Source organism: Oncorhynchus kisutch, linkage group LG19 (assembly GCF_002021735.2).
Source record: "Oncorhynchus kisutch isolate 150728-3 linkage group LG19, Okis_V2, whole genome shotgun sequence".
NCBI classification, from domain to species: domain Eukaryota; kingdom Metazoa; phylum Chordata; class Actinopteri; order Salmoniformes; family Salmonidae; genus Oncorhynchus; species Oncorhynchus kisutch.
Window position 1 is genome coordinate 46,703,406 of NC_034192.2, and position 144,179 is coordinate 46,847,584.

Here is a 144,179-nt window from a genome sequence, read left to right on the forward strand (position 1 = left end):
AAAATCTTCTCCCCGTATTGAAACGAAGAGGAAAACCCATCTCCGGCCGGAAACCGGAAATGTTTTACCACCCCTGCAATCTACTCTGTACTAGTACCCTGTGTATATAGCCAAGTTATCGTTACACATTTTGTATTTATTCCTCATGGTATTATATTTCCATTATTTTTCTCTCTATATTGTTGGCAAGGACCCGTAAATAAGTCTACACCTTTTGTTTGACAAATAAAATGTGATTTGATCTCCCACACACAGAGCTAATTGCACAAGAGAGAAATAGTAATGCCGTCTTTTTGTAGGCACTAACTCCGCCATGGTTTTTTGGACAAAGCCTATGAGGAAAATGAAAACCTTTTTAAAAAAGTTTTGGGATGAATGCCCAAAATAAGGTCTGTGGTAAACACAGGTTTAGCAGATCTTATACGTTTTGTCCTATGAGATAATCTTCATCAGCTAATGTCACTTTTTGTGAATTTTGAAGAATGTATGTAATAATAAAAATACATAAATCATAAGGGCTTCATCATTCATACAGTTCATGTTAACCAACTGCTATTATCTCATAGCACAAAATATAAGAGCCTGTGTTAACCTCAGAATTTATTTGAGGGGTTTATTCCTAAACTCTAATCTTTCCCATTCTTTTTATCCATATGGATGGCGGGACTAACCAGATGTATTTTTTGAGGGGTTTTGGACTGCAAAAAGCTCTATAGCATCTCTCTATCTGACCAATATAAAAAAAAGAGGCTACTGTCCCTTTAAATCTTCCCCCGTATTATTCCTGGAGTAAGCAGTTTGCCGTAAAAAAAAAAAGAGCGAGAAAGAATGAGAAGAGCACACTCCCGCTAAAACACACACTGACAAACAAACACAAGTGTAAAAGAAGAGACCGAGTGGATTCGTACAGTCCTCTGGATTTAGTGGTTGGGGGGAAGAAGTTTCTTTCCCCAAAGCCAAACTGTTGTATTAGATTTGCAGACTCAGAGACGATGCCTTTCTTTTGCCTAGTCTCAAAAACCGCTCAGTGGATTTGATTGCCGCTCAGATTATTTTCTGCAAATTATTCGAACGGAAGGGATTGAGAGACTGAGCCAGAGGATGCTCCCACAGGTCATAAGGATTCTATATGTCTTGTCTTTTTGCTTTTTTCAAGGAGGCTTTATCAGGTAAGAAAGACAGTATTGCATTGCTTGTGGGTTGTCTTTCACTGGGCAACAGTGGATTTAAAGCAGTTTTTTTTCTACATTTCATATAATCCCTTACCGAGATTATATCACTATCTATCTGATTATTGTGGTTAAATTTTGCTTTGAGTATGCAGAGGAATAAAAGGTTAAGGTAAAATCAATTGATCTTGAGACTAACCGAACATTGATTGCTACCAGACTTTTGTATATTTGGACATTGGCAAACACATTCTAATATATAATATTTGAGCCCTAGATCCTTTGCTTAAAAATGCATTAAAGGTTATCTTGACAGCTTAGTCAAAAATAGAGGCAAGATGTTGACCAGTAACACTCGATTTATAACGGAGGGTAAATAACAAAGCATCAAAAGAGACATGCAAACAATGGATTATTCACAGCACTGTCTCCTTATGTGCAAGTAACAGGTTTGTGTGATTCTACCTGGCATGTTACCCTTGTATTAACACAATATTATGCAAAAGACCTCTATCTCACCCACACCTAAACAGAAGAGCGAGAGAAGATAACCTGTATTGACTTAAACTACCTGTAGAGCATCCATCTGAACTTGTGTTATAAATAGTGGATACATGTATATTGTAACCATTATATAACAGTCACCATAACCTGGTAACCTCACCATAAGCTCTACCTTCTAAACATTTAATATATATATATATATATAAACAAATGCCAAATGGAGTGATGAAATGAGTGTGCCTGGCACGTGTACAATGCTTGATTTAATTATCATAGGAAAACAGTGGAATGCTGCTGTCTCATTTCTGTTTAGACAAGGTGTCTGGGTTGACAGACACGAGAGAGACGCTCACTCTATTTCTCTCTCGGTCGCACTCCCTCTCCCTCTTCCCTGCTTTCTGTATATACATTTTTTGCTTCCTATCTTCCTTTCTCACGCTCTCGTTGTCAGTCTCTCTCTCTCTCTCTCTCTCTCTCTCTCTCTCTCTCTCTCTCTCTCTCTCTCTCTCTCTCTCTCTCTCTCTCTCTCTCTCTCTCTCTCTTCTCTCTCTCTCCTCTCTCTCTCTCTCTCTCTCTCTCTCTCTCTCTCTCTCTCTCTCTCTCTCTCTCTCTCTCTCTCTCTCTCTCTCTCTCTCTCTCTCTCTCTCTCTCTCTCTCTCTCTCTCTCTCTCTCTCTCTCTCTCTCTCTCTCTCTCTCTCTCTCTCTCTCTCTCTCTCTCTCTCTCTCTCTCTCTCTCTCTCTCTCTCTCTCTCTCTCTCTCTCTCTCTCTCTCTCTCTCTCTCTCTCTCTCTCTCTCTCTCTCTCTCTCTCTCTCTCTCTCTCTCTCTCTCTCTCTCTCTCTCTCTCTCTCTCTCTCTCTCTCTCTCTCTCTCTCTCTCTCTCTCTCTCGCGAAAGTATTCGGCCCCCTTGAACTTTGCGACCTTTTGCCACATTTCAGGCTTCAAAGATAAAGATATAAAACTATATTTTTTTGTGAAGAATCAACAACAAGTGGGACACAATCATGAAGTGGAACTAAATGTATTGGATATTTCAAACTTAAAAAAAAAATGAAAAACTGAAAACTTGGGCGTGAAAAATTATTCAGTTTTATATCTTTATGTTTGAAGCCTGAATTATTGTGTCCCACTTGTTGTTGATTCTTCACAAAAAAATACAGTTTTATATCTTTATGTTTGAAGCCTGAAATGTGGCAAAAGGTCGCAAAGTTCAAGGGGGCCGAATACTTTCGCAAGGCACTGTATGTATATATATATATATATATATATATATATATATATATATATATATATATATATATATATATATATATATTATAGCTGAAGTCAGAAGTTTACATACACTTAGGTTGGAGTCATTAACTTGTTTTTCAACCACACCACAAATTTCTTGTTAACAAACTATAGTTTTGGCAAGTCGTTTAGGACATGTACTTTGTGCATGACACAAGTACATTTTCCAACAATTGTTTACAGACGGATTATTTAACTTATAATTCGCTGTATCACAATTCCAGTGGGGTCAGAAGTTTACATACACTAAGTTGACTGTGCCTTTAAACAGCTTGGAAAATTCCAGAAAATGATGTCATGGCTTTAGAAGCTTCTGATAGGCTAATTGACATCATTTGATTGGAGGTGTGTACCTGTGGTTGTATTTCAAGGCCTACCTTCAAACTCAGTGCAGCAGTCATACCACTCAGGAAGGAGACGTGTTCTGTGTCCTAGAGATGAACGTACTTTGGTGCGAAATGTGCAAATCAATCCCAGAATAACAGCAAAGGACCTTGTGAAGATGCTGGAGGAAACAGATACAAAAGTATCTATATCCACAGTAAACGAGTCCTATATCGACATAACCTGAAAGGCCACTCAGCAAGGAAGAAGCCACTGCTCCAAAACTGCAATAAAAAAGCCCAGCTGCGGTTTGCAACTGCACATGGGGACAAAGATCATACTTTTTGGAGAAATGTCCTCTGGTCTGATGAAACAAAAATATAACTGTTTTGCCATAATGACCATCGTTATGTTTGGTTGAAAAAGGGGGAAGCTTGCAAGCCGAAGAACACCATCCCATCCGTGAAGCACGGGGGTGGCAGCCTCATGTTGTGGGTGTGCTTTGCTGCAGGAGGGACTGGTGCACTTCACAAAATAGATGGCATATTGAGGAAGGAAAATTATGTGGATATATTGAAGCAACATCTCAAGACATCAGTCAGGAAGACCCATTTGGTGGCAAATGGGTCTTCCAAATGGACAATGACCCCAAGCAAACTTCCAAAGTTGTGGCAAAATGGCTTAAGGACAACAAAGTCAAGGTATTGGAGGGGCCATCACAAAGCCTTGACCTCAATCCTATAGAAAATGTGTGGACAGAACTGAAAAGGTGTGTGCGAGCAAGGAGGCCAACAAACCTGACTCAGTTACACCAGCTCTGTCAAGAGGAATGGTCCAAAATTTACCCAATTTATTGTGGGAAGCTTGTGGAAGGCTACCCAAAACGTTTGACCCAAGTTAAACAATTTAAAGGCAATGCTACCAAATACTCATTGAGTGTATGTAAACTTCTGACCGACTGGGAATGTGATGAAAGAAATAAAAGCTGAAAGAAATCATTTTCTCTACTATTATTCTGACTTGTCACATTCTTAAAATACAGTGGTGATCCTAACTGACCTAAGATAGGGAATTTTTTACGAGGATTAAATATCAGGAATTGTGAAAAACCTTAAATGTATGAGTAAATAAATTAGTTTAAATGTATTTGGTTTATGTAAACTTCTGACATCAACTGTGTGTGTGTGTGGATATATATATATATATATCTCACTCACTACCAGTCAAATGTTTTAGAACACCTACTCATTCGAGTTTCTCTTTATTTTTACTATTTTCTACATTGTAGAATAATAATGAAGACATCAAAATGATGAAATAACACATGGAATCATGTAGTATCCAAAAAAGTATTAAACAAATCAAAATATATATTTTCTTCAAATAGCCACCCTTTGCCTTGATGACAGCTTTGCACACTCTTGGCATTCTCTCAACCAGCTTCATGCGGTAGTCAACCGGAATGCATTTCAATTACCCGTTGTGCCTTGTTAAAGGTTCATTTGTGGAATTTCTTTCTTAATGCGTTTGAGCCAATCAGTTGTGTTGTGGTAAGGTAGGTGGTGTATACAGAAGATAGTACGGACTTGGTATTTTACCAAATAGGGCTATGGCAAGAACAGCTCAAAAAAGCAAAGAGAAACGACAGTTCATCATTACTTTAAGACATGAAGGTCAGTCAATTTAAGAAATGTTGAACGTCATCAAGCGCTATGATGAAACTGGCTCCCACAGGAATGGAAGACCCAGAGTTACCTCTGATGCAGCGGATAAGTTCATTAGAGTTATCAGCCTCAGAAAAAGCAGCCCAAATAAATGCTTCACAAAGTTCAAGTAACAGACACACAGACTTATGTTTAATATTTTCAGTTACTCCTTATCCATGCTACATAACCTCTAAACCCTACTGGTAAAATAATTTAAAAGGTTTAAGATAAATGATTGAATAATTATACCCGGAAACTTAACCAGTAGGGGTTAGAGGTTATGTAGCATGGATAAGGGGTAACTGAAAATATTAAACATAATAGCTCTCTTAATGTGAGTGTGCATAATATCTCTCTCTTCATCACTCAATACCTAGGTTTACCTCCACTGTATTCACATCCTACCATACATTTGTCTGTACATTATACCTTGATGCTATTTTATCGCCCCCAGAAACCTCCTTTTACTCTATGTTCCAGACGTTCTAGACGACCAATTCTCATAGCTTTTAGCCGTACCCTTATTCTACTCCTCCTATGTTCCTCTGGCGATGTAGAGGTGAATCCAGGCCCTGCAGTGCCTAGCTCCACTCCTATTCCCCAGGCGCTCTCTTTTGACGACTTCTGTAACCGTAATAGCCTTGGTTTCATGCATGTTAACATTAGAAGCCTCCTCCCTAAGTTTGTTCTATTCACTGCTTTAGCACACTCTGCCAACCCGGATGTTCTAGCTGTGTCTGAATCCTGGCTTAGGAAGACCACCAAAAATTCAGACATTTTAATTCCAAACTACAACATTTTCAGACAAGATAGAACTGCCAAAGGGGGCGGTGTTGCAATCTACTGCAAAGATAGCCTGCAGAGTTCTGTCCTACTATCCAGGTCTGTACCCAAACAATTTGAACTTCTACTTTTAAAAATCCACCTCTCTAAAAACAAGTCTCTCACCGTTGCCGCCTGCTATAGACCACCCTCTGCCCCCAGCTGTGCTCTGGACACCATATGTGAACTGATTGCCCCCCATCTATCTTCAGAGTTCGTGCTGCTAGGCGACCTAAACTGGAACATGCTTAACACCCCAGCCATCCTACAATCTAAACTTGATGCCCTCAATCTCACACAAATTATCAATGAACCTACCAGGTACCTCCCCAAAGCCTTAAACACGGGCACCCTCATAGATATCATCCTAACCAACTTCCCCTCTAAATACACCTCTGCTGTCTTCAACCAAGATCTCAGCGATCACTGCCTCATTGCCTGCATCCGTAATGGGTCAGCGGTCAAACGACCTCCACTCATCACTGTAAAACGCTCCCTGAAACACTTCTGCGAGCAGGCCTTTCTAATCGACCTGGCCGGGGTATCCTGGAAGGATATTGATCTCATCCCGTCAGTAGAGGATGCCTGGATATTTTTTTTAAATGCCTTCCTAACCATCTTAAATAAACATGCCCCATTCAAGAAATTTAGAACCAGGAACAGATATAGCCCTTGGTTCTCCCCAGACCTGACTGCCCTTAACCAACACAAAAACATCCTATGGCGTTCTGCATTAGCATCGAACAGCCCCCGTGATATGCAGCTGTTCAGGGAAGCTAGAAACCATTATACACAGGCAGTTAGAAAAGCCAAGGCTAGCTTTTTCAAGCAGAAATTTGCTTCCTGCAACACTAACTCAAAAAAGTTCTGGGACACTGTAAAGTCCATGGAGAATAAAGTCCACATGCCCCAGGACTACCTGACATGATGACTCCTTGCTGTCCCCAGTCTACCTGGCCATGCTGCTGCTCCAGTTTCAACTTCCACCTGACTGTGCTGCTGCTCTAGTTTCAACTGTTCTGCCTTATTATTATTCGACCATGCTGGTCATTTATGAACATTGAACATCTTGGCCATGTTCTGTTATAATCTCCACCCGGCACAGCCAGAAGAGGACTGGCCACCCCACATAGCCTGGTTCCTCTCTAGGTTTCTTCCTAGGTATTGGCCTTTTCTAGGGAGTTTTTCCTAGCCACCGTGCTTCTACACCTGCATTGCTTGCTGTTTGGGGTTTTAGGCTGGGTTTCTGTACAGGACTTTGAGATATCAGCTGATGTACGAAGGGCTATATAAATAAATTTGATTTGATTTGAATAAGAACACCTCCTCCCAGCTGCCCACTGCACTGAAGATAGGAAACACTGTCACCACTGATAAATCCACCATAATTGAGAATTTCAATAAGCATTTTTCTACGGCTGGCCATGCTTTCCACCTGGCTACTCCTACCCCGGACAACAGCACTGCACCCCCAACAGCAACTCGCCCAAGCCTTCCCCATTTCTCCTTCTCCCAAATCCATTCAGCTGATGTTCTGAAAGAGCTGCAAAATCTGGACCCCTACAAATCAGCCGGGCTAGACAATCTGGACCCTTTCTTTCTAAAATTATCTGCCGAAATTGTTGCCACCCCTATTACTAGCCTGTTCAACCTCTCTTTCGTGTCGTCTGAGATTCCCAAAGATTGGAAAGCAGCTGCAGTCATCCCCCTCTTCAAAGGGGGGGACACTCTTGACCCAAACTGCTACAGACCTATATCTATCCTACCGTGCCTTTCTAAGGTCTTCGAAAGCCAAGTCAACAAACAGATTACCGACCATTTCGAATCTCACCATACCTTCTCTGCTATGCAATCTGGTTTCAGAGCTGGTCATGGGTGCACCTCAGCCACGCTCAAGGTCCTAAACGATATCTTAACCGCCATCGATAAGAAACATTACTGTGCAGCCGTATTCATTGATCTGGCCAAGGCTTTCGACTCTGTCAATCACCATATCCTCATCGGCAGACTCGACACTCTTGGTTTCTCAAATGATTGCCTCGCCTGGTTCACCAACTACTTCTCTGATAGAGTTCAGTGTGTCAAATCGGAGGGTCTGCTGTCCGGACCTCTGGCAGTCTCTATGGGGGTGCCACAGGGTTCAATTCTTGGACCGACTCTCTTCTCTGTATACATCAATGAGGTCGCTCTTGCTGCTGGTGAGTCCCTGATCCACCTCTACGCAGACGACACCATTCTGTATACTTCCGGCCCTTCTTTGGACACTGTGTTAACAACCCTCCAGGCAAGCTTCAATGCCATACAACTCTCCTTCCGTGGCCTCCAATTGCTCTTAAATACAAGTAAAACTAAATGCATGCTCTTCAACCGATCGCTACCTGCACCTACCCGCCTGTCCAACATCACTACTCTGGACGGCTCTGACTTAGAATACGTGGACAACTACAAATACTTAGGTGTCTGGTTAGACTGTAAACTCTCCTTCCAGACCCATATCAAACATCTCCAATCCAAAGTTAAATCTAGAATTGGCTTCCTATTTCGCAACAAAGCATCCTTCACTCATGCTGCCAAACATACCCTTGTAAAACTGACCATCCTACCAATCCTCGACTTTGGCGATGTCATTTACAAAATAGCCTCCAATACCCTACTCAACAAATTGGATGCAGTCTATCACAGTGCAATCCGTTTTATCACCAAAGCCCCATATACTACCCACCATTGCGACCTGTACGCTCTCGTTGGCTGGCCCTCGCTTCATACTCGTCGCCAAACCCACTGGCTCCATGTCATCTACAAGACCCTGCTAGGTAAAGTCCCCCCTTATCTCAGCTCGCTGGTCACCATAGCATCTCCCACCTGTAGCACACGCTCCAGCAGGTATATCTCTCTAGTCACCCCAAAACCAATTCTTTCTTTGGCCGCCTCTCCTTCCAGTTCTCTGCTGCCAATGACTGGAACGAACTACAAAAATCTCTGAAACTGGAAACACTTATCTCCCTCACTAGCTTTAAGCACCAACTGTCAGAGCAGCTCACAGATTACTGCACCTGTACATAGACCACCTATAATTTAGCCCAAACAACTACCTCTTTCCCAACTGTATTTAATTTTAATTTATTTATTTATTTTGCTCCTTTGCACCCCATTATTTTTATTTCTACTTTGCACATTCTTCCATTGCAAAACTACCATTCCAGTATTTTACTTGCTATATTGTATTTACTTTGCCATCATGGCCTTTTTTGCCTTTACCTCCCTTCTCACCTCATTTGCTCACATTGTATATAGACTTGTTTATACTGCATTATTGACTGTATGTTTGTTTTTACTCCATGTGTAACTCTGTGCGTTTTATCTGTCGAACTGCTTTGCTTTATCTTGGCCAGGTCGCAATTGTAAATGAGAACTTGTTCTCAACTTGCCTACCTGGTTAAATAAAGGTAAAATAAATAAAAATAAATAAAAAGGTTAGAAGAATGTTATAGAAGGAACATCTTTGTATATGAATGGTAGAGCTCTCGTGAATAAACTTGGATTTGACTAATTGTGAGCTGGGAATTATGTCTGTTTCATTTAAACCAGAACTTTACACACTCTGGGTTGTAGACCGATTAGGATAATTGAAATTTATGAAAATTGATAATAAAATTCTAAATCATGTACCGATCCTGTGCAGGTGTTGTTACACGTGGTCTGCCACTGCGAGGATGATCAGCTGTCTGTCCTGTCTCCCTGTAGCGCTGCCTTAGGCGTCTCACAGTACGGACATTGCAATTTATTGCAGGGACAGGGACCCTGGGCATCTATCTTTTGGTGTTTTTCAGAGTCAGTAGAAAGGCCTCTTTAGTGTCCTACGTTTTCACAACTGTGACCTTAATTGCCTACCTTCTGTAAGCTGTGAGTGTCTTAACGACCGTTCCACAGGTGCATGTTCATTAATTGTTTATGGTTCGTTGAACCATGGGGAACAGTGGGGAACAGTGTTTAAACACTTTACAATGAAGATCTGTGAAGTTATTTGGATTTTTATGAATAATCTTTGAAAGACAGGGTCCTGAAAAAGGGATGTTTCTTTTTTTGCTGAGTTTACATGAGTCCATATGTTATTTATTATTATTTATGTCACGATCGTCGTAGTGAGGAGACCAAAGCGCAGCGTGATGTGAATACATCTTTTTAATGAAAGACGAAAAAACACGAAGTACACTAAACAAACAAACAAAATAACAAGACGAACGTGACCGCTATCAAAACTGAGTGCAACATCACATAGACAATAACCCACCAAATACTCAAGAGGATGGCTGCTTAAATATGGTTCCCAACCAGAGACAACGATAAACAGCTGCCTCTAATTGAGAACCAATCTAGGCAACCATAGACATACATAAAAACGTAGATGGTAAACAACCCCATAAACCTATAAAACCCCTAGACAGTACAAAAACACATTCATCACCCATGTCACACCCTGACCTAACCAAAATATCTAAAGAAAATAAAGAATACTCAGGTCAGGGCGTGACGATGTCTTTACTATTATTCTACAATTTAGAAAATAGTAAAAAATATAAAGAGAAACTCTTGCGCTCTTTCGCTCTCTTATTTATTTATTTATTTATTTATATTTATATATATATCATACACACCTCTCCTCTCCCTCTTCTCTTTTTGCTGTATCTCTCTCCCTGCGTAGCGGAAACTTTTGCAGTGAACGCTTTCCCTATTTCATGCCCTGTCAAACTCAGGTGTGAGCAGGAGAGGGAATTAAGATCTGCATAATCCCATCGCCAGGTTCAACACTCGGTGAACCTTGGGGCTGGAGAGAGCAGCCCTTTAGCCTTGGGGAGCAGTGGAACTGACAACATCACCTCAGAGAAATCAGCCCTCCAACCAGGCAGGGAGAGAGTGAAGAGGAGAGCGCAGGGCCTAGAAATGGTTAGACAGAGGACAGAGGGTGTGAAGGTGATGGGAGGAATAGAGAGACGTAGAAAGAGAATGGGGTGTAGAGTAGGATAGAGGTAGACTAGGAAGAGGGGACATCTGGTTTGGTGGACGGGAGGGGGCAAAATATAGCAAGAAATAAGAGGGAGGGAGAGGGAATGACACAGTCCCCTGTGGGGATGGGGAAGGAGTGACCTGTGGCTGGGTAACATGGTTGGTTTCTTAGGGACTAACAAGCCAGGACATTGAGCAGGGCTCAGTAAATTACACGCTTTGTAATCAGTCATTGTAGTGGAGACTCTGTGTGTGTAATTTACGTCTGTGTGTGTTCACTACACTGCTAACCCAACGTGTGGATAAAGACAGACACCGGCATCTACAGCCGTAAAATGGCATAGACCCTGCTCCCAGTGCTATTTGGTTAGTGAAGGGACCCAGACTGAGTCAAAGCTGAGCTGGTTGGTGTTCATTATGCATCATAAATGTGTGAACGTGACCCTGATCTCAGAGCACCTCCCCATCAGTAACTGCTGTGTAGCCGGGCCTGCAGGGTTGTGATTAGCAGGCACGCTAAACATGAGCCTACTCAGACACTACAATATCCCAGTGTCTGTCTTCCGTGCTGAACTGACCCATCTCATCAAATGCCCCAGGGAGGGACGACAGGGAACACGAACGAGGACTTTCATTTATTAAATATGTACTCAACACAACACTGGATAGTCAACTTCGAGATTGTAGAGTTTTCTTCTGAAAATGGGTTAGTGGTCATAAATAAGCAAGGGATTGGATTGAACATGGTCGAGTGGATGGAACTAGGGCTGTGGCGGTCATGAAATTTTGTCAGTCGGTGATTGTCATGCAAATAACTTCCGGCCTCACGGTAATTGCTAATTAACATAAGCACTTTTAGCATCTCCGGTTTCCACGTAAGGTCTACAAGCCAATGATTCAGGCCTTTTGAACATCTACATTTTAAAAAGTCGAATAAATCCATTTAATATAGCCTACTAAGCTTCAGTGGGATCCAGATTGTCATACTGGGATATTCGGTTATACCGGCACTGAACACAAGGGTACTATTTTCGAAACCCCGCTAAGCCTTTAATCTGAATGTTAGCAATGCCAACAAGTAACGTAAACTCACTCACTTTTGTACATCGCCTTGGTCCGTACAATTGAACTTATTTTAGCGCCCCATAAATGTAATACTTCCAGATCAACTGTAATGTCAAAACCGTTGTAAAGCACAATTTCTCCCCTTTCCAACATAATCAATTACATGACCTAAACGCTGCATGTTTCTGCATGATTCAAGCAGGCAATGAGCCCCATCGGGTCTTTTTAAAAACGGCGGGTGGGGAAGCGAAACTAATGCTTGATAGTGAGAAGGAGAGATGTTGTGTGGGAAAATTGCTTTTTTTCACTCGATCTGTCCAACTTATCACCTTATCGCCTCTAAAATGTAAATAAAACACTATAAAGAGTTTATATAATGTGTCATTACATACCTATTTGAAGGTTTGTGTCGAATCTGAAACGGGTTTTTAGGGCGATGCTAAAGTGAAGTAAACAGCGGCTTTGAGAAGGATGATCGCATGTAATGATGACGCAAAAAATGACTAGGTATCCCCCCCTTACTCCCGTCACTGTCCATTTCTTGTTTTTAACGATGAGAGAAGTGCTACACCTGGTGGAGAGAGATTGTAAGACATAAATAGTTGCTTTATGCGTGCTGTACATTACGGCATGACACGTCATGATGTAACGGAGGGTCCGTTTTTTTCAACTTTTCTCCAATACTATAGAGCCATTACCATGTCGATCAACGCTTGAATAGAAACCTAGTTCATACCCCCGATTTTGAAGTCAACGCAGTCGCTACAGTCCCATTTAGTTTTCTTTGTAGCTTCGTTTGAATGTTGAGGTTACGCACATTTGTACGGAATGGGGTGAGTTTACTTTACATATCAAATGCTATAGAGAATGCTAACGAGCACGAGCAAACATTTTTATACAGTCTCTTGACTTAAACTGTTTTCAGAACAGACATGCCAGCTCATAAAGTTATACAAGTCAATAAAACATGCTACTCACAGTTTGTTGCAAAACAAATATTAGACTGGCAAGTGAAGCTTGATATTGAAGAAGCTAAACACTTAGCTAACTAGCTATTTAATTAGCAAACCAAATTCACAACTGCATAGCATTTTTAGCACCTTTTTAGACAGTTAACTTAAAAGTTATAAGATATCTAGCTGGCAAACATTTAGTTGTGAATTCCATACTGTAACTAGATCACCTGGTGCGTGCTGTACAACAGTGAGTGACTCCCAAGGCTCCGGTCTTTCATTAGCCTCGTGCGAACCATCCTGATCTGGCGAGCTCACATTCTGTTTCACTATACGGATACACAATGTGAGCTCACGAGATCAGAATAGTTCATAAGAGGCTAGTCTCTCGTCATTGTGCTTGTAAAAATAAACCACGTCACTGAGTACTACCGGTAAGCTTCATAATGGAAAAATTATGCGATGGGTGAAATGAAGAACACTATTTTACATATCTCCTAACATGTTGCACAAGTTGACTGCTGTTATTTACTTAAGTACCAACAAATATTCAAATGTATTTAAAAAATATCAAAGAAATTGTTTCTATTGACAGTATTATAATACCATCCTGTGGCTATTTCCAAATACGTGTTTTTCAGTCTCTCGGCCCCTGCTTTGATGCACCTGTACTGACCTCGCCTTCTGGATGATAGCGGGGTGAACAGGCTGTGGTTCGGGTGGTTGTTGTCCTTGATGATCTTTATGGCCTTCCTGTGACATCGGGTGGTGTAGGTGTCCTTGAGGGCATGTAGTTTTGCCCCCGGTGATGCGTTGTGCAGACCTCCCTACCCTCTGGAGAGCCTTACTGTTGTGGGCGGAGCAGTTGCCGTACCAGGCGGTGATACAGCCCGACAGGAGGCTCTCGATTGTGCATCTGTATAAGTTTGTGAGTGCTTTTGGTGACAAGCTGAATTTCTTCAGCCTCCTGAGGTTGAAGAGTCGCTGCTGCGCCTTCACCACGCTGTCTGTGTGGGTGGACCAATTCAGTTTGTCCGTGATGTGTATGCCGAGGAACTTAAAACTTACTACCCTCTCCATTGCTGTCTTGTCGATGTGGATAGGGGGTTGCTCCCTCTGCTGTTTCCTGAAGTCCACGATCATCTCCTTTGTTTTGTTGACATTGAGTGTGAGGTTATTTTCCTGACACCACACTCCGAGGGTCCTCACCTCCTCCCTGTAGGCCGTCTCGTCGTTGTTGGTAATCAAGCCTACCACTATAGTGTCGTCCGTAAACTTGACATCCACAATGATAGTAGGGAACATGACAACTGGGTTAATGGTAGAAAATGAGGGCAAAGTTAGATGGGATTGTTCTCCTCTGCCCATCATCTCTGCCTTGAAGGAATGCGCTATGAGGATCCAGTCAATAAGACAAGTAATACTCAAAGAGAATGGATACAAATGAGTGACTGAAAAAGGAGCCAAATCATTTCATATCATTCTTGTTAGAGAACCACCAAAAGCTTTGAATATGGACCCAGCCACATCGAAATGTCACTTCTGTCAACCGTATTGAGACAATGTTTGTCTACGGGACTCATCATACGTGATGGACAATAGAGACGTTGGAAAGCATCCGTCCTGTCTTTATTGGATCAAAATATGCATTGAGTTAAACCAATGCATAACGCATTGTTAATGCATTTCATCCATGGCCAGGCAGCCGGGCACTACCTGGCAGCTTTGGAATAGCAACACCATCAGAATACACTTCTGATTTCAGTCAGACAGAAATGCACATTTTCCTTTGGATAGACGTACCGTTTTACCATTCATCCTCTGTGCACATAGTTGTCTGAGGCTGTTTACCAGCAGCTTATATGAGCTCAGTAGCCCTTGGTCCAGCCACACTCATTTTGTACAGAGCAAACCAACATTTCCCCTACTATCAATATTTGTCTCGTCGCCTGGCGGGCTTTCGTCAGACAGGAAATGAGCACACAAACCCAAGGCATACATTCAAGAATGCATTGCAGCTTCCTCTTTGCCAGATTCCTATCTCAATGGGACTTACCTGATTTGGAGGTTACAATTTACTGATGGTCTCTCCAGTGTGTTGGTGACAGAGGCTAACACCTTGGGCTGGGAGAGAAGAAACCGATGGTTCTCAGCCCATTTCACCCGGCACCTCGCTTGACCTGAAACATGTCTCTACCATGAGATGGAATGTGCAGAACAACCACCTTTTGTACACAACTGAATGATAAGGGATTGGTGTGACGGACAATGGCGAAAGTATGTAGGGCTGAGAGGTACAGTAGCCTGGGATCCACACTGAATATCACTCTGGCCGTGTCCAAATACCCTTGCGTCCTAAGTAGTAGGCAGTTTTTAAGTATGTGAGGAAAAAATTGTTATGTTTTAATAGTATGCAACATTTCGAAAATCGGGGACACTTTAAATGCCCGGATGTCATACTCGTTTTGGCTTTGACAACAGCTGATTAATTCGATATGGGAATGCGCTACCGCAATCAACTATTAGCGAGAAACTACGTAATGACGCATTCTCTGTAAGCAAAAATATAATTTTAATAGTATGTGACATTTCGAGGATGTTATACTCATTTCAACACTTCATCTAATAGAATTTGATGCACACTTTTCCACAGTGCATTAGAAGAGGTGGGCTGCGAGGCCCTAGTTCTCTTCAAGTAACCAACCACAAAACTAGGCTATTTAATTGGAAAAATGGCAGATGCTTCTGCGGTGGTGTTCAAATGTATGCTAAGTAGTTTTTGTTATCCATAAAATGATCACCAGTATTGCATCGTAGACTACATGTTTTGAGAAGTTGTTTTTTCCATTCGATTTTTTACACAAAGTGGGTTTCTATTTTCTCACGGAAAAGTGTTTATTGTCATCTTGTCATCCGTCAGAGCTTTTAAACAAAATGCTAAACCCTCTTTAGATTTCTGAATATGTCTGCACCGGTGATATTAATGATGTCATGTTAATCAGGCCTTTTGATCTGATTTAGTTTTAGTTTTGTAGGCTAGGCTACCTATTGAATGATTTAATATATGTTTCAAGCCTTAGCAGTCATCTGATCTTGTTCCCAATGATCAGTGCTTTAGTTTATTATGTTGCTATCCAAATAACATTTTATTTGTCACATACAGTACACATGTTTAGCAGATGTTATTGTGGGTGTAGCGAAATGCTTGTGTTTCTAGTTCCAACAGTGCGGTAATATCTAACTACACACAATCTAAAGTAAAGGAATGGAATTAAGATATACAAATATTTGCAATGTCAGAGCGGCATAGACTAAGATACAGTAGGATAGAATACAGTATATACATATGAGATGAGTAATACATAGACTAAGATACAGTAGGATAGAATACAGTATATACATATGAGATGAGTAATGCATAGACTAAGATACAGTAGGATAGAATACAGTATATACATATGAGATGAGTAATGCAAAATATGTAAACATTAAAGTGACTAGTGTTCCAATTATTAAAGTGGCCAGAGATTTCAAGTTTATGTATATAGGGCAGCAGCCTCTAATGTGCTAGTGATGGCTATTTAACAGTCTGATGGTCTTGAGATGGAAGCTGTTTTTCAGTCTCTCGGTCTCAGCTTTGATGCACCTGTACTGACCTCGCCTTCTGGATGGTTACAGGGTCAACAGGCAGTTGCTCAGGTGCCATTTTGGGTCACCTCCAGTCTGATACTGTACTGGTCTTAAGTGCCCCCAAAGGATCTGAAGTACAGTGTCCTAGCCTAAATTAACTTTCACCATGTAGTTGTGTGGAGAATGTTTAAGTTGTTGTTCATGTTAGGAATACAAATAATAAATAAATAATGATAATAGATAAGTAAGTAATATATTATATATATATATATATATATTGTAATGTATTATTATTATATATTATAATATATTATTCAGTCCATTTGGTTTGCTGGTCAATGTTTTAGGCATTTATGAGCTGCCCTGCCAGCAGTCTTCTACTGTGTGGACCATTTCATGGGTGAAGACAACATGAAACCTACCTGGACAACGTCTTCCGATACACTGGTCTCAACAGAGGACCTTCCTACCAGCTGTCATAAACAACAGTGCTATGACATGCCATCCTCTGGAGCAAGTAAGCTATAGAGTACCCAAAAAACAACACGAATGGTGTATAGTGTGGGTCATGACTTTGGGCAATGAATAAGGTTTGCATGTTTTTTTATGTCTTATTTTGTCTCTGTTTTTTCTTTGTGACTTTGTCATCAGGCAAGGTGTCTATTTGATGTGGTTATTAGGCGGGGTTTCTGTACAGCGCTTTGTGACATCTGCGGATGCAAAAAGGGCTTTATAAATAAATATGATTGAAATATGATTGATTTGAGTTGGAGGCATGCATAGCCACGCAGTCATGGGTGAACAGGGAGTACAGGAGGAAGCTGAGCACCCAACCTTGTGGGGCCCATGTGTTGAGGATCAGTGAAGTAGAGGTGGTGTTTCCTAGCTTCACCATCTGGGGGTGGCCGTCAGGAAGTACAGGACCCAGTTGTACAGGGCGGGGTTTAGACCCAGGGCCTCGAGCTTAATGATGAACTTGGAGGGTACTATGGTGTTGACTATAGCTCAGCATTGAATGTACAGCATTCTTACATAAGTATTCCTCATGTCCAGATGGGATAGGGCAGTGTGCAGTGCAATGGTGATTGCATCGTCTGTGGCTCTATTGGGGCGGTAAGCTAATTGAAGTGGGTCTAGGGTGTCAGGTAAGGTAAAGGTGAAATGATCCTTAACTAGCCTCTCAAAGCACTTCATGATGACAGAAGTGAGCTCTATGGGGCAGTAGTGATTTAGTTCAGTTACTTTTGCTTTCTTGGGTACAGGAACAATGGTGGACATCTTGAAGCATGTGGGCACAACAGACTGGGATAGGGAAAGATTGAATATGTCTGTAAACATTCCAGCCCAGTCTGCGCATGCTCTGAGGAGTGGCTAGGGATGCCGTCTGGGCCGGCAGCCTTGCGAGGGTTAACACGCTTAAATGTCTTACTCACGTCGGCCATGGAGAAGGAGAGCCCACAGTCCATGGTAGCGGGCCGCATTGGTGGCACTGTGTTTTCCTCAAAGCTGACGAATAAAGGTGTTTAGCTTGTCCGGAAGCAACATGTCGCTGTCCGCAACGTGGCTGGTTTTCCCTTTGTAGCCCGTAGTTGTCTCGTGTCTGATCCGTTGAATTGCGACTCCACTTTGTCTCTATACTGACGTTTTGCCTGTTTGATTACCTTATGGAGGGTATAACTACACTGTTTGTATTGGTCCATATTCCCAGTCACATTGCCATGTTGAAATGCGATGGTTTGCGCTTTCAGTTTTGCTCAAATGAGGCCATCTGTCCACGGTTTCTGGTTAGAGTAGGTTTTAATAGTCAGTGGGTGCAATATCTCCTATACACTTCCTGATAAAACTCAGTCACCATATCAATGTATTTGTTTATGTTGTTCTCGGAGGCTACCCAGAACATATCCCAGTCTGCATGATCAAAACGATCCTGAACCGTGGATTCCGATTGGTCAGACCAGCGTTGAATAGTCCTTAGCTTGGGTAATTCCTGTTTGAGTTTCTGCCTATAGGAAGGGAGGAACAAAATGGAGTCGTGATCAGATTTGCCGACGGGAGGGCGGGGGAGGGCCTTTTAAGCATCCCGGAAGTTGGAGTAGCAGTGTTTGTTTGTTTTAGCAGTGCGAGTACTATAGAACACCTTTTCAAATTTGCTTTGTTAAAATCCCCAGCTACAATAAATGCGGCCTCTGTATATATGGTTTCCAGTTTGCATAAAGTCCAGTGTAGTTCTTTGAGGGCCGTTGTGGTATTGGCTTGAGGGGGAATATACACGGCTGTGACTATAACCGAAGAGAATTCTCTTGGGAGGTAATACGGTCGGTATTTGATTGAGGTATTCTAGGTTTGGTGAACAAAAGGACTTGAGTTTCTGAATGTTATCACAATCACATCATGAGTAGTTCATCATGAAACGTACACCCCCACCCTTCTTCCCGGAGAGATATTTATTCCTGCGATAAACTGAGAACCCAACTGGCTGAACGGACTCTGACAGTATATCCTGAGAGAGCCATGTTTCCATGAAACAGAGTATGTTACAATCCCTGATGTCTCTCTGTAAGAGAATCATCATCAACTTTATTATCCAGACCGAACATTAGCAAGTAATATACTCGGAAGCGGTGGGTGGTGTGCTCGCCTCTTGAGTTGGACTAACAGTCCTCTCCGACTACCTCTTTTCCGCTGGCGGAGTTTTGGAACAGCCTCTGGTAGCTGTTCAATTGCCCTGGGGAGTACGAACAAAGGATCTGGTTCTGGAAAGTCGTATTCCTGGTCGTAATGCTGGTGAGTTACCGCCGCGCTGATATCCAAAAGTTCTTCCGGCTGTATTTAATAACACCAAAGATTTCCTAATAATGTAAAAAAATTCTTAAGAGTTTCTTAAGAGCTTGAAGCACGGCAGCCCTATCCATCGTCCTACCAGCAGTTCTGAATTCGTGATGCACCCGACTGTCCACGTTGTTCTGTGCAATGGCCTTTTGATTTGAACATTTAAGAAGTTTTGGTGTATGTACTAGGCTATTTGATTTGATTTATATATGTTACAGCACTTTGGTTTCACTAGTAAACATATTGAAATTCAACCAAATTCTCTGTTTCTGTCTTGAGTCTTTTTGAAATAATAGAATAGATGGGCTACTGTGGTAAAGGTTGAATGTGATAACCAGCCTGAGTACATCTATAACTCCACTCCTATTCTATTCAGAGAAATTAATCCCATTTGTAAATGAGCTATTATCAGGCTGGTTAAAGCGATGCATGTCTGTTGAATTTGGAAAAATACATCTGCACTCGGCCCGACCCCACCTACTCAGCCAGTCATGAGCCGGTACTGCGTTGCAACCATGGCATACTGCATACTTTTTACTAAACGGTACTTTTTAAATAGTGTGCGACAATGAGTAAATAGTATGCAGTACACAAGTATGGGTATTCAGACAAGGCCACAGTCTGTGTCTGGAATGAGGTGTGTTTTGCAGTCACTGTGAAGACTGATCTGACCTGCTATAATTTAGCCAATTCTAAGTGTCCCTCTGTTGAAGCAGGCCCAGACTGACTCAGTGAAGTGAAAATGAGTATTCCGTTTTCAATTTGCAACACAGGGAAAGGGGCCAATTATGTCATATCTCCTTGTCAAGCATATCACCTCACATGCACTAAATTAGTATTTTTTTCACCCAACTTTTTCCCGGAGAGAGGAAGGACACTGAATTGTTACCCTGTAGTAACCCTTACCCGCTATGTCCCCAGGCTTGTGTGGCAATGTTGACAAAGTGGAATTTCTCCACTGCCAGCCACCAAACCCAGAGCCACTAAATAAAGCGCCCATCATGGAATGTAACTGATGCGGATGATGGGAGCCCCATGTCTACTTTTAATCTCTCCCTCCTGACAAGTCCCCCTAATGATTAAGTCTGCATCCCAAATGGCATCTATTCCCTATAGCGCACTACTTTAGGTTCTAGTCCAAAATAGTGCACAGTAAAGGGACTAGGGTGCCATTTCAGACGCAGACTTAGACAGCAGTCGGCTAGAAGTCATCAGTATGCAAAGTCGTCCGCTGGTCTGGGTCGGAGAGAGATGCAGACTTTAAAGTGCATATGTAAGATGACTGGTGTTCCGCTCGCAGTATTTCCTAAACCCTGCATATGACACAAACTTCAATCAGTACAACCCAATATCAACAGACAGTCACAGCCTCTCCTTGTACTAACATAAGAGTCATTACAACCGTCTCGTATAAACACATACCATTCCATACTGGCCGTGTCCGAATACCAATACTAGCGTACTGCATACTATGTACTCATTGTTGCAAGCTCAGTAAAAGGTATGCAGTATGATACGTCTGCAACACAGTAGTGGCTCCTGATTGGCTGAGTAGGTGGGGCAGGGCCGAGTGCAGTTGGATTTTTCCAAATTCAACATGCTTCACATTAACCAGCCTGATAGTAGCTAATTTATAATTTAAATGAATTACTCTGAGCAGGAATGGAATTATAGGCCTACTCAGGCTGGTTATAGGCAGACTGTCACATTTGACCTATATCATAGCCCATCTATCCTATTTAAAAAGGACTTAAGACCGAAACAGATAATTTAGTTCTATTTCAACATATTTATTGATGAAACCAAATACTGCAACATACACTGAGTGCACAAAACATTAGGAACACCGGCTCTTTCCATGACAGCTTTCACCTGGTCAGTCTATCATCCCTTATTTATGTCAGTTGTTCAATCCACTTCATTCAGTGTGGGGAGGAGACAGGTAAAAAAAAATATTTTAAAGTCTTGAGACAATTGAGACATGGATTGTGTACACTACCGTTCAAAAGTTTGAGGCCACTTAGAAATGTCCTTGTTTTTGAAAGAAAAACAAAAAAAATTGTCCATTAAAATAACATCAAATGGATCAGAAATACAGTGTAAACATCGTTAATGTTGTAAATGACTATTGTAGCTGGAAACGACAGATTTGTATTTTTATGGAATATCTACATAGGCGTACATAGGCGTACATCACTCCATTGGAACAAAGGAGTGATGGTTGCTGATAAATGGGCATTTATCAGCAACCATCACTCCTTTGTTCCAATGGCACGTTGTGTTAGCTAATCCAACTTTATCATTTTAAAAGGCTAACTGATCATTAGAAAACCCTTTTGCAAATATGTTAGCACAGCTGAAAACTGTTGTACTGATTAAAGAAGCAATAAAACTGGCCGCCTTTAGACTGAGTGTCTGTAGCATCAGCTTTTGTGGGTTCGATTACAGGCTCAAAATGACCAGAAGCAAAGAACTTTCTTCTCAAATTCGTCAGTCTATTCTTGTTCTGAGAAATGAAGGCTATTCCATACAAGAAAATGCCAATGCTGTGTACTACTCCCTTTTTAACAGAACAGTGTAAACTGGCCCTAACCAGTTTACAAAGAGGAGTGGGAGGCCCCGGTGCACAACTGAGCAAGAGGACAAGTACATTTAGTGAGTCTAGTGTAAGAAACAGACGCCTCACAAGTCCTCAACTAGCAGCTTCATTAAATAGTAGCCGCAACACACCAGTCTCAACATCAACAGTGAAGAGGCAACTCCAGGATGCTGGCCTTCTAGTCAGTTGCAAAGAAAAATACATATCTCAGACATACCAAAGAACACACACTGGACAGAGGAAGATTGGAAAACGTGTTATGGACAGATGAATCTAAGTTGGAGATGTTCGGATCACAAAGAAGAACATTAGTGAGACGCAGAAAAAATGAAAAGATGCAAGAGGAGTGCTTGACGCCATCTGTCAAGCATGGTGTGATGGTCTGGGGGTGCTTTGGTGGTGGTAAAGTGGGAGATTTGTACAGGGTAAAAGGGATCTTGAAGAAGGAAGGCTATCACTCCATTTTGCAACGCGTGCCACACCCTGTGGACGCCGCTTTATTGGAGCCAATTTCCTCCTACATCAGGACAATAACCCAAAGCACAGCTCCAAACTATTGAATAACTATTTAGGGAAGAAGCAGTCTGCTGGTACTCTGACTATAATAGAGTGGCCAGCACAGTCACCGGATCTCAACCCTATTGAGCTGTTGTGGGAGCAGCTTGACCGTATGGTACGTAAGAAGTGCCAATCCAATTTGTGGGAGGTGCTTCAGGAAGCATGGGGTGAAATCTCTTCAGATTACCTCTACAAATTGACAACTAGAATGCCAAAGGTCTGCAAGCCTGTAAATGGAGGATCCTTTGACGAAAGCAAAGTTTGAAGGACACAATTATTATTTCAATAAAAAAAAATCGATATTTATAACCTTGTCTATTTCTTGACTATTTCCTATTCATTTAGCAACTCATTTCATGTATGTTTTCATGGAAAACATGGAAACTTCTAAGAGTGTGTGTGCGCCATTGAGGGTAAATCGGCACGACAAAGGATTTGAGTGGGGTATGGTAATAGGTGCCAGGTGCACTGGTTTGTGTCAAGAACTGCAACACTGCTGTGTTTTTCATGCTCAACAGTGTCCTATGTGTATGAAGAATGGTCCACCACCAAAAGGACATCTAGCCAACTTAACACAACTGTGGTCAACATGGGCCAGCAACCCTATGGAACGCTTTCGACACCTTATAGATTCCATGTCCTAACAAATTGAGGCTGTTCCAAGGGCGAAAGTAAGGGGTGCAACTCAATATTAGGAAGGTGTCCTTAATGTTTTGTGCACAGTGTATATCAAATAGCCTAGTGCACACACTAAAACCTTTCAAATGTTCAAATCAAAAGGCTATTGCACAGGCTTGATCCATAAATTGTATCATTTAAATAGGTAGCCGAGCCTACAAAACTAAAGCAATCCATATGTTAAAATCAAAGTCCTGATTAACATGACATCAATAACACCGCCACCTCCTGAGTCCCTGGTGCTGACACATTCAGAAATAAGCTCTGACGAAGGCCAAGCGGAAAAACAAGAAACTCTTCAGTGAGGAAACAGAAATCCACTTCATCTAATAAATCAAAAAATACTTCTGTTTCTCAAAGATAACCTACAATGCAATACTCGTGATCATATTAAGGAGAACAAACTACTTAGCATACATTTGAGCACCACCGCAGAAGCTTCTGCATCTTCCCAATTAAGCAGCCTAGTTTAGTTGGCTACTTGGCGAGAGCTACGGCCTATCACTTGCAGCTGTCCTCTTTCAATGCACTGTAAAAGTGTGCATCGAATTCAATTAGATGAAGAGATGAAAATGTGTGTATCCTGGCATTTAAACCATCCACTATTTTCGATGTGTCGCACACTATTAACATTATTTTTTGCCATACTGAGAATGCGTCATGCGTGATTGCGTCGTTTCCCGCTTTTCGTTGATTTTGGTAGGGCATCCCCATGTCTAATTGATAAGCTGTTGTCAAAGCGGAAATGTCTGACATCCGGGCATTTAAAATATACATGATTTTTGAAATGTTGCATACTATTAAACTTCATCTTTACGCACACTCAAACGGCCTACTGTTTTGGACGCAAGTATGAGTATTTAGCCACGGCCACTGTGTCATATTGAACACAATGGCCAGTGTATAGGCCATACCAGGGGTACTCAAGTACTGTTTGAGAAGGTCAAGTCACACAAATGTCCTAGGTGGCAAAGGTCTGGATGGATTTCTGTCTTTTATCAGTGTAGTAACACCCCACCCACCCACCTCGTAACACATGCATCCCCAGACTGTTCACACCCCTCTTGTTGGCAGAGAGAGATATGTTCCGTTTAAAGCTAATTTCCTGCATTCCACACATTATGCCATGGAGCGAAGGGAAAATGTAGCGGTTTTAAAGCTAATTTACTGCAATTCTACATATTTTCAATGTCTTATGTGGGTTCATATGACACCAGGAGGCAAATCCCAACTGAATTCCCCCCAAAATATTTAGTGCGTTCAGGAAGTATTCACTCCACCTGACTTTTTATACCATTTTTGTTACAAAGTGAGATTACAATTTATTTAATAGTCCTTTTTTGTTAACAATCCTCCCACAATACTCGACTACCAGTGGAAGAAAAAGTATAGAATTTTTCAAGAATTAACGATATCAAATCAGGCTTTGAAAATCTCTACAAGCATGGTCAAGTTAATAAATATGCTGTGGTTATGTATTAAACCACCCAAAATATCGAAGATACAGTTGTCCTTCTAAACTGAGCTGCAGGACAGAAATGAAACTGCTCAGGGATTTTACCATGAGGCCATTGGTGATTTTTAAAACCGCTACAGAGTCGTTGCTGTGAAGGGAGAACTGAGGATGAATCACCAACATATTTTAGTGACTCCAAAATAATGATTTATATGACAGAGTGAAAATAATAATACAAATACACAGAATAAAAATATTTGAAAACATGCACTAAAGTAAAACTGCAAAAAAAAAAATTACCTAAATGCAAAGCCTTATGTTTGGGGCATATCCAACACAATACATCACTGAGTAACTGTCAGCTTGTTTTCAAGCATGGTGGTGGCTGGGGTATGCTTGATATTGGCAAATACTGTGGAGTTTTTCCGGATTAAAAGAAACTAGATGGAGCTAAGCACAGGCAAAAGCCTAGAGCAAAACCTGCTTTACAACAGACACTGGTAGAGGAATTCACCTTTCAGCAGGACAATAACCTACAAAACAAGGCCAAATCTTCAATTGCTTACCAAGAAGCCAGTACATTTTCCTGAGTGGCCAAGTTACAGTTTTGACTTAAATATTCTTGAAAATCTATGGCAAGATTTTGAAAATTGCTGTGTAGCCATGAGCTTGAAGAATTATGAAATAATAGTGCTAATATTGCACAATATTACACAACATATTACACATTTTATTGAAATGTAAATGTAATACAGTAATGTGAACAACTAAAGGGAGAAATGCCAATGGTGCACAGTTCTCAAGTCTTACTTGTAAATAGAATGTTAACACTGGCTGAGAAGATGCCTTGGTCAATCAAGGTAACCTTTACTTAGCTTTAAATGTAGATTTTTGGAAAGCAGACTGAACCAGTCTCAACATCAACAGTGAATGCTGGCCTTCTAGGCAGAGTTGCAAAGAAAAAGCCATATCTCAGACTGGCCAAAAAAAGAAAAGATTAAGATGAGCAAAATAACACAGACACTGGACAGAGGAACTCTGTAAGACTTTGTAGATATTCCATTAAAAAAACTGCCGTTTCCAACTACAATAGTCATTTACAACATTACACTGTATTTCTGATCAAGTTGATGTTATTTTAATGGACAAAAAAAATGTGCTATTCTTTCAAAAACATGGACATTTCTAAGTGACCCCAACTTTTGACCGGGTGTGTTTTTTGGGGAGGGGGGGGGTCGGACCCGCAGACCGTAATGACCCCATTCTGGATCCGGTCAGCCTTTTGAGTATGGCTGCCCTGCTCTATACCAAACCCTATACTGGTATATTGTCTATGGCTACCTGAGGGAATCCATGGAATCTGTTCTCTCTTGCTCCCAATAATGAAAGTAGCCTTTAATTGGCTGAGTAGCACTCCAGCCAATGGCTCCTGAGACCATTGCTGCAAGTCATTATGTTCACTGCAATTAGGGACATGTAGTGGGCCCATTACAAAGCCCTTCATCATATCATTAGGCCCACACCATATAGCTTGAGAGACTGACTGACTTACCTCTTGACCTCATCAATGCATTACCAATTTGGCCTCCATTATGTAACGCTTATGCATGTGATTACTCCATAATTACTATCGAAGCTGGTATGTAATGTCCTTCGTGGTATATGGAAACCGCAGGTAAAGCAATGATTCCATTATATATAACTAAACCAAACTCTTACAAATTAGTGCAATTAAGTGAAGTGCAATAACATTGTAGTAATTTATTAGGCAACGGTGTAATGAGTTCTAGCAACAACCAAAATAAAATTCCATATGCTAAGTGTGAGCCTGGTTTGTAATAGTGTGGTTACAGAATTCGATTTGATTTTGAAAGATGGATACTGTAGGTTAGCCGAGGTCTGAAAGCATGGAATTGTGTCAGTGCAGGTAGAATCCTTCCGAGGAGATTTCCTCAGCTAAGATGAAACAGCGTGGGAGCGAATAGGTGGAACGGAGTTGACAGCTAAAGGAATTTGGACCAAATGAGCAGTCATGAGGTCAACATTTCAGTTTAACCTTGCATTGGTCTGTCAAAATAGACGAGAGTATTCTGAATTCAGAAGAACTGTTAAAGGTTGGTCAGGAAATGATTGATGAGACTGCCCTTCTTGCACTGCCTAAATGAACACCTGTCTTGACTAGATGAGCGTATTATGCCCTTCAGACTTCTACCCGGTACAGCCAGAGGAGGAAAAGAAGGTCTGGTTCCTATCAAGATCTCTTCCTTCAAGGGAGTTTTTCCTTGACACTGTGCTGCTGTGTCCTCTTATGTGGTCCGAGCCAGGTTACTGTAAAGCACTTTGTGACAAGTGTTTTTAAACGGGGCTGTATGAATGAGGTTGGATCACACATAACTACACTTAAATCTAGGTTATTGGCACTGCTTAGTACTGTCTGCTTTTATGTAGGTCTATGACAATGCCTGCCTAAGATCCTTAAGACCATATATTGCAAGTGATTTGCATTATAAAATGCAGTTTAGAGAAAGTGGCAGCAAAGGCAAAGCGATGTCCATTTAGGAATTTACTGTGTAGCTCGTCTGTATAGGTGATGCTATAAGAGGTAGGATATAGGCTGGTGTTGAGGTCACTCTTATAAGACAGACTTTAAACAAGCATCTCGATAAGACCCCAAATAACAAAACACATCTTTCTGTCCTTCTCTCGCTTACCCCCTCTACCCCACTCACCCATCTCTCTCTCTTATTAAAAACAACAACAACAAAAAACATTTTGAAGCCCATGTCGCACATGGCTGGCGAAGCAGTCTTGAGAAGGGGGGGATTACAACTGTGCTCGTCAGATAACAACACAATGGTAGCGTGTGGCGGACCCCGCTCCTCTCCAAGAGCATGAAATGAGAGCAAGCTGTTGCCGGTGCACATGTGAGACGTTTAATTCCTCGCAGCGCCGCATAAATTAGCAGGGCTTGGTGTCAGAGCAGATCTCCGTAACCCTTTGACTCCATCCAGCCTGCTACTGCAAGAGCACATTAAATCCAACAACACTAACCACAACCCTGCCACCGCCGAGTAGCAAAGGCTGACTTGTGCACTGACCTCGCTACTTAAGCTAGCTACTACACAGGAAGTGTGTACTAACTTTATCGACGTTCTGCATCCTCCACTGTACTGGCCGAGACCCTTGGAAGCCTCCTCCAATAATCTGTTGCCATAAGAATTGTCATTTATTGATTAGTTCAGTGTCGTTCTCCATTATGCTTTGATACTTGTCCTGTGTTCTGCATCAGTACAGGTTTTAGTAGATATTTTCCAGAGAAACTGATGGAGGTGCTTTCTCAAGCATAAAACAGCTGAGTCTATCCTTGGTCAAAAGCCCCCTATACTGTGGCCTCCGGTCCAGTCCCAGAAACCCTAGCTAGCTGTCCTTAAGTGAGGCGCGGTTGGGATTTGTAGTCCAAGTTGTTACAGTATTGGGGGTTCAGGCCTGGGGTGGTCTGCCTCTGGGTCACGTGTAGTATCTTTGTTACACTGCATGGGTTTGAATCCGACCTACTTCTCTCTCTGTCCTTCTTCGTTTTTCTCTATCGCACAACCTAGTCCAATAAATGTAAACAATACAAAAAGAGTGGGAGTTCACTCCTCTTTTAAAAAGAAGTGATTAGGACGTGTAGCAATATATTCAGTAGACTAACTAACCCAGTGCCGACACACGGGACACAATCTATCAAAATGAAATCGTAATGGGAACACAGTATTTATGGGTTTGAACATTGAGCGTGTGTCCATACTGTATGTGCACAGAGCAGGGTTGTGTTCATTAGGCCATGCAACAGAAAATGTTGTTAACTGAGCGTTTTATTATTGGACAAGTCCTGGTGGACCCTCCCTGTTTCTTCTTCTGTTTTTGTGCATAATGAACGCAACCCTGCCCAACCTCCCCAGTCTCCTCTCCTGCTAGGTGCTGTGGTACCGGTATACCTGACTGTATTAGGCCAGGCCCACAGCCTCCTCCACATCGTTATATGACTGGCGCTGTATCTCGTTTATCAGGTAAACATACACCGATTTAAGCTCCTGACTTTCATCCTTGGTTACGTCCCAAATGGCATCCTATTCCCTATATAGTGCACTACTTTTGACAAGAGCCCTATAGGTTGTCCCATAGGGCTCTGGTCAAAAGTAGTGCACTATATAGGGTGCCCTTTCTGACATAACTCTTGTTTTTGCTCTCACCTTGATGCTTGACCACTGGCTCTTCCCATTAATCTGTCTGGCCCCGTAAAACACCCAGTCACCCACATCATTATGCTGTGGGGACAAGGCCAAATTGTTGACTGCCTATTGGCTGGAGGGTCATTTGCCTTTCAATAAGGGGGCATATCATTGGATCGCTGAATAAACATGTTGTAGACGTTAACTGATGGCACTATGTGGTGAGTACTTTTTTTACTGCAACAATCTCTGGAGATGTCTGTCTACACAAAGTGAATTTGTCTTAAAGATGGAGTTTTTCTTCACATTTTCTTCCGGCAGTGTCGGGCACATAACTATTAGTGGCGAAATCTGGAAGAAAGCTGTCTCGGTCATACCCAACATAGACTTCTAAAAGTCTCCTGGCCAAACACAAGTTGTAATAGGTCATGAGGAAAACCCACGCACGTATGTACTTACAATGGGGTTAGTTATATGTCACTGCCCTGTACTTTACTGCACTTTTCTGTCCTTAAATGGCTAAAATGGAAATGAGTGTCCACATCTCTTTCAGCATGCATCATGCCCAGAGCAACAGAGGAATCAAGTGGACTGTGGCATGGCAATGCTGCAGTGTTTGTGTGTGTCCAACACACTGGAGTTGGTGCCAGGTTGCAAACAGCCAGGTTGCAAACAGAAGGCACTCCACACAAAAGAGGACTCGTCCTCTGGACTAACATACGAGTGGGCAAGAGCTCTGCTGGTGAGTGAGGATTATACTGTTCAGGAGTGGAGCCAAAGTGTTTCCACTCAGTTGGCCGATTCACACTATAGTGCCAACTCGTACCGTACTGGCTCGGATATAGAACTTTAATGTAGTCCTTTCCTGCAGTAGCTATGATGTATGTGTAACCAGGATGTAACGACGTTCGTCTGTAGAAGGAGAAGCGGACCAAAATGCAGCGTGGTGGTTACTCATGTTCTTTAATGGAAAATGAACGATACATGAAATAACTTAAATCTACAAAACAACAAACGGAACGTGAAAACCTATACAGCCTATCTTGTGACAACAAACACAGAGACAGGAACAATCACCCACAAACACACAGTGAAACCCAGGCTACCTAAATATGGTTCCCAATCAGAGACAACGATGATTGAGAACCGCCTCAGGCAGCCATAGACTATGCTAGACACCCCACAAAACCCCAAGACAAAAACGCACCACAATAACCCATGTCACACCCTGGCCTGACCAAATAAATGAAGACAAACATAATATACTTCGACCAGGGCGTGACACAGGAAAGCCAAGTAGAGCTCAATTTGGCCCTTTTGTGTGAATCAGACACACACTGAGTGTACGAAAACTAAGAACACCTTCCTAATATAGAGTTGGCCCATGTTGACTCCAATGCTTCCCACAGTTGTGTCAAGTTGACTGGATGTCCATTAAGGAATCATAGCTTTCACCTGGTCAGTCTACACTCAGTGCATGAGTCTATTTTTTATTTTTTATTTAACCTTTATTTATTAGGCAAGTGAGGTAAAAACAAATTCTTATTTACAAGGACGGCCAAACACTAACCCGTACGATGCTGGGCCAATTGTGCGCCGCCCTATGGGACTCCCAATCACAGCCGGTTGTGATACAGCCTGGAATCAAACCAGGGTCTGTGGTGACGCCGCTAACACAGATGCTGTTTCTCATTTAGAACTGACTTTTGAATAATGAATAGCTGTTGTTTGTAAAGATTTTTCCTGAAAAAGCAGCTCAATATTTTTTGTGTAAACATGTATTTCTGATAGCCTCAGAGAGTAAAACATGACTTTTGTTCGTACTTACAGTGGAGAGGGTTCACATGCCATCTTATCTGGTGCTGTGCATCTGTCAGGTTTCAGAAGAGGAACCTCCTCCCAGGGTTTGTACACAGTCAAATGCATCATTAACTGCATGGCTGATATGGAAAAGCCTTACTTTCTCTTGTGTCTTTCACAAGCGTGATAGAAAACCCCAGCCGAGATACACAAACAAACATGGATGCATGCAGGCATGCACGCACGCGCACACACACAATCTCTGACAGGCTCAGGTTATTAATTTATTGCCACCGGGGCCCACTGGTGTAACCTCTAAACTGCTTGCTAACTGTACACTCTATTGCATGATTGTAGCGGGTTTACTAACGCATTAGTTCTACCGTAGTAGCTATGTTGACTTGACATTAGCTAATATGGTGACAACGACGTAGGCTGTGTGTAGCAGTTAGGGGTTATGATATGGGTTGGCTTGGAATGTTTTTTTTGCCTGGTCACAGGCAGCTGATTTGTTGTTCACTGAAGTCCACAAGTGAAGAGAAAAGGTGAGAGGAGGAGAGTGCATAGATGCGAGAAGGTATTCTTCAATGATCTGGCTGCTATAGAAGTGAACCGTGTTCGCGTGTGATCAGGGGTAGATTCATTTCTGAAAAAACGTTTCTGAAACTGAAGAAACGGAAGAAAACGGGGATAAACATACCTGGATTTGTCCAATAGAAACTCGTTTGCAACTGTTGGACTAATGAGTACAACATAGATCAGCTAGATGCAGGTAAGTTTGTGGAAGGCGGTATTGAATGTGTCACTGTCTACCACCTTGATTACTCAAATTTCTCTCTACCTGTAAACTTTCATTCATAGGCTAGGTTGTAGTAACCTCATGATGGGTATAGGGAAAATTTGAGTATCATGTAGTAAGTAGCCTAAACATATCGATGTTACATGGAACTGGGTGAATGTAATATGAATGACAGTCATCAAATATGCTGTAACAGAAATAAGGCCATGCTGATGAAAACATTTATCCTCCCTCATCTTAAATGGCACCGACCGCCACTGAGTGAGATTAATGAACTGACACCTCCCTCCATATTCAAGTGATTACAAGTTCGACTGCTGAGCTGACACCTCCATCCATATTCAAGTGATTACAAGTTCGACTACTGAGCTGACACCTCCATCCATATTCAAGTGATTACAAGTTCAACTACTGAGTTGACACCTCCATCCATATTCAAGTGATTACAAGTTCGACTGCTGAGCTGACACCTCCATCCATATTCAAGTGATTACAAGTTCGACTACTGAGCTGACACCTCCCTCCATATTCAAGTGATTACAAGTTCGACTACTGAGCTGACACCTCCATCCATATTCAAGTGATTACAAGTTCAACTACTGAGCTGACACCTCCATCCATATTCAAGTGATTACAAGTTCAACTACTGAGCTGACACCTCCATCCATATTCAAGTGATTACAAGTTCACCTACTGAGCTGACACCTCCATCCATATTCAAGTGATTAACGTTTCGACTGATGAGTTGACACCTCCATCCATATTCAAGTGATTAACGTTTCGACTGATGAGTTGACACCTCCATTCATATTCAAGTGATTAACGTTTCGACTGATGAGTTGACACCTCCATTCATATTCAAGTGATTAACGTTTCGACTACTGAGTTGACACCTCTATTCATATTCATGCTGGCTCAGTGGTAAGTGGAAGACATTTTATCATCTCACTCAAGCAGACTGATTTGTGTCCCAAATGGCATCCTATTCCCTATACAATGGAATACTTTTACAAAAGTGTTGCACTAGGGTTCCATTTAAGAAGCACACTGCAGGTTCTGAATATACAGTAAGATACTGTATGTAGACTCCTCCCATGGGATTGTGTGTGATTCAGTCTGGTGAGAAATCCCAATGGGATTTGAAACAGAGGTGTCTTGTCAGTGGTGGGAAGAGACACACACACACACACCCACGAGCAATTGCGCACACACAACCACTGAGTAACACACACACACTCCATTAACTAACCCAATTACCAATCCAGTTAGCTCGCATCTAAAAATCCAATCGTACTCCTCTCAAATCACTGCATTTCATGGCTTTGACTAGATCAAGAACATGAAGCCCCTAGTTCTCTGATCAGGGAGATTATACTGACTACATTTGAACACACCTTCTTTGCACAAGGCAAGGTTAGTGAAAAGGTTATTGACAGGTGTAAATTACATCAACCCACAGTCAGCAAACATCTGCTGTAAATGTTGTGTGTAAAGAGCAACACACACACAGTGCGCAACTGTAAGCATGTTACCTTAACGAACCAAGATGCGTACATCTCGCCTACTTGCTTAATCAATTATTAAATGATCAGGTCCAATCTAATGCACTGTGGATGAGAAAACAGAATAGTACAGGAGATAATCTAGTAGTATTCTAATTCAAATCAAATTTGATTAGTCACATGCGCCGAATACAACAGGTGTAGACCCTTACACCGATTAAGCTCCTGACTTTCATCCTTGGTTGCGTCCCAAATGGCATCCTATTCCCTATATAGTGCACTACTTTTGACCAGAGCCCTATAGGTTGTCCCATAGGGCTCTGGTCAAAAGTAGTGCACTATATAGGGTGCCCTTTCTGACACAACTCTTGTTTTTGCTCTCACCTTGATGCTTGACCACTGGCTCTTCCCATTAATCTGTCTGGCCCCGTAAAACACCCAGTCACCCACATCATTATGCTGTGGGGACAAGGCCAAATTGTTGACTGCCTATTGGCTGGAGGGTTGTTTGCCTTTCAATAAGGGGGCATATCATTGGATCGCTGAATAAACATGTCGTAGACGTTAACAATTATTAAAATATCAGGTCCAATCTAATGCACTGTGGATGAGAACAGAATAGTACAGGAGATAATCTAGTTGTATTCTAATTCAAATCAAATTTATTAGTCACATGAGCCGAATACAACAGGCGTGGACCCTGACAGTGGAATGCTTACTTACGAGCCCCTAACCGACAGTGCAGTTTAAAAAAATACGGATAAGAATGAGAGAAAAGTAACAAGTAATTAAAGAGGAGCAGTAAAAAATAACAATATATACAGGGGGGTGCCGGTACAGAGTCAATGTGTGGGGGCACCGGTTAGTTGAAGTAGTATGTACATGTAGGTAGAGTTAATTAAAGTAACTATGCATAGATGACAACAGAGTGGCAGTGGTGTGGAGAGTGGGGGAATGCAAACAGTCTGGGTAGCCATTTGACTAGATGTTCAGGAGTCTAATGGCTTGGGGGTATATGCTGTTTAGAAGCCTCTTGGACCTAGACTTGGCGCTCCGGTACCGCTTGCCGTGCGGTAGCGGAGAGAACAGTATATGACTAGGGTGACTGGAGTCTTTGACCATTTTTAGGGCCTTCCGCCTGGTATAGAGGTCCTGGATGGCAGGAAGCTTGGCTCCAGTGATGTACTGGGCTGTTCGTACTACCCTCTGTAGTGCCTTGCAGTCGGAGGCCGAGCAATTGCCATACCAGGCAGTGATGCAACTAGTCAGGATGCTCTCGATGGTGCAGATGTAGAACCTTTTGAGGATCTGAGGACCCATGCCAAATCTTTTCAGTCTCCTGAGGGGAAATAGGTTTTGTTGTGCCCGCTTCACGACTGTCATGGTGTGCTTGAACCATGTTAGTTTGTTGGTGATGTGGACACCAAGGAACTTGAAGCTCTCAACCTGCTCCGCTACAGCCCCATCGATGAGAATGGGGGCGTGCTCGGCCCTCCTTTTCCTGTGGTCCACAATCATCTCCGTTGTCTTGATCACGTTAAGGGAGAGGTTGTTGTCCTGGCACCACACGGCCAGGACTCTGACCTCCTCCCTATAGGCTGTCTCGTTGTTGACGGTGATCAGGCTGTTGTCATTGGCAAATTTAATGATGATATTGAAGTCGTGCCTGGCCGTGCAGTCATGAGTGAACAGGGAGTACAGGAGGGCGGATGTGTTATTACCTACCCTTACCACCTGGGGGCGGCCCGTCAGGAAGTCCAGGATTCAGTTGCAGAGGGAGATGTTTAGTCCCAGGGTCCTTAGCTTATTGATGAGCTTTGAGGGCACTATGGTGTTGAACGCTGATGGTAACCCTAAGCTTTGTCCCAGCCAGAACTGGCCATAGGGCAGGAGCCCATCTCCCATTTCTGTAGCGTGAGGCAGCTTGATGAACAAGTACAGTGCCTTTGGAAACTATTCAAACCCATTGACTTTCTCCATGTTATAGGTTACAGCCTTATTCTAAAATGTTTGTTTTTTTATCTCATCAATCTACATACAATACCCCATAATGACAAAGAAAAACAGATTTTTGGAAATGTTTGCTAATTTATAAAAAATACAAAACTGAAATATCACAATTACATAAGTATTCAGACCCTTTACTCAGTACTTTGTTGGAGCACCTTTTGCAGCGATTTACAGCCTAGAGTCTTCTTGGGTATGACGCTACAAGCTTGGCACACCTGTATTTGGGCAGTTTCACCCATTCTTCTCTGCAGATCCTCTCAAGCTCTGTCAGGTTGGATGGAGACCATCGCTGCACAGCTATTTTCACGTCTCAACAGATGTTCGATCGGGCTCCGGGCTCTGGCTGGGCCCTTGAAGGACAATGAGACTTGTCCTGAAGCCACCTGCTGTGGGCTTAGGGTTGTCCTGTTGGAAGGTGAACCTTCACCCCAGTCTGTGGTCCTGAGCACTCTGGAGCAGGTTTTCATCAAGGCTCTCTCTGTAAATTGCTCCATTCATCTTTGTCTCGATCCTGACTAGTCTCCCAGTTCCTTCCGCTGAAAAACATCCCCACAGCATGATGCTGCCACCATGTTTCAAAGTAGGGATGATGTCAGGTTTCCTCCGGACGTGGCGCTTGGTATTCAGGGCAAAAAGTTCAATCTTGGTTTCATCAGCCCAGAGAATCTTGTTTCTCATGGTCTGAGAGTCTTTAGGTGCCCTCTGGCAATCTCCAAGCGGGCTGTCATGTGCCTTTTTTGATGAATGGTTTCCATCTGACTACTACCATAAACCCTGATTTGGTGGAGTGCTGCAGATATGGTCATCCTTCTGGAAGGTTCTCCCATCTCCACAGAGGAGCTCTGTCAGAGTGACCATCAGGTTCTTGGTTACCTCCCTGACCAAGGCCCTTCTCCCCCAATTGCTCAGTTTGGCCGGGCGGCCAGCTTTTGGTAGTTCCTAACTTCTTCCATTTAAGAATGATGGAGGCCACTGTGTTCTTGGGGACCTTCAACGCTGCAGACATTTTTTGGTACCCTTCCCCAGATCTGTACCTCGATACAATCCTGTCTCTGAGCTCTATGGACAATTTCTTCAACCTCATGGCTTGGTTTTTGCTCTGATACGCACTGTCAACTGTGGGACCTTATATAGACAGATCATGTCCAATCAATTGAATTTACCACAGGTGGACTCTAATCAAGTTGTAGACACACCTCAAGGATGATCAATGGAAACCGGATGCACCTGAGCTCAATTTTGAGTCTCATAGCAAAGGGTTTGATTACTTATGTAAATATGGTATTTCTGATTTTAATGCTTAGATTATTTTTTTTTGCTTTGGGGTATTTTGGGGTATTGGGGTATTTTGGGGTATTTTGTGTAGATTGCTGTTTATTTATATATATATATATTTTCATTTAATCCATTTTATAATAAGGCTGTAACTTAACAAAATGTGTAAAAAGTCAAGGCACTGTACACCCTCTGGACAAGCCGCATGTCAATCAAAGGGCATTATCCCCAATTAATTTCCTTAATGCTGAGTGCCCATTTTTACAGTCTTGGGTATGACTGGACTGGGGATCGAAACCCCAACCGTACAATCTCAGGGCGGACACTAAGCACAAGATCACTAAGTTAGTATGGAGTATACAGCAGCACCATAAATATACCAGGACTAAGGTGTGTGTGTGTGTGTGATGTCTAGGCTTTGTATTTGACTACTAGTTGACTATAGTGTGTGTCTATTAGGGCTGACCACATTTAGTCGATTGTCTGGTCGATAGGCTGTTGGTCGACCGAGATTTCTTAGTCGAGCAGTAGCAAAAGAAAATACAGTATATCATGATGTACAAGACACCTGTCTGAGTGGCTTGAACCATTGTGGAGTCCATGGGGATGGCACAGTGTAAGACGTGCTATTGAAATTGTATATGGTTATATTACATAAGAACAATACTAATACAATACTAATACAATGATATGATTTTGTAACATGCGCTTTGTCCCTCTTTGGATTGTGGTTTCTGTCCACGGTTCTGAAACACATGCACTGTTGAATTGCTGCCTTTTTCCGAGACCATGTTATGTGCATAACAGCAAAGTTAACCAGCATACTGGTGGTAAGAACAATGCCTCAGAGGCAGCAGCAGAATGAGGAGATGGGAAAACAGCCCTTGCCGTATTGTCTAAGAAAAGTGAGAGGGGAAACCCAAACTTAATTAGGTCTATAATAAATTGCCTAACTGTTAAATGTACCTGGATTTTAAAATCATCAATATAGTTGAAGTCGGAAGTTTACATACACTTAGCTTGGAGTCATTAAAACTTGTTTTTCAACCACTCCACACATCTTGTTAACACACTATAGTTTTGGCAAGTCGGTTAGGACATCTACTTTGTGCATGACACAAGTAATTTTTCTAACAATTGTTTACTGACAGTGAATTAAGTGAAACAATCTATCACAATTCCTGTGGGTCAGAAGTGCCTTTAAACAGCTTGGAAAAATCCAGAAAATGATGTCATGGCTTTAGAAGCTTCTGATAGGCTAATTGACATCATTTGAGTCAATTGGAGGTGTACCTGTGGATGTATTTCAAGGCCTACCTTCAAACTCAGTGCCTCTTTGCTTGCCATCGTGGGAAAATCAAAAGAAATCAGCCAAGGCCCCAGAAAAACAATTGTAGACCTCCACAAGTCTGGTTCATCCTTGGGAGCAATTTCCAAATGCGTACTATTGCTTGTACAGAACTTCAGGCAAGTATAAACACCATGGGACCACTCAACCGTCATAACTCTCAGGAAGGAGACGCGTTCTGTCTCCTAGAGATAAATATACTTTGGTGCGAAAACTGCAAATCAATCGCAGAACAACAACAAAGGACCTTGTGAAGATGCTGGAGGAAGCGGGTACAAAAGTATCTATATCCACAGTAAAAACGAGTCCTATATGAATATAACCTGAAAGGCCGCTAAGCAAGGAAGAAGCCACTGCTCCAAAACCGCCATAAAAAACCCAGACTACGTTTTGCAACTGCACATGGGGACAAATATCGTCGTTTTTGGAGAAATGTCCTCTGGTTTGATGAAACAAAAATAGAACTGTTTGGCCATAATGACCATCGTTATGTTTAGATGAAAAGAGGGAGGCTTGCAAGCCGAAGAACACCATCCCAACTGTGAAGTACGGGGGTGGCAGTATCATGTTGTGGGGGTGCTTTGCTGCAGGATGGACTGGTGCACTTCACAAAATAGAAGGCATCATGAGGTAGGAAAATTATGTGGATATATTGAAGCAACATCTCAAGACATCAGTCAGGAAGTTAAAGCTTGGTGGCAAATGGGTCTTCCAAATGGACAATGACCCCAAGCATACTTCTAAAGTTGTGGCAAAATGGCTTAAGGACAACAAAGTCAAGGTATTGGAGAGGCCATCACAAAGCCCTGACCTCAATCCTATAGAAAATGTGTGGGCAGAACTGAAAAAGCGTGCGCGAGCAAGGAGGCCTACACACCTGACTCATTTACACCAGCTCTGTCAAGAGGAATGGGCCAAAATTCACCCAACTTATTGTGGGAAGCTTGTGGAAGGCTACCCAAAACGTTTGACCCAAGTTAAACAATTTAAAGGCAATGCTACCAAATACTCATTGAGTGTATGTAAACTTCTGACCCACTGGGAATGTGATGAAAGAAATACAATCTGAAATAAATCATTCTCTACTATTATTCTGACATTTCCGTTCTTAAAATAAAGTGGTGATCCTAACTGACCTAAGACAGGGAATTTCTGCTGTGATTAAATGTCAGGAATTGTGAAAAACTGAGTTTAAATGTATTTGGCTAAGGTGTATGTAAACTTCTGACTTCAACTGTATATCTACAGAAATAAGACAGAACCTGCCTCTGTTGCCTGTTTGAGTGTTTGTTTAATAGCCTAATGTTTCCGTGAGCTCCGAGCCTCATGCAACAGCATGTCAAGTAAACAATTTCACACATTCGGACGTTTTGATATTTGCTTTGCTGCAATATAAGCTTTACACTTTTTTTCCATTAGAAATGTCTCTCGTATTATTTATAATTAGTGTTTACACTAAATAATATTTATAATAATAGCTCTCCTTTTTCTTGATCTCCTTACTTAGGCCTATATTTCAATACATACAAGTCGTTCATGATTGGAAATTGAATTTTGCATTTTATTTTTAAAATAAAATAAAGCAAGCCTTGAATAATTAGCTTAAATAATAAATAAACTGCTCCATCTCGGAAACAGTTTTTAGTGTTTGCTGTAATAAAGGCTTAGCAAAAAAGACTCTAATATTCTTAAACTTGATTTAGTTCCAAACGGTCATAATAATTATATTGTAATCTATATAGCACCTGTTTGGCACACACAATATGCTTGTACCTTACCTTATTTAGCTTGATCTCCAAGATTTTACACAACTAGTCACATTTATTCCACACATCTGACTTTCTCTTTAACTCCTGCGCAACCTGTAAATGTTCCCCCATTTCGAGTTTGTCATGACCTCTGCATCCATTTTGCTGTTACGTGTTCAGAGTTTGTTATAACTAATTTATTGATGTGATTATGATATGCTATACGCGCTGCCTGCCCGGTCATTAGGCAGGATTAGGCGGCCGTCTATGGCGGCAGATTGACGAGGGTAACATTTTCTAAACAGACCAAGACGCACCTCCAACAACAACAACACATAAAACCTCATATAATTCTGCCCAAAAACAATTACAATTTCTCTCAACCAAAGGCATATGGGCTTTTTGGGTGAGTGTTGATGCCACCCTGTGATAAGCAGTGCCCACTTTGTCAAAGGCAGGGGGGGGGGGGCAAAATATTTTGCTTGTCCATTCCCAGCGCAGCTCTCCAGGGTGCTGTTGAAGAGACGCATCTCTGCAGCACTCCAACATTCAGTCCCAAAGAATTACCTAACATATATGGTAGAGTATGTGGCATTTTTATGTAGCCTACAGGCTGGAGATAAAATGTATGATAATGTAACGAGACGGACACCTCAGTAAGCATGGACTGACGCCCTTTCAATGTCTTTTTCTGGTGCGTCCCAGACCGCCCTTGACTTTGTCCAAACATAGGTGTCTAATAAAAAACTTAAATATTTTCAACGGCTGTAAAATACAATGGTTGATCCACAAAAGGTTTTGCAATTATGCTGCAGGATGTATTTTGTGGTTTAGTACGGTACCCTGCATCACCACTTCATTGCTCCAGACCAGTGCAAGGGGGAGTTGGAGCCCGGATTATGCTTTTGGGTCCTACTGTGTCTCTGAATGGGTGACAAAACTACAAAGCTAAATAGAAACTGATAATTGTGCACGACTTCAGTATTACTTACTAAAACTGTTTTTACACTAAGGTTTTTATTTTATTTTGTTAGAATTATTTTGCTCTTACTGTAGTACTGTAGGCCACTCCCGACCGGTCACGTTGTACAGTGCCTGAATGACGCAACAGTCTAAGACACTGCATAGCAGTGTGTTGCTACAGATGCTGGTTCAATACCTGTGCTGGCCTCGACTGGGAGACCCATGAGATTGACTGTAGGTTTTTGGTTTCTCTCCCTCTAAATACAGAAATAAATCATTCTAAATAACAAACTGGCTTCATTTACAAATGAGTAACTGTCTCACCCCATGTTCAAGAATGGCCTTTTTCTCACTCATTTTATGTTATTTGAAAACTCAAAATATTGTTATTTTTTAAACGAAGTGATTTATTATTAATTTAGAATTATATAAAAGCCTGTTGGATATTCTCACAGATTATTAACCCTGTTATTAGCAGGACAATGTATATTTTGGTCATGGCTCCCGAGTGGCGCACAATGGGATTGCCTTGCAGTGCTCAGCTGTATCCACTGAAAGCGTGCGAGGTTCAAGGCACAAGGGCAGGGGGCACGGCATGGGCCGCAGAGCCATGCACAGAAGACCAACCTATCCCATGGGGAAGAAGGGGGCGGATCTTTATTGATCTTGATGAATCAGAGATTTTTATTTTGACATTCTCCGTTTGGGTGTTGGTTAGACTACAATTATGGTTTATAACTAGGCAAGTCAGTTAAGAACAAATTCTTATTTACAAGGACAGCCTACTCCTTCCTGCCCACCGGGGCTTTGAACCCTGGTCTCGACCGTCACGTTGAACAGCGCCATTTGTTTCTGTTCCATCCTCCATTGTTTTTCTTGGGATAAAAACATAATATTTATCAAATTAAGTAAGTGGAAAGGTAGATACAAATTATTTGTGGTTACTATAAAGAATGTAAACAAGATGCTGTGTTTTTATTTACAGTAGTGATGGACAGCTGGTGGCATTTTTCAAATAGATTTTCAAACACTTGTAGCCCGATTTTCACTGGACAATACTCTTTATAGCCTGGCTACTGTAGGTGTGAACATCCCCCTACCTGCAATGTATTCGATGCTTAAGTACTCTGAAGTGTTACATTTCTAACTCAAAACAGCAGTACAGTATTTCTTCATCAACGTCTTTATGCTTTCGTTAAATTAACTAGAAAAAATACATAAATGCAGATGGTTATTTAAACTAAATTCTAGTTGCACAGCCACCTACTTCCACAACCACAGGTAAAACCTTGCTGAGATGATCGATGTATTTGTTGCATTGTAGTATCGTCAATTTCTCTAGCCAAAACGTCTTGATGGCCTTGACCAGTTCACCTTTTCTTGTAGGTTTGGCAGAGTTACGGATGAATGTTTTCAGTTGATGCATGTTGAGAGAAAAAAAAAGTTGGAGCCCTGATTATGCTTTTGGGTCCTACAAAGCTAAATAGAAACTGATAATTGTGCACGACTTCAGTATTACTTACTAAAACTGTTGTTACACCACTCATTGTTGATTTTGTGATTTCCCACTTGTTGTGTAATGTTGATGTCAAATGGCCGATGAGCACCAATACGTTGTATCTATCATTTCTCTTCATATGAAAATCCTTGAAAAGGATTTACCAGTAGATTGTCGACTTGATTCATAATGATGACTGCTTGCTTGCTAAGATATTGAAGGTATGATGTTGACATGATCAGTCCAATCAAAGCTATGGTAGATATAACGTGATTTGACATTTTATCTGTGGCCAATGAGCTTGAGCCTTCTTGGATGGGAACTTCTAATGTAAATCTATGGCAGCACCCAAGGGACTTGATTTTCGAGCTCTCCCCGTCGATTTTACGTAACGGGTCACCACTGATTATGAGCACACTTCAAATCAAATATTATGGTGACACTATATGGTTTGGTATGGTTTAGAAACATGGGAACCTAGCTTGAGTTATACCTATCACCTGGTGAGGGCCACATGTTGAAATACTGTATCTTCACTCCTAGAATAAAAAACCTCCAGGTTTCTGTCATAACTGTCAATTTATTGGAAGAAAATAAAGAATTACAGTGTGGCAGTTTGGAAAAAAACGTATCCTGTCCGAATCATCCTCTGGAATAACAGATATTCTGGAGTAATAATTACATAAACAACATTCTCTAGTAATACTAGTCCCATGCCAATAGGTATTTGGTCACGTGCATGCGATGGATACATGGGCAACGTAAAGAGAGCAAGGGTCGAGGGAATAGGGAATGTTTTTCCTGAACAAATTAGGGATTTCGGTAACAGAACTTTTCATTCAGAAATGTCTGTAATTATGTTGCAACATGGACCGTGCGATAAATACTTATGTTCTGTGGTGGTTGCTGCAGCAGGGAGGAGAGGGAGAAAACAGGTGCTAGCAACAGTCACTCAGTATTTTTTGGTATTTATTTTATTTTTACACACTGCAGCAAGTCTGGGCCCGGCACAATCAAATCAATTGCTGGTCGGACTCCCTCTAGTAATTTGTGTGTCTTAATTATTTAATCAAACCATGTGCTTAAAGCATCAGACAAGCTCAGTGAATATAGTGGATTTGATTAAAACGCATGGAGTGTCAATATATGGAAAAATACACATTTAAACCATTTTGACCAGTCGATTGGTGCAACAACAGACGGCTCTTGGTCGACCAAGATTTATTTAGTCGGGGACAGGCCTAGTTTCTATAGAGCTGCTCCTGCCATATCTCCAGCCCTAAACAGACACATCAACCGTTGTATTCCTGCCGTATCTCCAGCCCTAAACAGACACAAAGACCTCTTTCACAGCCTGCACAGTCCCTGTCTCTATCAGAGATCCATGCTAGCAGTGTTGCAGTGAGACTGACAGGAGGCAATCCGTGCTGATATCAGATCGTGGACGTGTGGGAAGGTGTTGAATACAGGGAGGATGGGAGAGACGAGATATCTGGAGACTGAGGGCTCAGGAGAGCTGACTGTATACCAGGTGTGTGTCCCAAATAGAAGCCTAATCCCATAGGGCTCTGGTCAAAAGTAGTGCACTGTATAGGGAATAGTATGGTTCCATTTGGGATGCACACCTGCTAGAAGCCCTTAAACCCTGCTGTAGTGTAGCGGTGGGATCAACAGGGTGGAGTTTTTAGGGTCAACATTTGTATGAGTAATTGCTGTTTTTAAGACAAGGAGGAAGTTGACGTGTTGCAGGTGTTAACAGGATTCATCAAGTCCTTCAGGTGCTGAGCAGAACAATGCAATCAGTGCCCTTCTGATTGTACAGTAGGCCTTCAGGAGCATTAAGTCTAGCAATTTGAAAATAGCTGTTACTAGACTGAAATACTTAAAGGCGGTTCTAGAGACCTTACACCAAAGCTTTGACAACATACCTGAGAAAAACTAATATATTGGGCTCATTAATGTGTGGATTTCTCCATATGTAAATCCTTACATTGGGCACAATTAGTGGGTGACCTTTTGAGTATGTATGCGCATATTAAACTGGATTCTACCTAATCAGTTAGTTACTTAGACCAATGTTGAAAAGAGACAAAGCTGCCATGATAATTAATAATAGAATAATCAGCTGCTGGGTTTTTGCGAGTCGGCACTCAGTGAGACGGTTGAAACTGACAGCAGATGTAGCAATTAAGAGTTGAAGAAACCCAACGTGATAGAAAGAAAGCTTCTCTCACTTCTAATCGTATAACATCCAGACACCTAGCTGATAGCAGCATCACATTAGAGGGAACAGTCAATATGAATAGTTTTGAAGGTTTCAGTGTGAAGAAATATGTAAGTTGCAAGACTGAAACTAGAGGAGTAGATCAGCTAAAACTGGAAAGGCGTTATCTGGGTCATCAGACCAGATGTAGCTCTACCCTCAGACCAGATGTAGCTCTACACTCAGGCCACATGTAGCTCTACCCTCAGGCCACATGTAGCTCTACCCTCAGGCCACATGTAGCTCTACCCTCAGGCCACATGTAGCTCTACCCTCAGGCCACATGTAGCTCTCCCCTCAGGCCACATGTAGCTCCACCCTCAGGCCACATGTAGCTGTACCCTCAGGCCACATGTAGCTCTACCCTCAGGCCACATGTAGCTCTACCCTCAGGCCACATGTAGCTCTACCCTCAGTCCACATGTAGCTCTACCCTCAGGCCAGATGTAGCTCTACCCTCTGGTCAGATGTAGCTCTACCCTCTGGTCAGATGTAGCTCTACCCTCGGGTCAGATGTAGCTCTACCCTCGGGCCAGATGTAGCTCTACCCTCGGGCCAGATGTAGCTCTACCCTCAGGTCAGATGTAGCTCTACCCTCTGGCCAGATGTAGCTCTACCCTCAGGCCAGATGTAGCTCTACCCTCAGGCCAGATGTAGCTCTACCCTCAGACCAGATGTAGCTCTACCCTCAGCAGATGTAGCTGGTCTGAGGGTAGAGCGCATGAGTGTCGGAAGCGGCGATTGATTTCTTAGTGGGTTAGCAGCATAGATTAGTTTAAATCATCAATTATACCCCAGGGCTTGCAATCAGACGGCTAAATGTACAATGTTTCCATAAAGCTAATTTAGCAATTTGTTGCGTTGCGCACTAAACAAATGTATATTTAGTCATTTAAAAAATATTTACCATAAACACAGTAGTGAATATTAATAGTTCAGTGATGAGGTGGAGATGGAAGAGAGACCAATAAGAATGGAAAAAAAGGATATGCTATGTTTGTAGAAATGAGACTGTGTAGATTCCAACCCAGCCACACACCTCGCAAGGTCAATTTATGTCCCGGGACTATTTTTACTCTACTGCCTGCTCCTGTGTCTCTTTTTGCCCTGTACAGCATTTTCCCACCAACTCTATACCGCCAATTCTCAACTGTACTCTGAAAAACAATTGTTGAAGGATGATAATGAATTCTTGGCGCTCCATGAACCAATGATGAGGCAGCGAAGTGGAGTCAAATGTGATCCTGTGTGTCCTATGTTCTCTTCCTTCAGACTTCAATAGTAAACAGAAAATACAATTCCTCTTTCTTTCGATAGGTGTCTTGAAAAAAATATATATAGTAGGCCTATTAGAACATTTTGGGATGTTCAACACTTGATTTACATAACGGGTAGAGCTGAAATTTGTGTAAAATTGAGGAAATGTAAATGCTCTAAAGTTATACATTTAACTTTCTCCCCATGACGGTAACAGCCCAGCAGTGAAACATATTGGAGTCATGTGTCTTACAAAGAGCCTCGGCTGTAAATTGAACCAGGAACTCCCCTATCACCATTTACAACCCAGTCACGACTCAACAAAGACAGGTTTCTCCTCGCAGGTATATTTCTGTATGTCTGACCTCTTCTTTGATCCTTAATTCAGGCACCTTGGTTGGCAAGCGAGGTAGCGGCAATGATCCCTTCCCTTTGCACTGTGTTCCAGTTTGCTGTCTTGTGGGGTTTCGCCCCCTGCTCACAAAGGATACATATGGCCTTTACATCTGACCCATTCCAGTTTCTCACAATTTCTCGGGCAAAGCATTTTCAGATTCAGAAAACATTTTGCAGCAGTCAAAGTACATACAGACACGATACATATTCATATGTAAAACACAACAGAGAAAAGCTACAGATATTGACCGAGTATTTACAAAAAGGTCGGCATGATAGTGCAAAGGTCTTAAAATGTCTGAGTAATGCTGGGCTTGTATTTGCATGTCAAAGTACTTAGTGCTTCAAGTGCATATCAGTCCGTCTTGTTCATTTGAAGTATTTTGTCCAGCTGTTGATGCGAACCCTTTTGTGTTCGACTGGGAGTTGCTGAAGTCTGCTACTGTATAGAGCACCATCGCTGTTTGCCATGGTGCAGTGGCAGTGAAGACGAATGTGCAGGGGTAAATTGCAATGTTCTCCAAATCCCATTCCCCAATGAGGCTATTGATCAATAGCGAAGGGCTTCTGTTACAGGCCATAGAGCGAGAAGGTCCACATGGGTCATTCAGGACAAAAAAATGACATGTTGATATATTACCATATAAAGGTCAGTGGATATGTAACATGAAAAAGGGCTCGTCAACGCTCAGTGTACACTAACACTAACTTTTTCCCCAAGGAGTACATGTGCTCCTAAATGAACAAATGTAGGAGCACACAAAGGAATGCAGGAGCACAATATGAAATGTTTAAGTAACAGAGTTTATTAACAAACAATTTATTCCATACATATTTACGCTGTGTATCTGTGTGTGTGTGTGCGCTCGTGTACTAAGGGACACACATCTGTGCAACAGCACATACCACCAATCACACATTGGCCCAGGCCTACTAGACGCAAAGGAGATCAGTTGTCCAGATGCTTTTGTATGTTGGCCGTCTGGCACGCTTACAGGTCAGTGAGCGGTCCCCGGCAGGAGTGGGATCCAACTCCTCGACAGAAGGCCCCTCCAGGCTGATCCTCATCAGGTCTTCGGTGGTAGAGACCCCAAGGCAGCTTCTTGTCGAATTCTTAATCCGGTTCTGCGCAGAGAAGCCTCGCTCACACTGGGCGGCTGAAATGGGCAGCACCAGCATAAGCTGCACCAACTCCAGTATGTTCTAGGGAAAAGATGATATCTTTCAATTTCATTTAAACTCTTAACATTAACTTATCAAAACCAACCATAGAAGGATGCCATACATAACCACTCGGGACTGTTAGTCTACATTGTAATCGTGCCTGTAGGGGTCCTTTGTCAACATGGACTCCCACAGGCCACTGTAGGACTTGTCCTTGAAATTGTGGCTGCCCAGGATTTTCAGTCCCTGACACTCATAGTGGATTGTAGCCATGTTGCACCCCAATCTGCAGGTTTGAACAGAGCAAGTGAGTTTGCAAATATGCAAACATAACATTGTCTCATATGGCAATGCAGTGTCAAATAAATTCTTACCTCTCTAGAGGCTCCTTGAAATGCCTCGTCAGGTCTGCCACGCCATCATCGCCAAAGGTGAGAAGGCTGGCCTGGTCTTCTGGCCATGTGTCAGGGTTTATCACTCTGAAAGTCTCCACTGTGTTCTGGACACCCTCATCCTTCAGCAAACCACCAAACCTGGCTTTGAGATCATCCACCACGCCCATGTTGATGAACGCCTCCATCTGCTGCTTCAGCTGGGGATTGGTGAGGTCTGTGAAGCCTTTCAGATGTCCCTTCAGTTTAATTCAGTTTAATAAATAACACGCACACACACCAACACGCAATGAAATGTCTGACCATTTGTCTGTCTCCCATAAAAAAATTTTTTTAAAGACTTCTACACTGCATTTCCCTCCTTATCCTCAAATTCTTCTATTGAGCAACAGATACATTGATTTTCACACTGGGAATCTGTCTTAATCATTGATTTATCTTACATCCTAATAAGCTCTCATCCTAACACCTGGAATCTCCTCTCATCACCCTGCTACTGAGCAAGCATGGTCTGGATCTTCTCCAGCATGCCTCCTGCCTTTGCCCTAAGCTTGAGTGCTTCCAGTCTGGTCACTGTATTCCTCAACTGTGACATGGCTTGGGGGAGGATCAGGTCATTCCTTTGCAGGGGGAGGCTAAGTGAGAACAACTCCTCAAACACGTCTGAGAGAAAATGGCAGAATACACAAGAGTGCATTCTTTATTTCCCGCTTTATCTGTTAAGTAGTGAGTAAATAAACGGTCACCTGTCAAGTACTTGCACACTGTGCTTGTAAATCATTTTTCCCGTTCGCACATATCTAATTCTAGGGGCAAATGTGAGTGAAATACAGAGTATTTCACTCACTGTAGAGCCCTGTGATGATGATGATGATGATAGTATATATGCCATTCAGCAGACACTTTTATCCAAAGTGACTTAGTCATGCACGCAAAATTGTCATAAATTGGTGGCCTTTGTCTGAGAGAAAAATTGAAAGCTTGAGTAGATTTAAAGGACAATTTCCAAGCTAGGAGAAATTAAAAATGCATATTCCAACAGGTGGAAGGGCCTGTTTTGTTCCATCTCCCATTATGCTAATAACACAAAACGCATGGCTGTCTAAATGACTCTGATTTCCCGTGATGCGTGCTAAATCCAAGGAACGGCGGGGCCACTATTCCGAATTGATCTGATCACTGGGCTCACTAATAAAAAGCAATTGGCAGCATATGTTTGCAATTCATGCGCTGAATACGGGCTCGGTCTAATTAAAATGAATCTAATTCGGTGAATTCTACACAGAGGCGCTGCCAATTTGCTTCTTGTAAGGCAAAATATTTTCAACAATGCTTAAGTAACATGAGAGAAGAGAAGCCAGCACTCTGCTCTTGCTAGTATCACTGTTCTTTATTAAGCTTTACGAATCGGCCTTAAGGCCTTCGTCTGAGCTTTTGGGAGTTTTATTTTTTATTTCATTTGCACCCTTATGTAGACATTGCTCCATTCAATGCATCGAATGGAGTTGGAGTGAAGGAAAAATGTACGTGTTACCAAATATAACCATGTGTATTTCATAAATATTCTAAAAGGGACTTTTAGACGTGCTTAATATACTTAGTACACACTTTATTCTAACATTTATGAAATTCAATGTTATATTTTGTATAATTTTTCCTCGACTCCAAGAAGAAGAGCAGAGTGAGGTCAAATGTGCCAGTTCCTTTTTTGAATAACAGGGTAAAAGTAACATTGAGTAAAATAGTTTGAGACTTGCATTAAGGTAGGTCAAGAGGCGAGGATGTATTATTTAAGACTGTCCACGCTAACCGTTGTCGGCTATAGCTTTAATGTGGTGAAAGAAGAAGTATAGAAGTGTGTTTCATAGACTCCTAGGGGTCCAATGATGCCTGTGGAGAGAAGAGTTGGTGCCCTAAACACTGACCCAGACACCCTTCCCCCTTCCTCCAGTTTAAATATATTTAATATAATGCAGTTCAATGCATTGTATTATTGTTCTACAACTCCTGACTTGTCTGTTCTGTTCTCTTTCACTTTCAGTTGCATCTTCTCATTGTCCCTGCATTGTAGTGAATGTTCACATGATATATTATATAGTGTTGTTAGCTGTCTCTCTTGCTTTACCTCGGCCTTACTGGTTGCCTTACAACTCCTCATGAAGATTATAGCCTCATAAATCCAAGCCTTGAGTTGATGGGAGAAAGAGAAAACAGTGCATTATGTATGGGGGTAGAAGACATGCTACTGTAGAAAGCTGTTCAATGGCGCTCCAAATGTCAGAAAACCTTTAGCTAAGTGAGGCAGAAGGACTGTCTTGGAAGCATTGTAAGATATTTGGCTGCAAAAGCTCACTGGAGATAAACTCCCCAAATTAGCAGAAGGCTCCAGCCCCATATGACTTGCATAGTCAACAGAAGAACAATGACGGTGAACATGGCCACTTCAAACTCAGAACAAGTTGTGGTACCTAAAATAAACTCCCTACGCCCATGAGCAAAATCTTTTACTGTGAGCCTTTAATGACTGACATAAGAAATGTTTTAATATTGTATCATCTGTCAAATCAAGAATTGATGAAAGCTTGAAATGCAACAAAGGGAGGCCTCCAAACATGTTTCCAATAGTTACAGGACTGTCAAATGTTGTTGCTGTGCCGACCGTACACTCACTGCTCCTGACAGGGCTGACGGAAGTCGACACAGTGCTTCCTTCTCAAACCAGACTGTCAGCATATTACACTGGGTCGACACAATCAACACAAGATGAAGATACACACACTCGCCTCCCTTAATGAAATGGGAAATATTGGTCCTGTGGTTTTCTGACAAAGTTAAATATCGCATTCATTCTGAATTAGTACTATGCAGTTGCATCTTTGATGCTAAACAAAAGCTGACATTCAAGACATGGAGTTGAATACACTAGTCACATGGCATGAATACACTAGTCAAATGGCATGAATACACTAGTCACATGGCATGAATACACTAGTCAAATGGCATGAATACACTAGTCACATGGCATGAATACACTAGTCACATGGCATGAATACACTAGTCAAATGGCATGAATACACTAGTCACATGGCATGAATACACTAGTCACATGGCATGAATACACTAGTCACATGGCATGAATACACTAGTCACATGGCATGAATACACTAGTCACATGGCATGAATACACTAGTCAAATGGCATGAATACACTAGTCAAATGGCATGAATACACTAGTCACATGGCATGAATACACTTGTCACATGGCATGAATACACTAGTCACATGGCATGAATACACTAGTCACATGGCATGAATACACTTGTCACATGGCATGAATACACTTGGCACATGGCATGAATACACTAGTCACATGGCATGAATACACTAGTCACATGGCATGAATACACTAGTCAAATGGCATGAATACACTAGTCACATGGCATGAATACACTAGTCACATGGCATGAATACACTAGTCACATGGCATGAATACACTAGTCACATGGCATGAATACACTTGGCACATGGCATGAATACACTAGTCACATGGCATGAATACACTAGTCAAATGGCATGAATACACTAGTCAAATGGCATGAATACACTAGTCACATGGCATGAATACACTAGTCACATGGCATGAATACACTAGTCACATGGCATGAATACACTAGTCACATGGCATGAATACACTAGTCACATGGCATGAATACACTTGGCACATGGCATGAATACACTAGTCACATGGCATGAATACACTAGTCACATGGCATGAATACACTAGTCACATGGCATGAATACACTAGTCAAATGGCATGAATACACTAGTCACATGGCATGAATACACTAGTCACATGGCATGAATACACTTGGCACATGGCATGAATACACTAGTCACATGGCATGAATACACTAGTCACATGGCATGAATACACTAGTCACATGGCATGAATACACTTGGCACATGGCATGAATACACTAGTCACATGGCATGAATACACTAGTCACATGGCATGAATACACTAGTCACATGGCATGAATACACTTGGCACATGGCATGAATACACTAGTCACATGGCATGAATACACTTGGCACATGGCATGAATACACTTGGCACATGGCATGAATACACTAGTCACATGGCATGAATGCACTTGGCACATGGCATGAATACACTAGTCACATGGCATGAATACACTAGTCACATGGCATGAATACACTTGGCACATGGCATGAATACACTTGGCACATGGCATGAATACACTTGGCACATGGCATGAATACACTAGTCACATGGCATGAATACACTAGTCACATGGCATGAATACACTAGTCACATGGCATGAATACACTTGGCACATGGCATGAATTCACTAGTCACATGGCATGAATACACTTGGCACATGGCATGAATACACTTGGCACATGGCATGAATACACTTGTCACATGGCATGAATACACTTGGCACATGGCATGAATACACTAGTCACATGGCATGAATACATTAGTCACATGGCATGAATACACTTGGCACATGGCATGAATACACTAGTCACATGGCATGAATACACTAGTCACATGGCATGAATACACTAGTCACATGGCATGAATACACTTGGCACATGGCATGAATTCACTAGTCACATGGCATGAATACACTTGGCACATGGCATGAATACACTTGGCACATGGCATGAATACACTTGTCACATCGCATGAATACACTTGGCACATGGCATGAATACACTAGTCACATGGCATGAATACACTAGTCACATGGCATGAATACACTTGGCACATGGCATGAATACACTAGTCACATGGCATGAATACACTTGTCACATGGCATGAATACACTAGTCACATGGCATGAATACACTAGTCACATGGCATGAATACACTAGGCACATGGCATGAATACACTAGGCACATGGCATGAATACACTAGTCACATGGCATGAATACACTAGTCACATGGCATGAATACACTAGTCACATGGCATGAAACCATCTTGAGGAAATGACATTCTCGCTATGCGTTCATCGGTCTCGGTTGTTGCTCGAAGAGAGATGTCAAAAATTGAAACTAACGATTCATGCTCAATTTCTGCATGTAAAATTCAGTGACGAGGATGTTTTACAGGATAATTTTTTTTCTCACCAAAATGCATTCTGAAAAGCTGTCGAGTTATTATGCAATTCTCCTGTTGTATTTGGTAACAGCACTGTTCAAGGTTTGCCCAATCCCACAGCTTTGAGGTTTCCAATTGCATTTGATCTATGGCAGAAATATCGATTTTCTTCTTCTCCTCTCCAACAGCAGAGCAGTTACAAGTCCCTGTGTCTCTCTTTGTTTATCATTTCAAGAAATATGGCAACAATTTAACCTCTGTTTCAAAACACATTGTTGACCAAATTTTGTTATTTGTCTGAAAGTCAATAATAAACTAACCACATTACAGGAATCTGATACACAGAAAATACAAGCCTTCTGTCAGGAGGGACGGAGAGAGATAAGGAAATCAGAGTTGATAGATATTCTTGGACACGCTCCGATGTGGATACAGAGATCAGACAAGATGTAGAGAAGGCCTGAAAAGGTCATTCAATGTCCCCAACTTGCATCTCAGTGATTTAGGAAGAGGCCCTCGGTTTTATTTAACAGGCTCCTGCTGCTCTGTCGAGCCACATCACCACTGACCTAAAGATGCAAGCAATACAGACTTGATGGAGGCCACAACCTCTGTCAGATAGTTCTACAATTTACATTCAACGTCAGGTCATTTTTTACCCTTGACGACGCAGGACAGTGTAGGCAAGACTCAGATTAGAAATGCGTTAGGGTTGATGGAGAGTTGGTGTACTGTAAAGCCTAAGGGGATGCATAGGAATCCCACAGCTTTCAAGGGCACATGGGTAAAGACTCAAGATTCACATGAGAGAGGGCTGCAGACCATTACAAACAGGACCGAAGAACTGCTGAACTGTTGTGGACTGAAGGAAGCCTATATAATGTTGGGAAGGATCCAAACGCGAGGACCACTCTTTTATTTTTTATGTCTTTGAAAGTTAGCTTATTATAATAGCAGTCAGTATGTACCGGGTGGGTTGGACGGTCCAAATAAATATATTCTCAGTCCCGAAGTCAAAATTCTAACTGCTTATTAAAGTACCAGCTTTAAAAACAATAACATTTCATTTGTATTTGTCACATGCTTTGTAAACAACAGGTGTAGACAATCAGTGAAATGCTTACTTATGGGAGCTTCCCAAGAATACAGAGAGAGAAAATAGAGAAATAATAGAAAAGTAAATCACGTAATTATAGATTCACAATGAGTACTGATAACTTTTCTTTACACACGGGGTGCCAGCACCGAGGAGACATCTCAAACTGAACTGTCCTCAGTGCTTATTAGTATTACCAGGCACATAATGAGTCACCTAAAGACAGCTCCACGATTCTAGGCTGAAATTCACTCATTCTCTCAAAAGTATGTCTTGCCTAATAGCTTTGTTCCGAGAGCATTGCCTCGCTGATACAGTATATGGGAGGGAAGTAGGTTGGCTTATGCTCTCGGCTCACTCCGTCTTGAGCGAGAATGTGAATAAAAGAAGTTTCCCCAACTCCCCTGAACCCTTTTGCGGCTTAACTGACATGGGCGTCATAAAATTGACACCCTATGGAGATTTGTTCGGTTTTCACGTAATTGTCCTCAGTCACCTTCCTTCCGGCCTGTCACAATCACCCAGAAATCCATGCCAACACCTTCGCAATTGTATTTAAGGAGACCAGTTTCTCATGTGTCAATATTTCTTGAAGTCTGAAGAGAACTGTCACAGCTATTTAGTTTTTTAACGCTCGAGGCGAGATCGAGTCGCAAATTTGCAGCTCAGAGGAAATCGCTATTTCAAACTTGTCAAGAAAATCAGATTGCTTTTGTCTTTGGAAATTTAATTTGGAGCTTGGTCTCACAGCAGATAGAAATGAAACATATATTTACTGGATAGAATTCTATTCAGGTTACCCATACAACGTTGTGTGTGTGTGTGTGTGTGTGTGTGTGTGTGTGTGTGTGTGTGTGTGTGTGTGTGTGTGTGTGTGTGTGTGTGTGTGTGTGTGTGTGTGTGTGTGTGTGTGTGTGTGTGTGTGTGTGTCTCTGTGGCCATAACCGAGAGTAAAAGAGATGGAAGGAGCATCAATGCAGTAGCATCAACTGTAAACTTCATTCAACAGCAGATGAACCAAAGACTAGGGGGAATTCAGGAACTTTCCCGCAGTAAGAGAGACTGAGATGTAGCTCAGTAGAATCCTCAGGGGTATATAGTTGATGATTGATTTTCAATGGAGGGTGGAGAAAGTGAACATTAGTCAGACATCCAAGGAGACCCCAAATCAAAGGTTTTACTCTCATCTGTCATTAAAAATGCATGTTTTTTTGTGCAGGCATCATCTTATTAAACACATCACAGCAAAGTTTGAGTGAGGGATTTGTGATACTATTCAAGGCTTTTAAACCATTTTATTTCCTGTTTAAATGTAGTCATCAGAAACACCAGAGCATCCCAATCATGTAAAAAAAAAATTACAATCATATCTATGTAGCTAAGTTTGCTACCAGGTTTCATCAGATTTGCGGGCTCTTCCAGGATTGAATCAGTGTTGTCAGTGTTGTGGCTTTTCGAGGTGTTTGCCTGTGTAGCTGGCCAACGCATGTTGGGTTTCATTATTTTTCTCATACGCAACTCTATACACATCAAATGCGCCAGTGCTTCTGAAATGGAGGTGGTGGTTTGTTGAACCATGATATTTGGATATGTAACCTTGCCTGAGACCTGAACTTGTGTGCTAGTTTCTCAAGCAAATGCCTTGGCTTTAGCTCATTAGGCTAACACAGTCTTGGCACGTAGGAGATCGGGGTTCGAACAAGAGTGTATGGGACTCAGCAGATGAGTACAGTTCAGAAACCTTGTGATCTGTCTGGAACCTTCACCACCCAGGCTACACAGGGCACCAGGCTACACAGGGCACCAGGCTACACAGGGCACCAGGCTACACAGGGCACCAGGCTACACTGGGCACCAGGTTACACTGGGTAGATGGCACACAGGGAGCCCCTTCACAGCCCAGGTTACACATTGCACCAGGTTATACTGGGCACCAGGTTACACTGGGCACCAGGTCACACACAGACCCTCTTCACAGCCCAGGTTACACATGGCACCAGGTTACACAGAGCAGAGAGGGAGCCTCTTCACAGCCCAGGTTACACAGGGCACCAGGTTACACAGAGCAGACAGGGAGCCTCTTCACAGCCCAGGTTACACAGCGCACCAGGTTACAAAGGGCAGACAGCACACAGGGAGCCTGGGGGAGGGGCCTGGGGTGGGATAGCCTTCCATAGTTCACAAGAGGGAGCCAGGATCGTGACTGATCCGCTAACAATTGCATCAAAAGCATTGTGCAAAATCAGCGGCATGCCAGCCAGGAGAGATCCATCACACAAGCCAGGGCCCTTGGGCTCCGGAACTGCTCTCTCCCCCTCTCTCTCTATCGCTCTCTTTCTCTCCTTGGCCTGTTGGGCCTGTCAGTGGCAGACTGAGCCATGCTGGAGCTGGAATCAAAGCCTTCCTCCCCTGGTATGACATTCACAGCATTTCAATTGAGCCATCAATCTGTCAAGCCCCACTGCTGCTAAGCCAGGCTGGATTACACACTGAAAGGGGGAGTGCAGGGGTTGGATGTGGATGTACCTTTCCCCTTTCACCACCTCACTGTAGTTAGGGTCTATTGAACACTATGTACTGAACATCATGTGACAAACGATGGGTTTTCGGAGGCGGCCGTGTAAAAGTTTATTATCTCTCATTATGTATTCCACTGATGCCAATTTGAAGTTTCTCTAACTCTTGCTTCTCTCTCCCCCTCTTTATGTGTTTGTTTTTGTTCTTCTTCAGACCGGGCTCCTGTAAGGAGGAGATAAAGTCCTCTAGTAGGACAGTCCCCTCCTCGCAGTCCCCGTCTGACTTCCTGGACAAGCTCATGGGGAAAAGGTCTGGCTATGACGCCCGCATCAGACCCAACTTCAAAGGTACCTTAAGTATTTTCAGAAGTGGGCCACAGCTCCCATAAAAAAACACTGAAACGTCACGGAATGAATGCAAGCGGACAGCCAACGCCAAATAGGACTTGCCTGTAGAAGTATACAGGAAGCATAGAACTGCTTGCTTAAAGTTTGAATTCTATCCATAAATGTACCCAGATTTCTATTATATGAAAACATTTTGATTACTGAATGCTATAATGTCATTCTTTTGTTAGATACTTCTCCCTAATAGCTGTAATCATATTTTTTCGAAGCCATTTTAGCTGTCACGCTAGCTGCTCAGCCAGAAATATTCACAAATCATGGGAATCGGTTGTGCTGTGCAGACACTGTCTCCCTCCGAGGCACGTGTTGCTAGGCAACGCCCTGCACTTGCCTGGGCAGGCCTGCTCCCTCCATGGCTAAAGCCAGTGTAAGAAACGTGCTAACAAACGTTTGTGCTATGAAACTAAATACAACTTCTTTGCTAGATTCATGATGGTGTTAGACAAAGCAAGGAAAGTGAACTCATTTGTCCATACTAACGTTCAATCAAACCGTAACTGAATGCCTCATTGCCGGTCTGCCTACTTTCCATAGCAAACCATTTCATGAACGGGGTGGTGTAAATCAAATTTGTCACATACACATGGTTAGCAGATGTTAATGCGAGTGTAGCGAAATGCTTGTGCTTCTAGTTCCGACAGTGCAGTAATATCTAGCAAGTAATCTAACAATTCCCCAATAACTACATAATACACACAAATCTAAAGTGGTGAATGAGAATATGTACATATAAATATATGGATGAGCGATGGCCGAGCGGCATAGGCAAGGTGCAACAGATGGTAGAAAATACAGTATATACATGTGATATGAGTAATGTAAGATGTGTAAACATTATTCAAGTGGAATTATTTAAAGTAGCATGACTAGTGATCCATTTATTAAAGTGGCCAGTGATCCATTTATTAAAGTGGCCAGTGATTGGGTCTCCATATAGGCAGCAGCCTCTCTGAGTTTGTGATTGTTGTTTAGCAGTCTGATGGCCTTGAGATAGAATCTGTTTTTCAGTCTCTTGGTCCTAGCTTTGATTCACCTGTACTGACCTTGTCTTCTGGATGGTAGCGGTGTGAACAAGCAGTGACTCAGATGGTTATTGTCCTTGATGATCTTTTTGGCCTTCCTGTGACATTGGGTGCTGTAGGTGTCCTGGAGGGCAGGTAGTTTGTCCCCAGTGATGCGTTGTGCAGACCGCACCAAGGCTCTTGAGCCTTGCGTGCAGTTGCCGTACCAGGCTGTGTTACAGCCCGACAGGATGCTCTCGATTGTGCATCTGTAAAAGTTTGTCAGGATTTCTTCAGCCTCCTGAGGTTGAAGAGGCGCTGTTGCGCCTTCTTCACCACACTGTCTGTGTGGGTGGACCATTTCAGTTTGTCTGTGACGTGTACGCCTAGGAACTTAAAACTTTCCACCTTCTCCACTACTGTCCCTTCGATGTGGATAAAGGGGTGCTCCCTCTGCTGTTTCCTGAAGTCCCCAGGATGTGGGGACAACAGACTGGGATAGGGAGCGATTGAATTGTCCGTAAACACACCAGCCAGCTGGTCTCCGCATGCTCAGAGGATGCGGCTAGGGATAGTGTACATAATAAACTGGCCACTGAGTGGCTATTTCATACTTGCTCCACCACTTCCTGTACATACAATAACCGTCAGTGTCATGCAAAGATTTCAAAATGATCTCTAACAAACTTTTACACAGCAGGTCAAACAGTTGAAAGCATTCTTCCATATAAGGAGTGATGGATTGTCTTTTTATCATTTCTTCAGGTCCGCCTGTGAATGTGACCTGCAATATTTTCATCAACAGCTTTGGGTCCATCACGGAAACTACTATGGTGAGTCAACTGACCAACTTGAATTTCCACAGTGAATTAACATCCTGGAATAAGAAACTGTTTTAAGCTAATAATTTAATGTGTTGCTGGCTGCTGCCAATTTTGAATGGGTCTCAGAGAGACAAACCTGTATAAAGAAAGGTGAAATAAAAAATGTAAATGAATATGCGCTTTATACAAAATACCATAATTATCCAGGTAGCATGATAACCCTAAGGCAGTCTCATTGCTTTGTAATCATGAATGACCGTGATAAGGAGCATATTTGAGCAGGCTACTAGCTAAATTCCTGAATTGAAAAAAGAGAAATCTAAATGATCTCCTCCAGCTAATACAATACCCTGTTAATTCCTACCCTTTGGCCTGCTCAGTATTGGATCAATTCCCTCACCTCTCTCCCTTTATTTCCTGGAGCCTATCAGAGCAACCTTCAGAGACCAGTGGGTCAGTGATGTTCTGATAATGAACTGTCCACTCTGCAATTAAAATGAAAAATTGGAGGGAAAAAAAGAGTGAAATGGGAAGAAGTGCGAAATAATCTCTCCCTGTAAGCCTGTCCAATACAAGAGGGAAAGTGCTTGGTCAGTAGATTGTAGTTGTTAAAGGCTCTTTTGGCACAGAGGGCTGGACCCCAGGTTAGGTCAGTGTGGACAGAGGACACTTGTGATGTCACTGGACGATGTGGTAAAGGCCTAGTGTTTATTGTGATAAATGTGTTGTGCTGCCCTTAGTTTATTTGTGGTACCTCATGGGAACAGAGACAGACCGTTATGAACTGCCGGAGGAGACAGACACAGCTGAGTCTTTCAATACCATGAGCATTTACTTAAATTATTCACTTGAATAACTCCTGTGACTAAATGAGGACGTGAACTTTTTGTGGAATTAACCAAATTTCAAAGTAGTCATTCATTGATTTTGCTTCCCACAAAGCATATTTTTTTATTTCAACAGGCACTGAACAGAACCCAGAATCTGGTACTTCATTCTGCACTAAGTGTTCTAGGTTATTGTCTGTGATTTCCCCCTTTACAAATGGACAAAATGTCAATTACTCCTGCATGACTCCTAATTCCTTTAGCGTAACCCTAAACTACATAGATTCACACTACTTTCCAAAGTATAAATACACCCTACTTTTCAAATAACTAATTAAAATGTTGCATTGTCTTGGCTATAATTAACAACAGTAAAGGTTATTCATTGAATCAGACTTCCTACTTTACATCAGAGACAGACGATCATGAACCGAACAAGCTAATTGAAGAATTGAAACCTGGCAATGGTATCACTTCATTAATTGCCTCCTATAGTGTGTGACAAGGTATGACACACTGTCTCAAACTACTATGTCTCAATCTCGATTCATCTTCCACAATTCCTGACGTCCTACCTCCTCGCCTCCTTCTCAACCACATTCCAGGAGAAGTTCCAAATCCATCCCCTCTGACCTTTTTTCCAGTGTGTTTTTGAGGAGGTGGCGAAGAAAGAGAATGCGAGGAATCGAGGAAAGATTCATTGAGAAAGAGACGATTACTAAATGTATTGGTCAATCCACAGGACTACAGGCTCAATGTGTTCCTACGGCAAAAGTGGAACGATCCCCGCTTGGCTTACCAGGAGTACCCAGACGACTCCTTGGACCTGGATCCTTCCATGTTGGACTCCATCTGGAAGCCAGACCTTTTCTTCGCTAACGAGAAGGGGGCTAACTTTCACGAGGTCACCACCGACAACAAACTGCTGCGGATCTTCCAAGATGGGAGTGTACTGTATAGCATCAGGTGAGCAGAAACAATTATGTATGTGGCCACAGGGGGAGCAAGTGAGTTATTCAAGATGCTTCTGTCTGTGGCCACAGGGGGACCGAGTGAGTTATTCATCACATTAACTTTGATACCAATATATTAGTCGCACAATCAAAACCAAACACTGCTGTGAGTTGATCTATCTCTCCTTCGTCAACATTCATGACCCCATGAAAGGAATTGAAAAACATGCAGTTAGGCATACCATATTGGTTACAATGGCAGATTTATTCGCTAACAATCACACAGTAGTCCAAAAGGCATTTTAGTAGCTACCTCTCTGAAACCGAGGACACAAAGAAACTTCGGAGTCTCATTCGTCAGTGTATTTGTGGGGGATATTTTTGAGCCTAGAATTTCAGGTCATCGCAGCATGATAGCGATGGGGCTCCTGCTGCGAGCAGCATAGCGCTGGTGCCTCTCGTCTGTCCTCTGGGCAATGCATTACAGCAGGTAATTACACGGCTTCTCTTAACTCAAACTCCTTAATAGTTACTTCTCTTCCCCGCGGCTCCTTGAAGGCTCAATGCATCAGCGCCTCAATAAATAAAGGGAAGGATGTGTCTCCCAATTAGTTTGCTATTGTAACCAAATGGCGTTGTAACTCACGGCATCCTTTGCAATTTGCCTTTTTTGATAACGCTCACAATTCATGCCATAATGTATAGTACAGAGTTCATCTTGGGATAGGTCGTAAAACTGTCCACCGTCAAAGCATTAGGTGAGTTTTAATCAAATGTCTGCCCTGTGAAGCACCTTTGGTGACCTTTGCAGCTGTCCTCCTTGCCTCTGTCTTCATTTCTCTCTGTATGTTATAATTCTCTTTTTTTACGCTCTCCTTTGCCCTTTACCTTAAACCTAAAGCTGCCCTTCTCTCTTTCTATCTCAGGCTGACTCTCATCCTGTCCTGCCCTATGGACTTAAAGAATTTCCCCATGGATATTCAGACCTGTACCATGCAGCTTGAAAGCTGTGAGTCTCCCTCTATCTCCTTCCTCTTCCTCGTTTTCATCTCCTCCTCCTCCCCTTTTCACACTGGCTATTAGCTTATAGATGGAGCAATTTTAGTTGTGAAAATCTTCATCTTATCATCACAAAGGGGTGACATTGATTGAGGTTATATTCAATGCCTGAATGTGACCGGCTAGGTTTTGAGTTGCTTTTATCAAACATCCTCTGATGACGGTTACGCATGCATAAAATAAAGGATGGACTTTCTGACACTTTCCGACTTGTGTAGTGCAATAACAAATTATACGCTTTTTATTTTACTAGGCAAGTCAGTTAAGAACAAGTTCTTATTTTCAATAATGGCCTAGGAACAGGTTACTGCCTTGTTCAGGGGCAGAACAACGAATTTTTACCTTGTCGGCTCGAGGATTCGATCTTGCAACCTTTCGGTTACAAGTCCAACGCTCTAACCACTAGGCTACCTGCCACCCCTTTGACAGTGATATCCTTTAAGTGTAATGAAATTAATGTGCAGTGTATCAAACGTGGGAATCTCTTCATAAAAAATATAAATAGAACAAAGTCAGTGGATAAATCCTGGATATAGCATGTCCTTCCTTATTACCTAGATAAAAGGTCAAGAAAAAAGTCAATTCGCTACCCCCTTGCCCCCAGCACTGATGGCATCTGCCCCCCCACAAATCTAATTTCCAGGATATCAATAATGAAACCTTCATTTTATGTTCCCTTTTATTATATGACCCACCCCTGGCGCCCTCCACAAGGCCAGACAAAATAACTTAAGTCTAGTTAATATTCCTATTGCTTTGCCCCTCTGTTTCAATTGGAAGAGTTCTACTAGTTTAAGAACTTGCTTGGAGCAAAAACACAGACTATACCAAACATTAGGAACACCTTCCTAATATTGAGTTGCACCTCCTCCCTTTTGCCCTCAGAACAGCCTTTAGGGTGTACCACAGTATGAGTCATAATACCCATACAACCTAGTGGTCAAACAGGGAAATGGTTCCAATCATTTTCCATTGGAACCATTTCCCTGTTTGACCACTAGGTTTTATGGCTATTATGAAACCTCCACTGTTGGGTTCTATATGTCGGGGTATGGACACTACTAGGTGTCCATGCCGGATGCTGGCCCGTGTTGACTCCAATGCTTCCCACGGTTGTATCAAGTTGGCTGGATGTCCTTTGGGTGGTGGACCATTCTTGATACACATGGGAAACTGTTAAGTGTGGAAGAACCCAGCAGCATCGTAGTTCTTGACACAAACCGTTGTGCCTGGCACCTACTACCGTACCCTGTTCAAAGCCACTTAAATCTTTTGTTTTGCCCTTTCACCTTCTGAATGGCACACATACACAGTCCGTGTCTCAATTGTCTCAAGGCTTAAAAATCCTTCTTTAACCTGTCTCCTCCCCTTCATCTATACTGATTGAAGTGGATTTAACAAGTGACAACAATAAGGGATCATAGCTTTCACCTGGATTCACTTGGCCAGTCTTTTGTATACTCAGTGTATTTCAATGCCAAATATGATAAAGATGAATAAATATATTTGTGGGAATCAATATGCAGATGCATATACAGATGTAGGATCTTAATTTGACCTATATTGTCACAGCAAAATAATCCTGCAGCAATAGGATTTGAAAGTTTAGTTCATAATGTTGCTTGATTGTGGATAGGCTATTAGTTGGCCACAATCAGGCTACATGAAAAGTGCTAAACTGTTAATATAACCATGATGGTTTTCTGTGAACTTATGCAAATTATGAAGCTCATCTGCATTTCCTGTGTTGCAGGAAAATTCTCAGCAACAAAAGAATGATCAAATTAAAATCCTACATCTGTGAGGTTCACTATTCTCAGCATTGCCCTACAGAGTAACCCTATACCACTGTCGTCGTCGTCGTCCCCTCCGTTGTCTGCAGTTAAACCCTCCTAAAGTGTGGAGATCAAGTGAGGAGAGATCTTGTCCAACAGCGGAGAACGTGCCAGCCAGCAGGTTTACTACCTGACAGGGCCATTACAGGAGTCCTAATCCTTTCTGATTAAAGGAAGCCCTCCTCTCCGTGGCTCTAAAGGGGCCGGCCAGCTCTGTTTTGACAAGTGTTACTACACCGCCCAAGGGTGTGATCACCTTGTCTGCCCGGGAGGACAGGGCGAGGACACAGTTGCAGGTTTAACTGCCACGCGATGTGCCAACTGCCAACGCTGCCACATTGAGAGAGAGCGAGGAGGGAAGGGAGGGGGAGGGAAAGAGGGAGTAGTCTGAGGATTCCAGTGCTGTTTGTTAGCTGTAATCTTGATGCCTTGAGCTCTAGTAAACATTTACATTTTTAATGTTTGCCTATTCTGACAGATCATGTAGCTATTTCATATTTCAAACAATCTTTTAAACCAGGATGTGTTCTTGTGACCCAATTTGGTATCATTAAGCTAGTAAGTAAATGGATAAAGTGTAAATCCACAGGACAGAGTTAGACTGGACTAATTCAGAGCACCATCTAAATGTGTTTTTTTACAGGGACAAGGCCCATAAACATCAAAAAGAGACCAGACCACATCAATACGAAACCATATTCTCTGCTAGGTAACCTTGTCAAACACATCCAGACAGTCCAGAGAACATTTCATCACCATTATGAAAACCTTGATATTCTCCTTGCTCGTTAATGAAGGTTGTGTGAATGACTCAGAACTCAACAGGGGAGAAATACGTGTGTTTTAGTGGTGGCGTTGTTTTCAGTCTGCTGGTAAGGATCGGGGGATAATATCTTCAATAATTGATGTCTTTGTTACTCAGGCCCCAAGGGGCCCCAGATGGACATCAGTAGTATTATTCAGATGTGTAAAGTCTTCCACGGTAGCCTCAGCTTACTGTCCTTTGTCTGAGGCTAGGCACTTCTAATCAACTCCTGTATACTGTGCTCTAATGGGCGGCAGAGGGTGGGGTGTGTGTGTGCAAAGCAATTACAGTCTCGTCTTGAGTGGTTATGTACGGGTGCTTGGTCGAGTGTGATGTATGTTTGCTTACACTGTAACCTCGCCAAACTGACAGGCTTTGTGGGTCTTCAGCGGCGCAAACACGTGTAAGCGAATGCAAGGGCAACCCTGCATCCATTAAGCCATTAGCTCCCGCTGTCGGGGAGGAATGCACCTCACGTTCACCCTTCGCATTCAACCTTCAAGCAACCGGTCTGCCACTTTGGAAGCTGTGGCGTATGACCTTTATCATGACAAACAGGCGGGGAGGGAGATGTGAACAGAATGGCAGCTGGACTGAGGGACATCACCCTGTATATCCCACACCTCTCCCTCTCCCACCCTAACTCTTTACACCCTGGTCTATCTCTGTCCAACCCTCCATCTCTCCCTTTCTCAACTCTATCCCTCTCTCCATATGTCTATCATTTAAGCTTGGGCGGTATACCGTATACCAGGTTATTTGTAAATGGCCACGGGATGGTTTTTCAATACCATTTGAAACTTTTCAATACATTGTAGCTACTTTTTAAGTAAATACCTGCAGTCAACTTGTGCAATGCGTTAGGAGATAAAGCAGGTTATTACATATTATTTGACATTATGAAGCTTATAGTTCCCCAGAACAGCCAGTAACGTGTAAATAGCACAAAGAGAGAAAGCCGGAGCAGGTGAGTCCAGCTGTCTATTGACGGGTCGCGTTTCATATTGAATGTTTTTGGTTTCAATCGAGTGATAAGGGACGTGCAACTATAGATTTCCGTCTGAAATACGTTAGTGCAACACATTCGGCAGAAAATTGGTTAATTTTCATGAACAGAAGTGGAACGCTATTCAGCTGATGCATGGCCATCCTATTTCTAATGTTTATCATGGTTTCTTGAAGTTCATCTTGAATTTTACCAGAGAAAATTAGGTTGGCTATACCAAGAAAAGTACCAGAGAAAAGTAGCTACACATCAGTCAAAGCACTGTCTGCTGATAGAATGCCCATTCTTGAATTCTCATGAGTGGAGAGGTGCAACTGAAGCACAAAATGTGTGTGATGCCCAGCAGAAATGACAAAAATAAGCATTTTAGATCTGCCTTTACAAAACGCAGAATAAGATTGCAGTCAGAGTGCAGTATAACCGAGGTGCAGTACAGTATAACTGCAGTTAAAGTGCACTATGCTGCAAATACTGCTTTAAAAAAAAACGGTAATTTTGCAGTGTAACTGCAGTTATAAACTGGGTGGTTCGAGCCCTGAATGCTGATTTGGCTGACAGCCATGGTATATCAGACCGTATACCATAGGTATGAGAGAACATTTATTTTTACTCCTTATTACATTGGTAACCAGTTTATAATAGCAATAAGGCACCTCGGGGGTTTGTGGTATATGGCCATCATGGTTAAGGGCTGTATCCAGGCACTCCGCATTGCGTTGTGCATAAGAACATCCCTTAGCTGTGGTATATTGGCCATATACCCCCCCCCCCCCCCCCCCCCTCATGCTTTATTGCTTAATTATATTGCAGTACCACTGCAGGCATTCTGCAATTACTGTGTCCAAAATACCACAGTCGACTGCAGTTACTGCACTTTTTTTGTAACTGTTGCTCGTTATCTAAGTAAGATACTGAATTAATAAGGTGCTGCATCAGAACAGACAAGCATGGATCAAAACATTGTTCATGTCTCATTCACATTCGCTTGTAAATGTCTAAACTTACCAAAAGTGACATTCGGTAGCTCCTACATATATTTATAACTTTATGAGCTGGATTGCCTGTCTTTGCCATACTTGTGCTACTTTTGTTAGCATTCTGGAAACAGATTCCCAATGGTCGTTTTTTTGCATTTGTTTGGCGCCCCCTGGTGTATTAAGCATGTAATATTGTAAATCCCAGAATGAAGATACAAAAATCTGGAAACCGCCCAACACTTATATCTTACCCTTTGCACCTCTGTTTCTCAATCTCTCCCACCCCTCCTCCCCCCACTGTCTCGTTCTCTGTAGTTGGGTATACCATGAATGATCTGATCTTCGAGTGGTTGGCTGAGAACCCGGTGCAGGTGGCTGATGATCTGACGCTCCCACAGTTTGTGCTGAAAGATGAGCAGGATCTAGGCTACTGCACCAAGCACTACAACACAGGTGGGACCTTGGTGGAACTTCACTTCCATTGTTCTTCTGGTAGAAACATAAATTACAGTATAGAGGTTTGGGGATTGAATCCAAGTTTAAGAAAAGTTCATAGCATAAAGACGGTGCTTTCTGCTCACTTAGTTTAACTGAGAAAAATATATATAATTAAGTGCTCAATGGAGTAGCAACATCTTCCTTATCAACATGGACCAGTGGCAACTTTTCCAACCTACACATTTAAACTACTTAAATTCTTCTGAATATGCCAAAAAGACTGACACACATACTTGCCATTTCTATTGTTTCCGGTGGCAGGTAAATTCACCTGCATCGAGGTTAAGTTCCACCTGGAGAGACAGATGGGCTATTACCTGATCCAGATGTACATCCCCAGCCTGCTCATTGTCATCCTGTCCTGGGTCTCCTTCTGGATCAACATGGATGCTGCCCCGGCTAGAGTGGGCCTAGGCATCACCACCGTGCTCACTATGACCACCCAGAGCTCTGGGTCCCGGGCCTCTCTACCCAAGGTCAGCAGCAATAACGGTCTACCAACCTCAGGGATGTAGTGTTAAAAAGTAAGGCAAGTAAGCGGGCTGATGGACGGCGAGTATAGTAAGTGCTAGCGCACGTAAACACTATACACCAGATGCGTCGCTGTCAATGCAGAGCTTGTAGGAACCGCTAGATTTGGTGGGTATGTATCAGAATCTTTCAAATTGTTTCAGTCCAATCAAATGACTCCTCTCCCAATGCTGATTGGCTATTTCAGATGTCACTTTAGTAGGCTGGTAGACCATGCCAATTTTAAGTAGACCATGCCAATTTTCGAAGTATGAAGCTAAGATCAATCTGATGTTACACCTGGTTATCGTCACCTGACAGATCAACAGAACGCAATTTAGCGGTCCAGTTCATAACCAACACTTCCAGCATCTGCAATGCTTACCATGACGCACATGTGGAAGTACCTGGATAAGTAACTGCTGCCTCACGCTAGGCCTCTAGGTTTGACGGGTTAAGTAAATATCACAATAGCTAGGTTAGACTGAATAAGGAAATATCACAATAGCTAGGTTAGACTGAATAAGGAAATATCACAATAACTAGGTCATGTCTAGACAGGTAGCTGGCAGACTATTGAATTTCCAATTTGAGTTTGATCTGTTTTGACCTTGGCGTGTTCATGAATAGAGCGGAGTTGGCTTTACCTGGGTCTTACTGTGACCTCACAAGGATGATGTCTGCCTGTATCTTATTGACTCCCATTGGAATTCTGAGCCATTCTGAGGACATGGCTCCATAGTCTGCCTGGTTGAGGGATGGGTTGAAAGTCACACCTCCGTCATTATGCGCACCAACACCTCAATTGATTGGCTATTGATGACCCGGCGACATTGTGTACCCCTTCCCTGCGTCTCCAGGTGTCCTACGTGAAGGCCATTGACATCTGGATGGCCGTGTGCTTGCTGTTCGTGTTCGCCGCACTGCTCGAGTACGCAGCAGTCAACTTTGTCTCACGGCAACACAAGGAGTTCATCAGACTGAGGAAGAAGCAGCGGCGGCAGAGAATAGTGAGTGTAAACCACCACACACACACCTACCTGTCATCTCCTATCACACTGACTTATGCCCCATGTTATGGTGTGCCTATGTTTATTCAGAGACTGACAACGGCAACACACTACAGCTGGCCGTCACATTACATGAGAAAGATCAGCTCGTTTCAGGCTCAGCTCATTCCCATGGTGAGCACTAACTTGCATAGAGGTTTGTGTGCTCCCTGCTCCTCCCGGCACACCATTCCCCTGCTGGGTTAACAGGCTGTTTTCCAGCCTCACATCACTGGAACTCTGGGAAAGTAATACAGGGGGTTTTAAAGGATGAATGAGAGCTTACGACTTAAATTGCTGATCTGAAGTATTACTTTCCAGGCAAACAACCAATCCACCATGTACCCACTTGTAGAGAGTGTAGAGCGGTAGTGCTACTGAGAGCATATGATCAAATGGAAGACCCTTTAGCGAAACAGAATTAAATCTCAAGAGCAGAGACAAGAGTCCGAAAGAATCACATTAAGCTTTGCTCCAAAATGGCTGGGCTGCTTTCCCAGACTTGTAGTAAAGCTTCCACTGTCCAGGGCAGACAAATCCCACAGATTTAATGGACCGTCTACTGGACCCAAATCAATAACAGGGGAGAAAATGATTGTCCACGAGAGCAAGAAGTAACTCCTCCCATAGCGGCTATATCGGTCCGTTAACACAGGACTAGTAAAGGGCCAGTACATTACTTTTGTGAGGAAATATTAATATTGTTTTTTAATTCCTATTTTTCAGGGGGTGTTTCAGCACCCCTACTTCCCTATGACTCCTCCTCTCCACATCAGTTTGGCAATTACTCCCGTTGAGAAATTTGGCTTCCGAGTTATCCATCTAGGGTGGTATTGAAGCAAAGCCTTGGTCTGATGGAGCACACCTGCCTACTGCCACCGACTGACCAGAGTTCATCAATACCTATTGTACCTCCATGGAGAGCAGTTAGACCCTGAGTTCCAAGCACCCATGTACCTCTACTGTATACACTACAGCTTACATCATACAGGAATTAAAATGTGTTATATTGTAGGGTGTTTGCCGAGCCAACAATTGTAGGGTGTTTGCCGAGCCTACTCTAGTTCCTTAAGGATATTTTCCTCAGCCTCCTGAGCCACATTAAATCATTTGGTAACAGCTATGGATGATGAATTGTACTTTCAACATTTTCCTTGAGCACTTCTGACTTAAAGACTAAATAGCATAGCTTGTTTTCCGTTTAGTTCCACATCACCATGTTTGATACATTTTATGTCCACTTCTTTCATCACACGTTTTGGCTCAAAGCTAGTGCTTTAGCTGAATTTGGAATGAAGTAGAGAAGATTTCCTGCACTCAACAAAAAGCAGATTAGCATTTCTGTGGAATTAAGTTTGAGGAACTAAGCGACTCTTTCTCTCGGGACCCTTGTAATATAATAAAAGCTGAGCGAATAAGTACACAGTCCAATGTGCAACTGGTTTCTGACTGGTATTGAGAGAATAGCATGGTTTCAAATGGCATTATTCCAATCTGTGTCCTTGCTCCTTTCCCTACGGAGGCCATGGCCTTGGCCAATCAACCGGGGAGTGTAGAGTCACTGAGGAAAGTGAACGACCTGCCTAGCAACAGCACTACCAGCACCAGCTACCACGGGAACCTGAATCAGCACTGCAGCGCCTGTGCCAGGGTAAAACCAACCCGTGTCACCCCAAACTGAATGTCTTCCGCCACTTCTGATCCCCAAACTGAATGTGGTCTGCTCCACCATGTATCGGCCTAAAACAAGCCCCTTCTCACTCTCCTTCCCCTGGTTTGGCTCCTGACCTTCATTCCGTCCTAATTATAAACATTTATTTGAAGTCCGATGCCTTTATGTCTGCGGCTCCAGGTGTGTTCTCTCCCTCGTCTGTCATCACTTTGTGTGTGTGGGTGGGGGGGGGGGGGGGGGTTCACAGTGCCTTCAGAAAGTATACATACCCCTTGAAATATACTTACCTGTTTGATTTCAAAGTGGCGACAACTACTTGCTGCTCTGACCCCCAGGCCAAAGTCGATAATGTAAAACGTTGGTGTGAATTTCTAGCAGTCGGCTAAAAGGAAAGTCACCAGAAGTGCAACTCCATTTTTAACACCAACTTTTCCACATACACTCAGTTTACACTGGCAATAGGGCAGTTCGGGCAAATACCCGGTGGGCTGGTCCATCTTTAGGATGCAGAGCGGGCGCAGCCCATGGGCATGCAAATGTTATGATTTTTGCTCAGAATGATCACCATTTGGCTAATTGACTGCTGTCCAATTAACCAGACGCTGGCCCAAAATGGACCGACCCAGGGCCGGTGTGTCAGAAATGCCCTGGCCAATTTCTGGTCCTTGTCCACCCCTGCTCTGCAGAGTCAGGACACTGCATGCTGTTGATCCCAGTGGTGAGAACGGCACTCCTCTTCAACAAAGTGTGTACCAAAGCTACCTGACTGGGGCCATGAGCACGGGCCAATGACGATGAGTACCTATTATCTTTAGTGAAACGCATCATTAGACCTCAGCACATGACGTACTGTAGTTTAGGTGGAAGTAGAAGAGATAATTAAGTGCAAGAAGATCTCCTCATCCTTCTGTTGTAAGGTGTAATTTGTCATTGTGCAACAGATAAATGGTTAGTTTCTACCAAGTTCACTTACAGCCAAGGAACAAGGCAGGCAAGTTGGAGAGGGAAACCAATGCTCATTATTGAAGAAAGGAACATGGCGGAGCTGAAGTTGGGCAATAAATGGGGACATATTGGTAACTGCCCTTCACTAAGAGCATCAAGGGTCAGGGAGAGAGACACTCGAGGGGGGGGGGGGTCAATTGACTCACTGCCTTCACACTGACTATTAATCACCCAATTTAGATCCTACATCTCCACTTTCCCCCTGCCAAATGGCATTTCTCAAGGTGTCAAAGGACTGTCAGCGTTAAGCTACATGTCTATTAATATTCTCCACAAAGAAAGGGAACAGGGCGTCTCACTCTGCGTGGAAAGGGTGCCATCCATCACATGGTAATGCCCATTGTGAGTTTTTTGTCGGACCCCGACTTTTCACTCAGGCACCTTGAGAGATCATTAAAAAAAGTGTCCTTAGCCTACAAAGAGAAATGGAGGTCATTTTTGTTATACTGATAATTAAAACGTCCCCTTCGCTTTAATGACGCTGTTGACACTCCAGAAAGGCAGATGATTGAACAAAAGTGATCTTAGGTCGCTGGCTTGATTAATCAATCAAATGTATTTATAAAGCCCATCTCTCATAAAGAATCCATCACACGATTCAACACTTTAGACTGGAAATACATCTCCCTTTAAGTTATATTTTCAGGCATGCTTGATGTTTTTTTTTTTATATCGTGCCCTCACCCTATAGCCCTTTTGCTACGATACACCCCAAATGCCTGCGTCTGAGAATTATCCACTGGGAAGAAATATGAGCTAATGCCAGTTGACAGTGTGAAGCCAATCTGTGTTTTCCTTTTGATCCCCCAGGAAGAGGAACTGGCGAGAGACAGCCGTGGGTTTTACTTCCGCGGCTACGGACTGGGTCACTGCCTACAGACCAAGGACGGAACAACTGTGGAGGGGGCAACAGTCTTCACCCCGCCACCCCCAGCGGTGTCCACTGTTTATGATGGCGAAGCGGTCCGCCAGCGCTTCGTGGACCGGGCCAAGCGCATCGACACGATATCCAGGGCCGTCTTTCCTCTGAGCTTCCTCTTCTTCAATATTTTCTACTGGATCACCTACAAAGTGCTGCGACACGAAGACATCCATGCAAACTTGTAATACGCTCTCTGCTCTAATCCCCACAACTTCCTCATTGTTTCATGCTACATTTCAGTTTTTCTTCTTTCAACCAAAACTGCCTGCAAGATATACATTAAAAAGGGAGGATTAAGTGTTTGAGGCATATGCTTCATAACCATTGATCCTAAAAACTCTGCTCAGGTAGGTCTTCAGGATCTCAGAGCGAGAGCATGTGAGCAGAGAACGAAGTGAAGATATGGATTCAAACTGGTGTTAGATTGCAGTTTGTTTTTTGCATTCTCTTTTATCTTACTCCTCTTGTTTTGACTGGATTACAGCAGATGCTACAGGCGCTACACTAGAGACATAACAATGCTAGTCTTTGAACTTCTGCCTGAACTCTGAAGTCGTTGTCTTTGCCTTTAGCCATATTCCAACGTGAATATTGATTGTAGATGGATGGATAATGCTGACTTGAATTTGAACACTCAATGCATCTTTGAATGAATGTTTTTAAAAAATAACAATTAAAAAAAGGCTTTTTTACAACTTTAGATTGCCAAACAAATGAGGGAGGGATTGGGATATTCTGGATATTTAAATGGGGTGGGGATATGTTGTTTTAACTACATATGACGAGATTATATATGTATCACACACAAATGTATAAACTGTAGATAAACAGAGTTGTTCATCGATTGCACACCTCACAAATGTGTATTTCCTTTTATCTAACATTTGAATAAATGGGATATTCTGCCAGGAAATCGCAATTGCTTTTGCTCCTCTGTCGCTAAATGTATTGTTGGCGGAAGATCGAAATTGCTTGCATCACAGAAGAGCAGAGCTGTAATACACAGAAGATTCAAGACTGACTTTTAAAACAGTCAGGAAATTCCCCAACAGATTTACAGCATCATAGACAATTGCTTTCTGTTATAGTCTTCCATTATAAACTGGGTGGTTGGAGTCCTGAATGCTGATTTTGCCCGAAAGCCATGGTACAGTATATCAGACAATACCACAGGTATGACAAAAAATACATTTTTACTGTTCTAATTGCATTGGTAAGCAAGTTTATAATAGCAATAAGGCACCCCCCTCGGGGGGTTGTGGTACAGTATATGGGCAATATACCATGGCAAAGGGCTGTAATCCTAAAACCAGCCCCTTAGCCGTGGTCAATTCATCTTATACTACACCTCCTCAGGCAGAATTACTTCATTAGAGTACACCAACAGTGGGCCAAATTCCATTAGGCAAGTGCAAAAAGTGTTGCCACTATTTCATGAAATTTTACAACTTTGCCTCCCAGCAAATAGAACATCGGTGAACATCAACAGTTTTTGAAGGCTTTTCCCCGGGGCATTAATTGTCACTAGCAGAAACATGCATCACCCCTATACTTTTTTCTATTAGAAGCATCACTGCTAGAATCCTTGAGTGAAACGTATGAAAGCTCCCATTCATTTTCCTGTCCCTAGTATGGCTATGGACGTGTGGAGACGTGGAAAGAAAGAGGGCATTGCCAGCAAGGGAGGATAAATGATTTTTTAAATGGGAAATCAGAGGGTGTTTTATCAACTAATGAGTTTAAAAAGAACTTGCCGTTCACTGCTAATGACAATGAATCCAGACCAGCAACTTCAGCTCACTGTCCTTTGTCTGAGACAAGGTATTCCTAATCAACTCTTGTTTGCTGTGCTCCCATGGGCGGGTGAGTGCGGGAGTGTGTGTGGATGTGGATGTGGGGGTGTAGGTAGGAGGTTGTGGACACTTGATGAATCGATGCATAAAGACAGACCTATTGTCAAAAACCAGCACGTAAACCAATCAGACTGAAAGGGAGTGGGATCTCCTCATTACTTGGGGAATAGTTGCATACAATCTCCATACAATCAGATTTTGAAGGGGCTATTTTTCCCCTCTGATGGAGCTTGTCATTATGATTCTGAAATTACATGTATACTCTTCCACATGCCCACTGCAGAGTTAATCCAAGGTGGCCTAGAAGGCCCATACTAAAACACTGTCCTCACTATGACAAGTTACTGACGAGAGCTCGATTCCTGTTGTCTCAAATCAAGTTTGATGATGACCCCCTTTTCCCGACATGAATACATGAAAAGAAACATCGGAAATGGGGGAAGGTGAGGCACATTGCCTCAGAGAGTTGAAGGTTTTCTGGACATGAGAACGGATACAGTGGGTTGACACATTCGCTTAAACCCTGCATACTCGCCTCTGACAGCTTAAGTAGATTTTTGAAAAGGAAATCTGAGGGCAATAGGCAAATGTCAAAAAGATTGGATTTTGTAGTCAACAGCGAGGGTCTGTCTCTCGGTTTCTTCACAGCGATCACAACCCAAGGGGGAGAGACTGCAATAGGAAAAGTTCCAGAAATGGAGACTGCTGTAATTTACTTTAACAACCATTACAGCAATAATGTATCAATTTATTTGAATTATGGCTCTGTATAACATGAGAAGGCATTGTCTCATTTTGTGGAGAAAAATTGTGCTTTTGTGTCAGTTTAAGAGGCTTTTCTAAATCTGCAATCCATGACTGACACACACAAAATAGGCCCTGTGCTTTCTGGCGCATCACTCCCACTAGGCTCCATCCTGCTCCATCCCCACCTCCTGAAGGGAACATTTATCCTCAGGGTCTCTTTACTCAGGGAAATGGGGGAAGATTGAAGGGTGGTGGGGCTCTAATGGATTCCAATAAAGTGGAATCTCACGGTTGTCCCTGTAAGACGACCGGGATTCATAAACTGTCATTGCGCACTTAATCCCCGGGAACGTGAGGACTTTTACAAACGCCGCTCTCGCTCTCTTGCACTCTCTGTGAGAGTAGCATGATTGATCTTGGCGAGGTGGCCCCCAGGTTTTCTCCTGATGGGCATCATAGGTAAAGGCGGAACCACAGAGCCCTCTAACGTTCTAATCAATAAACTAATTTTCCATTGGAACGATGGCTTCAAATTAGAATATTCAATATTTATTCACTCACTCGACCGTGAGCCACTTGACGATGCCGCGTCATTCCCAACAGGTGACATCAGTCGACTTCGATGACTTCTGTAGCGAGGCGTGTTTTTGTGTCTAAGAAAGGGAATTTGGCCCAACCAGGCACTGGAGAAAAGGATATGGTCTGTGTGTTTGTTCCATTTCTTCATGGCAGGCTTTATCATTTTCTGGTTGTCCATGAGCATTCAACAACACAAGTGAACAAAGGACAGACATGTTGGTTTGATGGATGCGTTGGTCCACTATGTCAAGGGCATGTCCTTGCCTCCCCCTTGGGGATAATCAACATGCTTTTGCCACTTCCTCGGAGTAGAATGTCAATGGAAGCCACAGGTAAAAACTGATGTGTAAGCCACCATGGAGCATCCTAGGACTGTTGTAATCAATACTCTTGTCCTTTTGGATGAAAGCCTTTTCTGTCTTTCAGTACCATTTCTCACTCACAAGCATAGAAACACATGAATATAACAATAATTAATTACATTTGTAAAGCACTTTTCTCAAAGTGCATAAAATAACAAATAAAAACCAAATAGAATGGTTGTTGGCACAACTAGACGGGGGAACTGACACCAAGGAACCCAGCTGACGCTATGTGGGACAAGGACACCAAGGAACTCAGTTGACGCTACAAGAGACACGGATACCAAGGAACCCAGCTGAGACTTCAAGGGACAAGGATACCAAGGAACCCAGCTGACGCTACAAGGGACAAGGATACCAAGGAACACAGCTATCAACAGCAAATATGCACTTATCGACCCACTACCTTCCTCGGACTCGCACACTATAAAATATGATAGAGTGACAGAGGGAATTGCTCCAAGCAGGGTTTTTAATGTAGACCTTGAAAATGTCACCAGGCACTTCAAATATAGATATCCGTGCATGGCCTCCAACTGCTCTTAAACGCAAATAAAACTAAATGCATGCTATTCAACCGATCATTGCCCGCACCTGCCCGCCCATCCAGCATCATTACTCTGGACGGCTCTGACTTAGAATACGTGGACAACTACAAATACCTCACATTAAGCATCTCCAATCAAAAATTTAATCTAGAATCGGCTTCTTATTGCACAACAAAGCTTCCTTCACTCATGCTGCCAAACATACCCTCGTAAAACTGACCATCCTACTGATCCTTGACTTCGGCGATGTCATCTATAAAATAGCCTCCAACACTCTACTCGGCAAACTGGATGTAGTCTATCACAGTGCCATCCGTTTTGTCACCAAAGCCCCATATACTACCCACCACTGCGACCTGTACGCTCTCGTTGGCTGGCCCTCGCTTCATACTCGTCGCCAAACCCACTAGCTACAGGTTATCTACAAGTCTCTGCTAGGTAAAACCCCGCCTTATCTCAGCTCACTGGTCACTAGCAGCACCCACTCATAGCACACGCTCCAGCAGGTATATCTCACTGGTCACCCCTAAAGCCAATTCCTCCTTTGGTCGCCTTTCCTTCCAGTTCTCTGCTGCCACTGATTGGAACAAACTGCAAAAATCACTGAAGCTGGAGATTCCCATCTCCCTCACTAGCTTTAAGAACCAGGTGTCAGAGCAGCTCACAGATCACTGCACCTGTTCATAGCCCATCTGTATACAGCCCATCTATCTACCTCATTCCACATACTGTATTTATTAATTTAGCTCCTTTTGCACCACAGTATCTCTACTTGCACATCCATATTTTGCACATCTACCGTTCCAGTGTTTAATTGCCATATTGTAATTACTTCGCCACCATGGCCTATTTATTGCCTTAACTCACTTATTTGACCATATTTGCACTCACTGTATATAGACTTTTTTTCTATTGTATTATTGACTGTATGTTTTGTTCATTCCATGTGTAACTGTGTTGTTGTATGTGTCGAACTGCTATGCTTTATCTTGGCCAGGTCGCAGTTGCAAATGAGAACTTGTTCTCAACTAGCCTACCTGATTACATAAAGGTGAAATAAAAATAAAAATGGTGAATACACTGGTGAATAATGGTGAATAATTTAATATGTGGTCACTTCAATAGCTCCCTTTACGTAGGGGCCAGGAGAGAGGAGTGATCCTATTTAGCAGTTCCTCTCCCTTAGAATTCCCCTGACAACCTTATAAAGGCTCATGTCAAGGTCTGTCTCCTCCACAATATCACATCTACATTAAACAAAATATTCAGGCCTCTTCTGCAGGAAAACCACTGAAAATGCTGTGCAGAGAAACACGGTGCAAACGCACAATCCTCTGCACACCAACACAACTAAAAAAGCACCATCAATACCACTGGCCCAGAAAAGCCAAGGTGCACCACAATTAACCAGCTAGAGATTCTACATCAGCTGTAATCACATAAAAGGAGACACGTCCATACACAAACATGGTTCATTTTTTATTTTCTCATTTCTGTTGTCTGAGGTGCCAGTAAGTCTGTTAAGTCCACTGGGAGCAACAGCAGAGATGCCACAACACACAACCATTACAGAGATAGAAACTCAATTTCGAGACTCTGTATACTCCAGGTTTCCTCCAGATTTTCAGTAAACAGAGGGAAACATTTCCCCGTTATCCTGCAGCTCATCTGACAATCTCAACACCAAGGTTAAAAGCCCCCATAATTGATGGTGCCTTAAGGTCACAGAGAGATAATATTTGTAACCAGATAACATTTGTAACCAGGCTCCCTGTCCCTGTGGCAGAGGTTTCAAACATTCCGCTAGATTTACGGCTGAAGCCCTTCTGAACACACCCCTCCCCCACCTTTCTGAGTGAGAAGACAAGGATACAGTCCAGTGTGTGATCAGTCCTCCGAGTGAGAAGACAAGGATACAGTCCAATGTGTGATCAGTCCTCCGAGTGAGAAGACAAGGATACAGTCCAGAGTGTAACGAGTCCTCAGAGTGGGAAGAAAATCCATTTAAAAAAGCATTTAAGTGCTTACTGTTCTGCACACTTAGCTATAGCAGCCTACATAGACAATCCTTTTCACAAATCCCCCTCACTGCTTCTGCATTTCTTTAATTCAGTAATCTGAGAGAAATTCATTTTCAGCCTATATGCTTCACGGTTTATGTGGAATGATTACGTGCATGTGTTCCCACTACCCTTCTCCTCTTTGTCTGAGAACATGACAGAAAGAGAAATAGCACTTTGGCAAATCCTTCAATGTTGCGGAAAAGAATCACCGAAATGACTGCCAAGTCTCCTACCCAAATAGTTTCACTTGCATGATTAAAGTCAGGGAGAGCAGTCTAGTCACATAGACAAGACGTAACATAGTAAGCTTAAATCCGTGACACTGAAATTAGTATGATATGTTACGTTTGGTATGGTTACATAAGACTGATGGTTACTTAAGGCAAAAACAAAAATAGGGTGGTTGGTCGGTGTGGATGGGTGGGCGTATAGTGTGAACCCAAAGGTAGCGAGTTCGAATCTCATCACGGACAACTTTAGCATTTTTGCCAATGAACTACTTAGCTACTTTGCAACTACTTAGCAGGTTAGCTAACCTTTCCCCTAACCATAACTTTAACCCTTTAACCTAACTCCTAAATATAAAACATTTGACAGTTTAGTAATTTAGCAGATGCTCACCTAGCTAGAATTCGTAACATATCATACATTTTACAAATTCGTAACATATAGTATGTTTTGTAAATTCATAACATATTGTACTTTTTGCAAATTCGTAACATAAGATTTTGCACATTTGTAACATATAATAAGAATTGTAATTTGTAACATATCATATGAAATGGATGATGGATGATCCACAAATTAATACATACTACTGTATATGAAATGTAACATTACAATACTAAATGGAGTGTCTCGGATTTATGTACAGAATTAAACCGTTTTCAGTATAATTTAAATTACGGTCGGAGAGTAGGTGTAGTTGTAGCTCATGGTATGGACAACAAGACCCACATAATGTAAAAACTCTTCACATAACAAAGCAGAAACTGTGATTCTATGTAGAAAACACATCTAGCATGTTGCATAATTTCACAATATTATCAAGAACTAAACTAACTAACTAAATAAAAAAAATGTTTTAAACACACCTGAATGACCAGCTATAGCCCATGTATTTCACAGGTGGGTGATTCCATGCCAGCATAGGTGGGAATTATTGTTGGCATGTTCTGGCAGTTCTCACATAGAAACTTTATTGGGAGGAAGGATGTTTGGCGTGCTTTTTACATTTGTGTCAAACCATTTTTGAGAAGTTCATGATGAAAGTGACAATTTTATGCCCTTTTTAGACAAATACAGTTGAAGTCGGAAGTTTACATACACCTTAGCCAACTACATTTAAACACGGTTTTTCACTAAACATGACATTTAATCCTAGTAAAAATACCCTGTTTTAGGTCAGATAGGATCACCACTTTATTTTAAGAATGTGAAGTGTCAGAAAAATAATAGAGAGAAAAATGTATTTCATATTTTATATGAAATGTCAGAATAATAGTAGAGAGAATGATTTATTTCAGCTTTTATTTCTTTCATCACATTCCCAGTGGGTCAGAAGTTTACATACACTCAATTAGTATTTGGTAGCATTGCCTTTAAATTGTTTCACTTGGGTCAAACGTTTTAGGTAGCCTTCCACAGGCTTCCCACAATAAATTGGGTGAATTTTTGCCCATTCCTCCTGACAGAGCTGTTGTAACTGAGTCAGGTTTGTAGGCCTCCTTGCTCGCACACGCTTTTTCAGTTCTGCCCACAAATTTTCTATAGGATTGAGGTCAGGGCTTTGTGATGGCCACTCTAATACCTGGACTTTGTTGTCCTTAAGACATTTTGCCACAACTTTGGAAGTATGCTTGGGGTCATTGTCCATTTGGAAGACCCATTTGCGATCAAACTTTAACTTCCTAACTGATGTCTTGAGATGTTGGAAGAATGACTTGTGTCATGCACCAAGTAGATGTCCTAACCGACTTGCCAAAACTATAGTTTGTTAACAAGACATTTGTGAAGTGGTTGAAAAACAAGTTTTAATGACTCCAAGCTAAGTGTATGTACATTTCTGACTTCAACTGCCTGCTGTAAAACCTTATGATCCATGACAATCCCTGAACAATCTGAGTTACCAAAAACATTTTACGCCTTCGCTGGTGTGGAATTGCCCAGGTCACAAAGTACAAAGGCATGCCATATCAGGACTTTAATTTCTTCATCTCACCTCAAACTCAATTAGATTCACAGCAGATCTCCCCTCTCTCCCCTCTCCTTTGTAATAACAATCTCTGGAGGTCTGTCCACGCTGACCCGTGCAGACACGAAACGGACCGTCTCTCTGGAATCCCTCCCTCCCCTCCTCCTTCCCTCAACCGCATCTCCTTTCGGTTCCCTCTCTCCTCTCAGTCTCTCCATCTGTCCAGGTGCTATATTATTAACTGAGCTGATTTAAGCAGCCTGCAGGTAGGAGGCTAGACCTGGGGACTTTGACAGCTTTGAAAGGAGAAGAAGAGATGGGCAGGAACAGTGCATATGCTGCTGCCTCTGCCTGACTGTCTCTCTACAGTGTCTCCAACTCAGCTCTCATCCACCTCCACTCTTAGGTCTAACCCCTATCTCCAAGAGGATTTCTTCTCCTCCCCCCGTTTTTTCTGCCCATCTGACATCACTCATACTGGTGTAAATGCCCAGGAGAATGGGTGAGTGAGACAGCCCCGCACCGGTTTCCACCGCGCTCTGACACTGATTCAGTGCTGTAGGTTTGGCCCGGGAGAGAGGCAAGAGAAATCGGGGGAAATAATTATTTCCATCCCTGGGAGGTGTGTGTGTGTGTGTGTGTGTGTGGGCATCTCTGTTCCTGATGCTCAGATACACAGCGGAGGGTTAAGGTAACACAGCTACACGCCTCCTTGCCTCCCCGCAGAGGAAATATGGAGGAAAGCCACTAACCCCCCTTCCTCTTGCTCCCCTGTCAATACCACACCACTGAGTGATGACCATTACAGTGTGGCTGTCTGTCTCACCATTCCATACGTCGGTCACTCTGAAGGTACATGTCTGTGCTTTGAATCCAATTGATCACTTTTTCACTGCGATTCCCTTTATTGGGGGGGGATTAATGGGATATACCCATCAGAGTTTGTCAGACTTGACAGGGACATTGGCAATCCTTTACACTTTGACAGTTGGGCTCTTTTAAAATGTAACTTTAAAAAACACTGTTAAGAAATACTTTGTAAAAGCCATAGAGAAGACAGATAGGGGAATGACATCTAAATGTAGTCTTCAAACCCCTAATTCATCAAGCCAAGGACAGTATCTTCAATCTCTTATCAGTGAAAGGTATGACTGTCTGACTATCTGATTCCTCAGGCTTTTCTTTTAGGTGGCCATGCACTGTAAATGCTTTGGTATGCCTTTCAAAAGAAGTTGCTTTGCATTAACATACAAGCATCTTTCAAGAAACAGGGACGTATTCAATAAAGGTACGCATCAGAAAACATTCTAAAACGTTTTGTAACAGAAGCATTTGTAATTGGACAAGTCCGGGTCCTGGTAAGTCCCTGTGTGTTTCAGTCAGTTTTCCTCTGTTTGGTGCATAATGAACACAGCCAAGGTGTCATCCCAGTGGCCTGGACCTCACCAGGGCAACAACGGAAGAGGCCTGTAATGAATCAAAAGGTAACTTCCTCCATGCTAATTAGCAAGGGGGTGGGGTGGGGAGGTAAAAGTCCCTCTGCTAAATATCATGTGGATCCCTCCGAATGCCACACTGCATTATAATGAGCGTCTTAAGGTTAGCCTGTCCGTTCTCGTCATCCTCATGCTTGTTTCCAAGGACAGGTGATAGGCGAGGCAATAGGGAAGAGGATCCTCTCACACTGGGTTTAGTCTCAAGGTATTTCTTTACTCTTTGCCGCATTTGATGTTTATTCATTTTATTTGACCTTTATTTAACTAGGCAAGTCAGTTAAGAACAATTTCTTATTTTCAATGGCGGCCTAGGAACAGTGGGTTAACTGTCTTGTTCAGGGGTATTTAATCAATACAATTAACAAATGTCAATTTACAAAATGTCACCCAAACACAGTGGAAACTACTTTATAACACCGTTTTTATTTGTTTGAGATAGGATTCTGAATAAGTTTAACTGGGAAGGCGACAAACACATTCATCTAGGTAAGATAAGTTAAATTAGTGTTTTCTCACCCAAATGGTGCATCCCGAGAGCTTATCTTAATTTGTGCCTTGGACTAACTTTGGGTAATTCTGGGTTATTTTAGGTAAAAGAGTGAAACTTAGAGGGGTATTTTTCTTACCACTTTGTCCTGGAATTAGAAGACTACCTTCTGTCTGGGCGAGCCAAACCATTTCTCACTTTCTACACTGTCTGCTCTTGTCAGCAACAAAAGTATAATAATACTGCTGCAAGGTCAAGGTGTTGGAGGGGAACAAAGCTCCTGAACTCCTTTTAGAGTTAATGGTTTGTTTTGATTTATTTTTCAATTTTTTTCATTTGAACTGCTGCTTTGTTTTTCTGTTAAAGGAAGTTTGGAGAAGTTCCCTGCCAACTACGAGTTGGTGGTTTTCTTTTTGAGTGTCAAATTAATTGTCAAAGAGCATTGATAAGATCCTCTTTCCTTCATATACACTGCAGCTATTTATACACTACATAACCAAAGTATGTTGACACCTGCTCGTCGAACATCTCATTCCAAAATCATGGGCATTAATATGGAATTGGTCCCCCTTTGCTGCTATAACAGCCTCCACTCTTCTGGGAAGGCTTTCCATTCGATGTTGGAAAATTGCTGCGGGGACTTGCTTCCATTCAGCCACAAGAGCATTAGTGAGGTTGGGCACTGATGCTGGGCGATTAGGCCTGGCTCACAGTCGGCATTCCAATTCCTCTCAAAGGTGTTCGATGGGGTTGAGGTCAGGGCTCTGTGCAGGGTTAGGGTTTACCATGAAAAACACTTACAGACCATTATTCTTACTCCACCAAACTTTACAGTTGGCAGTATGCATTGGTGCAGGTAGCATTCTCCTGGCAGCCGCCAAAGCCAGATTCATCCATCGGACTACCAGATGCTGAAGCATTATTCATCACTCCAAAAAAGTGTTTCCACTGCTCCAGAGTCCAATGGTGGCCAGCTTGTGTGCGGCCATGGAAACCCATTTTATGAATCTCCCGACTAACAGTTATTGTGCTGACGTTGCTTCCAGAGGCAGTTTGGACCTCGGTAGTGAGTGTTGCAACCAAGGACAGACAGATTTTTTTTATTTTACCCACTTTTCTCTCATCGCTACAACTCCCGTACGGGCTCGGGAGAGACGAAGGTCGAAAGCCATGCATCCTCCGAAACACAACCCAACCAAGCTGCACTGCTTCTTAACACAGCGCGCCTCCAACCCGGAAGCCAGCCGCACCAATGTGTCGGAGGAAACACCGTGCACCTGGCTACCTTGGTTAGCGCGCACTGCGCCCGGCCCGCCACAGGAGTCACTGGTGCGCGATGAGACAAGGATATCCCTACCGGCCAAACCCTCCCTAATCCGGACGACGCTAAGCCAATTGTGCGTCGCCCCACGGACCTCCCAGGACCTCCACCAGTCTCTGGTGGCACAGCTAGCGCTGCGATGCAGTGCCCTAGACCACTGCACCACCCGGGAGGCTGACAGACAGATTTTTACGCGCTACGCACTTCAGCGGTCCCATTCTGTGAGCTGATCAGCCCAGCTCTAGCAGCGCAGAAATTTGACGAACTGACTTGTTGTAAAAATGGCAGCCTATGACAGTGCCATATTAAAAGTCACTGAGCTCTTCAGTAAGGCCATTCTACAGTCAATGTTGGTCTATGGAGATTGCATGGCTGTGTGCTCAATTTTATACACCGGTCAGCAACGGGTGTGGCTGAAATAGCCGAATCCACTAATTTGAAGGGGTGTCCACATCCTTTTGTATATGTAGTGTATGTCTCCCAAGAAGAGATTTGAGTCAAAGTGGATGCAAGAGCTGGAAATATAAAATGTCTTCTTATTGTTTAACATTATGGGTAAATGTGCTCCATAAATGAATTATTATTAATTCAATTTAATGTACATTTTTTCTAATTAAGCCTTTGCTTCTTTTATGTGTGGTTACCAAAATAATGATGTTTGTCTAGACCAGAACAACCTCCCAGATACACAGCAACATCTTGTTGCCTTGGAAACAAGGGCCTGCTGAGAAGCTGGGAGCAAGTCATTCTGTGGGAGGAGGAGGGCAACCTAACCCATAAGAGCTGTGGGGTGAGGAGGGGGGAGGAGAAGATGTGACTAGAACCATGCTGAATTGAACTCTCTGACCATTTACCCCCCCCCCCCCCATCTCCTCTCCACATGCACACACCCCAACTCCCGACATCATCATCACCATCAACAACATTTGTCTCCCCATCTCTCTTTATTAACTGCGTTGAAGGGGAGAAGCCTTGCTTCACAGCTCCTTGTGTTTGGGTGGAGGTGAAGGAGTGTTGTAGGGGCGGACTGGCCCACCAATTGGTGGTGCAAGAGGCTCAGGAGGGCAAGGCTCTAGAGGTGCTCCTACGCTCCATTATTTACTGTCTGCCCTCTTCGTTGAGCACTGAATGCTGCTGGTTGACCATCCAGTCCAGTCATCCCCCGCTACACACCACCGCAATGTGTCAACTTAACTACTGGAAATAAAAAGTGCTGTACAAACTCAAATTTGTCTGGGGCCTTGCCATTGCTCATAATCTAAACAAATAAACGTGTTGCAGATACAGAAAATGGGTCCATGAATGCTATTTGTCAAGCAATCAACCCTGCTCCCGAGTTGGAAAAGTTATCACTTTTTCCCTGCATCACCTATATTTTCATTTTGGATGAGCATGGGCTACAAAATGCAAGTGTGACACACATAAAACTATTCTCTACATTCAAGGACGTATTCTAGTACTTGAACTTAAAGTAATTTAATAATTTATGAATATGTTTTTATATTTGTATTCATAGACAACAATAACAAGAGGTACCTGAGAGCATTGTTTGATTGAATCAATCGTTGATTGGGCTTGAAGCTGCAGCCTTTGAATTTTCATTCATGAGAAACGTGGAGAAAATTGATTATCTGCTTTAGCTACCTGGCTCATTGATGGAGCAAAAACCTGTGAGCTACATATTGTTTGATATATTTTCCTGTTAATTTTCTCGCAGGGAATGAGTTACTTACTGGTTTACTGGTGGTTGCAAATATGAAACTGGTATTGTTTGTTTCATACTGCTGAAAATCCCCTGAGCATGTTTGACGCTTTACACAAAACTCATAAAAGATGAGCCACTCTCGCTTCGTACAAATGATTAGGAGCATATTTTATTTTCCCCTCTAAGGACAGAGAAGAAATTGTGTATTACAACATCAGATCTTGTTCTGTTTTCGGAAAAGTTTTTCATACTGTACAAAACCCTTGGGAAATAATATTTTACCACTCAAAGACAAGGTGTAACATGGACGAGGCAGTGTTCAACATCATACAGCATCCCCATTTTGCTGACAGTAACAGAGACTGAACAGGCAATGGGAGGTATTTAACAAAAGACAAGAGGGATTACTAGGGACTAGGCACTACTTGGATCAATCTAATCCCCCCCCCCCCCCCAAAAAAAAAATGTGCATTCCTATTATAACACCTTCATGCACATGAGAAATATATTATTTTTGACTGGATTGAAAACTAATTTTAATAAAATGTTGCCTTTGCCACATGATTCCCACGTCGCCATGCTTACCAGTCAAGTGCAACAAGAGGTGATGATGGGTTGAACCTTCCCGTTTTAGCATGATGTATATTTCAGACCAGACAATGTCTGGATGCCACAATAATGAACATCTAGGTTGCATTCCCTGCTCAGACATTGCATGCATCAACCAATGGTTGCATGCCACGCCGTCGACTTGACTAGATTGCTATAACATATGTGGTTAGCTGATAAGTAAAAATAACTATCCAGGCGTTGTAGGATTTGGTATGTGTCAGCAATGCCTGGGAAGAGGAACACTTTTTTTATTTCACATTTATTTAACCAGGTGGGCCAGTTGAGAACAAGTTCTCATTTACAACTGCGACCTGACCAAGATAAAGCAAAGCAGTGCGACACAAACATGGAATAAACAAACATAGTCAATAATACAATAGAGAAAGTCTATATACAGTGTGTGGAAATGGGGTAGGATAAGGGGGGTGAGGCAATAAATAGGCCATAGTGGTGAAATTATTACAGTATGGCAAATTAAACACTGTGGTGACAGATGTGTAGAAGATGAGTGTGCAAGTAGTGACACTGGGGTACAAAGGAGCAAAATAAATGACAATATGGTGATGAGGTAGTTGGATGGGCTATGTACAGGTGCAGTGATCTGTGAGCTGCTCTGACAGCTGGTGCTTAAAGCTAGTGAGGGAAATATGAGTCTCTGAACATTGATATAAACACTCATATCTCAGATACGAGTCTCTGATATGAGTCTATGAACACGCTCCAAAACCTTCTGATGTCAGCCATGGGGACATATTGGTCGCGTTACCCTGCTCAGATGTTGCATGCATCAACCAATGGTTGAGTGCCACGTCTTCAACTGACAAATTGCTATAGCATATGATGTCGTTAGCTGATACGTTAAATACCTTTCCAGGCATTGTAGGATCTGGCATGCGTCAGCGATGCCTGAGCAGAGGAACTCTCCCACTGCTTCCATGGGTTCCTCTGAACATAGATTCAAGGATATTAACTTGTCTAGTTTCCATAGTGATCCCTATTGTATATGGATATACCCAGTGCTATTTAGCTAGGTCTATAGACATATACTGTATATGGATATACCCAGTGCTATATAGCTAGGTCTATAGACATACACTGTATATGGATATACCCAGTGCTATATAGCTAGGCCTATAGACATACACTGTATATGGATATACCCAGTGCCATTTAGCTAGGTCTATAGACATATACTGTATATGGATATACCCAGTGCCATTTAGCTAGGTCTATAGACATACACTGTATATGGATATACCCAGTGCCATTTAGCTTGGCCTATAGACATACACTGTATATGGCTGTGGATATATTTGTTGATAATCATTTATTGTGTTCTATAGTAAATAATGCTATGGTAAAAAGGAAACAACTTATGTACTCGCTCCTTCTCCACTAGCTTATCAAGTTAACAACCAGAGTGTTGATTTCAAAGGCGATTGCAACAGACATGACAAATTTAAAAAGGTATTTTAACCAAACTGATAGGATTGAGATCCCATGTGTTCTCTTCCAAAACCCTTGCCTTTGGCTCATCTTACCGTCCTAAGTGACTAGATGAAATCATTTGATAACCCGATCGTCTTATCAGATTTGTTTTCTCGCCAAATAGAGCCATATTGCACATTGTGTTTAGTTTAGGAAGTAGATAAGATTTAGAAGAACCGTGTTTGTGAATCGTGACATATTTTCTACCTCAGAGGAAGGAGAATAAGAAATGCTTCACAATACTAGGAAATCTATTTGCTGGTTGATAGTTGGTGAAACAGTGCAGTCATAATGCCAGGAAAATCATTTTACAGCAGCAATGGCTCAATGCAAAACAGCACAAATTATTTTATATTATTTGTGATTTAAATCTTTCTGATTTGATCCTGCCGTACATACCTAGACATAGGCCTCCTAATTGTCCCTAGAATTTCTAAGCAAACAGCTGGAGGCAGGGCTTTCTCCTATAGAGCTCCATTTTTATGGAATGGTCTGCTTACCCATGTGAGAGACGCAGACTCAGTCTCAACCTTTAAGTCTTTACTGAAGACTCATCTCTTAAGTGGGTCATATGATTGAGTATAGTCTGGCCCAGGAGTGTGAAGGTGAACGGAAGAGCTCTGGAGCAACGAACCGCCCTTGCTCTCTCTGCCTGGCCAGTTCCCCTCTTTCCACTGGGATTCTCTGCCTGTAACCCTATTACAGGGGCTGAGTCACTGGCTTACTGGTGCTCTTCCATGCCGTCCCTAGGAGGGGTGCTTCACTTGAGTGGGTTGAGTCACTGATGTGATCTTCCTGTCTGGGTTGGCGCCCCCCCTTGGGTTGTGTCCCGTGGCGGAGATCTTTGTGGGCTATACTCGGCCTTGTCTCAGGATGGTAAGTTGGTGGTTGAAGATATCCCTCTAGTGGTGTGGGGGCTGTGCTTTGGCAAAGTGGGTGGGGTTATATCCTTCCTGTTTGGCCCTGTCTGGGGGTATCATCAGATGGAGCCACAGTGTCTCCTGACCCCTCCTGTCTCAGCCTCCAGTATTTATGCTGCAGTAGTATATGTGTCGGGGGACTAGGGTCAGTTTGTTATATCTGGAGTACTTCTCCCGTCTTATCCGGTGTCCTGTGTGAATTTAAGTAAGCTCTCTCTAATTCTCTCTTTCTTTCTCTCTCTCGGAGGACCTGAGCCCTAGGACCATGCCTCAGGACTACCTGGCATGATGACTCCTTGCTGTCCCCAGTCCACCTGGCCGTGCTGCTGCTCCAGTTTCAACTGTTCAGCCTGCGGCTATGGAATCCTGACCTGTTCACCGGACGTGCTACCTGTCCCAGACCTGCTGTTTTCAACTCTCTAGAGACAGCAGGAGGGGTAGAGATACTCTTAATGATCGGCTATGAAAATCCAACTGACATTTACTCCTGAGGTGCTGACTTGCTGCACCCTCGACAACTACTGTGATTATTATTATTTGACCATGCTGGTCATTTATGAACATTTGAACATCTTGGCCATGTTCTGTTATAATCTCCACCCGGCACGGCCAGAAGAGGACTGGCCACCCCACATAGCCTGGTTCCTCTCTAGGTTTCTTCCTAGGTTTTGGCCTTTCTAGGGAGTTTTTCCTAGCCACCGTGCTTCTACACCTGCATTGCTTGCTGTTTGGGGTTTTAGGCTGGGTTTCTGTACAGCACTTTGAGATATCAGCTGATGTACAAAGGGCTATATAAATAAATTTGATTTGACTTCTTTTAAACCACAAACAAATGAGGTATACAAAATCCCAAATCAAATCCAATACTGTATCGTTGGAACAAACCTGGCAACACAGAGCCAGTAAAATGACTTTCCTTTATGATTCTTATACAAATCAGGAAATCTAAAGCTTCGGTTTTTCCTCAGGAGTTTCAAGTGCCTTGGAGCTCGGTGTGTAAACTAGGCTTAATGTCTCATCCAGCCTTTGGGGGCCACCACTGTTTATATCTCAGAATGATAAGGTAATTTCTGTACTGTCTCACGCAACATGTGCTGTGAACCGTAAAAAAAAGGCATTTTATCCTAGTAAAAATCTCTTACTTTGTGCCATATGGCAAGGTACGGTGATAGAGAGGCAGAGCATTATACAGTGTGACTGCCGTCTCCTCTCTGTCAGGCAACACAACAATAATTCTCTAATCAAAAATCACCTGAGGATATTATTTACCTCATCAGTGAGCACAAAGGTACTGCTGATGCAGCTTACTCAGTGTGAAGGACCAGTGGTGTAAAGTAGCATGGCAGTAGCTGGATGACACAGAGGACCCATCAAAGACTCATCAAAGCCTCCTGGAGCAAATCAACTTTTTTTTGTTCCCTTTCACATTATTTTATCTGTGAAAAGAATACAAAATATGCTAACTTTAAAAGTGAAGGACAGTTTATGTATTTTGTGTGTACCACTGGTTTACCTGTTTTTTTACAAAGGTATAATGTGATAAAATGTTATATTTACTGCCAAGTAATTCATTTTGTTTAATTTGTGAAACACTAAAACAAGCACCACACAGTATAAATTGGTATCAGGTAGTTGCTAATCGTGTTGAATTATTTGAAGTGAATGTCCTCTGTGTCACACCAGGTAAAAAATACCACCTCCCTGAAATAGCCTAGGTCTAGGACTATAAAATCCAGTGTTACCGGTACCCATGAATCTACTTGTCTAGTCAAGTCCTACACAGACAGACAGATGATTTGTGACTGTGCTGGAGAAAAAAATGCACTCAGACAAACAACAGGAAGACTGTCTGCAAAGATCCTTGAGCTGCTCTCTCCACCAGCCTGCCTGCAGCCTGTTTCTGTGGGAAACATACTGCCGCTACTCTTTGCTTGGCATTTTGCTGTGGCTATTCGTTTACCAGCTCCTACTCCAGCAAAAAAAGCAATAATATGCAGGTCTATCTAGTTATTACAGGGGGCATGAGATCCATCAAGGCTCCTCAAAGTTGAGATTAGTCATGGCAACCTTGCATGCAGTACAGTGCTGCGAACAGTAATCATAGTCAGAGCGAAGGTTAGGCTTTGTGTACTCTCAGACTCTTTAAAGGACTACAAGCTGAATCATGTATCGATTACACTATTAAAATTGATTTTTATTTTTCTAATATACTGAAAGGCCCTTCACCAAGGCCTTGTAAGTCATCAATGAGGTATAGTAGCTCTGCTAGATCATTATTAATAAAAAATTTGATTGTGATCACGAGGAAGCCATTATTGAAAACCATTTTCATAACAGCGACCAATGTAAAATTATAATTAGGTGCATATGTTTCCCGTTATCCCTCTCCCCACTGTTTGATTCACTGTCTGGGCTTGGGCTTACGTTTTGCAAATAGATGTTTCAACAGAGCTTTCAGTAGTAGGACTATTGAAATGCCACTGTGTGTGTGTGCAAGGACCAGAGTGTCTGGCCCTAGAAAGTGTCCCATCAAGTGGGACTGATAATCTGTTCTCTCCGGAAATGTACAAGTAAATAAGAGTGAAGAAATAGTTTAAAGTATTTTGGTGGCTGTTTACCAATATACAGATAAACTCAGCAAAAAAAGAAACGTCCTCTCACTGTCAACTGCGTTTATTTTCAGAAAACTTAATGTGTAAATATATGTATGAACATAAGATTTAACAACAAACATAAACTGAACGAGTTCCACAGACATGTGACTAAGAGAAATTTAATAATGTGTCCCTGAACAAAGGGGGGGTCAAAATCAGAAGTAACAGTCAGTATCTGGTGTGGCCACCAGCTGCATCTCCTCCTCACAGACTGCACCAGATTTTCCAGTGAGATGTTACCCCACACTACCACCAAGTTCCCAGACATTTCTGGGGGGAATGGCCCTAGCCCTCACCCTCCGATCCAACAGGTCCCAGACGTGCTCAATGGGATTGAGGTCCGGGCTCTTCGCTGGCCATGGCAGAACACTGACATTCCTGTCTTGCAGGAAATCACGCACAGAATGAGCATTATGGGTGGTGGCATTGTGGGTAACACATGAGGGAGGAGGATGTCTTCCCTGTAACGCACAGCGTTGAGATTGCCGGCAATGACAACAAGCTCAGTCCGATGATGCTGTGACACGCAGCCCCAGACTATTTTTTATTTTTATTTTACCTTTATTTAACCAGGTAGGCAAGTTGAGAACAAGTTCTCATTTACAATTGCGACCTGGCCAAGATAAAGCAAAGCAGTTCGACAGATACAACGACACAGAGTTACACATGGAGTAAAACAAACATACAGTCAATAATACAGTATAAACAAGTCTATATACAATGTGAGCAAATGAGGTGAGAAGGGAGGTAAAGGCAAAAAAGGCCATGGTGGCAAAGTAAATACAATATAGCAAGTAAAACACTGGAATGGTAGTTTTGCAATGGAAGAATGTGCAAAGTAGAAATAAAAATAATGGGGTGCAAAGGAGCAAAATAAATTAATTAATTAAAATTAAATACAGTTGGGAAAGAGGTAGTTGTTTGGGCTAAATTATAGGTGGGCTATGTACAGGTGCAGTAATCTGTGAGCTGCTCTGACAGTTGGTGCTTAAAGCTAGTGAGGGAGATAAGTGTTTCCAGTTTCAGAGATTTTTGTAGTTCGTTCCAGTCATTGGCAGCAGAGAACTGGAAGGAGAGGCGGCCAAAGAAAGAATTGGTTTTGGGGGTGACTAGAGAGATATACCTGCTGGAGGGTGTGCTACATGTTGGAGATGCTATGGTGACCAGCGAGCTGAGATAAGGGGGGACTTTACCTAGCAGGGTCTTGTAGATGACATGGAGCCAGTGGGTTTGGCGACGAGTATGAAGCGAGGGCCAGCCAACGAGAGCGTACAGGTCGCAATGGTGGGTGGTATATGGGGCTTTGGTGATAAAACGGATTGCACTGTGATAGACTGCATCCAATTTGTTGAGTAGGGTATTGGAGGCTATTTTGTAAATGACATCGCCAAAGTCGAGGATTGGTAGGATGGTCAGTTTTACAAGGGTATGTTTGGCAGCATGAGTGAAGGATGCTTTGTTGCGAAATAGGAAGCCAATTCTAGATTTAACTTTGGATTGGAGATGTTTGATATGGGTCTGGAAGGAGAGTTTACAGTCTAACCAGACACCTAAGTATTTGTAGTTGTCCACGTATTCTAAGTCAGAGCCGTCCAGAGTAGTGATGTTGGACAGGCGGGTAGGTGCAGGTAGCGATCGGTTGAAGAGCATGCATTTAGTTTTACTTGTATTTAAGAGCAATTGGAGGCCACGGAAGGAGAGTTGTATGGCATTGAAGCTTGTCTGGAGGGTTGTTAACACAGTGTCCAAAGAAGGGCCGGAAGTATACAGAATGGTGTCGTCTGCGTAGAGGTGGATCAGGGACTCACCAGCAGCAAGAGCGACCTCATTGATGTATACAGAGAAGAGAGTCGGTCCAAGAATTGAACCCTGTGGCACCCCCATAGAGACTGCCAGAGGTCCGGACAGCAGACCCTCCGATTTGACACACTGAACTCTATCAGAGAAGTAGTTGGTGAACCAGGCGAGGCAATCATTTGAGAAACCAAGGCTGTCGAGTCTGCCGATGAGGATGTGGTGATTGACAGAGTCGAAAGCCTTGGCCAGATCAATGAATACGGCTGCACAGTAATGTTTCTTATCGATGGCGGTTAAGATATCGTTTAGGACCTTGAGCGTGGCTGAGGTGCACCCATGACCAGCTCTGAAACCAGATTGCATAGCAGAGAAGGTATGGTGAGATTCGAAATGGTCGGTAATCTGTTTGTTGACTTGGCTTTCGAAGACCTTAGAAAGGCACGGTAGGACAGATATAGGTCTGTAGCAGTTTGGGTCAAGAGTGTCCCCCCCTTTGAAGAGGGGGATGACCGCAGCTATGCAACTATGACGGACCCTCCACCTCCAAATTGATCCCACTCCAGAGTTCAGGCCTCGGTGTCACGCTCATTCCTTCGACTAAAAACGTGAATCCGACCATCACCCCTGGTGAGACAAAACCGTGACTCGTCAGTGAAGAGCACTTTTTGCCCGTCCTGTCTGGTCCAGCAACAGTAGGTTTGTGCCCATAGGCAACGTTGTTGCCGGTGATGTCTGGTGAGGACCTGCCTTACAACAGGCCTACAAGCCCTCAGTCCAGACTATCTCAGCCTATTGCGGACAGTCAGAGCACTGATGGAGGGATTGTGCGTTCCTGGTGTAACTCTGGCAGTTGTTGTTGCCATCCTGTACCTGTCCCGCAGGTGTGATGTTCGGATGTACCGATCCTGTGCAGGTGTTGTTACACATGGTCTGCCACTGCGAGGGCGATCAGCTGTCTGTCCCGTCTCCCTGTAGCGCTGTCTTAGGTGTCTCACAGTATGGACATTGCAATTTATTGCCCTGGCCACATCTGCAGTCAGCATGCCTAAGGCACGTTTATGCAGATGAGCAGGGACCCTGGGCATCTTTCTTTTAGTGTTTTTCAGAGTCAGTAGAAAGGCCTCTTTAGTGTCCTTAGTTTTCATAACTGTGACCTTAATTGCCTACCGTCTGTAAGCTGTTAGTGTCTTAACGACCGTTCCACAGGTGCATGTTCATTAATTGTTTACAGTTCATTGAACAAGCATGGGAAACAGTGTTTAAACCCTTTGAGTTTATGTGTGAAAGGGATGAATGGTATACTACACTTTTTAAAACATTAACTAAATTGACACACTGAAGCCCTTAAAGTGCTTATAAAGATGCAATCTGACTACATTTGCCATACTCATGAGGTGAAAAGTTGATAGGTCATTGATATACACAAAATTACCAAAGGTATTTGGACACCTGCTTGTCAAACATCTTATTTCAAAATCACGGCCATTAATATGGAGTTAGTCTCTACTTTGCTGCTATAACAGCCTCCACTCTTCTGGGAAGGCTTTCCACCAGATGTTAGAACATTGCTGCGGGGACTTGCTTCCATTCAACCATAAGAGCATTAGTGAGGTCAGGCACTGATGTTGGGGGATTAGGCCTGGCTCGCAGTCGGCATTCCAATTCATCCCAAAGGTGTTAGGTGGGGTTGAGGTCAGGGCTCTGTGCAGGCCAGTCGAGTTCTTCCACACCGATCTCGATAAAACATTTCTGTATGGACCTCGCTTTGTGCATGGGGGAATTGTCATGCTAAAACAGGAAAGTGCCTTCCCCAAACTATAGCCACAAACTTGGAAGCACAGAATCATCTAAAATGTCATTGTATGCTTTAGTGTTAATATTTCCCTTCACTGGAATTAAGCAGCCTAGCCGAACCATGAAAAACAGCCCCAGACCATTATTCCTCCTCCACCAAACTTTACAGTTGGCACTATGCATTGAACCAGGTAGCATTCTCTAGCATCTGCCAAACCCAGATTTGTCCGTCAAACTGTCAGATGGTGAAGCATGATTCATCACTCCAGAGAACACGTTTCCACTGCTCCAGAGTCCAATGGCGGTGAGCTTTACACGACTCCAGCCGACGCTTGGCTTGCGTGTGATGATCTTTGCCTTGTGTGTGGCTGCTCGGCCATGGAAACCCATTTCATTAAGCTCCCGACAAACAGTTCTTGGCAAGACGTTGCTACCAGAAGCAATTTGGAAGTTTTAGCAAATGAGGACAGACAATTTTTGTGAAATGTGAAGAACTGACTTGTTGGAAAAGTGGTATCCTATGACGGTGCCACGTTGAAAGTCACTGAACTCTTCAGTAAGGCCATTCTACTGCCAATGTTTGTCTATGGAGATTGCATGCTGAGTGCTCAATTTTATATACCTGTCAGCAACGTTTGTGGATAAAATAGCAAAATCCACTAATTTGAAGGGGTATCCACATACACCGCACATACAAAAGTATGTTTAGTCTTGGGGGCAGGGAGCTTATGAGGTGGGCAGAATACACTCACGGGACAGTTTATTAGGTACACCAGGCTGTTCCCAAAAATGGATAGCTCCTACAGACAGTCAGTCACGTGACCATGGCTTGCTATATAAAGTTACTGTTCGATTGGACATTAGAATAGGCTAAACGAGTGACCTAAGCGACTTTAAGCATGTATTGATCATCGGTGCCAGGCTCGCTGCATCCAGTATCTCAGAAACAGCTGCCCTCCTGGGCTTTTCATGTACATCTGTGTCTAGGGTTTACAGAGAATGGTTAGACAAACAAAAAAACAACCAGTCAGCGGCAGTCCTGCGGGCTAAAATAGCTTGTTGATCAGAGAGGTCGAAGGAGAACGGCAAGAATCGTGCAAGCTAACAGGCAGGCGACAAACAGACAAATAACGGCGCAGTACAACAGTGGTGTGCAACGCACAACTCGTCGATCCTTGTTACGGATGGGATATTGCAGCAGACGACCACATCGGGTTCCCCTCTTATCAGCTAAAAACAAGAAGCAGCAACTCTAGTGGGCCACCCGATCACCAATGCTGGACAATTGAGGAGTGGAAACACATCGCCTGGAAACACATGACCGCGAGTTCAGTTTGAGAAAAATGTAAGAATCTATCACTGCTGTGGCTGGGAGCGAGATCCTTTTTATAGTGAGGAAACCAAGTAGGTTTGTAACCAAGTAAGTCGATGGTCAATCGCTCAGGTGGGACGAGTCATTTATAGCCTCCACTTTTTTGCCCAGGCTCTCTGATAAGAAATACAGTGAGTGACAAATGCTTTGTATCAGGCCTGTCCCTCTTGGTAAGGCCTCTGATGATGTTCAGGGCTGAAATACACACCCTTGACATTTGCACAAAGGTCAGGTTTTGTGTTCATTTTATGATGCTCGCTTTCTAGACCCATGACAGCACAGCGACAGGGATTATTATGATAGTCTGGGGTTTGCCATCTCAATAATTCTACCCTGCTTGTTTACAATGTAGGCTTGGTGTTCATTAGCCCAATAATGGACTAAACTAAAGGAACCTAAAGTCAGTCATAGTCCAAGGACCTTAAATGTTCTGTTTAAAGGCAAATTGGGTCTGGAAGCCAGAACAGTCAAATTCTCCATCTAAACGTGAATTGATTCTCAATTGCAGTACGGTTCTAGAAACTTAAGTTCATACCACATAAAAATACATTCACAAATGCAAAATACACAAAATACAATACTCTGTCTTCTGTCTGTTTTCCGTAAACAAGCGCTGTAACATGGAAATATGTGGGAACCCTAACCCTATAAACGTGTATCAATATAACCTTTTGTTTTTGGAAAAAAATATTTCTTGATGATATAAAAGATATGGTCCTTATGCTTCCAAAACCGTACCGCAAGAGACGCGTGTTAATGTTTAGACTGAGCGCCGGAGCTCTTACCAAAACTCCACCATACAGAAGTTCCCTTCGTCCAATGACTCTTATATGGAATGGAATGGAACTGAGAGTCATGATCAAGGGCCAGGTGTTCACCAGTCAAGAAGTTGTCTTTTCGGTGTGGCAACATTCTGATCATTGGATAGGCCTTGGCCTGGTCAAACAAATTATAGTAAGATGTTTAATTGGTGCATGTTTCTGTGCATGTGGTTGTGATAATCTTTTATGTGGACCTCTATTAGGCCAACACAGGGATAGCCTCCATATCAGATTTGGAGAGCCTTGACACACAGGTCAAATAACCATTTTTGACACCTATTTCATACCTGATACACTTGCTTTTTCTGTTGATTTCAATGCTGCTGAATAGTCAAGTCATTGACTGGCTGCTTCTCTAACGCTGCCAACGGTGTGTGAACATGTGTAATCTCGTTAAAATGCGCTTGAGGTGGGTAAAACATTGACTGTGTTCGAGACGGTTCGAGAGGATTAAAACCATAATGCATCATGGGTAAATTGACTGACTGATCTACAAATAATAATGAGTAGTTATTCATGATGCAAGGTTCTTTGTAGCTCAGCCAGTCAGCAATTGCATGCAATGTCGAACAAGACCATCAGGGCCAGTATTGTGCAGAAAATGTCCCCCCTGCCAGAATTCTCCCCCCAATTCGCGCTATTCCTTGCTGCGACTTGCTTGCTAGTTGAGATTTCTGCTCTTCACTCTGTTGTCAGTTTAGCCTACATTTCACTGATCTTAGTAGCAGAGAGCATTTTTGTCTGCAGTTTTCGGGTTTGGCTATTTGTTTCAAGTGTATTAGTCTATAAATAAATCTCTTTGCCAAAATGTATCTCTCCCATTTCTTAGTAGTTCTGTAATGTTTATCGCCAACATCTTACTCCCTCCTCTATGTTTAATATAACACACATACATTCATTATTCATTTTGGTTGCCTATCCTGATGTGAAGTTTGTTCTATAGAAAGTATTTGACTCTAATGTGTACCACAGAAAGTATTTGACTCTAGTGACAAAATTAAGGAAATTAGAAGGGGGGGGGGTTCGGCAAGACCATTTTCTTGCCACGAATGTTGGCAGGAGGAGATTTTCGGCACAACACCGGCTCCAGGTATAAGTGACATAAGTGGTCGCTTCGGGCCTCAAGCCTCCTTTTTGGAGGGGGGGGGGGGGGGGGGGGGGTGACTCAGTCGGGGTCTCAACTGACTGTTGACAGTTAACATAGTAGAATACACAAGGTGGAAGTTGAACATTTGGTTGTGCATCAACAATTTTTGTATTTTTATGTCAGTCACTCAATTAGCCATGTCAGCTAACAATTTTCAGATTGGTAAATTAGTCTAGCCAGCTATCTAAACGTGTAGTTATCATGGCAGAACAACTACCAGGCACACAGGGCATGTGTAGAAATGCAGGAAGCTTTAAAACTGAAAAACAATTAACTCCACCCCTGGGCAAAATAAGTAGAATTTCATGAAATGTGTTATAAAACTGCAACATTTTCTCCTCACCCCATGGAAAATGTGCAGAGTTGTAGGAAATTAATTGCAGGAAAATTAACCTCTGTTCTCTTGGCCCTCCCACCACTACAGCTAGGACAGTAGAGTCTAGGCCTATCTTCTGAAACCCTACCTCTTCAAAGAGTATGTTAAATATTCCTACAGCAGCTCCTCAATAATAAAATAAATAAATATTGAACTAACACTGTTCAATGTACTGTATACAGTATATGCCTTTCGTGAACTAACACTCTCACTTGACTTTTTTTCCCCCTTACTAGCTCTGACTTTGCTGAGAGCTACTCAGCAAACTGTACTCACTATAACTGTGTTGTGTGGTTGTTTCACCTAGCTATTTAAGATGAATGCACTAACTGTAAGTCGCTCTGGATAAGAGCTTCTGCTAAATGACTAAAATGTACATGTGAAGTGCATTTTTCTCTTTGCCATCAAGAGGGGTGTCACTAAAATGTCTTGCCTGCATAGGGCCCCAAAAAAAGCTACAGCCAGACCTGTAGCCCATTATTTTTCAAACCTAGCAAAAAATATTATGAAGTTATGGTCAGGTGCACATCACAAGAAGTTACAGGCAAAAATTTTGAAATTACAATCCATGTCATCAAGCAAACACTTGACACAGGTGTGCTTCCTTGTTTATATCCAGACACTGGTGCAACGTGATTGGCTAGTTTCCAGCGCATCATGATATTACTGGTCCATGATGCAGTCAATCTTCCGGTAAGGCAGACCCAGTTTGTGTCACTATCAGGAAATAGACGTGCTTTCAATTCACACATTGTTAATGAAGATTATTTGTTAGTCAAATGAAACCAGTAACTAAAATGGGTGCTGTAGTTCTGGTGCTATTTACAATCGGTGCTTTTATCAGTCCAGTTAAATCTCTGGACAATGGTCTCGCGCTCAAGCCTACAATGGGTTGGCTGCATTGGGAGAGATTCATGTGCAATGTCGACTGTGACACGGACCCCAATAATTGCATCAGGTATGACATCTGGCTTCACCCTCAACTCTACACGTACTTTTAAATGTTCCCGACTCAATCAAACATGGAAGGCAAGGGAAACACAATTGACAGGATGGGTATAATTTTGTGGCACGTTCCAACGGGAATCTGTTCCAAAAACTTCGTGAAGTAGGATGCCAACAAAAGCATACAAAGTAGCATGATCAATTCACCTAGCTAACTAGCTGCCGAATCGGCATCAACTCACCACGTAGTTTATTCTTAATGTTTGTCCATAGGCTACCAGCGTGAGGACAGACATTTTTCGAAATAAAATCTTATTCTGCCGCTATACAACTATGTATGCGTTGTTTGTTGGCAGCCTTGTTATTTACGACGTTTTTGCAACAGATTCCTGTTGGAACGTTCCACAAAGTATAACCATCCTAATTGACACTGCTAAACTAGCTTAGACCATTTTGATGACCGCTCAATTCAAACTCATAGCAGGAAGTAGAGTAACAGTAGGCGATGGATGGTTCTACATCAGGTATAAATGGCCTCACACGTTCACTGGTACGTCATTGACACATTGAAGCATAGTTAATATCACAATATGAACTGGCTAATAGTTTCCTCTGTCTGTCCCTGATCTCTGTGTTGCTAGTGAGAATCTCTACATACAGATGGCAGATGTGATGGTGACGGAAGGCTGGAAGGAGGCTGGCTACGAGTATGTCTGCATCGATGACTGTTGGCCCAGCCACCAACGTGACGCCAAGGGACGCCTTCAGGCAGACCCGAAGCGGTTCCCCAGAGGCATCAAGAAACTGGCCGACTATGTGAGTGTATAGGCTACAGAGAGGTCGTGCTCATTAGGGCACACATGTACAAAAAACAAAATAATAATAATTTTGCAATGGAAAATTAAAACAATTATTTTTGGGCCATTTTATTTGGTTTCATGTCTACTGAACATGAACCAGTTGTTGAGGGACAACTTATATTATCCACATACAGTTGGTGATGCACTGCTTATGTCAGCTCTAACTCCAATGTTTTCTAGTTCCCAGTGCTTTTCTATCACACACTCTGTCACTTTAACACAACAGAAACATGTCCTTCCTCGAGTGATAACCTACCCAATGGGACTGTAAGTTTGTGGTTTACTAATTAGATCATCCACCTTGCTAAGAGTGACACATAACTATGAGCAAACAGAAAGGGAATATTGCTATTACCATGGTGCTAAACTACCAAAGGTTTCAAAACCCTCTGAAGTGCCATGAAAATGTGGTTTGGTAATACAACGTCACCATCTACTGGTTTCAACTGTAAGGGTCCACTTTGTTCATGGATTTTGGCCTACAGGACAAACCTTTTCTAAAAGCCTTATTGTAAGATTGTTATTTGTGATTGGTTATACAGGTTCATTCCAAGGGTCTCAAGTTGGGGATCTATGCTGATTTGGGAACCTTTACATGTGGAGGCTTTCCAGGGAGCATGGGATACTACGACATCGACGCTCAGACCTTTGCTGATTGGGGTGTGGATCTGCTCAAATTTGATGGGTGCTACATGAAGTGGACTTTACTGGGAGAAGGTGATTTATATATTAAATGTCATGCTACAAAACCTCTAATTCAACAGCTCAAAAGTCTTTCAGATTCAATTACGTTTCATGAATTGAATAGAGAATGATTGATTGGTAACACACGAAACCCTATAATTACTGCTGTGTGACCTTTTTTCCCCCCAGGTTACACAAACATGTCAATAGCACTGAACCAAACTGGGAGAAGTATCCTGTACTCCTGTGAGTGGCCACTGTATGAGTGGCCACACCATCAGGTAAGAAAGAGTGAGGTGGTAAATGCCTTTATTCCTAGCATTCCTTCAGTTCGTTGGCTAATGAAAAAGCTAAATATACCTGAAACTGAATTGATTTCATCTTGGTCAGGAGGAGTCATTCATGATTCATTTAGCATTGATTGTGTCCCACCATGTCAATGATGTACTCACAGCCAGACTATGCTGCCATACGGAAGGCCTGTAACCACTGGCGCAACTTTGCGGATGTGTATGACTCCTGGGACAGTGTGAAGACCATCTTGGACTGGACTGCCGACCATCAGGATGTCATTGTCCCAGCGGCTGGACCTGGGGGCTGGAATGACCCTGACATGGTACTGTGGCGGTACCACTTTTCACTATGGATAAGGGGTTGGGGCCAATTCATTCCATTTGTTTTCTATGGGGAATGTTTAAGTGAACTTCAATTGACCAATCCAATCCTGCTACTCAGTTGATGGCGTTCAGTGAAACAGTAAAACTAGTCTGAGTAATGATTAATCATCAACTCTTCACCTTACTCCTACCAGCTGTTCCTGCCATAACCCATGTACTTTGTCTGAATAGTATGTCTGATTGACTTTGACGGTGTTCCTTCCTCAGCTGGTGATTGGAAACTTTGGCCTGAGTCACGCCCAACAGGAGTCTCAGATGGCATTGTGGGCCATCATGGCCTCCCCTCTGCTGATGTCCAATGACCTGAGAGACATCTGCCCCCGGTCCAAGCAGCTGCTGCAGAACACAAGGATCATCGCCATCAGTCAGGACCCACTGGGCAGGCAGGGCTATCGAACCGCCAAGGTAGTACACCTCTACTTTGTCACTCACTGGGGATATTTCATGGTAATGCACAATGGCGAATAGTATTACCGCCACACATAAAACAAACAGGGCATATGCAACTTCTGTTGTGCAGTACCAAATCCTACTTTAAATGTGACTACTCGGTGCTAATACATTTTAATACAACACTGAACCAAAATATAAAAAAATATAAACGCAACATTTTAAAGTGTTGGTTCCATGTTTCATGAGCTGAAATAAAATATCCCAGAAATTGTCCATAAGCACAAAAAGCTTATTTGTCTAAAATGTTGTGCCCAAATATGTTTACATCCCTGTTAATGAGCATTTCTCCTTTGCCAAGATCCATCCTCCTGACAGGTGTGGCATATCAGTACACAGGTGCACCTTGTGCAGGGGACAATAAAAAGCCACTCTAAAACGTGTTGTTTTGTCACACAACGCCACAGATATCTAAAGTTTTGAGGGAGGCTGCATTTGGCTGACTACAGGAATGTCCACCAGAGCTGTTGCCAGAGAATTGCATGTTCATTTCCCTACCATAAGCCTCCTCCAACATTGTTTTAGAGAATTTGGCAGTACATCCAACCGGCCTCACAACCGCATACCATGTGTAACCACACTAGCCCAGGACCTCCACATCCGGCTTCTTCACCTGGGAGATTGTCTGAGACCAGCCACGTCGTCTGAGACAGCTGATGAAACTGTTTTCACAAACAAAGAATTTCTGCACAATCTGTCAGAAACAGTCTCAGGGTAGCTCATCTGCGTGCTTGTTGTCCTCACCAAGGTCTTGACCACCTGAATGCAGTTCGGCATCGTAAGCGACTATGTGGACAAATGCTCACCTTCGATGGCCTCTGGCACGCTGGAGTAGTGTGCTCTTCACGGATTAATCTCTGTTACAACTGTAGTGAGCAGACGGCGTGTATGGTGTTGTGTGGGAGAGCAGTTTGCTGATGTCAATGTTGTGAACAGAGTGCCCCATGGTGACAGTGGGGTTATAGTCTGGGCAGGCATAAGCTACCGACAATTATCGATGGCAATTTTAATGCATAGAGACACCATGACGAGATCCTGAGAACCCTTGTCGTGTCATTCATCCGCTGCCATCACCATGTTTCAACATAATGTACAGCCCCATGTTGCAAGGCTTTGTACACAATTCCTAGAAGCTGATAATGGCCTGCATACTCACCGGACATGTCACCAATTGAGCATCTTCGGGATGCTCTGGTTTGATGTGTACGACAGCGTGTTTCAGTTTCCACCATTATCCAGCAACTTCGCACAGCCATTGAAGAGCAGTAGGACAACATTCCACAGGCCACAATCAACAGCCTGATCAACTCTATGTGAAGGAGATGTGTTGCGCTGCATGAGGCAAATGGTGGTCACACCAGATACTGACTTTTAAGGGTATATGTGACCCAGTCATGTGAAATCCATAGATTAGGGCCAATTTTTAATTTTATTTCAATTGACTGATTTCCTTTTTATATGAACTGTAACAGTAAAATCTTTGTGTTTTATATTTTTGTTCAGTGTAATAATGGTCAAATACCCTTATGCAGCTACACTATCACAGAGCCTAATCAAACTCAAGCCTGAAACTCCAAAGAAATGACATCTAACATCATGCATTCACTATAAATTGCCAACTCTGTAACCTCTGTAACCATATGGCATTCATCTGTAGCCACATAAATGATTTACTTTCCCCCAATGATCAACACCACCGATGACGATAACGCATATATCTGGGTTGGTTGTTTAGCAACACAACAGTCACGTGGCGAACTATGGGGCAATACAGACGGGGTTGGCTTCGACTGTTGACATAAACTATATTTAGCCTGTGTTCATTGAAAACATAAATACATTTGTACAATTAACACTTGTCTCAAATACATCGTTAGTTGTTTAGCTAGCAAGTTCTTGCCATATTAGCATAGATATGACATCGACATTTACAGTTGAAGTCGGAAGTTTACATGCACCTAGGTTGGAGTCATTAAAACTAGTTTTTCAACCACTCCACAAATTTCTTTACATACACTAAGTTGGCTGTGCCTTTTTAAACAGCTTGGAAAATCTTCTGATAGGCTAATTGACATCATTTGAGTCAATTGGAGGTGTACTTGTATCTCAAGGCCTACCTTCAAACTCAGTGCCTCTTTGCTTGACGTCATGGGAAAAATCTAAAGAAATCAGCCAATACTTCAGGAAAAAAATTGTAGACCTCCACAAGTCTGGTTCATCCCTGGGAGCCATTTCCAAATGCCTGAAGGTACCACATTCATCTATACAAACAATAGTACGCAAGTATAAATACCATGGGACCACACATCTGTGCAAAAACTGCAAATCAATCCCAGAGCAGCAAAGGACCTTGTGAAGATGCTGGAGGGAACAGGTACAAAAGTATCTATATCCACAGTAAAATGAGTCCTATGTCAACATAACCTGAAAGGCCACTCAGCAAGGAAGAAGCCACTGCTCCAAAACTGCCATAAAAAAGTCAGGAGATGGTTTGCAACTGCACGTGGGGACAAAGATTGTACATTTTGGAGAAATGTTCTCTGGTCTGATGAAACAAAAATAGAACTGTTTGGCCGTAATGACCATCGTTATGTTTGGAGGTAAAAGGGGGAGGCTTGCAAGCCAAAGAACATCATCCCAACCGTGAAGTACAGGGGTGGCAGCATTATGCTGTGGGGGTGCTTTGCTGTAGGAGGGACTAGTGCACTTCACAAAATAGATGGCATCATGAGGTAGGACAATTATGTGGATATATTGAAGCAACATCTCAAGACAAGTTAAAGCTTGGTCGCAAATGGGTCTTCCAAATGGACAATGACCCCAAGCATAGTTCCAAAGTTGTGGCAAAATAGCTTAAGGACTACAAAGTCAAGGTATTGGAGTGGCCATCACAAAGCCCTGACCTCAATCCAATATCAAATGTGTGGGCAGAACTGAAAAAGCATGTGCAAGCAAGGCCTACAAACCTGACTTAGTTACCCCAGCTCTGTCAGGAGGAATGGGCCAAAATTCACCCAACTTATTGTGGGAAGCTTGTAGAAGGCTACCTGAAACGTTTGACCCATATTAAACAATTTAAAGGCAATGCTACCAAATACTTATTGAGTGTGTGTACATTTCTTTACCCACTGGGAATGTGATGAAAGCTGAAATAGATCATTCTCTCTACTATTATTCTGACATTTCACATTCTTAAAATAAATTGGTGATCGTAACTGACTTGAGATGGAATTTTTACTAGGATTAAATGTCAGGAATTGTGAAAAACCGAGTTTAAATGTACTCCGCATTGCGTTGTGCCTAAGAATAGCCCTTAGCCATGGTATATTGGCCATATATCACAAACCCCCAAGCTGTCTTATTGCTATAATAGACTGGTTACGAATGTAATTAGAGCAGTAAAAATAAATGTTTTGTCATACCCGTGGTATACGGTCTGATATACCACGGCTTTCAGCCAATCAGCATTCAGGGCTCGAACCACCCAGTTATAATCTGAAATCAGGCTGTTGAAACTAACCTGACTGTTGATTGACAGGTGGACAGTTTCGAGGTGTGGGAAAGACACCTGTCTGGTGGCCGGTTGGCTCTGGCAGTGATGAACAAGCAGGAGATCGGTGGACCCCGAGGCTTCCCCCTCACCCTGGCCACGCTGCCTAGCTGGAAGATCTGCCACCCCCAGTGTAATGTCACCCAGGTCCTGCCCAGCTACAAGGAGCTGGGGGTCCAGACCCTCCTCAGTAAACTTGTGGTGGTGGTCAACCCTTCTGGCACAGCACTGCTAACTGTCACCCCCATTTAAGTGTGACTTCAACACCCAATTGCAATTATGGAAGGACATGCCCAACGTGAACAGTTCTTTAGTATGGTGTAGCTAGCAGACAAGCATATGGGCCCTGGCCCTCACCCAGCACTGATTGAAATGCACAGGATTTATAAGCACTTTAATTCACAGCAAGTTACGTTGCTTATTATGATTATTCTAGATAGTGTGCTTATTTGCCAAAGAGCCATGTATATGCTCACCTTTGAATAGGTTATTTAGTTGGTGTGCTTCCCTTGAATTATTAGAGATTTTTCATTATTTTAAGTGTGGAATGTGTTAGTAATTGTCCATGTTTTGTATGCTAATTGATCTGGTCACAAAAAGGAGATTTGCTGGATGGCACACCTGAATGTTCCGATATCAAAAATCAGTAGTACTGTAACAATTTGGAAATGTTCACATTTAATTAAAGTGGCAATCTGGAGTTCAAACAAAACCAAAGCCATCAACCTGCCACTTTTTTGGTAAGCTTCGGGATGGGTCTGGAAAAACATTACCACTTAAATTTACGGTAACACTTCACAACCAGTGTTATAACATGGTCATAACCATGTCAATGTCTTAACAGCTTACATAACTTGTCAAAATGGGATCATAACATTGTCATGACCCATATTTACACCTGTTGTGACATTTTTATGGCTGGTTATGACACTTGCATAAGTGTCAACCCACATTTACTCAAATGTTTTTTCCCTGCCAAGAAGTCTTGTAATTCTTTAGTCACTTTTTTCTTCATATTTTAGAAAACACTGACTAAAAAATGCTTTTTGAAAGTGTCTGACCATAATATATGCCCTTGTCCTGCATTCATCCGTCATCAGCAAGTGTTGGGGTCGGTGCATGTCTGACATCAATGTGTGCGCAATTGAAATTTAATTTGGTCAATTTTAGAAAATTATAGTAAACATACTGTTGACAAGTAGGCTATATGGTGTAATGGAATGTTTTGCCTTGTGTGGTAGGTGTCATAACCAGCCATAAAATAACTTCTGCGGTAGGTTTACACTTCTGTAGTCATCTTAACCAGCCATAAAATAATGCAATGTATCAAACTTATGATGCTGGGTGTCCACAAATTTCCACAGGCAAGAACTGAATTCGAAATTATTTTAAAGCGTTCTTTGCTCTACCCTAGTTAGCATTGGCTGGCGGAACTGCCAACTTCCTTCAAACTACACAAGGAAAAAAATTGTGTTCATCTGACTCTGGTTAAGTAGGTCAAGGACTTTAATCCCAAAATCTCACCATACCCCTTTAACCTTATTTTGGGTTCTTATCACTTCAATATACGTACACACACTAGATATGGGACCCCACTATTGTAAAAATATTTGAAGTTATAGAAATGCATTTATTACATTTTTAAATGTGAGCTAAACAAGAATGTATACAAACATTCCTAAAGTATAATTTGATATTAATGTAGGCATACAACAAATATACTTAAATACATGCAATTGTCCTTAACACTATTAGTCCATTAATTCCTATGGAGGACTGCTCCTACTAGGGAGTGCCAATATGGCCGATCAGTGTCTTCAAAGCCTCTCAATGGCCAATACATAGCGTCAGCATTCTAGGGTTTATATACATAATTCGGTTCTGATGGGGTGAGACTGTTGTACTAAGCCCATGAGGATACGATTCAGGCATGGTTATTCGCTAGTGTGTTTATACTGATGTGCTTCAACCACTCTTGGAAAGGTGAAGTTGTAAATTCTGGAATGGCCAATTACATCTTCATATCCACCAACTGTAATTGCCATCACTCTTGCAATTACCACCAAGGTACAGTTAAAGAGAGATGAGACATCTGGTACAATTTTAATACATTTATTGGGGGGGAAAATAAGTCCATCCAATAGATTGACCCACAGCCTAGAACTGGATGACCTGGCCCTGAAAGGAGACAAAAACAAGGTTATAAGGCAGCTCAGATATTCAACCAGCACATTGAAACTATTCACCTTTCCACAATGAAAAATACAAAACACCCCTTCTGAATCCAATCACATCGACAACTTGTTAACATTCATTAGGGCATATCTAAAATCCAAACAATTCAAGAGCCGCACACGTTAGGCCAGAGAGGGCCTTCAGACTGCTATTGTCAATTCCTCTCCAGGCTGTCTAATAATCCCTGAGTTCAGAGGAAGCATGCATTTTTGTAATTGACTAAATGTTCTATAGAGCAACGATTTAAAGTGGAAGAGCTCCGAGGTGTATCAAGGATAGTTGAACATTGTCAAATGTCACCGATAACACTAAACGTCATTTAGATGTCCAGAAACCATAGACCCCTCAAAGGCAACTCTGGACCCTGAAGCCAGTTCCACTACATTTTTACATTGTTCCCCTCGAACCAAGGATAGATTTAGACCTGAGACACCAGGTGGGTGAAATTAATGATCAGGCAGAGCATAAAAAAACAGCAGGCTCTGGACCTTGTAGGGTAAGAGTTTAATACCCCTGGTATAGTACATTCAGAAAGTATTCAGACCCATTGACTTTATTCTTATTCTAAAATTGATTAAAATTGCCCCCCCCCCTCATCAATCTACACACAATATGCCATAATGACAAATAAAAAATAATTCTCATTTAATTCTCACATTAAAAATAAACTGAAATATCACATTACCATAAGTATTCAGACCCTTTCCAAATGCACTGTACATACACACATTGCTTTTCATGGCTGTGGAACAAATACACAACCCATCCCACATGCAGAATAAACACGGGCCCGGAGCATCTGTGTTGCACTACATGGCTAGAGTTTGTGCTTACCTTTCTCTTCTTGTCACCTCCCAGCTCAAAGTGCTTGCATCTCTTGATGGGCACCATTCTCTTGGCCCTGCAGTTGGGCTCCACACACTCCAGCCTCAACACGATCTTCTTTGTGGTCTTGGCCTGAGGAGAGAATACAATGTCACCACAGTCCAGGATTCATGCACACATGACACAAGGCAGCGGCATTCTGATGATCTACCCCTCTCGAAGTGTGTTCTCGTTCACTCCCCTCCATGCATTAAATGGCTAGAGGAAGTTTCCACCCATTCCTTTCAAATCCATGAGGGGGCGTTTGAGGACAAAATATGGAAAAGAGGTGGACAATCAGAGCGTTGCCTGTGTTTCTCAATTTCAGAGCTCAAAATTTTACCCCTTAACACCTTTTCATTTTCTGGAGTGTAAAAAGATTGTCAATACTGTATTTTATGTAGGTGCAGAAGTAAAGGAGAAATAAAGTGTTCATTAATCAAGTTGTCTGAGGTTTACCTATAACCTTGCCACGGAAGAGACACAGCAGGGCCTCAAACCATCTCAGTTTTCTCTAGCAGACACTTTAGGAAAGGACAAAGCCACTACAGGCCAAGCCTCGCTGACAATGGCCTGCACAAATAGTACACATTTGTAAGGTATATCAGTGGTTCAACTCCTTTCCTTGAGTAATCAACAGTACATGTTCAGTTGAAGTCGAAGTTTACATACACCATAGCCAAATACATTTAAACTCAGTTTCACAATTCCTGACATTTAATCCTAAAAACAATTCCCCGTCTTAGGTCAGTTAGGATCACCACTTTATTTTTAAAATGTGAAATGTCAGAATAGTAGAGAACTATTTATTTCAGCTTTCATCACATTCCCAATGGGTCAGAAGTTTACATACACTCAATTAGTATTTTGTAGCGTTGCCTTTAAATGATTTAACTTGGGTCAAACATTTCAGATAGCCTTCCACAAGCTTCCCACAATAAGTTGGATGAATTTTGGCCCATTCCTCCTGACAGAGCTGGTGTAACTGAGTCGGGTCAGGCCTCCTTGCTCGCACACGCCTTTTCAGGTTCTGCCCACACATTTTCTATAGGATTGAGGTCAGGGCTTTGTGATAGCTACTCCAATACCTTGACTTTGTTGTCCCCCTTAAGCCATTTTGCCACAACTTAGGAAGTATGCTTGGGGTCATTGTCCATTTGGAAGACCCATTTGCCACCAAGCTTTAACTTCATGATGGATGTCTTGAGATGTTGCTTCAATATATCCACATATTTTTCTTCCTCGTGATGCCATCTATTTTGTGAAGTGCACCAGTACCTCCTGCAGCAAAGCATCCCCACAACATGATGCTGCCACCCCTGTGCTTCACGGTTGGGATGTTCTTCGGCTTGCAAGCCTCCCCCTTTTCCCTCCAAACATAACGCTGGTCATTACGGCCAAACAGTTCTATTTTTGTTCCATCAGACCAGAGGACATTTCTCCAAAAAGTACGGTCTTTGTCCCCATGTGCAGTTGCAAACCGTAGTCTGGCTTTTTTATGGTTTTGGAGCAGTGGCTTCTTCCTTGCTGAGTGGCCTTTCAGGTTATGGCGATATAGGACTCGTTTTACTGTGGATATAGATATTTTTTTACCTGTTTCCTACAACATCTTCACATGGTCCTTTGCTGTTGTTCTGGGATTGATTTTCACCTTTTGCAGGAAAGTACGTTAATCTCTAGGAGACAGAACGCGTCTCCTTCCTGAGTGGTATGACAGCTACATGGTCCCATGGTGTTTATACTTGCAAACTATTGTTTGTACAGATGAACGTGGTACCTTCAGGCGTTTGGAAATTGCTCCCAAGGAAGAACCAAACTTGTTGTCCACAAAAAAAAAATCCTGAGGTCTTGGCCGATTTCTTTTGATTTTCCCATGATGTAAAGCAAAGAGGTATTGAGTTTGAAAGTAGGCCTTGAAATACATCCACAGGTACACCTCCAGTTGAATCAAATGATGTCAATTAGCTTATCAGAAGCTTCTAAAGCCATGACATCATTTTCTGGAATTTTACAAGCTGTTTAAAGACACAGTCAACTTAGTGTATGTAAAACTTCTGACCCACTGAAATTGTGATTATAAGTGAAATAATCTGTCTGTAAACAATTGTTGGAAAAATGACTTGTGTCATGCACAAAGTAGATGTCCTAACCGACTTGGCAAAACTATAGTTTGTTAACAAGAAATTTGTGAAGTGGTTGAAAAACAAGTTTTAATGACTCCAAGCTAAGTGTATGTAATCTTCTGACTTCAACTGTATGTTGCCCCAGACCGCCAGGACTACTTAACTGTACTGTTTGGGTTCCTCAAGGATAGAAGTATACCACTGATATAAGGTACCTTTTGGTAACGTATCCAGTACACACAAAGCTTTGCAAGCTTACCTTTTTGCGGAAAATAGGCTTGGTCTGTCCACCGTAACCGGACTGCTTTCTGTCATATCTCCTCTTACCTAAAACACAGATCGTACATCAATTATTTAATTTGTAACACATAGCAGTCCATACGTCAAATGTTCATCACATCTGCCAATGCTCATATTGAGACAGAAACTCACCCTGTGCGTAGAGGGAATCCTTTCCCTTCTTGTACTGGGTAACTTTGTGAAGCTGGTGTCTCTTGCACTTCTTGCAGTAGGTCCTGCGTGTCTTCGGCACGTTCACCTGAATCACAGATTTAGAATGTATACTGACAAAGTGCTGCAGTCTGGTACATTTCAAGTACCTCTTCATTCAAATAGTCTCTGGGCTTCATAGCAAATATCCAGCATGGGGGTCAGGTCACTACCATTCAACCTAGGGGGATACTAGCCGAGGAACACTCTAACTCCCTTCGCATATCGAGGAAGAGTGGAGTTTGGATATCTGGTCATGCAATTTCCCTTCAACAAAATTGAGTCACCAGCAGTCAATATCTGTAAAAATCCGACCACCCGCTCGTCGCGCAGCTGAATTTAGGTGATGATAACTGAGTAGCTAAGTGTTTCTCAGGTAGGCCAAGAGCCTTTTCACCATCTATGTGGCATTTTTGTTCCAACGACTACATGTACATACGTTTAGTGTTGTTGACTCAAAAAGTTGTATAAACACCTCTACCAACAATCCATTTGCCAAAGGCTTTGGTGTGAGCAGCTAGCTCCATCGTTACACAACAGGATCTCCTTGATAGCACGCAGCACTACTTGGTAGTTATAATGCATTTGCTATTATTACAACTTTGAAAGGTATTTGGCAGGGATGCATTTCTAAAATGCTAACACTATTATATTGCCAAGAATACAGTAATAAGGGCAATTTCAATAAGAGACTGCCATTAACTAGCTAGGTAGTTAGCGATACAATCACCGTAGCCATTCGCTCGAGTTTTGTATATAGGCAACTTTTGCGGGGAGATATACAGATAAAAACATTAATAATGGGATATACATGTCCCTAACCATTGCATTCACACATTGCGTACTTTCAAATGTAACAAGTGAATGTATAGTTCGAAGATTACAGTTGATAGTTTTTTAAAGTCTATTAGTGATTGAGTTTCATACCATGACGACAATCCGATCCAGACGAAAAGAGGAAGGTTGACGCCGGAAGCACTTTTTCATAAAGAACATTGGATACCAATGGGTCCTAATTTTGAACACTGCCACCTTGTGTTTGAGTGTAGAATAGAACCAAGTTGACCACAGTCGTCCTTCAGTACAAAGCTTTACAAATATCGACAGATTAGTCAAATGACAAGGCTACTGGTGTGTATGCTTAATCATATGAGAATCCATGAAGTCATAACATTTTTCTGAATTATAAATTATTACCTGATAAATTATACTTTAATAATCATAATTTAAATCAGGTTCCTTTAGGTTCCATGCAGGTGATGTGATAAATTAGGGCTAAACATATATTTAATTGCAGATGACGACCATAAATACACTATTTTGCACCACTCTATTTATATGACACACAGGCAAAAGTCCTTGCTGACAAAATGGTAACAATAATGTATACACATACATTCCATATTCATCACTAAGCCTATACTCAAGCTGTTTTCCTTCTTATCATTGGTCTATAAAGGCCTCAAGGAAGTTATCATTTCACAGAGGCAGTCAACTTTGAACACAGTCTAATGCTACTGTAAATAACTAATTCCTTAGCCTACTTTACGGATACTGGCGCGTTAATGGTTAGTTGGCCCTCTTCGACATCACACAAACTCTGCTTCAGAGAGCTAATATAAAAATGAGCAGGAAGCAAAAAGGGAACTGCGTGAAGTCAATTCCTCTGAAAGGGTGGGGTTTAGTCTCCTGCTGCCACACACTGTTAGTACATGGAATAAGAGCAGCCATAGCAGAGGTCTTTGTCCATGTCAACCCTCCACATCACAGTCTGCAGACAGTGGTCTGTCTATAGGCGTTGCTGAGTGTCAGAGTTAAGGTAAGTGATGAGGTATTTTCTAACTAAATGGTAGGGGTCCATCTGCTGGGAAAGATGAAAGCTCTGTAGGTTACATGCAGGCAATGTATTACTGTATGCGTTACATTGAAAAATAGGCTTCTATTGAGTATGCAGGTCCTCGTTACCTGAGAGAGAACCAGATGGTAATTGTAGAAGAGAGTTTGTTCTGAAAGACTTACCTGGGTAAATAAAGGTTTAAATTGTTATATTAAAAGGTAAGTCAGAAGGTTGACATTACCACTACATGATATCTAAGAATGAATTAAAAGTCATCAATTTGGTCTCTTTTGATGAGGTTTCAACCAGAAATGGGACTATGTAAAGCATGAATGATGATAAGTTACCATTACATTGGGAGGACATCGGGTGCTCCAACATTGTAGCAAGCTTGATGTTTCTGGACTTTCACTATCGTATCCAAAGCAGCAACATGGTTAAATCAAATTTCTTGTTCATGAAAAGTCATGGAAAATGTCCAAACAAACTACAGCATATCATTCATGTATCATTCCTCAGTATCTCTATTAGATGTTCATTCATTGTCCAGGCCTGTCTTGAACACTTTGTATGTTGGAGGCAGGATGATGCCCACATGCATATCAAAGAACATGTAGTCGGTACTTTTTTTCCCTTCTTCATATTAAAGACATTGCATTAAGGGCAATATGTATAATATTTTGTCAATGAATGAGTTACAATCCACTTTGGATAGCAGTGGAGTGATTGGAAATAGAAAACAAACACTATCATGTTCATTCTTAAACTTTGTTGTTACGTGTCCACTGTCCATGCTCTTATGTTTACATTTCACAGTGGAGAGTTTTGGAGCTGGATATTAAACATGAATGACTTAATATTAATTTGATAACATACACAGTGTACAAAACACAAGGAACACCTGATCTTTCCATGACATAGACTGACCAGGTGATTCCAGGGGAAAGCTATGATCCCTTATTGATGTCACTTGTTAAATCCACTTTAATCAGTGTAGGATGAAGGAAGGAGACCGGTTAAAGAAGGATTTTTAAGCCTTAAGACAATTGAGACATGGATTGTGTCTGTGTGGCATTCAGAGGGTAATGGGCAAGACAAAATATTTAACTGCCTTTGAACTTGGTACGGTCAGGCACACCCGTTTGTGTGTGTCGAGAACTGCAATGTTGCTGGGTTTTTGCCGCTCAACAGTTTCCCGTGTGTATCAAGAATGGTCCACCACCCAAAGGACATTCAGCCAACATGAGACAACTGTGGGAAGTAGTGGAGTCAACATGGGCCAGCATCCCTGTGGAACACTTTCTACACCTTGCCCCGACGAATTGAGGCTCAATATTAGGAACGTGTTCTTAATGTTTTGTGCACCCAGTGTATGTTGGTCTGTGCAATTTCAGTAATATCCCCGAAACATTGATGCAAAGAAATTGCAAGCCGAAAGCTGCCTTCGCTTCTACAAAGAACAGTCACCCCGCTATGCAGTACGTCTTCTTGACCCATTTCTTTTAGTAGCTGGTATGTTACATTAAGGAAGAAAGTAGGGTTTGTAAAACCAAGATCTGTTTGTATGTTTTGGCCTGTTTGTATTATCTGAGGATGTGAGGAACCCTTCTGCCTAAATATCTCCACATGGAGAGTTTCCTTTTGTGGTCAGACACACACTGAGTGTGTATGTGTGTTACTGTGACTGAGTGTGTATGTGTGTTACTGTGACTGAGTGTGTATGTGTGTTACTGTGACTGAGTGTGTATGTGTGTTACTGTGACTGAGTGTGTATGTGTGTTACTGTGACTGTGTGTATGTGTGTTACTGTGACTGAGTGTGTATGTGTGTTACTGTGACTGAGTGTGTATGTGTGTTACTGTGACTGTGTGTATGTGTGTTACTGTGACTGTGTGTATGTGTGTTACTGTGACTGAGTGTGTATGTGTGTTACTGTGACTGAGTGTGTATGTGTGTTACTGTGACTGAGTGTGTATGTGTGTTACTGTGACTGAGTGTGTATGTGTGTTACTGTGACTGAGTGTGTATGTGTGTTACTGTGACTGGGTGTGTATGTGTGTTACTGTGACTGAGTGTGTATGTGTGTTACTGTGACTGAATGTGTATGTGTGTTACTGTGACTGTGTGTATGTGTGTTACTGTGACTGAGTGTGTATGTGTGTTACTGTGACTGAGTGTGTATGTGTGTTACTGTGACTGAGTGTGTATGTGTGTTACTGTGACTGAGTGTGTATGTGTGTTACTGTGACTGTGTGTATGTGTGTTACTGTGACTGAGTGTGTATGTGTGTTACTGTGACTGAGTGTGTATGTGTGTTACTGTGACTGAGTGTGTATGTGTGTTACTGTGACTGAGTGTGTATGTGTGTTACTGTGACTGAGTGTGTATGTGTGTTACTGTGACTGAGTGTGTATGTGTGTTACTGTGACTGAGTGTGTATGTGTGTTACTGTGACTGAGTGTGTATGTGTGTTACTGTGACTGAGTGTGTATGTGTGTTACTGTGACTGAGTGTGTATGTGTGTTACTGTGACTGAGTGTGTATGTGTGTTACTGTGACTGAGTGTGTATGTGTGTTACTGTGACTGAGTGTGTATGTGTGTTACTGTGACTGAGTGTGTATGTGTGTTACTGTGACTGAGTGTGTATGTGTGTGTTACTGTGACTGAGTGTGTATGTGTGTTACTGTGACTGAGTGTGTATGTGTGTTACTGTGACTGAGTGTGTATGTGTGTTACTGTGACTGAATGTGTATGTGTGTTACTGTGACTGTGTGTATGTGTGTTACTGTGACTGAGTGTGTATGTGTGTCACCACAAAAGTAAACTCTCCATGTAAAGACACACACACTTATCAGACAGGAAACGTCCAGAGAGCATTTGTTGCAAGGTTCCTGTTATCAACAAACCAACACTTTCATTGGAAGGGAGTGTGTCATTGAAAAGAAGACAAAGTACTCCATAAAATGACACTGAACCCATGTATGTTACTGTGCATAAAGTCTGTATTCCTCTTCACCATTGGTTAGTCGATTTAAGAGAGACATCCTCAGTGTCATTGATTGGATGTTGTGTCCCTGGCATTTTGTTTATCCCACATTGAGGCTTGTATCAAACAAATAAATACTTTGGTGGTATGTTGTTGGTAGTATGTATTATACTATGTGTTAGTAGTGTTATGACAGTGTCAAGAGAGGAAGAGGGGATGTAACAGTAACCAGTTGAACCACAGTGGCGCCACTGATACTTTCCAACATTGTCTCTTTTTATTTAGCATTGCAGTGCAACACTGTTGCAACTTCCCTATAAATTCTACTGTGTCAGCCCAAGTGACTCAAGCTCTTTAGAAAAAAACCTAGCACTTGTGTGGCTGACAGGCTAAACACGACTGTTGTAATACAAGATATTACGATTGATAGGACAGCTGCAGCCACTAAAGAGACAAATTTACACTTGCTCTACCTAGAAGCTTTAGGTCAGTGTTTTACCCAGGCTTATATCTGCATGTAAACAACCTATGTTTGAAATATTGTGTGGACTGCACAGTATGAGTTTGCAGCAGAGGCAAGGGGTTTGATTATGTGTCAAAGAGGATTATTTGTAACATAACATTACACAAAATTATAATACTGTTGTTGACATACTGCATAGTATCAAAATCATCTAGCTAGTGTGAAAAAAAACATTACACTCATGGCTAGTCGGATGTGTCTACTATCTAGTAGTGTGAAAAGAGAGGGGGTATCAGCAGCAGATGCAATCAGGAAGTGAGAAGGAGGGTGTTTAAAATAGTCAGAGCTGAGCTGAGAAAACTTGTATCATGGAGATAGCATGCAGAGCAACCTTAACGATTAAGCTCTTTTGAATATATCTACGGTATAAGGAACATGGGTGAGTTGGAGTTGGTGAGAAACGTTCTGTCGTTACATGTCTGTGACATTGAAGTATTCCTTTTTTGAGCGCTGTGTTCATTTTAGGACACTGCCTATGTTAAAAGAGAACTAGAAGGTTGTATTGATGATGCAGGGAGGGAAATATACATGGTTACTTGGACTTTGAAATAATTCCTCATTGGGTTTAAGTCATTTGGGGTTAAGTCAGTTATTTGAAAGAAGAAAAAGTGTTGTTGATTCTGTGGCCTGTATGAAAGGGAAGGTCAAGTAGATCAAATACTATTGAATACTTGATATGTATGCTTGATTTAGTTTGCCAACGTTTGCAGTGTATCCAATGGAATAGTACCCGAAAACCCCAAGATACCAGTAAATCTAGAGTACCTCAAATACAAATTATTTGACATATGTATGAATTTGGACCCAGCTCTTCTGCATGGTGAACAATGGCATTTTCATGCTTTATGTTATCAGATGATCATACTCTGTACATTTGTGGCCTGTGGTATCAGCTGAGGTGACATCACCACACCAGTGTCCATAGTGGAGCCATTATCCTGATCCCCAGATAATTAACAAATATCTGACGCTATCTGTCTATTTGTCAAACTTGCTTTCCTTCCGTCTGATGCTGGAATGAATCAATAGAGGCCTTGTTTTGTGTGGAAGGCTGACAGTGGTGTGGTTGACCAACCCAGCAAGGTGCAATGAGTGGTAGATACAAAGAAGAGCATAGGAATCCTTTTGTCTCTGTGTCTTATGTTTCCTACAATAGGGACCTATTTCTCCCCATATTTCACGAGTTCAACAAAGTATTGTCACTTCAATAGAACTGCATTACCAAAAATAGAGTTTGTGGACATTCATCAAATAAAAGGGATAGTGTATGCCAGCATGCCAACAGAGATACGCATTATTTTGCACTAAGCAATATTAACGCTAAGCTGTAAGTCAATGAACCCAAATCCTTAGTGATCTTTCCCTTTAACAATATCAGACATGAGAGCATAAGCATTGGCAAGGATTGTAGGTGGGGAAAGGTTTGCGAGGGGTAGCCGATAATGTCCTGCCTTCGTCGTATGGGGAAAAGAGAGGGTCAATGTGTTATGGAACATACAAATAAAATAAAATGTCACATGCGCCGAATATAACAGGTGTAGATCTTACAGTGAAATGCTTACTTATGAGCCCTTAACCAACAATGCAATACAAATAAGAATAAGAAATAAAAGTAACAGGTAAATAAAGAGCAGCAGTAAATTAATAATAGCAGACAATATACAGGGGGGTACCGGTACAGAGTCAATGTGCAGGGGCACCGGTTAGTCGAGGTAATTGAGGTAATATGTACATGTAGGTAGAGTTATTAAAGTGACTATGCATAGATAATAACAGAGAGTAGCAGCGGCGTCAAAGAGGGGGGCAATGCAAAATTCTGGGAAGCCATTTGATTCATGTTCAGTGGTCTTATGGCTTGGGGGAAGAAGCTGTTTAGGAGCCTCTTGGACCTAGACTTGGTGCTACGGTACCGCTTGCCGTGCGGTAGCAAAGAGAACAGTCTATGACTTGGGTGGCTGGAGTCTTGGACAATTTTTTGAGCCTTCCTCTGACACCGCCTTGTATAAAGGTCCTGGATGGCAGGAAGCTTTGCCCCAGTGATGTACTGGGCAGTACGCACTACCCTCTGTAGTGCCTTGTGGTCAGCGGCCGAGAGTTGCCATACCAGGTGGTGATGCAACCGGTCAGGATGCTCTCGATGGTGCAGCTGTAGAACCTTTTGAGGATCTGAGGACCTATGCCAAATCTTTTCAGTCTCCTGAGGGGGAATAGGTTTTGTTGTGCCCTCTTCACGACTGTCTTGGTGTGCTTGGACCATGTTAATTTGTTGGTGATGTGAACACCAAGGAACTTGAAGCTCTCAACCTGCTCCACTATAGTGCCGTCGATGAGATTTGGGGCGTGCTCTGTCCTCTTTTTCCTGTAGTCCACAATCATCTCCTTTGTCTTGATCACGTTGAGGAAGAGGTTGTTGTTGTCCTGGCACCACACGGCCAGGTCTCTGACCTCCTCCCTATAGGCTGTCTTGTTATTGTCGGTGATATCCATGGCTTCTGGTTGGGGTATGTATGTACGGTCATTGTGGGGACAACGTCATCGATGCACTTATTGATGAAGCCAATGACTGATTTTGTGTACTCCTCAATGCAATTGGAGGAATCCCGGAACATTTTCCAGTCTGCGTCAGCAAAAGAGTCCTGTACCACTTTTTTATTGATCGAGTCACTGTTGCTTCCTGCATTAATTTTAGCTTGTAAGCAGGTATCAGGAGGATAGAATTATCGTCAGATTTGCCAAATGGAGGGCGAGGGAGAGCTTTGTATGCGTCTCTGTGTGTGGAGTAAAGGTGGTCCAGAGTTTTTTCCTTCTGTTTGCACATTTAACATGCTGATAGAAATTTTGTGAGACCGATTTAAGTTTCCTTGCATTAAAGTCCCTGCCACTAGGATCAGTCCCTGCCACCTCTGGATCAGCGTTTTCCTGTTTGCTTATGGCAGAATAGAGCTCATTTGGTGCGGTCTTAGTGCCAGCATCGGTCTGTGGTGGTATTTAGACGAAAACTGTCTCGGTAGATAGAGTACCTCATGATAAGCTGTAGACCATACTAACTCAGGCAAGTAAAACCTTGAGACTTCCTTAGATATCGTGCACCAGCTGTTATATACAAAAGACATAGTCTGCCGCCCCGTCTTACGAGACGCCGCTGTTCTATCCTGCTGATACAGCGTATAACCAGCCAGCTGTATGTTGATAATGTCATCGTTCAGCCACAACTCCGTGAAGCATAGGATATTACAGTTTTGATTGTCCCGTTTGTAGTTTAATCTTCCGCATAGGTCATCAATTTTATTTTCCAAAGATTGTGGGTTTGCTAGCAGAATGGAAGGCAGTGGGGGTTTATTCGATCGCCTACGAATTCTCAGAAGGCAGCCCGCCCTCCGGTCCATTTTTCTCCGCCTTCTCTTCACGCAAATGACGGGGATCTGGGCCTGGTCCCAGTAAAGCAGCATGTCATTCACGTCGGGCTTGTCGTTAAAGGAAAAAAAGGATTCTGCCAGATCATGATGAGTAATCGCTGTTCTGATGTCCAGAAGTTATTTTCGGTCATAAGAGACGGTAGCAGCAACATTATGTACAAAATAAGTAAAAAAATAAGTTGCAAAGAAACAAACAAAAACACAATTGGATAGGAACAAGTAAATTGTCAGCCTTCTTCTCTGGCACCATCTTACAGATGTAGGATATTAATTTGATCACACTGTTGCTGGAGAACTTTCCTGCAATGGAGGACATTTAAAAAATGTTGAGGTTCCACTTTGAAATTTCAGACTTGATATTCAATGTATCAACTCCTACAAAAATGTCCATTAATTATAATCTACATAATAATTCATATTTCCTGTTGCTGCAGTATTACTTTCCTGCTGTAGCAAACTGGATCAAATTAAGATCCTACATCTGTAGAGAAGCAGGAAGATGTGGGTGAAGGAAACAGTTGTGCCACAACGAAGGAGGAAACATTGGCAGGAGCGCTCATGCAAACCAGGGGTTAATATGTATACACTGATATCTGCTACGGATCACATCTGTTACTATCTGTTTCTATCTGCTTTCAGATCTATGCTGTAGATCTATGCTTTAGATCTATGCTGTAGTGACAAAGCGCAGAGTTCATGAAGAGTAGGTAAGTAGTTAGTCGTATAAGAACCTGGGGGAAGTTGGTCTTATAGTCTTATAGATATACCTTCCCAAAATCCTAACCTTAACCATGAGGGATGACAATGTAAAACTGACCCTAGGGCAGTGTCTAGAGGGAAATGTTACCCTACTCTGTTAAGCACTGTGGAAACTTGTGATAAGCTGAGTTTCGGGTAAATACCTGTACAGTACACCATTAATCAAATTATGTTGTTCATGATTTATCCAATGAAAAGTCAACTACACGTTTCCTCCAGTAGCTACGGTCACTAGCAAGGTTTGCTCCAGCACTTGACGTGGTTGAAGCTGCTGGTCTCTTTATCCCCCATTAGGCCTTGAATGCATGGGACCAAAACATTTTATACCTTCTTCCATCTCTGACTGTAGCTGTTAAGTTGACTTGCCTTTTCTCCAGGTAGGGGGATAACATCTGATCCGACCATGTCAGACAATCTCCTGGAAGAGATCTTTATAAAACGCTCCCAGCAGAAGAAGAAGACCTCCCCTTTAAACTTCAAAGAGAGGCTGTTCATCCTGACACAGGACAAGATCGCCTACTACGACTATGATCTGGACAAAGGGGTATGTACTCGTAGCCTGGATCTGTTTGTGCTGATCTGGGAACAGGTTCATGTACTGTATTTTACATTTTATTTATCTGTTATTTTACCAGGTAAGTTGACTGAGAACACGTTCTCATTTGCAGCAACGACCTGGGGAATAGTTACAGGGGAGAGGAGGGGGATGAATGAGCCAATTGTAAACTGGGGATTATTAGGTGACCGTGATGGTTTGAGGGCCAAACACCCTACTATTACGATAAGTGCCATGGGATCTTTAATGACCTCAGAGAGTCAGGACACCCGTTTAACGTCCCATCCGAAAGACGGCACCCTACACAGGGCAGTGGGATATTTCCTTTTAGACCAGAGGAAAGAGAGCCTTCTACTGGCCCTCCAACACCACTTCCAGCAACATCTGGTCTCCCATCCAGGAACTGACCAGGACCAACCCTGCTTAGCTTCAGAAGCAAGCCAGCAGTGGTATGCAGGGTGGTATGCTGCTGGCTTATGTTATCTTTATAAACATTGACCATAACCCAAGCGTAGTTTAACACTATAACAATTCTATCATACTACGCTATGCTCCCACAAATATACTGCAGTACCTGTATTGTTGATCATCTCAATAGGTCTGGGTTTAGTAGTCCTGCCGTTCCCCCACTCACTGTAATCCTTGTCCTCTGTGCAGAAAAAGAAGGGGTTGAAAGGCACCGTGGGCATCGATAAGATCAAGTGTGTGGGGACAGTACAGCCGGAGCCCAGTGCCCCCGCAGAGCGCCAGTACCCGTTCCAGGTAAGCTACTGCTGGTCCTAGATCAGTGAGACCAATGAGATTAACACAACCACAGATCTCAGACCTGTGGATGTTTTAGTTCACTCTCTCTTCTTCTCGTGTCCTGTTCCAATAATTCTGTGTGGCAGTAAAAAGAGAATGACCTCCATCACTGTTGCTCCAGTTGAGTGACATCAGATGACCTCTAGATACTGTAGATATTTAATGAAGCGTTGTGCTTCCTTTAACTCTCTGACACAATTCTCCAGGCATTTACTTAGCTCAGTCTTAGTTGAGGGTCCAGTTAGCCCTGGGCTAAAATCAGGCAGGATGAAAAGCCCATAGAGACTATTCAGGTAGCTTTGAGGTGAAAAGGGATATACTGCATCTACCTAAGAGAAACTAATTTACCCAGCAGTGCAGAGATGGTTAACATGCTGAAAGTCAATCTACCTCAACAGAGAAACTAATTTACCCAGCAGTGCAGAAATGGTTAACATGCTGAAAGTCAATAAGAAGAAGTGAAAACAACTCTCTTGACAGTGGAGACCGAGCTGAACTGAGGGTTTCAACAACAGCGCAGGTGTCACCACAGTAGACATGGTGACTAAGCAGCAAATGATATTACAGCCTCTATAAAGACACAGGAAATACCCAATATATTTGCATACCCCTAAATGAGGAGTTTGTGGGATGGGTGGCAGCAAGGCTCAGAAGCACAATAAGCTAACCTAATGTAGCAGGCATTTATTTATATCCAAAGCAGTAACCTATGGTCATTGCTTGCTATATAGCACAAACAGATCTGAGAGCAGGTTCAGAAAATAGTGTTTTCGTCCCTATTGTTGTGATAAAATAGATACTTCTACACTATTGTATTGCTTTCATGTGTACGGCCTGACCTGGTACTACCCTTCACCAACTGAAGAAACAGCTGTTTCTCTCTATCCCCCAATTTACCACAGATAATCTACGATGAGGGCCCACTTTACATATTCGCCAAGAGCGACGAGGTCCGAAAGCAGTGGCTCCACAAGCTGAAGCATGGTCAGTTTGCAGCATTATCGTACACCTAACACTAAAGTGTCGGACGAAGAATAGACAAAGGGAGACATGAGATACCATAAACATTTCCTTACGGCCCATAATACCAGTCCCATTGTTTAGTCAGATCTAGGTGTCTATGCAAATTGCCAGTGTTGATCCAATGTAAATGTCGTCCCACATTCTGTGCCGCCATGTTAAGTGGTGCGTTTCAACAAGGACCTGATGCAGAAGTACCACCCATGCTTCTGGATGGACGGCATGTGGCAGTGCTGCCAGCAGGAAGTCAAACAAGCCATGGGCTGCAGGGTGCTGGAGAACAAGAATGTAGGTCAGTAATGTAGTGGGAAAGCCATCAATAAAACTGGCAGTAAAAAGAGTATGTGTTCTCTACCAGCTTATGTAATTAGGAAGTAAATGGGAACATTTTACTTAAAGCTTGCAGGTATAATGCACTATGATGCTGTTATAATGCATCGCAGAACCATATATTCAGATATATCTCAATATATGACTCTGATGCATTGAAAGATGTGTATGATATATGATGATGATGTCTTATAATGCATGTATGATGTCTTTATAATGCATGTATGATGTCTTTATAATGCATGTATGATGTCTTTATAATGCATCTATGATGTCTTATAATGCATCTATGATGTCTTATAATCATCTCATAATGCCCCAGACTAATACCAGCCATTTTGTATCAGTATAAATGTTGATACATAGAGATACATACTTATATAACCATTTAAAAGTTGTACCTGCAGGCTTGAAGTGATAACAAGTAACTGAGGAAATAAGTATTATAGGTAACGGCAGAGAAGCATAAATTGTAGTCACAGAGAACAAAACATGAAGCACTCCCTTTTCCTTTAAGGGGTTTCAAAGGGGTCTCGGAGGCAATCCAGAAAACCCCTTCCACCTACTCCAGAAGAGGTCTGTTTTACATGTTCTCGCCATTCTTGCGTTCAGTTACAGTATCTCTACTTCTGATTGATACAGGAAGGATATACAGTATCACCCATCTTTATCAATGTTGTCTCCCATCCCATTTTTCAGGAGAAACCTTTGAGGCCTTTACCTCCGCAGCCTCCCGAGGAGCCTGCGCTCACCACAGGCATGACGGTGGTTGCTGAGTATGAGTACACACCCTCCACGCCCCAGGATCTGGAGCTGAGGAAGGATGAGGAGTACATCATTCTGGAGATGTCTGACTCCAACTGGTGGAGAGCCAGGGACAAATACGGGTGAGAGAGGCAGAGAGGAAATTGAGAAGAGACAGGTGGAGGAAAGGTTGTTTAAGAAAGTTGAAGCTCATTTTCTGCATTTCTATACAATTTATGCTCATTTTAAAATGTTATTTGGAGAACAGCAAAAAGAAGCAAAAATGGCCACAGCCATTATCACTGTAGCTTCATTCACCTCAGTCCATCTACAAACACATAGCCTATTAGATATACAATTAGCCACTGCACATGAACTCACATTTAATATATATAGAGGGATCTGTTACCAGAAAAGGTATTTTATTAAAAGAAGGTAAACAAATAGTTTTGCTTTACAGAACAATGTTTTTTGCAGTTTTACAGTATATTCCCTGCAATTCTACACATTTTGCCATGGGGTGGGGAGAAAGTGTTGCAGTTTTAAAGCTAATTTCCTGCAATTCTACACATTTTTCCTTGACTTACGCCATGCTAATATGATATCTGAGTGAGAGTGACTAACAAAATCAATGGGGGCCCCTGGAGGTCAGGGCCCCTGTTTGAATAGCTGGCTAGACTAACTAGACTAATTTACCAATATTTAAAAAACATTTTTTAGCTAACATGGGCTAATTGAGTAACTGCTAGTGATTGACATACACTGAGTATACCAAACATTAGGAACACCTTCCTAATATTGAGTTGCACTTCCCACCTTTTGCTCTCAGAACAGCCTTAATGTCTGGGCATAGACTCTACATGCTCTACACAACAACAGTTGTGTCAAGTTGGCTGGATGTCCTTTGGGTGATGGGTAATTCTTGATACACACGACAAACTGTTGAGTGTGAAAAACCCAGCAGTGTTGCAGTTCTTGACACAAATCGGTGCGCCTGGCACCTACTACCATACCTCGTTCAAAGGCACTTAAATCTTTTGTCTTGCCTATTCACCCTCTGAATGGCACACACACACACAATCCATTGTCTCAAGGCTTAAGCATCCTTCTTTAACCTGTTTCCTCCCTTCATCTACACTGATTGGAGTGGATTTAACAAGTGACATCATTAAGGGATCATATCTTTCACCTAGAAAGAGCAGATGTTTTTAATGTTTTGTGCACTCGCCTCCCAGTGGGCAAAACTTGGTTGCAATTATTATGACAATATTATGTGAAGCTGTTCAGGTTGTACACTGTTTTTAAAGGAACAAGTCTTTTAGCATCCAGTAAAATGTAACCAGTTTACAACCTGGAAATGATACCATTGTGATGTTGTATGTTACCTGCTGGGCTGTGTGTTTACTGGAAGAACACTTCTAAAACATAACACCTATCAACAAGAAAGCACAAGAAAAACACATTAAAAAAGCCCTGACCGACCCTTCGCCCGGCTGTGCTTCCCTTTCTAGTCTGTAATGGTTTGCAAGCCCTGCCACACCCGACAGGCGCCAGAGCTGGTGTAGTAAGATTAGATTTTAGTCCTGTGTTGACGCTTTGCCTGTTTGATGGTTCATCGGAGGGCATAGCGGGATTTCTTATAAGCTTCCGGGTTAGAGTCCCGCTCCTTGAAAGCGGAAGCTCAAACCTTTAGCTCAGTGCGGATGTTGCCTGTAATCCTGGCTTCTGGTTGAGGTATGTACGGTCATTGTGGGGATGACGTCATCGATACACTTATTGATGAAGCCAGTGACTGATTTTGTGTACTCCTCAATGCCATCGGAGGAATCCCGGAACATATTCCAGTCTGTGCTAGTAAAACAGTCCTGTAGTTTAGCATCTGCTTCATCTGACCACTTTTTTTATTGATCGAGTCACTGGTGCTCGCTACTTTAATTTTTGCTTGTAAGCAGGTATCAGGAGGATAGAATTGTGGTCAGACTTGACAAATGGAAGGCGAGGGAGAGCTTTGTATGCACCTCTGTGTGTGGAGTAAAGGTGGTCCAGAGTTTTTTCCCTCTTGTTGCACATTTAATATGCTGATAGAAATTTTGTGAGACCGATTTAAGTTTCCTTGCATTAAAGTCCCCGGTCACTAGGAGCGCCGCCTCTGGATGAGCGTTTTCCTGTTTGCTTATGGCGGAATACAGCTCATTGAGTGCGGTCTCAGCCTCAGTCTGTGGTGGTATGTAGACAGCTACAAAAAATACAGATTAATACTCTCTCGGTGGATAGCTTATCATGAGGTACTCTGTAGACCACCCTAACTCAGGCGAGCAAAACCTTGAGACTTCCTTAGATATCGTGCACCAGCTGTTATTTACAAAATACATAGCCCACCGCCCCTCGATTTTAAACATAACACCTATCAACAAGAAAGCACTTAAAAAACGCATTAAAAAAGCCCTGACTGACCCTTGGCCCTGTAACAAAGCAATGACATGCTTCCAAGAATAGAGATGAGGACTGGTGATATGATCAATATACCAAGGTTAAGGTACATTGGTATCTTAAAGTCACAGGTGCATTTAAACTGTTTTCATGATATGTGTGTTGTTTTAACATGCAGTAAGAATAACAATCATATCCCTTTCATACATTATGGGCAACATTTTCATGATGCAAAATAGTGATGATGCAAAACACAGTAAAACTCATTTTAATCTGGCAGTGTGATTTAATTTGATACTTTTCTTCAGAAATGTGTGTTTATGCATTGCTGAGATTACTAAACTCAGTTAAATAATCTTATTTTTATCATGCATATTGTTGAGGAAAAGTGTTAAATTGAATCACACAGCTAGATAAAAATGTAGAGTTTTAAGGTATGTTTTTCACAGATGTGAACTGTTGTGCAGCATGAAAACGTCACCCGGTGTCTTTAACATGCTAAATGTACATGGACTTATCAGGAGATTGTGTGTGGCCTTCCTTTGCAGCAAGGAGGGATACATTCCCAGTAATTACGTTGTGGAGGCTGGAAATGAACTGGAAAAGTTTGAGTGAGTATGGAATTCTCTTGCTACAAAACATTGACTATTAAACATTGCATTACAATGATAGGGTTTAAGATGTAATCCTACACCTCTCTAATCCTGTGGGAACCAAAAATAATGAGGTACCAAGTCACCACACCTTCCGAACACATTAAATCCCAGCAGGGCCGTGTTCAGTGGGGCACGCAACAGAAAACGTTTCAAAATGTTTTGCAACTGGATGCGAAAATGTGCATTTCTTATTGGATGAATCAAGGTAGTCCCTCCCTGTTTCAATCCGTTTTCTTCCGTTTAGTGCCTAATTAACACAATTCAGCAGAACACTGCCTCATGTGACCTGCTTTAATACCCGTTGCTATGAGGTCAGGTTAACCATAGTGGTTTATAACATGCACATTTCACCATTTCTTTTTCCCAGCTGGTACTGCAAGAGCATGAACCGTAGCCAGGCAGAGAATCTGTTGAAGACAGAGGTAATCTCAATGAAAAAACAAACATCTGTAACATACAGTATCAGTTGACATACCACTGTTCCTCTCCTTTGCTTACACCAGCAACACAAGTGCTGCATTTAAAATCATTTAAAATATCACAAAAGTTATTTCCATTGTGGTCCTCTGATCTGTGGTCCTTATACCATTAGCTATGGACACCAATTTTAGCTATGGGCACCATCATCTGTCAAATAGCTTAGAATGACAGAACATTGCTATGGGATACCCACAAAGCAATACTGCCTCTGCTTTGTATGTACCTCTGCTATTGAGGTTATTCTTTTTTCTTTTTTCCCAGAACAAAGATGGTGGTTTCTTAGTACGTGACTCAAGCAAAGCTGGGAAGTACACCGTTTCTGTGTTCACCAAGGGCGGGTGAGTTTATTGAGGGCAGACAGATGGGGCATGGCTAACTGTGTCTGCGTCCCAAATGGCAGCCTATTCCCTTTATGGTCCAATACTTTTGACCAGAGCCCAGGGGGTGCTATTTGGGACGCATCCTGTGAGTAGGCCTATCCACTAGTCAAAACCGTGAATGAGTCCAAAATGGTACACACTTCTCTATGTAGTGCACTACTTTTGACCATATGGCTCTGGTCTAAAGTAGTGCACTACATAGGAATTGGATGCAATGTCAAACACAGACCATAAATGGAAAGTCAAAAGAAGAACTGCTCAGCAGTAGATATTGAAAGCAAAAACAGCCGCCTGCAGAGGAAGAGAGATGTAAATGTCTCCATGCAAAACCAGGATTATTCTTTCTGAACAACCTTTCAAAGGGCTTGGGTCAAAAGTACCACACTATATATGGCAGGAGTATTCAAATGTTCTACCTGAAACTGTTGGTGTCCCAGGCAATGTTCCCTCAAAAAATGTTTGGCACTGAGCAAATGTAATTTACTGTGAGCACGGAGGCTGTGAACACTGAGACTGTTTCTGCTTTAAGTTATAGTTTTAACTGTGGCCAAGTAGGTTACTGTGGCTATTTGATCATAATGTAGGCCTACCAGAGTGGCCTACCATTAAAAAAACATGGAGAAAAATGCATCCCATAACATCTGAACATGAAATATCTGTTCTGTTACTCAGTCTACAGTAACAGCAATGTGTTGTGTTCAATGAAAGTTTTGAAAAAACATGCAGGGCGTGACATTATCCTGCTTATCGACAACAGGCGATGAAAAAGGGTGTGTTGTTTGATGCAAGAAACCACTTTACAAAATAGCATTCATTATTCACATACCATTATTACAGAGAATCAGACAAATTATGCTACCATCAACCTATTGGCTACTTAGCTTATTCAAGCCTGTCTCAAAATACAACACTGCCCCAAAATACAACACAGCCCCTTTAAGACATAAAAAAAGCTATTGACCTGACTTGCTTTTCAAAGATGGCTAGAAATGCACACATTTTGTGCTCTTGTAGGAAGCAACCACTCCCCCATTGTTGAGGAGAAATTAGCTAGAACTGGGCTAATAACTCACTTACGAGCAAAGAATATTAACAAATGTGCACAGGTGGCTACATGCAGCTCTCGCTTTGATCTCAAAACAAGCGCATCTTCTCTTGACTGCTCACACTGTAAACACAGTCCAGTTCAAAGTGAATGGCACAGATCCATATGGCAATGGCTATTTGCATATATAGGCCTACTTCAGCTCTGATTGGTTATGGTGCAGTGGTCTGTGTAGAATACAGGCCTGAGTTGTGTCTGTCAATGCAATTGAATTCTACTCCAATACGCTCTGCCTGCAAGGCGCTCTGCCTACAAGAAAATCTCTTAAACAGTTAGTTAAGTCTTGCATAGTTCATTTTGTATGGGTATGTGACATTGAAAGTGGCTAATATTACATTGATTTGAGCACAATTCTCACAGTAGAGCAAAATAAAATAAAATATAACATCAGCTGATATCTCAAAGTGCTGTACAGAAACCCAGCCTAAAACCCCAAACAGCAAGCAATGCAGGTGTAGAAGCACGGTGGCTAGGAAAAACTCCCTAGAAAGGCCAAAACCTAGGAAGAAACCTAGAGAGGAACCAGGCTATGTGGGGTGGCCAGTCCTCTTCTGGCTGTGCCGGGTGGAGATTATAACAGAACATGGCCAAGATGTTCAAATGTTCATTAATGACCAGCATGGTCCAATAATAATAAGGCAGAACAGTTGAAACTGGAGCAGCAGCACGGCCAGGTGGACTGGGGACAGCAAGAAGTCATCATGTCAGGTAGTCCTGAGGCATGGTCCTAGGGCTCAGGTCCTCCGAGAGAGAGAAAGAAAGAGAGAAAGAGAGAATTAGAGAGAGCACACTTAAATTCACACAGGACACCGAATAGGACAGGAGAAGTACTCCAGATATAACAAACTGACCCTAGCCCCCCGACACACATAAACTACTGCAGCATAAATACTGGAGGCTGAGACAGGAGGGGTCAGGAGAAACTGTGGCCCCATCCGAGGACACCCCCCACTCCGAGGACAAATGTTGATAGTGTTAACGAAAAGGGAAAACTCTAGAAGGTTGAGTAAAGTTCAATCTCGTGCTTCTCTGCGCGGGTTTATATTTCTTCTGCGTGGCAGTCCGAGGGAAGCTGCGTGTCCGCGCACGCACACAGCTTAGGGGGAACATTGGTCCCAGGTCTAAATCAATCCCCGATTTATGGGGAATCTTTTTTTTTAAAGCAGTGGAACTAGCTTCGAGGTCCAGGTTTGAATTTGCAAGATATAGGGAATAGGGTGCCATTTTGGATGCAATCAATGTGTCAGTGAACAGAGCATCTTGTTGTTACTTTCAGATTCACAGCTCATGAAAATAAACAAAACTATTAAAAGGACATTACACTCCAATATTAAAGATCCAGCAATACACCACAATAACATTTTTTTGCAAAAGAGATAAGAACTATGTCATTTCTAGGTTTGCAGTGCTTATCTTTTACATTCATTTTGGGTTGAGGCATATAACTAGATCTACACAACCAAGGGCGTGGGATGTAGATTCAATGGAATTAGGCTACTTTTGAGGTCTAAAAGCATCTGACAAAGTTTGATTTTGGAGTGTTGTGTCCCTTTAAATTCCTATCCCTTTAACACAACCTAGTAACTCTCCTCACTCACACCAAACATAACACTCCTAACTCAAACCAAACACTACTCACTCTTCCCATTAGGGAGACTGCGGGTAACTGCAGACACTACAACATCTGCACCACCCAACAAGGCCAGTTCTACTTGGCAGAGAAGCACAATTTCAGCAGCATCCCAGACCTCATTAACTACCACCAGCACAATGCAGCAGGTACAACTAATCCCAACTAAGGTTTTCAAAATTACAGTAACCTTCCTAAAATTCACAGGTTTTCCAGAAATCCTGGTTGGAGGGTTCCAGATTTCCTTCTTATTCCCTCCTGATTCCAGGAATTTTCCAACCGAGATTTCTGGAAAACCAAGACATTTTGGGAAACTAACCGAAAATGTGCATCCCTACACCAACACATCACTTCATATGCATCTGTGTAACAGTACAGGTTCATCATGATGAAATACAGCACTTAAGATATATTGTCCATCATGTCCCATTCCAGGTATGGTCAGTAGGCTGAAATACATTGTGTCAAGTCGTGCAAAAAATGCCCCTTCCACAGCAGGGCTTGGTTATGGTGAGTGTGTTCTTTCAATACATTTCTATTGAGAGAGTATTATGTATATACTGTAGCCTGGTGGTCCGGTCTGTTTGTGTTCTGGGCAACTCCTCTCTGTCTGTGTTGTCAGAATGAAGATATGTAGCTGTACCACTTGACAACAATAGAATAGTTGGTCTTGGCACATACAATATGGGTCCAGACTAGTGTAGTAACAGAAACCCTTTTGACTGACTTTGAGAAATGCTATCTGTAGCTTGATTGCTAACATAAGTAAACATTGTGTTCCTTCAATTTGTTGTTTTGTCCTCCAGGGGTATGGGAGATTGACCCACGCCACCTCACCTTCATCAAGGAGCTGGGCAACGGGCAGTTTGGAGTGGTGAAGTATGGGAAGTGGCAGGGCCAGCATGACGTGGCCATCAAGATGATCAAGGAGGGCTCCATGTCTGAAGACGACTTCATAGAGGAGGCCAAAGTCATGATGTAAGCAAAGCTCTTTCTATCTCAGATGGCTGCAGTCAGTGGACTATGGGTTCAAATGTATTAAATGAATGCTCAATTTCAATTCAACCCCTATCTCCTACTACCATACCTGCTACACCTAAGGCACTTGTGCTGATGTAAATCAAATCAAATCGTATTTGTCACATACATATAGGTAGAGGTAAAGTGACTAGGTAACTAGAGCAATCGGGACTAGAGCCATAGGGAATAGATCCATAGGTAGAGATATATCCAGAGCTTTGGAGGCTGCTGAGAGGAGGACGGCTCATAATAATGGCTGGCACGGAGTTAATGGAATGGCATCAAACACATGGAAACCATGTTTTTTATGTATTTGATAGCATTCCATTAATTCCGCTCCAGTCATTACCATGAGGCCGTCCTCCCCAATTAAGATGCCAGCTACCTCCTGTGGACAAGAGGTACAGTATTTAGAGTCATATATGGTAACAGCTCTACCTTGTCCCCTGCTGAAATTCTCCTCATATGGGGCAGTCGAATTGTAAAATTCCGTGAACTTTCAATAAATTCCCTGGTTTTCTAAAAACCCTGATTGGAGGATTCTGGATTTCCTGCTTATTCCCTCCTGATTCTGGGAATCCTCCAAATGGGATTTCGGAAAAACCAGGGAATTTATCGAAAGTTCTCGGAATTTTGCAACCTTAGACAATAGTGTTGCTCAATTTAACCTACACAGGCCTATAACACATGCTTAATCTTGTCTCTTTTCTCTTGAACTAGGAAGCTCCGCCACGAGAACTTGGTTCAGCTGTACGGCGTGTGCACCAAACAAAGGCCCATCTACATTGTCACAGAGTTCCTCTCCAACGGCTGCCTACTCAGCTATCTGCGGGAAGGGCTGAAGCAGCATCCATCCCCCATCCAGCTCCTGGAAATGTGTAAAGACGTCACAGAGGGCATGGCCTACCTGGAGGCTCAGCAGTACATCCACAGAGACCTGGTAAGATATTATAATTGTTGTGGAAATTCTACAGAGGGACACTCGAAGTCAATCTTAAATGATTCATTGTTTATTATCAGCGCGCTGGAGAGGTTCCAACCAACTCAATGCGCCAAGTACACATGTCGATCAGGAGCTCTACCTGGGGCAGTCCTGTTAGATCCTTATATACTGGTTACAGACATGTTGCATAGGTTTCGTTCATAGGATTGGTTCCGGCATGTGTCTGGCACGGTCTCCCATCTTCTTGGGCGTTCTGACAGATGGTCCTAAGGAGGAGGTCATGTCGCCCCTCCACTCATATCTTTACCAAGCACAGGCAGGAACCAAGGATTATTTACGACACTAAGACAAGATTAACATTTTCAAGGCTGTCTCTTCACATGATAAACATTTCCATCACATACTTATAAGTCAAATAGCTTGGGTTTTGCCATTTCCACTTTTGGGACTATTCCACTGACTCCCTTTTGGGACTATTACACTGATTGTTCAAACTAAATCAAGCGCAGCTCACGTATTTGAAAGACACAGCAGGTCTGATCCTGACATGGTACTACTACTATCCTATACTAAACAATACTGGGCCCAAATAACACATACTCTGTTCTGTTTCTCAGGCTGCAAGAAACTGCTTGGTAGATACCAATGGGACCATTAAAGTCACTGACTTTGGACTGTCGAGGTAAACGACTGTGATTGTTGTACTTGAATCTGGCAGCTTTTACAAAAAAAGCACACACTGCAGAAATACCTGACAAATAAATCAAATCTACAGTTGATTCTTATAGCAATATTATGTAATTCTTGCTACTTTCTTGACAAGTTGACAACTCTCCCTGTCATTTCAGGTATGTCCTGGATGATGAGTACACCAGCTCTGCAGGCTCCAAGTTCCCAGTGCGCTGGTCTCCTCCTGAAGTCCTGCTCTACTGTAAATTCAGCAGCAAGTCAGACATCTGGGCTTATGGTTTGTTAGGCCTCCTATCTTAGCTCAGATCCAGGTCCCAGGTCTGTTTGAGCTGTCTTGTCAACTCAGTATGGTTGTTGTCACACCAATGACCATATGAGTTGGCGAGAGCAAACAGATCTGGGAACAGGCTACAGCTAGCTATTTAGCCTTTATTCACTAACTGATCATTACATTACTGCTGATCATTTAATAAATATTGACAAGGTTACCTTGCTCTCCATAGGGGTCTTAATGTGGGAGGTCTACACCTTAGGGAGGCTTCCCTACGAACGGTTAAACAACAATGAGATAGTGGAACAGGTGTCCCGAGGCCATCGCCTCTATCGCCCCCAGTTGGCCAACGACAGAGTCTACACCATCATGACCAGCTGTTGGCTGGATGTACGTACAGTATAAAGTAGCCAGCATAATGCCTGGTCCCAGATCTGTATATTCTGTCTTGCCAAATTTCATGGTCACTGTCAAACCAAGTTTGCAAAACTGCACAGTTCAGGGATCAGGCTAGATGAGTGGGGGTCAAAGATAAATGTCAGTAGAATGGACATGTCAGCTTGACAGCTTCTAATCTAAAACAATTTACCTCACCCTCATGTCTTGTCTCTCCTCTTGAATTGACTGGCAGAAGGCGGACGAGAGACCCACCTTTCAGGAGCTGTCGGTGACTGTTCAGGACTTGCTCTATGAGCTCCAGTAGATCCAACCACCACATTCTGAGATTGAAACACAGTTTGCAGACTCATCCCTCTGACACTTCCTCATGCAGAGCAGACTCAAGGCTTCATCCCCTCAGGGCCTCATTCATTCTGTGCATCAGCCATTGAGGAACCTGCTTTAGGAGAAGTAGATAAAACTGTTAAAGAAGGATCGGCCATCCTATGGGAGCGCTGAGAGATGCTATATGGTTGAACATGGGACACCCATGATGAACTCCAGTAGTGAAATAAAATATTATTTGATGAATGTATCTGTTGGTTATTGAGAACATGCTAGATATGAAAAGTTTTTCCTTATTTATTTTGTATGTTTTCTTTTATTACTATCATTGGTGAACTGCATTCAATAATACATGCATACATACATACATACGAGAGAGGCCTATCTGTTTCTGTAAGATTTCTTGTTTCTTTTCTATGTCTAGCCACTGAAATGTATAGTAAGAAGAAACACCCTTTAACAACTGAAAATGTAGCTATGTTCTTTCATTAAATTATTGAGAAAGAGCAGCAGCCTACCTTGCAGCGTCTGAGCCTCCGTATCTTAGAGAAACATATTGCATATAATGACCATATGGATAAAGTCGATAAAGCTTGATAACAAAATATTTTGGTGATTGTAGAATGTCCCCAGATCCAATGGATTTTACTGTTCTTAGTGGCGCACTTTCTGATTGGTCCAGCACTCTTCCGTTTCCTGTGATGCGCAAGCCGATTCACACACGTGAAGGTCAGGAACTGCAGTCAATCGTTTACAATTATCAAATAATTGTACATTTCTGTCTAATTTATAAGCGATTTGCCCATGAACATGGAAAACCAAGGAGCCACAGCAGACCCTCAGCTTCAGCAATTCATCGAAATCGAGTCCCAAAAACAAAGGTTTCAGCAGTTGGTCCATCAGATGACTGAAGTGTGTTGGGTAAGAAACGCTTCTGCAATGACAACTTGTTAGCTAGGTGAGCTACTGTAGCTAGCTACTTGAACATCTGGCGATCAAGTACATGAATGCATAAAAATGTACATAGTTTGCCAGTGATACATTGGACATGTAGGCTTCTTTATTGTACTAGCTAACTTGTAATGCCAGTATTTGTGGCTAAATGCAAACGTTTGCTGCATTAAGCTAACTAGCTACAATAACTACGCTCCTGAATTAAGCTCCTACACAATCAACCACCTGTAGGGTACTCGCTTAAAATAGTGTTTTTAGATGTGAACAAATTACTCATGCACGATGCAATGTCTTCCACTCCATGCAATGACATGTGATCCAGCCAATGATTGAGCACCCGTCTACTCTGGTTCCTTACAGGAGAAATGCATGGACAAACCTGGGCCCAAGCTGGACTCCCGGACAGAGATCTGCTTTGTGAACTGTGTAGAGCGCTTCATTGACACAAGCCAATTCATCCTGAACAGACTCGAACAAACACAGAGGAGTAAGGGCTCCTTCTCAGAATCCATGTCTGAATAGTCTAGCAACATCCTCCACTGGATAGACTGACAAGGCGCTGAACAGCCAATCAAGTTGTTTTACAGCAATGCCAGCTTTCTATATGGTGCAATGAGAACACTGTCCAATAACCAGGTGGGGAAGAAACAAGTCGTTTTGATAAGTGCCTCGGTTTTGCACCTTGTATCATGTCACCTAGCCAAGTTCCTCTCTCACCTAGTGGGACATGAGATTAAGTGCAGTAGTAACAATTCTGGTTGGTAGCTAGCTAATATCTTCATATTGTTGGTGATTCTGAAACTGTGTAGTAAATGGAATGAGCCTGTTGCATGTCAATCATATCATGAAAACTGAGATGGGAGAACTCCATTAGTATGCTTTTAAAACAAGCTTACCCAGCTGTAGAGGTTGTCCTGGGGCAGAAACAAAGAGCCAAAAATCTGGGACATTCAATTAGACAACGTGTCGGAAAGCCACAAAAACTCACTGCATTCAGTACCAAGTCAGAGTACGAACAATGTCTTGTTGGGAAAAGGGCACGATCTATGGCCGAAACAAGTGTTCCATTGTATATATATGCAATAAACAAAAATCTTATTGCCTGCTTTGTCATCATTGGCATTTTGAATACAGTGTGGTCCAAGTATTAGGGTCTTGTTGTATAAAAAGGTAATTGTTTATTGACATACTAAAAGAATGAGCAGTATGTTATAAATCAATGCTTAAGAAATAGATTAAGTTTGACACATGCAGTAGTAGGAGTGTTTCAAAAGAGGCTATTTCAAGAAAAGTGCCTCAGTTAATACTGATGTTCATATATATGATCAATAAATTCAATTGAGGTATTACATTACAGTAACTTCACACTCAGATTGTGAATATTGAACAATCACTAACTTTGAAAGATGATTGAAACAAGTACACAAAAGGTAAAAGAGTATTGCCTTGACTCACAGTAGGTCTTGCATTTTTAAAGGAACATTAAAACAAAGGAATAAAACAGGCCTATCAATAAGTTACAGTTCAGTCAGTAAAAAACAGAAGGCACTAGTCGGTTCATATCAAAACTAGTGGATCTGAACTAAAATCAATACATTCAATTATCACTGTCCATGATTAAATATTAAGTGTATGTACACCAGTTTTTTTTTTATACGGTAGAAACCATTCGGATTAAGGGGAAACCTGTAGGACTAATACTTTCAACCAGTTGAATGGTTTAGTCGTACCATGAAGTAAAATACAATTCTGTTGAACTTTGCTAATCTCTAGACATACAGTACATTTGTCGGTATAGAAATGCAATGTGCTCACTGGATTGCAGTGCATGATAATTAGGCAAACAATCCTTCCAGTGGCTATTGCATTGTAAGACTATATTTAGTAAACATATTTTCCACTTGTCTACGCAGGTGGTTAAATATCAAATAAACAGAAATGTAAAACTGGCAATGGGAAATTGCTCTCTAAACATTTGGCCTTCGTGCTAAATAGGGTTGGAGTCAATTCAGTTTTCGATTCAGGAAATTAGCTGAAATTCAATTAAGGAATTCAAAATTGCGTATTGTTTTCAGAGTCATGAATTGAGCTTCAATCATACTGAATTAAGAACTGAATTGATCCCAAGTGCTAAGTGGTGACAAAGCTATTGTTCCTCCTCATTGAGCCCTCTGGCGAGTAGCTGCCCTTTGAGTTCCCCTCTCTGGCCAGCTTCCCCTCCCCTGGCCCCTCTGCCTGGCTCTCCTGGCTGGGCAGGGCCACGTAGGCCTGCTGGCCCCAAGGGGATCCATGAGGTCCCTTCCTCAGGTACAGTGGCAGCGAGTCCCAACTGAATGTGAGATCTTTAAATGCATGAAGGAGGAAGATACCCAAGATAATTGTGAGGAACCCACTGACTGTCCCCACAGCTCCGTCCGTGCTCATGCTCAGCCACTCCTTGAAGAGGATAGCTGAACATGCCATTACAGAGGTGGTGAAGAACACGTAATAGATGGGCGTGACGATGGACGTGTTATAAATGTCCAAGGCTTTATTGAGATAGCTGATCTGGATGCTGACGCAGATCACCAGGCAAATGAGTAGACACCAGAACAGGGGTTCCTTTAGGACAGCAGTGCCAGCGAACAGCTCCTTAATGCCGATGCCCAGGCCCTTGACGCAGGACACCGACAGGGAGCCAATCACGGAGCAGATCAGGATGTAAACCAGCACGTTTTTCTGGCCGTAGCGCGGGGCGACCAGGAAGATGAGGATCAAGCTGCTCGTCACGACAGACACGGCGAACACTATGAATCCTGGGAGACATCACAGTCGGAACATTTGAATGAGTACATTGTAAGAGCATGATACAATAGTTGATTCTTGCATTTTTACTTATTAACAAGCCAATGCTTTTTGGGATCAGTGGCTCTGAACAGCTGCTGAGTGATTCAGCATAGGTCAACATGTGAGACATTGGTATGACTGAAGTAATACGTTTCTCAACATGGTCAAAAACATTATCAGCGCATGCAAGGGGATTGGCCTAAAGGCACTGCACATATTTTTTTTACCTTAAAAATCACATAATGAGTAGTTATTTGGGATGCAAGATGATATTATAGAAAAGTGTGTGTGTATATCTGGACCCATGATGTCAGTTACAGTACCTGGGTCTTGGAGCTTCTCAGCCATGGCAGTAAGGGAGGCCACCTCCTCCTCCTGAGGGGCGTGGATGACCATGACAGTGGAACCCAGGATGCACAGCAAGCAGCCCATCTTCCCGTGAACATTCAACCGCTCATTCAGGAAGTATGAGGACAGCACAGCACTGCAGGAAGCAGGCAAAATAAGTTTGTCTAGTCAAAATGAACAGATTTTTTTGCTGTAGCGATCTTCATTTTAATGGCATGCAATAAGGTCTGACTGACTTTAGGCCCAAATACGTGTTAGGAAAACATCCTAGAGCTAGCTCTTTGCAAATGGATTATTACATTTTTAAACAGAATGTCACCTCATGCTCATCTTAACAGTTCATGAGATGAGGTGTGAGGAACTCAGTACCGATCAAGGCACAAGCTGAAGTTCAGTAATCAGCCATTTACCTCACAAGAACGCTCATTGCTCCCAGTGGTGTTACCAATGTGGCAGGGGCAAAAGCATAAGCGGCAAAGTTAGCTGCTTCCCCAGCTCCCACTGAAACACAGAAACCAGCATTAGTATGCAACAATGACATGGGACGATGCACATGGTACTGTAATTGTAAGGGGAGGTGAGTTCTGATAACTATGCTCTCATTCAGCCTACATGTGCAAATGTGATCTTCTGAGGAATGTGTACTTCAAAGATTTCAATACGACAATGTGGGTCGTTGCATCATCACAAAAGACTACCAGCAAAAATACCAAACCCACAACAGCCTCCCTTTCTCTTTGAAAACAAAGACCACAATGTTAACAGGGAAAGGTCAATGAGGACTGTTACTACAAGGTTTACCCTACTGTACCATATGCTAAAGTTCAGTAATGCTAAATTGGTATTTTAAAATAAAGAACCATTGTGATCAGGTGACAGATTTTTCTACACTTACTTGATATTAGTCCTGCCCACCATAGCCATTCCTTGAGGTAAGCATATCCCCCCTGACCTAATAAATACAAATATAATGTATGATCATACAGATAGGGCCTACTATGCTAATAATACAAGTGTTTATTAAAGTTTTATTCAGTAAGCATACTTTCAATTGTCCAAAGTAGCTAAAGTTAAGATGAAGTTATGTATGATGGTGGTAATACCTGCTCGCATAAACCCTTTGCTGGACAATCGCAAAAGACCTTTCTTCTTAAGGATGAAGCTTCCTCCAATGAAGATGCTCGAGCTCATGGCAAGAGAGAGGCCAATGTAGAAGTCAGTGCGGTTTGTTCCGATATCCATCTGAAAAACACCACCAGATTTGATATTAATGCAGAGTAAACCGATCGCAGATTCTGAAAAGGTTCTGGATGGCGGTTCTCTAACCATGTCTACTAGTGTTAATGTCTTAACCTAAACACCTAACTAACCCTAAAGACAATCAATGTATTCGTTGTTCAATCCCGCAGCCTTGACACAACGGGTTTGCAATACAGTTGAGGAACGGGCTGGAGAAACCCAACCGTTCTCAAATTTGTAGATGCAACTATGGATTAGATCATAGGCATATTTAGAAGCTATATGGTGTCTGGGTTTGTAAACAAAAACGTTACTTTTTTACAAACATTGAGTTATGATAAACAGTAATATGCTCACGAGGAGCTATAAATGAGTCAAGGTGCAATGCCTATGGACATTCATTGAAATTACAGTAACGACCGCATACTTACTTTTACAGTTCAATTCAGCGTGTTGACTTCAGCCTGAATATTTCCTTCAGCTGCTAGTCTTATTTTTGCCAGCTAGCTAGCTAACTTTTTAATCGCGTGACGATGTCTACTAACGTTACACATTTGATCAGATTTATGCGGGGAGGTAGTATTAGCATCAATATCTCCTACCTGAATCTGAATAACGTTTTTTTTTTTACACCTGTAATTACTCATTCTGAACGGAGGTCATAAGACGTAGCTGGCAACAATAACTTGACTGGCAAAGCAATGTAGCGGGGCTATTAGCCTAGCTAGCCAGCTACCTAAGGTTAGCCAGCTAACTTTTGAAGTAAGCAGGCCAGGCAGAAGAGAAAAGTTTCTACAACACAAATTGGGCTGTATAGCTGACTTGCTATTCTATTTTCTTGTTTGCACACAACATTCACGTGAACACGAAAGGCTAGTATAGTACACATCCTAAAATGTACTTTGAGCTCACCTTTGGTTTCAACCCATTCGATCTGAAAAGAAGCAGCTGACTGCTGGAGTACGCCCAGAATGGATACTGCACTTCCTCGTGCAGTGTCAGTGTCGAATATGTAATTTTATAGCTATATTTGTTTCATACCATATCTGGCCAACGTTTACGAACTCGCCACAATCATTTTACATTTACATCAACTGACTTTATGAAAACCCAAATTAACAAGCAAATGGAAGTTTATGTGGGACATATCAGAGACAAAAATGGGCGAGTTCGTTTTACACGGATCTGTTCTATTCGGGATCCTTGGTACATCCCTACGCCATTGAAGTTGACATTTAAAATAGTTAAAGTAAGCGCTAGGACAGCGTTTCACAAGCGGTGCACGTTTTGTTTTTTGCTTTAACACTACACAGCTGATTCAAATGATCAAAGCGTGATGATTAGTTGATTATTTGAATCACCCCAGTGGCTGCACTGCAGGTGGAGATGGGTGACATGCCATTGTAGAGTAGGAGACAGCAGTTGGCAATTCATTATTGGGTTAACCTACAGGGACATGGGGTGTCTCATCCTACAAAAGGGATTTTACATGCATGCTGGAAACATGACAGAACACAAACTTTGGGTGGGTAATACCCAGGTGAAAGAGATTGGACTGTATGGAAGGGAGTTTAGTCCAATGGTAGCTATTCCTGTAAATACACCATGGCTACTCCCACCTCCAGTAGTTGATCTAGAAGTATTGGAGAGACTATAGAAGGATAGTGAGGGTGTTGATCCATCTGATTTGTTTAAAAAGACTCATAATACTGTGTATCATGATTTTGTGGCCATTTACACAGATGGTTCAAAAGATCCAAGGACAGGGTGTACTAGGTCAGCATTTGTAGTGCGGGAATTTGGGGTGGAAGTCAGGAAACATATTACAGATAATCTGGCTGTATTTAAAAATTATATATATATTTATTTAACTGAGCAAGTCAGTTATGAACAAATTCTTATTTCCAATGACTGCCTAACCCGGCCTAACCTGGATGACGCTGGACCAATTGTGTGCCGCCATATGGTACTCCCAATCACGGGCAGTTGTGATATAGCCTGGAGTCGCACCAGGGTCTGTAGTGACACCTCTAGCACGGAGATGCGGTGCTTTGGACCACTGTGCCATGCGGGAGCCATCTACGGCAAAGCTGATTTCCATACTGTTGGCCTTGCAGTGGGTGGAGAAAGTCAAGCCAGACAGAGTAGTTATTTGCTCTGATTCATGTGCAGCGTTAATGAGTCTCCAGTCCTTTAGGTCATGTAGCAGACAACCTGCTTTATGAGGTGCTACAAACCCATGGCAGGATTAGACAGATGGGAATACAGATAAGCTTTACTTGGGTCCCAGCTCATGTGGAGGGGAATGAGGCAGTTGATATACTGGGCTAAACAAGCACTTAGAAGTGGGGATGTTGATGGTGCAGGGATGGCAGGCGCAGTTGAATAAGAGAAGGGGATACTGGAAATTAGTTTAGAGTACATAGATACAAATGTCATTAGAATATGTTATCTTTTTTTTTAAGCAATGGGGCTGGCAGGTAGGCTTTAGTTTCTTTCTGTCTCTGGCCCACACTCTGCTAGGGCAGAAAATGAAATGTGCACCCCTTTGTTGTCATGAGGACTGAGTTTGGAAAACCCTGGGTTAGGATAAGAACTAACCCTAGACTACAGCCTGTCGTTTGCAATGGGAGCAAATTAATCATAGTGGGCATAGTCAAGCACGAGCATTGGCGCGTTCTAGCATGTATTTGCATAGTTCAGTCCGGGAATGTGAAGTTGCGCATGTGCAATAACTCAATTCGCCCTTGCACTCCTAAACAACGCGATTAAAAATAAAAATAAACTTTGGCAAAGTGTGAAGTCTACCAAATTTAGTGCACTCGGTTCAGAACTGTACGTTTGTTTATGTGTAACTGTTTTTGTCGCACTGCTTTGCTTTATCTTGGGCAGGTCGCAGTTGTAAATGAGAACTTGTTCTCAACTGGCCTACATGGTTAAATAAATAAAACTCAGTTCAGGAAACTGTATTGAGATTAAATGTTTAATCGTTGAGAAAATGATCAGAATGTTGGCCAAAATCCATCTCGCCCCATCTTCTCCCACTACCGGCCACTGGGCTTCCTCGTCACCATATTTGGTAGTGAGTGGAAACGCCAACCGGATGCTTCACATTTACGCATCTGTGGTTTTGTCCCAAGGATAACGCATAACACTCGTTTTACAAGGCCCGGTGCCACGGGTGAGTGGATATTTAAAAAAAAAAAACATGGAATAGTTGAAAATAAGCAAAACCACGTTAAACCGGGGCACCGGGCCATGTAAAACGAATTCACCCAATGCCACGTGCGTCTTCCTGCTGATCGGATTGGTTGTTCCCTGTAGAAAGGGGTGGTATTAGTTTGTTGTGCACTGTGATTGGATTAATCCGAAATACGTTGTAGCAAACGGAAGAAGATCTAACCTTGGCAGGGAAACAGACGTGGGTTTCATAAAGATATGTAAAGTGGAGTCCTCTACGGAATTATATTTATATAAAAACAAACAATTACCAGGATTACTCAAAAGACTAAACTGTTTTGACATTTCTGGTGTCGTGACTTTTCTCTTACGACTCATGGGCTGTTAGAAATGAATTAACACCGGGTGAGGATATCACTGTTGCCATTTACAATGGACCGCAATATCAACGCTGAGTTGGTAACGTTTGTCATATGGTCCGTCATAACCTCACAGTCATAGTTTGTGGACGCTTTCAACAGTTGCCTATTGTCCCATGATGACGACGTACCTCTCCATTATCAGAAACTGTAAGGTTGCACAGAGATGGTCATTCAGCCATGCTACAAGATGTGCACTTTCTCCATCCCCATCATTCTGGAATTGCAAAAGGCTCATGGTGAGACGCCTGTGCACTGATATTCCGACAGAAGACCGGAACTATTATATCACCACCCCTATCTTCTATGTGAACGCTGCCCCTCATATTGGACACTTGTACTCGGCTGTTACTGCTGACTTCCTGCACAGATACAAGCTTCTACAGGGGTTCAACTCCAGGTTTGTCACAGGTGAGTGAAAAACGCATGCAAATCAATGTGGATTGATTGAGTCGATTTCCGCGCTTATAAACCCAGGGTCGTTACACTATTGTGGTAATATTGTAGTTGCCCTTGTTTATAAGCTAAGTGAAATATCCCTATTGAAGCATTGGTTAACACACTTACCTAGCCCATCCTCGAAGGGCAGACCCAGGGTGGTGAGGGTATGCAACAACACCTCCGCTACACTGATCCTCAACACAGGGCCCGCCATGGGTTTGTCCCCAGCCCCCTCCTGTACTCCCTGTTTACCTATGACTGCGTGGCTACACACGACTCCAACTCAATCATCAAGTTTACTGATGACATGACAGTGGTAGGCCTGATTATCAACAATGACGAGCCTACAGGGAGGAGGTTCGAGCCCGGCCGGAGTCATGCCAGAAAAATAACCTCTTCCTTAACGTAAAAAAGGAGCTGATTGTGGTCTACAGGAGACAGAGAGGGAGCATGCCCTCATCCACATGGGAGTCAAAAGCTTTACAGCACTGTGTCACATGTAACAGTATAGATTCCGTCCCTCTCCCCGCCCCTACCTGGGCTCGAACCAGGGACCCTCTGCACACAACAACAACTGCCTCCCACGAAGCATCGTTACCCATCACTCCACAAAAGCTGCAGCACTTGCAGAGCAAGGGGAACAACTACTTCAGGATCTCAGAGCGAGTGACGTCACCGATTGAAATGCTATTAGAGCGCACCCCACTAACTAGCTAGCCATTTCACATCGGTTACACACAGGAAGGCCAAGAAATCATCAAGGATCTCAGCCACCTGAGTCACGGTCTGTTAACTCTGCTACCATCTAGCAGACTGAGACAGTACAGGTGCATCAAAGCCGGGACAGACTGAAAAACAGCTTATTTCGATCCCCAGGTCTCTATCAGACTGTTGAACAGCCATCATGCCACCTCCTGTAGTAGGAGACAGAGACTCAG

At 42.4% G+C, this 144,179-nt stretch overlaps 7 protein-coding genes and 1 non-coding gene across 15 annotated transcripts in view; 5 read left to right on the plus strand and 3 right to left on the minus strand.

Moving 5' to 3' along the window:
- Positions 1-832: 832 nt before the first annotated feature.
- On the plus strand, positions 833-72,234 carry glra4a (glycine receptor, alpha 4a). Its single transcript, XM_020452123.2, has 9 exons — positions 833-1,169; positions 56,181-56,314; positions 58,141-58,208; positions 59,769-59,992; positions 60,906-60,988; positions 65,977-66,114; positions 66,421-66,635; positions 67,530-67,679; positions 71,206-72,234. The coding sequence occupies exons 1-9, from the start codon at positions 1,102-1,104 to the stop codon at positions 71,500-71,502; spliced, it is 1,377 nt and encodes a 458-aa protein (XP_020307712.1). The 5' UTR covers positions 833-1,101; the 3' UTR covers positions 71,503-72,234.
- Positions 72,235-98,325: 26,091 nt separating this feature from the next.
- Positions 98,326-107,976, plus strand: gla (galactosidase, alpha). The gene is made up of 7 exons (XM_020452948.2): positions 98,326-98,611; positions 99,240-99,414; positions 100,001-100,175; positions 100,332-100,423; positions 100,597-100,758; positions 101,027-101,224; positions 104,808-107,976. Exons 1-7 carry the CDS (start codon positions 98,433-98,435, stop codon positions 105,069-105,071), a joined length of 1,245 nt encoding a protein of 414 aa, XP_020308537.1. The 5' UTR covers positions 98,326-98,432; the 3' UTR covers positions 105,072-107,976.
- LOC109864896 (60S ribosomal protein L36a) lies at positions 106,916-111,573 on the minus strand. Its single transcript, XM_020452951.2, has 5 exons — positions 111,458-111,573; positions 110,474-110,579; positions 110,301-110,368; positions 107,889-108,011; positions 106,916-106,997 (listed from the first exon to the last, which is right to left on the minus strand). Exons 1-5 carry the CDS (start codon positions 111,524-111,526, stop codon positions 106,977-106,979), a joined length of 387 nt encoding a protein of 128 aa, XP_020308540.1. The 5' UTR covers positions 111,527-111,573; the 3' UTR covers positions 106,916-106,976.
- On the minus strand, positions 108,361-108,497 carry LOC116355122 (small nucleolar RNA SNORA9). Its single transcript, XR_004204366.1, has one exon. It is a non-coding gene; the product is annotated as a small nucleolar RNA SNORA9 (small nucleolar RNA).
- Positions 111,574-112,218: 645 nt separating the features above from the next.
- btk (Bruton agammaglobulinemia tyrosine kinase) lies at positions 112,219-135,889 on the plus strand. 6 transcript variants are annotated; one of them, XR_004204257.1, is made up of 20 exons: positions 116,123-116,256; positions 119,933-120,000; positions 120,430-120,596; positions 121,266-121,370; positions 122,315-122,396; positions 122,596-122,724; positions 123,280-123,338; positions 123,462-123,649; positions 126,485-126,547; positions 126,960-127,014; positions 127,334-127,410; positions 130,209-130,336; positions 130,623-130,697; positions 130,994-131,165; positions 131,928-132,147; positions 132,768-132,832; positions 132,999-133,117; positions 133,344-133,501; positions 133,743-134,755; positions 135,149-135,889. XR_004204257.1 is itself a non-coding variant. In XM_031798020.1 (19 exons), exons 3-19 carry the CDS (start codon positions 120,456-120,458, stop codon positions 133,812-133,814), a joined length of 1,908 nt encoding a protein of 635 aa, XP_031653880.1. In that variant the 5' UTR covers positions 112,219-112,349; positions 119,933-120,000; positions 120,430-120,455; the 3' UTR covers positions 133,815-134,201. The 6 variants fall into 6 exon arrangements, 5 of the variants coding, with proteins under 5 accessions (XP_031653880.1, XP_031653883.1, XP_031653881.1 ...); XM_031798020.1 differs by lacking the exons at positions 116,123-116,256; positions 135,149-135,889 and adding an exon at positions 112,219-112,349 and having other exon boundaries at positions 133,743-134,201; XM_031798023.1 differs by lacking the exons at positions 116,123-116,256; positions 135,149-135,889 and adding an exon at positions 112,219-112,349 and having other exon boundaries at positions 133,746-134,080.
- timm8a (translocase of inner mitochondrial membrane 8 homolog A (yeast)) lies at positions 134,554-135,889 on the plus strand. The gene is made up of 2 exons (XM_020452952.1): positions 134,554-134,755; positions 135,149-135,889. The coding sequence occupies exons 1-2, from the start codon at positions 134,639-134,641 to the stop codon at positions 135,308-135,310; spliced, it is 279 nt and encodes a 92-aa protein (XP_020308541.1). The 5' UTR covers positions 134,554-134,638; the 3' UTR covers positions 135,311-135,889.
- A 57-nt stretch (positions 135,890-135,946) lies between these two features.
- On the minus strand, positions 135,947-140,520 carry zgc:101583 (Mg_trans_NIPA domain-containing protein). Of its 2 annotated transcripts, none has more exons than XM_020452949.2 (6): positions 140,114-140,520; positions 139,066-139,204; positions 138,858-138,914; positions 138,373-138,463; positions 137,938-138,098; positions 135,947-137,583 (listed from the first exon to the last, which is right to left on the minus strand). In XM_020452949.2, the coding sequence occupies exons 2-6, from the start codon at positions 139,202-139,204 to the stop codon at positions 136,919-136,921; spliced, it is 1,113 nt and encodes a 370-aa protein (XP_020308538.1). In that variant the 5' UTR covers positions 140,114-140,520; the 3' UTR covers positions 135,947-136,918. The 2 variants fall into 2 exon arrangements, with proteins under 2 accessions (XP_020308538.1, XP_020308539.1); XM_020452950.2 differs by having other exon boundaries at positions 135,950-137,583; positions 139,633-140,464.
- A 2,034-nt stretch (positions 140,521-142,554) lies between these two features.
- mars2 (methionyl-tRNA synthetase 2, mitochondrial) overlaps positions 142,555-144,179 on the plus strand; it is an 11,698-nt gene continuing 10,073 nt past the window's right edge. Inside the window, exon 1 of one of the 2 annotated variants that reach the window (XM_020452953.2) lies at positions 142,555-143,211. In XM_020452953.2, the coding sequence (XP_020308542.1) occupies positions 142,917-143,211 (295 nt within the window). In that variant the 5' untranslated portion in view covers positions 142,555-142,916. The remainder of the gene's footprint in view (positions 143,212-144,179) is intronic. The other variant, XR_002251508.2, reaches the window with a different exon arrangement.

Excerpts from the sequence above, each read along its gene's own strand:
- glra4a (XM_020452123.2), top strand. The coding sequence starts at position 1,102 with ATGCTCCCACAGGTCATAAGGATTCTATATGTCTTGTCTTTTTGCTTT. Across the intron at positions 56,315-58,140 it reads CATCAGACCCAACTTCAAAG|GTCCGCCTGTGAATGTGACC; the intron begins GTACCTTAAGTA and ends TCATTTCTTCAG. Across the intron at positions 66,636-67,529 it reads CCCGGGCCTCTCTACCCAAG|GTGTCCTACGTGAAGGCCAT; the intron begins GTCAGCAGCAAT and ends CTGCGTCTCCAG.
- gla (XM_020452948.2), top strand. The coding sequence starts at position 98,433 with ATGAAACCAGTAACTAAAATGGGTGCTGTAGTTCTGGTGCTATTTACA. Across the intron at positions 99,415-100,000 it reads TCAAGAAACTGGCCGACTAT|GTTCATTCCAAGGGTCTCAA; the intron begins GTGAGTGTATAG and ends TTGGTTATACAG. Across the intron at positions 101,225-104,807 it reads AGGGCTATCGAACCGCCAAG|GTGGACAGTTTCGAGGTGTG; the intron begins GTAGTACACCTC and ends GTTGATTGACAG.
- LOC109864896 (XM_020452951.2), bottom strand. The coding sequence starts at position 111,526 with ATGTTCTTTATGAAAAAGTGCTTCCGGCGTCAACCTTCCTCTTTTCGT. Across the intron at positions 110,369-110,473 it reads GGATTCCCTCTACGCACAGG|GTAAGAGGAGATATGACAGA; the intron begins GTGAGTTTCTGT and ends TCTGTGTTTTAG. Across the intron at positions 108,012-110,300 it reads AGCCTATTTTCCGCAAAAAG|GCCAAGACCACAAAGAAGAT; the intron begins GTAAGCTTGCAA and ends TTCTCTCCTCAG.
- zgc:101583 (XM_020452949.2), bottom strand. The coding sequence starts at position 139,204 with ATGGATATCGGAACAAACCGCACTGACTTCTACATTGGCCTCTCTCTT. Across the intron at positions 138,464-138,857 it reads GTGGGCAGGACTAATATCAA|TGGGAGCTGGGGAAGCAGCT; the intron begins GTAAGTGTAGAA and ends TCTGTGTTTCAG. Across the intron at positions 138,099-138,372 it reads GCAATGAGCGTTCTTGTGAG|TGCTGTGCTGTCCTCATACT; the intron begins GTAAATGGCTGA and ends TGCTTCCTGCAG.
- timm8a (XM_020452952.1), top strand. The coding sequence starts at position 134,639 with ATGAACATGGAAAACCAAGGAGCCACAGCAGACCCTCAGCTTCAGCAA. Across the intron at positions 134,756-135,148 it reads AGATGACTGAAGTGTGTTGG|GAGAAATGCATGGACAAACC; the intron begins GTAAGAAACGCT and ends GGTTCCTTACAG.
- btk (XM_031798020.1), top strand. The coding sequence starts at position 120,456 with ATGTCAGACAATCTCCTGGAAGAGATCTTTATAAAACGCTCCCAGCAG. Across the intron at positions 121,371-122,314 it reads AGCGCCAGTACCCGTTCCAG|ATAATCTACGATGAGGGCCC; the intron begins GTAAGCTACTGC and ends AATTTACCACAG. Across the intron at positions 132,833-132,998 it reads ACTGACTTTGGACTGTCGAG|GTATGTCCTGGATGATGAGT; the intron begins GTAAACGACTGT and ends CTGTCATTTCAG.